This window comes from Dama dama, chromosome 15 (assembly GCF_033118175.1).
Source record: "Dama dama isolate Ldn47 chromosome 15, ASM3311817v1, whole genome shotgun sequence".
Taxonomy (NCBI): Eukaryota; Metazoa; Chordata; class Mammalia; order Artiodactyla; family Cervidae; genus Dama; species Dama dama.
The window spans coordinates 11,396,177-11,540,355 of NC_083695.1; the positions used below are offsets into that span (position 1 = coordinate 11,396,177).

Below are 144,179 nucleotides of genomic sequence, written 5' to 3' on the forward strand. Positions count from 1 at the left end.
CACACTGCCGGCCATTCGCAGAACAAAGGGACCGAGCAAGTCCAGAGAAGAGCTCGCAGGCTGCAGACCGGCCCAGCCCCGCCAGAGGCAGGAGGCGGTGGGGAGGGGAAAGGGGCAGGCTCGGCCCCAGGACCGCATCCCCTACCGCACTGCAAACAGGCCTCCAGTTTCTAATCAAAGACCTCCTGAGATTCTGGATGGTCGACATCCGCGGGGAGGGTCGCAGCGAGACACAGGGCGCAGGCACCCGACCGGCGCGGGCGGGGACTGGGGCTGGGGACGCGGAGGGCAGAAGGCGCGCGCACCCGACTGGCGCCAGCGGAAACTGAGACTGGGTCCGCGGAAGGGAGTGGGCGCGCCACACCTGGGGAGAGGGCGCCCACCGAGGCCCTGGCTGCCTGGACCGCTCTGACGGGGAAGGCACAGAGAGCAGGCGCAGCTTTTCGTTCCGCGCTTTTGTGGAACACCCGAGGGCTGGAACCGCGCGCAGCGCGGGGCGCGCTCCATATAGAACAGCCGGGAGCCTGAGCAGCGCAGACGGAGAGAGCAGCGTCAGCCCCTCCCCGCAGCGCCGGCCCGTCCCCGCGGCGCAAGCCCGTCACCACAGCGACAACCCCTCCCCACAGAGCGACGGAACTAGCTATTGAATAAGAGTCAGAGCGACGGAACTAGCTATTGAATAAGAGTCCACCTCCGCCCGCCTGTGTCAGGGCGGAAATGAGGCTCTGAAGAGACTGGCAAACAGAAGCCAAATAAACAAAGGGAACCGCTTCAGAAGGGACCAGTGCAACAGATCAAAATCCCTGTAGACAACACCGACTACACCAGAAGTGACCTGTAGATGTCGAGAAGTGTAAGCTGCAACGAGGAGCTATCTGAAACTGAGCCGAACCCACACTGACTGCAACAGCTCCAGAGAAATTCTTAGATATATTTTTACCTTTTTTTTTTGAAGTAAGAAAAAATTTTTTTTTCTTTTTTATTTTTTCTCTTTTATTTTCTTTTAAAATTCCCTATTACTCCCCCATTACTCCTTAACTTTCATTTTCATAGATTTTTATGATTTTTTTAACTAGGAAAAATATTTTTTTCTTTTTATTTTTTCTTCTTTTTTTTTTCATTTCTTTTCCTTTTTCTCTTCTACTTTCTATTTTTCTTTTTCTCTTATTTCCTTTTAAAGTCCTCTATTACTCCTCTACGACTCCTTAATTTTCATTTTCATTACACTGTAACCTTACAAAAAAAAAAAAAGAAGCACTATTTTTAAACCGAACTTCATAAATATTTCTAAAATTTTTTTGTCTGTTTTGCTTTGTGTTTTTAATATAGTATTTTTAAGAGTCTAACCTCTACTCTAGATTTTTAATCTTTGTTTCTCAGTATATGATATAAATTGTGGACATTTAAGAATCCAATATTCAGTTCCCATTTCTATTCAGGAGTGTGTTGATTATTCTCTCCCAATCTTGACTCTCTGTTTTCTACCTCAGAACACCTCTATTTCCTCCTTTCCCCTTCTCTTCCCAATCCAATTCTGTGACTCTCTGTGGGTGTCTGGGCTACGGAGAACACTCTGGGAACAGACAACTGCGTAGATCTGTCTCTCTCCTCTTGAGTCCCCCTTTTTCTCCTCCTGCTCATCTCTATCTCCCTCCTCCCTCTCCTCTTCTTCATGTAACTCTGTGAACCTCTCTGGGTGTCCCTAACGGGGGAGAATCTTTTCACCATTAACCTAGAAGTTTTATTGTCAGTGCTGTGTAGTTGGAGAAGTCTTGAGACTACTGGAAGAATAAAACTGAAATCCAGAGGCAGGAGACTTAAGCCCAAAACCTGAGAACACCAGAAAACTCCTGACTATATGGAACATTAAGTAATAAGAGACTGTCCAAAAGCCTCCATACCTACACTGAAACCAACCACCACCCAAGAGCCAATAAGTTTTAGAGCAACACATACCATGCAAATTCTCCAGCAACACAGGAACATAGCCCTGAACGTCAACATACAGGCTGCCCAAGGTCACACCTAACAGATAGACCCATCTCAAAACTCATTACTGGGCACTCCATTGCACTCCAGAGAGAAGAAATCAAGTTCCACGCACCAGAACACCGACACAAGCTTCCCTAACCAGGAAACCTTGACAAGCCAATCGTCCATCCCCACCCACTGGGTAAAACCTCCACAATAAAAAGGAACCACAGACCTCCAGAATACAGAAAGCCCACTCCAGACACAGCAATCTAAACAAGATGAAAAGGCAGAGAAATACCCAACAGGTAAAGGAACATGAAAAATGCCCACCAAGTCAAACAAAAGAGGAGGAGATAGGGAATCTACCTGAAAAAGAATTTAGAATAATGATAATAAAAATGATCCAAAATCTTGAAAACAAAATGGAGTTACAGATAAATAGCCTGGAAACAAAGATTGAAAAGATGCAAGAAATGTTTAATAAAGACCTAGAAGAAATAAAAAAGAGTCAATTAAAAATGAATAATGCAATAAATGAGATCAAAAACACTCTGGAGGGAACCAAGAGTAGAATAACGGAGACAGAAGAAAGGATAAGTGAGGTAGAAGATAAAATGGTGGAAATAAATGAAGCAGAGAGGAAAAAAGAAAAAAGGATCAAAAGAAATGAGGACAACCTCAGGGACCTCTGGGACAATGTGAAACACCCCAACATTCGAATCATAGGAGTCCCAGAAGAAGAAGACAAAAAGAAAGGCCATGAGAAAATACTCAAGGAGATAATAGCTGAAAACGTCCCTAAAATGGGGAAGCAAATAGCCACCCAAGTCCAAGAAACCCAGAGAGTCCCAAACAGGATAAACCCAAGGCGAAACACCCCAAGACACATATTAATCAAATTAACAAACATCAAACACAAAGAACAAATATTAAAAGCAGCAAGGGAGAAACAACAAACAACACACAAAGGGATTCCCATAAGGATAACAGCTGATCTATCAATAGAAACCCTCCAGGCCAGAAGGGAATGGCAGGACATACTTAAAGTAATGAAAGAGAATAACCTACAACCTAGATTACTGTACCCAGCAAGGATCTCATTCAGATATGAAGGAGAATTCAAAAGCTTTACAGACAAGCAAAAGCTGAGAGAATTCAGCACCACCAAACCAGCTCTTCAACATATGCTAAAGGATCTTCTCTAGGCAGGAAATGCAGAAAGGTTGTATAAACGCGAAGCCAAAACAACAAAGTAAATGGCAACGGGACCACACCTATCAATAATTACCTTAAATGTAAATGGGTTGAATGCCCCAACCAAAAGACAAAGATTGGCTGAATGGATACCAAAACAAGACCCCTATATATGCTGTCTACAAGAGACCCACCTCAAAACAAGAGGCACATACAGACTAAAAGTGAAGGGCTGGAAAAAAATATTTCATGCAAACGGAGACCAAAAGAAAGCAGGAGTCGCAATACTCATATCAGATAAAATAGACTTTCAAATAAAGGATGTGAAAAGAGACAAAGAAGGACACTACATAATGATCAAAGGATCAATCCAAGAAGAAGATATAACAATTATAAATATATATGCACCCAACATAGGAGCACCGCAATATGTATGGCAAATGCTAATGAGTATGAAAGAGGAAATTAATAGTAACACAATAATAGTGGGAGACTTTAATACCCCACTCACAACTATGGATAGATCAACTAAACAGAAAATTAACAAGGAAACACAAACCTTAAATGACACAATGGACCAGCTAGACCTAATTGATATCTATAGGACATTTCACCCCAAAACTATTAACTTCACCTTTTTCTCAAGTGCACACGGAACCTTCTCCAGAATAGGTCACATCCTGGGCCATAAATCTGGTCATGGAAAATTAAAAAAAATTGAAATCTTTCCAGTCATCTTTTCTGACCACAGTGCAGTAAGATTAGATCTCAATTACAGGAAAAAAATTATTAAAAATCCAAACATATGGAGGCTAAATAACACGCTTCTGAATAACCAACAAATTAGGAGAAATCAAAAAAGAAATCAAAATATGCATAGAAATGAATGACAATGAAAACACAACAACTCAAAACCTATGGGACACTGTAAAAGCAGTGCTAAGGGGAAGGTTCATAGCATTACAGGCTTACATCAAGAAACAAGAAAAAAGCCAAATAAATAACCTAACTCTACACCTAAAGCAATTAGAGAAGGAAGAAATGAAGAACCCCAGGGTTAGCAGAAGGAAAGAAATCTTAAAAATTAGGGCAGAAATAAATGCAAAAGAAATGAAAGAGACCATAGCAAAAATCAACAAAGCTAAAAGCTGGTTTTTTGAAAAAATAAACAAAATTGACAAACCATTAGCAAGACTCATTAAGAAACAAAGAGAGAAGAACCAAATTAACAAAATTAGAAATGAAAATGGAGAGATCACAACAGACAACACTGAAATACAAAGGGTCATAAGAGACTACTACCAGCAGCTCTATGCCAATAAAATGGACAACTTGGATGAAATGGACAAATTCTTAGAAAAGTATAACTTTCCAAAACTGAACCAGGAAGAAATAGAAGATCTTAACAGACCCATCACAAGCAAGGAAATCGAGACTGTAATCAGAAATCTTCCAGCAAACAAAAGCCCAGGACCAGATGGCTTCACAGCTGAATTCTACCAAAAATTCAGAGAAGAGCTAACACCTATCTTACTCAAACTCTTCCAGAAAATTGCAGAAGAAGGTAAACTTCCAAACACCTTCTATGAGGCCACCATCACCCTAATTCCAAAACCAGACAAAGATGCCACAAAAAAAGAAAACTACAGGCCAATATCACTGATGAACATAGATGCAAAAATCCTTAACAAAATTCTAGCAAACAGAATCCAACAACATATTAAAAATTCATACACCATGACCAAGTGAGCTTTATCCCAGGAATGCAAGGATTCTTTAATATCCACAAATCAATCAATGTAATACACCACATTAACAAATTGAAAGATAGAAACCATATGATTATCTCAATAGATGCAGAGAAAGCCTTTGACAAAATTCAACACTCATTTATGATTAAAACTCTCCAAAAAGCAGGAATAGAAGGAACATACCTCAACATAATAAAAGCTATATATGACAAACCCACAGCAAGCATCACCCTCAATGGTGAAAAATTGAAGGCATTTCCCCTGAAATCAGGAACAAGACAAGGGTGCCCACTCTCACCACTACTATTCAACATAGTGTTGGAAGTTCTGGCCACAGCAATCAGAGCAGAAAAAGAAGTAAAAGGAATCCAGATAGGAAAAGAAGAAGTGAAACTCTCACTGTTTGCAGATGACATGATCCTCTACATAGAAAACCCTAAAGACTCTACCAGAAAATTACTAGAGCTAATCAATGAATATAGTAAAGTTGCAGGATATAAAATTAACACACAGAAATCCCTTGCATTCCTATACACTAACAATGAGAAAACAGAAAGAGAAATTAAGGATACAATACCATTCACCATTGCAACAAAAAGAATAAAATACTTAGGAGTATATCTACCTAAAGAAACAAAAGACCTATACATAGAAAACTATAAAACACTGATGAAAGAAATCAAAGAGGACACAAACAGATGGAGAAACATACCGTGTTCATGGATTGGAAAAATCAATATTGTCAAAATGGCTATTCTACCCAAAGCAATCTATAGATTCAATGCAATCCTTATCAAGCTACCAATTGTATTTTTCACAGAACTAGAACAAATAATTTCACAATTTGTATGGAAATACAAAAAACCTCGAATAGCCCAAGTAATCTTGAGAAAGAAGAATGGAACTGGAGGAATCAACCTGCCTGACTTCAGGCTCTACTACAAAGCCACAGTCATCAAGACAGTATGGTACTGGCACAAAGACAGAAATATAGATCAATGGAACAGAATAGAAAGCCCAGAGATAAATCCATGAACTTATGGACACCTTATCTTCGACAAAGGAGGCAAGGATATACAATGGAAAAAAGACAACCTCTTTAACAAGTGGTGCTGGGAAAACTGGTCAACCATTTGTAAAAGCATGAAACTAGAACACTTTCTAACACCATACACAAAAATAAACTCAAAATGGATTAAAGATCTAAATGTAAGACCAGAAACTATAAAACTCCTAGAGGAGAACATAGGCAAAACACTCTCCGACATGAATCACAGCAGGATCCTATATGACCCACCTCCCAGAATATTGGAAATAAAAGCAAAAATAAACAAATGGGACCTAATGAAACTTAAAAGCTTTTGCACAACAAAGGAAACTATAAGTAAGGTGAAAAGACAGCCCTCAGATTGGGAGAAAATAATAGCAAATGAAGCAACAGACAAAGGATTAATCTCAAAAATATACAAGCAACTCCTGCAGCTCAATTCCAGAAAAATAAATGACCCAATCAAAAAATGGGCCAAAGAACTAAACAGACATTTCTCCAAAGAAGACATACAGATGGCTAACAAACACATGAAAAGATGCTCAACATCACTCATTATCAGAAAAATGCAAATCAAAACCACAATGAGGTACCATTACACGCCAGTCAGGATGGCTGCTATCCAAAAGTCTACAAGCAATAAATGCTGGAGAGGGTGTGGAGAAAAGGAAACCTTCTTACACTGTTGGTGGGAATGCAAGCTAGTACAGCCACTATGGAAAACAGTGTGGAGATTTCTTAAAAAACTGGAAATAGAACTGCCATATGACCCAGCAATCCCACTCCTGGGCATACACACTGAGGAAACCAGATCTGAAAGAGACACGTGCACCCCAGTGTTCATCGCAGCACTGTTTATAACAGCCAGGACGTGGAAGCAACCTAGATGGCCATCTGCAGATGAATGGATAAGGAAGCTGTGGTACATATACACCATGGAATATTACTCAGCCATTAAAAAGAATTCATTTGAATCAGTTCTAATGAGATGGATGAAACTGGAGCCCATTATACAGAGTGAAGTAAGCCAGAAAGATAAAGAACATTACAGCATACTAACACATATATATAGAATTTAGAAAGATGGTAACGATAACCCTATATGCAAGACAGAAAAAGAAACACAGAAGTACAGAACAGACTTTTGAACTCTGTGGGAGAAGGTGAGGGTGGGATGTTTTGAAAGAACAGCATGTATATTATCTATAGTGAAACAGATCACCAGCCCAGGTGGGATGCATGAGACAAGTGCTCGGGCCTGGTGCACTGGGAAGACCCAGAGGAATTGGGTGGAGAGGGAGGTGGGAGGGGGGATCGGGATGGGGAATACATGTAACTCCATGGCTGATTCATGTCAATGTATGACAAAACCCACTGAAATGTTGTGAAGTAATTAGCCTCCAACTAATAAAAAAAAATAAATTAAAAAAAAAAAACAAACCAGAGCCATTACTTTGCTGACAAAGGTCCATCTAGTCAAAGCTATGGTTTTTCCAATAGTCATATATGGATGTGAGAGTTGGATCATAAAGAAAGCTGAGCGCTGAATAACTGATATTTTTGAACTGTGGTGTTGGAGAAGACGCTTGAGAGTCCCTTGGACTGCAACAAGATCAAACCAGTCAATCCTAAAGGAAATCAGTCCTGAATATTCATTGGAAGGACTGATGCTGAAGTTGAAGCTCCAATATTTGACCACTTGATGTGAAGAGCCAACTCATCAGAAAAGACCATGATCCTGAGAAAAACTGACGGCAGGAAGAGATCAACCCAACTCAATGGGCATGAGTTTGGGTAAACTCCGGGAGCTGGTGGTGAACAGGGAGGCCTGGCGGGCTGTGGTTCATGGGTTTGCAAAGAGTTGGACACGACTGAGTGACTGAACTGAACTGATGTCACCATGAAGGGATTAAGTGCTTTTCTAGATCTGAGGAGATGCAAAGATTGGGATCATGAAATTAGAGAAGGAGACAACAGAGGATGAGATGGCTGGATGGCATCACTGACTGGATGGACATGAGTTTGAGCAAGCTCTGGGTGTTGGTGATGGACAGGGAATCCTGACGTGCTGCAGTCCATGGGGTTGCAAAGAATGGGACACTAGTGAGCAACTGAACAGCAACAAATCTACCTTGGCACTGCATTGTTACTTTTTACATAAAAGATACCTGATAAACCAATAACTTCCCACCTGAATGCTGTGCTTTTTTAAATTGAAGTATAGTTGATTTACAATGGTATGTTAATTTCTGCTGTATAGCAAAACGATTATGTCATATATATATATATGTGACACACACACACATATATATTCCTTTCCATATGGTATATTATGGGGTGCTGAATATATGTCCCTGTGCTGCCCAGTAGGACCTTTTTGTTTATATATTTTATGTAGTACATATAATATAGTATAGTATGTATAAGATATAGTACACACTATTAAATCTCACTACTCTAGCAAATTCATAATTTATCCTTCCTCCTCCACCTCTACCCCTGAATTATTTCTGAGTAAGCATACAGAATCTGACAGGAGTTGCTTTGAGTTCATCTCTGCCACTTAGTAGCTATGTGACTTCAGACAGGTTATTCTATTATTCTGATAATTGAAATTTTTTTAAACCTAAAACTTGATGTAGAGTTGGTGTGGAAAAGCTTGCAAAGTAACTAGAAAAAAATGCCAAGCACACAGTAGGTGCTCAATAATTGTTAGTGTCCTCACCTAATATTTACTTTATGAGACAGGCATGAATCACTTACCACAGATGAGAACAAAGACTCAGACAATCAAAGAACACTCTCAATGCCATTTTGGGCTTGGCACCTGGCTTATGGGGCTGCTGAGAGGATAAGATGAGATAATGCATGTAATTTTCTAAATGGGACCTGGTGCAGAGTAAGTATCCTCTTAAAGAAAGCTCTCTGAGGGGCAAGTATTGGTATTTTTGTCTTCTGTTCATTGATATGCCCCAAATGCCTAGACTTGTGCCTGCTGCATTGTAAGAACTCACGACATAATGTGTTGTAAAATAAATGTTAGTTCCCTAACCTCATTTCCACGTTTTCACTCACTATAAACAAAACATTAAGAAGTTTCTGGGAGTTCCCTGGTGTTCCAGTGGTTAAGAATCCACCTTCCAATGAGAGGACATGTGTTTGATCCCTGATCTGGGACAATCCCGTGGAGCAACTAAGCCTGTGAACCACAATTTCTGAGCCCATGTGCTGCAACACTGAAGCCTGCATGCCTAGAGCCTGCGATCCACAACAGCAACGAGAAGTGTGTGCACCACAACTACAGCGTGGCCCCCTCTCACTGAAACTAGAGAAAGCCCATGTGCGGCCACAAAGACTCAGCCAATCAATAAATAAAGTAAAAAGAAGTTTCTACTCCCCACATAACTCACGTGTCTTGGGCATATATTCAGCTCACTTCTGCCAGACACTAGAAATAAGGCAGGATTAGCCATGGCTCCTGTTCAGTGGCCTGACATAATCACTTAATAGCAAAATATAAAAATTCATCTGGGAAAAAAAGGAAGACAGAGTGTGAGATGTTGCCAAGCCATGGAGGGGAAGAAGATAAGAGAGAAGGTTGCGATGGAAGAACGTGACTCATGGGAGCAGTTTTGAAACAACAACAGAAGAGTCTAGAAATGAATGCCATATTGGTACATAGCAGGTGGTGGGGCAGAAAAAAGGAGGAAGGAAGGGAAAATTAGAAACAGCAGGGACAGAGTTATGACTGGCACCAGCACAAACACTGGGGTGAAGGCTGGCACTTTAGCAGAATGAGGCTATTAGAACAGCAGCTGACTGCAGTCAGGACAAATGGGCACTGAGCTGGTGCCTACAATGTCAGTAAATAAAACAGGAAACAAGTAGAACTTGAAGTGGCAGGAAAAGTAAAGTTAGAGAGGTGAACGTGAAGCCTAAGAGCCATTCATTCATACAGGTGCGTATTTAATAATAATATGGCGGCATGTCCTGCAGGGGATCTGGAGCTTTATTGATAAGATGTAGAGTTGAGGACTTCCCTTGTGGTCTAGTGGTTAAAAGTCCACCTGCCAATGCATGGGTTTGATTCCTGGTTCAAGAAGATTCCACATGCCTCAGAGCAACTAAGCCCACCAGGCCTAACTATTGAGCCAGAGCTCTAGATCCTGGGAGTTGCACCTACTGAAGCCCCAGTGCCCTAGAGCCGGCACTCCGCAACAAGAGAAGCCCATGCACAGCAACAAAGGCCCAGCGCAGCCAAAATGAATAAATAAAATAATTTTTTAAAAAGATAGAGTTGAAGGGTTTACATGGCAAGTTCTTTCTCTCTCAACAGCAGGCGTATACTTCCCCTAAATATCTAAAAGAAGTAAACAAGAGAAGAAATGACAGTTTTGAAGGGGATGTCAAATACTAAGTTGTTTCTATAGGAACAGCAGGACCCCCTAATAGGATGTCTTTGTATCCATAACAGGACTCCCTAGGGGCAGATCCGTTGTGCGGGATGAATCACAAACTGTGTCAGAGCTTCAAAGAATGGGAGGAAGGAGGAGGTCTACAGTGCATAATCAATGAGAACATGCCACCTGCTAGAGAATTGGATTGCTAAGCCTCAACTTTGGAAAAAAGGAAATAAGACATTAGAAAAAGCATTGCTGTCAGAAGGTGAGACTTGCCTTCCATAAGAACCAGTCTGTTAAGTTTTTATATCTTTATTTATGTATCGGAACAGGAGACACAAGGTCTCTGGGTCACAGGACAGATTGTTGCCCACAGAGGACCATAGCAGGACCAGCTTCCCATGATGCACCTGCACATGCAGGATTGAACCCCAGGAGAGGAACCCCTAAACTATGAAACTCAGAGCATCATTGTGGTGGCGTGGTGGCTGGTGCATCCATCCTTCTTTTTTTTCTCTGGGCAAGGTAAGTGAAGGTAAGAAAGTTGGGAAAGGAGGAAGAGCGGAAACGGCTAGAAAAGTCTTTGCTTTGCATTGCAAACAAATACTCTCTGGGGAGAGGAGATTCCCCCAGCTTTTTTCCCCCACCTTTTTGAATGTAAGCACATGTCTCCAGGGGGCTTCGCTGGTGGCTCAGACAGTAGGGTCTGCCTGCAATGCAGGAGATGCAGGTTCCATCCCTGGGCCAAGAAGATATCTTGGAGAAGGGAATAGCTATGCATTCCAGGGCTTTCCTGGTGGCATAGACGGTAAAGATTCTACCTGTAATGCAGAAGACCTGGGTTCCATCCTTGGGTCGGGAAGATCCCCTAGAGAAGGAAATGGCAACCCACTCTAGTATTCTTGCCTAGAGAAGTCCATGGACAGAGGAGCACGGTGGGCTGCAATCTATGGCATCACAAAGAGTCTGACATAGCTGAGTGACAAACACTTTCACTTTTCAAATGTCTCCAGATGATATAAGACTTTAAATTCCTCCCCCTTGTAGCATCTCTGGACTCAACCATCTTGCTTCACAGCCCAGTCTTGTGATTTGTGGGTCCAGTCCCTTCCTAAGGCTCTACCCACAGATACTTTGATGGAGAGGACTTCAATGAAGGGTTCAGCTCTTTGTTTGGCTTTCCTGGTAGCTCAGCTGGTAAAGAATCCACCTGCAGTGCAGGAGAAACCTAGTTCGATTCCTGGGTTGGAAAGTTCCCCTACAGTAAGGGATAGGCTCCTCACTCCAGTATTCTTGGGCCTCCCTGGTACCTGAGACGGTAGAAAATCTGCCTGCCGTGTGGGAGTCCTGGGCTTGATCCCTGAGTTGGGAAAATTCCCTGGAGGAGGGCATGGCAACCCACTTCAGTACTCAGGACAGGATGACTAAGCACAGAGCGATACGTCAGCTCTCAGTTTCTGCCGTTCAGTCATCATGACCCAGCTTGCCAGTAGGTTTTTCTCAGAAGGCTCATACTGTGTACAAACCTGAAAACGTCCATGGAGTGGACTTCCCGACACTGAAGAACTGATGTGTCTTAAGTCTGCCGAACCTGTGTGTGGTGGGGTGAGTGGGCAGAAGTGGAGGCTCACTTCTGTTTGGTGAGCCATCCGTAGTCCCTGCTTGGCCTTTTCTGACAATACCTGAGTGAGGGCATGGGGTGCCTTGTTACAGCCTGGCGGGGTAAAAGTTTAGGCTTCCCAGTCTGTCTTTGCTGGCATGTGTGGCATGGAAGAGGTGGGACCACACTTTATATTGTTGTTTTTTTCTCCTATGGTATTTGGTTGGTGTGAGTTCCATAGCTGGCTCCACTTCTCAGGGTCTTCTTGTGTTTATTTTATACATTATGTGCAGCGTTGAATTAATGGGAGGAGTAGGGAAAAGTACCTCTATTTCATTTTCCTGGACACAGAATTCTTATTTTGACTTGCCAAGACACTAGATTGTTTTAAATTTTATTAAATTATTATTAAAGTAAATTTTATTAAAGTATAGTTGATTTACAGTATTGCATTAATTTCTGATGACAAGCAAAGTGATTCACTTATACACATACATTCTTTTTCATATTCTTTTCTGTTGTGGAACTGAGCATAGCTTCCTCTGTTATACAATGGGATATTGTTCTTTATCCGTCCCATGTATCGTAGTTTGCATCTGCTGATCCCAAACTCCCAATCCTTCCCTCCCCTACCCCTCCTACTCCTTGGCAACCGCAAGTCTGTTCTCTGTGTCTATGAGTCTGTTTCTGTTTAATAGATAAGCTCATTTGTGTCATATTTTAGATTCCATATGTAAGTGATATTATGTAGTATTTGTCTTTCTCTGTCTGGTATATTTCACTTAATATGATAATCTCAAGGTCCACCCATGTTTCGGCACATGGCATTATTTCATTAGTTTTTATAACTAAGTAATATTCTACTGTATATATGTACCATGCCTTCTTCATCCATTCATCTACTGATGGACATTTAGGTGGTTTCCATACCTTCGTTGTTGTAAATAGTGCTGCTATAAACATAGAGGTACATATATCTTTTCAAATTCTAGCTTTGTCTGGAGCTATGAAGAGGCTCAGTTCAGTTCAGTCCTGTCACTCAGTCCTGCCTGACTCTTTGCAAACCCATGGACTGCAGCACGCCAGGATTCCCTGTCCATCACCAACTTGCAGAGCTTGCTCAAACTCATGTCCATCAAGTCAATGATGCAATCCAACCATCTCATCCGCTGTCATCCCCTTCTCCTCCTGCCCTCAATCTTTCCCAGCATCACGGTCTTTTCCAATGAGTCAACTCTTCACATCAGGTGGCCAAAGTATTGGAGTTTCAGCATCAGTATCAGTCCTTCCAACAAACACCCAGGACTGATCTCCTTTAGGGTGGACTGGTTGGCTCTCCTTGCAGTCCAAGGGACTCTCAAGAGTCTTCTCCAACACTACAGTTCAAAAGCATCAATTCTTCGGCCCTCAGTTTTCTTTGTGGTCCAACTCTCGCATCCATATGTGACCACTAGAAAAACCATAGCCTTGACTAGACGGACTTTGTCGGCAAAGTAATATCTCTGCTTTTTAATGTGCTAAGTTGGTCATGCCTTTTCTTCCCAGGAGCAAGCATCTTTTAATTTCATGGCTGCAGTCACCATCTGCAGTAATTTTGATTTTAGAGCCCAAGAAAGTAAAGTCTCTCACTGATTCCATTGTTTCTGCATCTATTTGCCAAGAAATGATGGGACCGGATGCCATGATCAGTTTTTTGAATGCTGAGTTTTAAGCCAGCTTTTTCACTCTCCTCTTTCACTTTCATCAGGAGGCGCTTTAGTTCCTCTTCACTTTCTGCCATAAGGGTCGTGTCATCTGCATATCTGAGGTTATTGATATTTCTCCTGGTAATCTTGATTCCAGCCTGTGCTTCATCCAGCCCAGCATTTCCCATGATGTACTCTGTGCATAAGTTAAATAAGCAGGGTGACAATACACAGCCTTGACGTACTCCTTTTCTGATTTGGAACCAGTCCATTGTTCCATGTCTGGTTCTGACTGTTGCTTCTTGAGCTGCATACAGATTTCTCAGGAGGCAGGTAAGGTGGTCTGGTATTGCCATCTCTTGAAGAATTTTCCACAGTTTGTTGTGATCCACACAGTCAAAGGCTTTGGCTTAGTCAATAAAGCAGAAGTAGATGTTATTCTGAAACTCTCTTGCTTTTTCGATGATCCAGTGGATGTTGGTAATTTGATCTCTGGTTCCTCTGCCTTTTCTAAATCCAGCTTGAACATCTGGAAGTTCACGGTTCACATACTGCTGAAGCCTGGCTTGGAGAATTTTGAGCATTACTTTGTTAGCATGTGCTGCTGCTGCTGCTAAGTTGCTTCAGTCGTGTCTGACTCTGTGCAACCCCATAGACGGCAGCCCACCAGGCTCCTCTGTCCCTGGAATTCTCCAGGCAAGAACACTGGAGTGGGTTGCCATTTCCTTCTCCAATGCATGAAAGTTAAAGTGAAGTCGCTCAGTCATGTCCGACTCTTAGCAACCCCATGGACTGCAGCCTACCGGACTCCTCCATCCATGGGATTTTCCAGGCAAGAGTACTTGAGTGGGGTGCCATTGCCTTCTCCAGCTAGCATGTTAGACGAGTACAATTGTGTGGTAGTTTGAACATTCTTTGGCATTGCTTTTCTTTGGGACTGGAATGAAAACTGACCTTTTCCGGTCCTGTGGCCACTGCTGAGTTTTCTAAATTTGCTGGCATATTGAGTGCAACACTTTAATGGCATCATCTTTCAGGATTTGAAATAGCTCAACTGGAATTCCATCACCTCCACTAGCTTTGTTCATAGTGATGCTTCCTAAAGCCCGCTTAACTTCGAATTCAAGGATGTCTAGCTCTAGGTGAGTGATCACACCATCGTGATTATCTGGGTCATGAAGATCTTCTTTGTATAGTTCTTCTGTGTATTCTTGTCAGTCTTCTTAATATCTTCTTCTTCTGTTAGGTCCATGCTATTTCTGTCCTTTATTGTGCCCATCTTTGCATGAAATGTTTCCTTGGTATCTCTGATTTTCTTAAAGAGATCTCTAGTCTTTCCCATTCTGTTGTTTTCCTCTATTTCTTTGCATTGATCACTGAGGAAAGCTTTCTTATCTCTCCTTGCTATTCTTTAGAACTCTGCATTCCAATGGGTATATCTTTCCTTTTCTCCTTTGCCTTTACCTTCTTTTCTTTTTCCAGCTATTTGTAAGGCCCCCTCAGACAACCATTTTGCCTTTTTGCATTTCTTTGTCTTGAGGATGGTTTTGATCACCACCTCCTGTATTCCTGTACGATGTCACAAACCTCTGTCCATAGTCCTTCAGGCACTCTGTCTATCAGATCGAATCCCTTGAATCTATTTGTGACTTCCACATATAATTACAAGGGATTTGATTTAGGTCATACATGAATGGTCTAGTGGTTTTCCCTACTTTCTTCAATTTAAGTCTGAATTTTGCAGTAATGAATTCATGATCTGAGCCACAGTCAGCTCCCAGTCTTATTTTTGCTGACTGTATAGAGCTTCTCCATCTTTGGCTCCAAAGAATATAATCAATCTGATTTTGGTATTGACCATCTGGTGATGTCCATGTGTAGAGTCTTCTCCTATGTTGTTGGAAGAGGGTGTTTGCTGTGACCAGTGCGTTCTCTTGGCAAAACTCTGTTAGCCTTTGACCTGCTTTGTTTTGTACTCCAAGGCCAAACTTGCCTGCTACTCCAGGTATTCTTGACTTCCTACTATTGAATTCCTGTCCCCTATTATGAATAAGACATCTTTTTTGGTGTTAGTTTTAGAAGGACTTGTATGTCATCATAGGACCATTCAACTTCAGCTTCTTTGGCATTAGTGGTTGGCGTATAAACTTGGATTATTACTCTGATATTGAATGGTTTGTCTTGGAAACGAACAGAGATTATTCTGTCACTTTTGAGATTGCACCCAAATACTGCATTTTGGACTCTTTTGTTGACTATGATGGCTACTCCATTTCTTCTAAGGGACTCTTGCCCACAGTAGTAGATATAATGGTTATCTGAATTAAATTCACCCATTGCAGTCCATTTTAGTTCATTGGTTCCTAAAATGTCAATGTTCACTCTTGCCATCTCCTGTTTTACCACTTCCAATTTACCTTGATTCATGGACCTAACACTTCAGTTTCCTAGTAGATGGTTTAGTTCAGTTCAGTTCAGTTCAGTCACTCAGTCGTGTCTGACTTTTTGCGATCCCATGAATCACAGCACACCAGGCCTCCCTGTCCATCACCAACTCCCGGAGTTTACTCAAACTCATGCCCATTGAGTCGGTGATGCCATGCAGCCATCTCATCCTCTGTTGTCCCTTTCTCCTCCTGCCCCCAATCCCTCCCAGCATCAGGGTCTTTTCCAATGAGTCAGCTCTTTGCATGAGGTGGCCAAAGTATTGGAGTTTCAGCTTCAGCCTCAGTCCTTCCAATGAACACTCAGGACTTATCTCCTTCAGGATGGACTGGTTGGATCTCCTTGCAGTCCAAGGGATTCTCAAGAGTCTTCTCCAACACCACAGTTCAAAAGCATCAATTCTTCGGCACTCAGCTTTCTTCACAGTCCAACTCTCACATCCATACATGACCATTGGAAAAACCATAGCCTTAACTAGATGGACCTTTGTTGGCAAAGTAATATCTCTGCTTTTTAATATGCTATCTAGGTGGGTCATAACTTTCCTTCCAAGGAGTAAGTGTCTTTTAGTTAGACAGCCTAAAATCGAGGAAAGAAAGTCATATCAAAGGTTTTGAGGATCCAAGCTGCTAAACAGATTTCATCCATGTTTAAGAAATTGAGCTCATGATTAATGCTCTATTTAATCAGAAGCCAGCACAGGACAGGACTTGAACCATGTGAGCCATCATAGCAAAGCGCTCAAACTGCCTTTAGTGTCTCCCCTACCTTTAACCTTTCAACTTACTTATGTCTATGGCACAAACAGTCTTTTTCTGCACATTTTTCCTAAAAGGGCTCTTTTTTTTGAGTGTGTGCATTCTCAGTCATGTCTGACTCTTTGCAACCCTATGGAGTGTAGCCCACCAGGCTACTCTGTCCATGGAATTTTCTAGCCAAGAATATTGGAGTGGGTTGCCATCCTACTCCAGAGTATCTTCCTGACCCAGGAATCGAAACCATGTCTCTTGTATCTCCTGCATTGGCAGGTGGATTCTTTACCACTGTGCCACCTGGGAAGCCCTATGGCCTCTCTGGGTTTTAATAATTCTAATAAGCTCTTCCCCCACTTTAAGCCCTTTGGCTTGAGTCAGGAGCAGTTAAGGGAAGGTGGTCTGACAGCCCTGTCTGCATCTCTGAACTGTACAGAGAGTCTGCAGTGATCAGACAGTGTTTGGAGTCCCCTCTATTGGCCAATAAAGTAGGATCACAACACCCAGGTCCCCAGGTTTCCAGGAGCACGAGGAGCGGAGGTTACAAACTGATTGCATCAAACACCCTTTGGCAGATGCCCCAGCCATTCCAAGTTCTTGTTCTAGAGAGGAAATGATGTGGTTTTGGGAGCGGACAGATAGGAATCTAAGCCTTACTTTCTACTACACCTGGAGTTCTTTTTTGAAATATAAGACAGCGACAATAAATTTTCCTTGAATGCCTTATGGAATAGTGTCTCGCCATTCTGGGGAGGGAAGCAGAGCATGGTGGCGGTGAGGGGTAGGGGCTGGGTACAGCACTCTCATAGACGCTCTGTGGGTGGGAAGCAATCTTAACTCTGTTTATTATAGCCACTCATTTTTGACCTAATAATATATTTTGACCTTCTTGTTACACCAAAAAAAAAAAAAAGCTTGAGTTTTTTGCTTTTCCCAAAGGAAGGCTTAGATTAAAATAGGCTAATATACCTACTGTAAGGATAGCCGATGATATTTTGTTTATTTTCTTCTGGAAAGAATTTTACTGTAAGGAGAGGAATGAATGGTACAGAGGTGAGAGAGCTGCTTGGAAAAATTGAATAATGTCTCACTTGGAGAAAAAAAAAGGTTACAGTTTTTTTTCATTCAATTTCCAGGAGGTAATTGAGCTGGAAGATCTAAGAAGTTCACTTTCTACTTCTTCAGCTTTGAGAGCGCCACTTCATAGCAAAACAGGTGGAAAGAGCTCTTAGGCAAAATGCTGCTTCTTCTAAACCACCAGCCCAAGCCAAGGCCACACATATTCTATCTCTACTGATTACATTATCTTGAGGGTTTTTTTTTTTCTTTTTTTGAGAGGGACAGGGGACATCTTTACCTATACAGTTAAGGACACTGACATCTCATGGAGATATTGTGGGCATTAATTATAATACAAGGTATGTGAAGTGCTCACTCAGACAAGATTCTAATTTCAATTGTGATTTGGGCAACAAACACACAGTTCTTCACTTACTATGTTTTTCATCAGCTGAGGGCAAATCAGGTTCCATAGGGAGGGAGATCTTGATGTCAATCAGAAAACTTGGCTCTCTTTGCTGATGTCATTAATTGTACTTACACCACACATTTCTTTGCTTTTTTGCTTTTGTTTCTGCTTCCTAAATTATAATTATTTTATACCTAAAAATCAAATATTTATGAATTGTTTCAAGATCTCGTGGTAGTGCCTGGAAAAGAACTATTTTTAAAAAAATGTAGTATCAGAATGAGGACAATTCAATTCTGACTGTGCCCAGAAAACAAACAAAACCTCACTTTTTAAAAACCCTATCCTTCCTTTCTTCCTGTGGCTGCACCTTCCTGACACCTATGTGTCCCAACCAGACATACTTCCCTTACTTTATGAAAGCTAAGGTCTTTCCAGACCCAGAAGGGTAAATGTTCCTAGCTCTTTCCCTTCACAAAGAGAAAGTCAAATCCACTCATCTCTATGAAAACTACTCAGTTATTTTCTTTTTCTCATTTATTTTTATTAGTTGGAGGCTAATTACTTCACGACATTGCAGTGGGTTTTGTCATACATTGACATGAATCAGCCATGGAGTTACATGTATTCCCCATCCGGATCCCACCTCCCTCACTACTCAGTTTTATTACAGACTTAAACTGTGTTGACTAAAGAAAAACACCCAAGCTGAAAATTGCAGGTTCTGTTATATTTGGGGACCTCACTGAGGACTATAGCCTGGAGTCAGTCTCTTAGATTGCTCTGAGGAACCAGCAAAAACTACATACGCAAAGAGAGACGAGAGGAGTCAGGATACATAGTTTTTACTGAAAACTAGCAAACAAGCATGAAGTCAAACACCAAAAGATCACTGCTTATACACATGGCTGATCCACTTTGCCATACGGGAGAAACTAACACAGCACCGTAAAGCGACTCTGTGCTTGCAGTGGCTCAGTATTCTCCAATAAAAACTAATTTAAAAAGATTACTGTTAGTCTCAAAAGACAGACATCTCAAGGTGATGATTTTAGTACTTCTCTATGTATGAGGATATGTAAGCCTGGGCTCATTGAAATTATCCCTTTGATTTTTTAAAACTTTCACTTTATATTGGAATGTATCAAGAGTTGATTTACAATGTTGCGTTAGTTTCAGGTGTATAGCAAAGTGATTCAGTTATACATACACACCTGTCTATTCTTTTCCTATTCAGGTTGTTACAGAACTTTGAGCAGAGTTCCCTGTGATATTGTTGGTTTTAAATATTTTAATTATATTTTAAATATAATGGTGTGGCATCTCAACTATCTAGGGCCAGTATCCTGTTTCTCTATATCCTGAATCCCCTCAGGGCCCACCGTTGGGGATGGCTGCAGTGGCTGATGGCTTGATGGAGGGCAACATTTGTTATTTACTGGAATGGCAGCAACATTTTTTCTTCAGTCATGCCTCTCTTTTCACTTAATTCCTACACCTTTCCGGCAGGGCTTTTTGCTTTCCTGGAGAAGCGACCTTAGTGTGTTTTTGGAAACTGACTGTTTGAGGAACATCCCCAGTAACTGAGCCTGCAGAGGGGATGGATCTGAGGTGGTGGCTCTCACACTGCTAGTTTCAGGCTGAAAGTGATTTAACAGACTTCAATCTGCTCTGCATATCTTCAGCTCCCATTAACTCCTGGGGATGTACACTTGGGCTGGACATGCCTGAGCACTGTCCTGGCGAGGAAGACCGTTTGAGAACCTCTGAGCTGGGAGGCAGCCGGGAAACCGCCCAAGGCCAGAGTGAACTTGGCAGTGACCCAGTGTGGGATGTCAGAGGGCAGGCAGCCCCTCACCAGGGGGTGTGTCTTCTCGCTGGGAGAGTGAGCCCTGTCTGGCTCAGCGTGCCTTTGTGTCCCAGCAGTTGTTGGTACAGAGTTCACAAAGGGAAATGAGAGGAACACATGATGCTGTATTATGTATGTAAGTCGCCCAGTCATGTCTGACTCTTTGCCCCCGCCCCCCCCCCCCCCCCCCCGCCCACCAAGCACTATAGCCCACCAGGCTCCTCGGTCCATGGGATTCTGCAGGCAAGAACACTGGAGTGGGTTGCCATGCCCTTCCTCCAGGGGATCTTCCCAACCCAGGGTTCGAACCCAGATATGTAATTTACTTACAGAAGATGTTAGCAGTGATCTCATCTTCACATGTCAATGACAGCGAAGCTATGCATTTGTTACCACGCTGACTTTCATATTTCATGTTGGATCCTTAGTCTAAGTGAATTTCCTAGATAGTGGAAATAATCACTTGAAAAACAGCCACTTAAAGACTCATTCTAATCATTTTGTATGGGAATACATTTTCCTTTATCTCCTTAAACAGAGCATATTAAACAGTTAACATTGTTATGAGAATTGCGTGATTGAAATAACATCAATAAAAAATGTACCATCCCGGGAGCTGTTTGCCTCAGCCTGTGAAGGCTGTAGAAGGCAGGCCTTTTCTTCTTAATCCAGGTCTGTCCCTGGTGTCAAGCTCCCAGCAGCCTGCTCTCTTTGGTTCTCTTACCAGCAATTAACATGAGGTTCTCAGCTGGAGCGGTAATGCACTCAGAACCACAAACCACACACAAGTGGCAAGCAGACTTTTATTAATACAACTTGCTATGAACAGCAGAGACACTGTCGAATTCCTGGAACGTCTGACCATTTTTCCTCCTAAGTGGCCCTCCTAAGAGCTGTTGTTGTTCACTCAGTCATGTCCGTCTCTTTGTGACCCCATGGACTGTGCCCGCCAGCCTCCTCTGTCCATGGGATTTCCCAGGCCAGAATCCTGGCGTGGCAGCCATTCCCTTCTCCAGGGGATTTTCTCAGACCAAGTCGAACGTGAGTCTCCTACAGTGGTAGGCAGATTTTTTACCACTGAGCCACCAGGAAGTAAATGCTTCTTCCCAGTGGAGCGCAGAGGAGGCCACAGACCAAGGATGCTTTGACAGGACCAGAGAAACTGCTAATTTAAGGCTGCCCAAGTGATTACATGGTCATTATTGCCAACTTGCATCTTGAGAGTTTTAATTTTTTTTTTGTAGTGAACCAGCAAAAATTATAACATGGAAAGTATGCTAACACAAAATCTGTGAACTATCGGGAAGCAAGATGCTCCTTTATTTTCAGTGGGTTGGGAAAACAGTGAAGTAATTTTATCAGCTCTGTGTGTAAAGTAAGTATACACTTGGAGGGAAGCGAAGAGGGAACTTAGTAAGTGTACTTGACTGCCAGGCTGGGAAAATACTTAAAATCATTTTTGCTTCTGGGTTCATTATTGCATTTTAGAAAGCTGAGGTTGCCTGACAGTACATATTAGAGTTGGAATACATCTGACAGTACAAGTGAGATACTGGAATACAGTCTTTTGCAAGCAATCTCATGTTTCACCTCACAGAGAAACCTTGGATGTACCAAATATTCATAAATAAAATTCTTGGAAAATAATACATCACTTAGAGGGAAAACTTTAAATGTATTAAAGAGACAGGTCTGTAATCTTACTGGGCACAGTTGAATAAAGTAAATGGTGACTATTTCACTATTACACCACGGTGTATTATTTCAATTTCAGCTTCCTAAGGAAGAGTTGTTTTTAAATCTGCTTGACTGTACACCCCCCAAAGATTGCCTTCCTGAATTGAGGATATCAGAACATCACAGCTCTCCTCAGCATGGACGATTTAGCAGCAAATCATCAAGTGGATGTAGCATGCCGCACAAGTGGGAAAGTCTCCTCACTTCAGGGTAAGAGATCACCCTCCAATGCACACTTGTGCCAATTTAAAATGAATTCTTACTTGGAGCCAATAATAGCTGCTTTTAGTAAGAAACCAGTGTGCTATTGATAGTTTTAAAGGGTTAAAAATGTTTTGCATGGACTGTTTCAGTTACCATTTCTTGACCAGATTTGTAAATATCTCCTCATTCATTTCCCAAAAGGCACATAAGGCTGGTCTGTAGGAAGTGTGAGCATGACTGACTGTTTTCCAGGCATTTGCAAGCATTTTTTTCCCCTGAAGCCACTCATCAATGCAGTTATCTGGGCCAAACTTTAACTGTCCCATGGGTTTCTTTTTAAGATTCTTTTGGAGACTCTAATGCCTTGGTCTATATGAGTGCAAAGTTGCTTCAGTTGTGTCTGATTTCTCACGACCCTGTGAACTGTAGTCCACCAGGCTCCTCTGCCCATGGATTCTCCAGACAAGAATACTGGAGTGGGTTGCCATTCCCTTCTCCAGGAGATCTTCCCGACCCAGGGATGGAAGCCAAGTCTCCTGTGTTCCCTGCGTTGCAAGCAGATTCTTCACAGCTGAGCCACAGGAGCAGCTTTGGTCTCTAGTCCCTTTGATTTCTGGGCAGCCGTTTTTCTGAGACACAGTTCTCTCCTCATGTTCAGTGTATCTGCTGCTCCAAAATCAACATACCTACTGGACACATGTGACTTTAAATTCACACACAACGGACAATGATTTCTGCCACATCTCTATCCTCAGGGTGTTCTGTGGGATTCTTAAGAACTCGTCTCAGATACTGCCCAGGACTTCAATCCTTCAGTTTATACTCTGTTCATGCTTCTTTTCTTTTTTCAGAATCCACCTTCTTTGACCTTCAACTTCACAGTCGCTCATCTCCAACCAGAAGGTTCCAATGACAGTTCTGATGGAGCCTCTCTGCCCAGCCTCCCACTTCCTCACCCCACGCCCAGGGGATCCTGCTTCTGTTCTCCAGGACACAGCTTTCCCCTCCCTCAGAACCCCAGTGTATCACCTGCCCCCCAGTCAGTGACAGAAAGAAAGTCTAGGGAATACACTTCTCCTTACACTTCATATCTGACCGGGAGGCAAAACCTGCTCCAATTTTTAAAACTTATGCTTCACATTAAAAACAACAAAAACAGGAAACTTCACTGGTGGTCCAGGGGTTAAGAATCCACCCTGCAAGGCAGGGACGTGGGTTCAATCCCTAGTTAGGCAACTAAGATCCCCAGGCAAGGAAGCAACTGAGGCCATGCACCACGATTCCTGGGCCCATGAGCTGCAGCTAGAGTCTGTGCGCTGCAAGTAAGATCCCACGTGATGCGGCCAAGATCCCATGTGCTGCAACTAGGACGTGACACAGCCAAACACATAAATAAACATGCCTGTTAGTCACTCAGTCATGTTCGACTCTGCGACCCAACGAACTGTAGACTGCTGGGCTCCTCTGTCCGTGGAATTCTCCACGGAATACTGGAGTGCATTGCCCTCCCGTTCTCTAGGGATCTTCCTGACCCAGGGATCGAACCCAGGTCTCCTGCATTGTAGGCAGATTCTTTACCATCTGAGCCACCAGGGAAACAAACACATACTAAAAAACAAAAACAATGTGAAGGTATTAAGGTCTAGTAAATATATTCTCTGCAGATTCACAGAAGCTTTGAAAGTGAAGTATTACATTCGACTGCTTATTAATGACACCCTGACTCAGAATTTTCCCTTTAGGCTCTTCCCTGTTTTTTGTATTTTGCACTCCCCTCTCAGATTAGAGTCAAGCAGTGGTGGGTGGCCCATTAGTTTCCTGCTTGGACTAAAATGTAATGGCATTCCGTGGGTATAATCTACCTTTTTTCCAACTTATATTCTTTAGCATCTTTGCATGGTACCAAGCATTCTGATCCCATGTACTTCTCAAATCCAGGCCTGCCCATGAAGCATGTATCCTCCAAGGAGTCTCTAGTTCCTCCCTTTACCAATTACCCATCCAGTGTGAGCAGTCTCCCACCGTGGAGACAGCCAGCCAGGAACACAGGCAGAAATATGCTAACAGGGCACAGTCCAGGTCAGAGTGACAGGAGGACGTTTTGAATTAAACACTAGAGAGGACCCACTGAGGACAGCTCCCCATCACAGGAGCTGGGGTCCTGGGCACTACAGAGGGGATGTCCTTCCTTCTTGGGGTTTTGTTGCTCTCAGATGGGATTTTACAATATAACGAAGGCCCTTGCTCTAAGTCAGGGGCTACAACGTTTGATGGCTAATAGCAGACAGCAGGACAGGGCTGGTACCTATGTGCCCAGGGCACACACAGCGGAGGCAGCAGAGAGGTTGTCAAGGTAGCGCCAAGGCAAGGATGCTCTGCTCAGCTGCTCACCAGCAGGATGCTGACTTTTCCCAACACTTCAGGTACCACCTCCTGGGCGGCTCCGACGAGAAAGGGGACTTGGTTAGCGGGTCACTGAGCATTCATTATCACACAAGGCCTAATTCTCTCTCCTAAAATTCCTAGCAGGGTCTTCCCTAGTGGTTCAGTGGTTAAGACACCACGCTTTCACTGCAGAGGGCATGAGTTCCATCCCAGGTCAGGAAACTAAGATGCCTGCATGCCTCAGCCAACAGATGAGGAAAAAAAAATCCTAACAGCGTCCTGCATTTGGATTGCGTACAGCATTTGAATGCTGCCTTTATGGTTTCTACAAAGGAGTGCATACATGTTATCTATGTAGACATTATCTATACATTATACATATGCATACATATGTATCTATGTGATACATACTATCTATGTGCATACATATTATCAATCTTTTCTTGATATATTAAAGTGTAAGATTGGAACCAGCTACAATTTTTACTTATTTCAGCTTATAAACTAAAAAAACCTCGCAGACTAATTTGACAGAAGCTGTTCATTTGGGGCTTCTGCATTTGGGCCCTGTGCTTTAGTATTAGTTGAATGCAAATCATCATGTACTTTCAAAATAAAGTATCCAAACTTCCCCCCCACCCCATTTTTTTTTTTTTTAACAAAATCATACACTTCATTACTTGTTTACCTCCAGGGAAATGCTTACAAACACCACAGACATTTGACATCACTCTATTCCAAGTGAGCAGAAATATTTATTGTAACAGAATACTAAAGTAATTCACGCATAAGTGTGTTATTCCATTTATTTTATTGCAGCAACTTCTGATTCTTCAGTATAAAGAGAAATCAAAAGGGAAGATCTCTACAATCTTGTGTTAAGAAGTATACCAGGAACTGGTGACCTAAACCATATGTACAGAATATAAACATATTTATATTTGTATGTACAGTTAATGGTTATCTAGTCATTATAAATAGTAGGTTTAACTTAAGAGTCTACAAAAATAATGATTTTCGGATGGGTACATGCAAACCAGTACACATAAACTTATCTATAAAACACATGTCTATGCCTTTTTTTTTGCTTTAAATATAAATGTCACTATTTAACTATCAGCTAAACGATTTAAATGCAAATCCCAAAGTTCCCAATGAAAAGTATAAAATCTGTTTCTATCCACAATGGCACCCTGCTTCAAGTATTCTCCTCCTGTTAGTAAAGTTGGGATAATTTTGTCACATATGAATTACAGGTACAGATGTCATTTTCTCATAGTTTAGACAGTCTTCTGGAATAAAAGCTTCTTTTGTTCCAGTTTACAAAAAGTACTGCTTTTACATCCTCATCGAAATGAACAAGCGAAGCTCCCTCCCACCGGCCTGAGCCTGCGCCCTGGCACGGTCCAGCAAAGCCCTAGTCTAGTGGTCTGCAGCGCCATCGGCCAAGGCGGGTGACTGGGGGGACACAAAGGGCTCGTTCTGCTTCTGGTCCTCCTTCACCCCCGCCGCCTGGTCCGTGATGGAGGAGAAGGACAGCTGGTCGTGTTCTATGATGTGCACTTGATCCTCTTCCTTGTCCTTCTTCACGTAGAACATTTTTCTGAACTTCTTCAGTTCGTGGAGCTCACAGAAGGTTTCCAGAACCACCAACATGGCGATAAGACCAAGGAGCAGGTAACCTGTGTGAGGGAAAGGACAGCGACTCAGTGGGATCCCGTCACGACACAACCTTTCTGCTGATGATCAAACCCATTGCCTCCTCTGATTTCTGGGCATGTTTTGAATTCCATGGCTCAAAAAGGGATGATCCAGAGGAAAATGAAGAGGGACTTAACCTTCTAGACCTAAAGAGACATATCTCCAAAGAAGACATACAGGCACATGAAAAGGTGTGTCACACTGCTGATTATTAGAGAAATGCAAATTTAAACTACGGTGAGGTACCACCTCACACCAGTCAGAATCACCATCATTAAAACGTTTACAGGTAACAAATGCTAGAGAGCGTGAGGGGAAAAGGCAACCCTCCTACATTGTTTGAAAGAATGTAAATTGGTACAGCTGGAAAACAGTTCCTCAAATAACTGAAAACAGAGCTCCCATATAACCCTGCAATCCCACTCTTGGGCTTCTATCTAGAGAAAACTATAATTTGAAAAGTAGTATGCACTCCAGTGTTCACAGTAGCACTGTTCACAATAGCCAAGACATGGAGACAACCTAAACGGTCATTAGCAGATGAATGGATAAAGATGTGGCACATACGTACAAAGGGATACCACTCAGCTATTAAAAAGAATGAGACTGTCATTTGTGGCAACACAGATGGACCTAGAGATTATCACACAAACTACAGTAAATCAGAACAAGAAAGACAAATACCACATGTCACTTATACATGGAATCTAAAATAGGACACACATGAATTTATCTATAAAACAAACAGACCCACAGAGAGAACAGACATCTTGCCAAGGGGGAGGGGCTGGGGGAGGGATGGACTGGGAGTTTGGGATCAGCAGATGCAGACTAGTATATACAAGGTATACACACCAAGATGGACAAACAACACGGTCCTATCGTACAGCACAGGGAGCTATATTCAAGATCCTGGATAAACCACAATGGAAATGAATGTGTGTGTGTGTGCATACACACGTCTCTGCAACCTCCATGGACTGCAGCCTACCAGGAGCCTCATTCCATGGAAGTTCTCCAGGAAAGAGTACTGGAGTGGGTTGCCATTTCCTTCTCCAGGGGATCTTCCCGACCCAGGGATCAAAGCCAGGTCTCGCACACTGCAGGCAGACGCTTTACTGTCTGAGCCACCAGGGAAGCCCGACAGCACAGGGAACTATATTCAATATCCTGTGATAAACCACAATAGAAATGAAGGTGTGTGTGTGTGTACACACGTATATATATGTAGGTGGCTCTAGTGGTAAAGAACCCACCTGCCAATGCAGGAGACATAAGTTCAATCCCTGGGGGAGGGAAAGGCAACCCACTCCAGTATTCTTGCCTGGGAAATCCCATGCACAGAGGAGTCTAGCGGGCTACAATCGATAGGGTCACAAAGAATCTGACACGACTGAAGTGACTTAGCACACACATACATGCATGCACGTATGTAAAAGATCACTTTGCTGTGGTTTTTTTTAGGCTTTCTACATAGGGGATGTACTGGGTGGAGCAAATAAATGTTCCAAAGCTATGTTAGTTTGTGGATAGGCTAGAATTCCACAGCTTTTGTCTGAAATCCCATGGATATTTTTGTCAGCACTGAAGAGTTTGACTAAATAATGAATAAAGGAAAAGGAGATTTGCGAATTAGTTCAGCTAACAATGTCATTGCTATTTCTAAAATATGCTATATTATTATTAAAGCCTAAGAAAACTGTCACTTTGCATCCATAAATGACTTCCTTGTTCCTATTTTGCTACCAATTCTGGCTTCCCTAGTTCATTTATTTTCTGAAAATCTTCCTTAAACATTTCACCACTGGGACATGAAACTGGGACTTCTGTTACCCTTAGAGTTTTCATTTTTACTTTTTTGTTCCTTTCTCTGATGGATTTTTTTTCCTGAAAACTGATTTTAAATATGTTGGAACCAACTTAAAATTACTGTTTTCCCAGACTTCCCTGGTGGTCCAGTGGTTAAGAATCCGCCTTCCAATGCAGATGGACCTAACCTGGGTCTAGAGATACAGAGACCCTTTCACTCTGATAATGCCTCTTCTATAGAATGATGAGTCTGCAGGGCCAGTGGGGCTTGCCCTCTGGGAACCCATGCCAACCCCCACCCCAGATTATGTTCCATGTATTCAAAACTTGGAAGTTCTCTGCCCAATGTCCCCACCCCATAGAGGTGATGGTACCTGCAAGGGTCTCTATCCTGGGTCCACCGTCCCGAAAGGCATTGCATCACTGGTGTGCACACCTACATGCACCCAGGCCCAGGGGCAAGTCTTTGTAAGAGGATGTTGATGGAACATGACTGTAATACCGAGACAATGTGTCCACACACCCATGTAAGGACCTTGTAGGGCAGAATGGAACAAAAGGTGGGAAGACAAAGGTGCAGGGTGGGGCCAGTTTTTCCTGCCCATCATCCTCTAGCCCAGGACACTGAGCATCCTCGGGACCCGCCTGGTCTTCAGATCACTGTGAAGGTATATGTGGTGACGCAGAATGAGAAAATGTGTTTTAGGTAAGTCTGCTGTGCTGTACGTGCATGCTCAGTCATGTCTGACTCTTTGTGACCCCATGGACTGCAGTCCACTAGGCTCCTCTGTCCATGGAAATCTCCAGGTAAAAATACTGGACTGGGTTGCCATTCACTTTTCCAGGGGATCTTCTCGACCCAGGAATCAAACCCAGGTCTCATGCACTACAGGCAGACTGTTTATCATCTGAGCCATCAAGAAAGCCTCAAGTCATAAAAAAAACTAAATTCAAATAAGGAGGTAACATTTTACTCTAATGCAAGACAAGAAAGACTTGCATTAGGTAGTTCTGATGACACCGTAAACTCGTAATGCCATTTGGAAAGCACCAGGTCAGCACGATCCGTGAGTCATCAAAGGGCATGTTCACTTTGGGTCAGCCAGTCCACTTCTTGGAAAGATAATAAAGTAGGAAAACATGTTAAACACACAAAAGGATTTACTGCAGTATAACTTATAATGCCTCCTAATATTGAGATTGGCATTTTGACAATAGAAGTAGGACTAGATGATAGTATGCACGTGTGCATGCTAAGTTGCTTCAGTTGTATCCGACTGTGTGTGACCCCACGGACTGCAGCCTGCCAGGGTCCTCTGTCCATGGAATTCTCCAGGCAGAATACTGGACTGATGCCCTCCTCTAGGGTATCTTCCTGACCCAGGGATCGAATCCACGTCTCTAACATTTCCTACACTGGCAGGCAGATTCTTTACCACTAGCACCACCTAGGAAGCCCTAGATGATGGTATAGTCACCTGGTAAAATAATATGTGGATATTAAAGATAAATATGGTAACTAGAGGAAATTCGAAATCACCCTGGCAACCATTCAGTAAATGTTTGTTGAACTTGCATGGTAGCCAGGCGCTGTTGAAAGCACTGGGCACTTGAGTGAAGGCTGTGTCCTGGGTAAGCACGGTTTAACGGAAATGCTAAAAATGCACGTAGTTCAACTACACATTTTGTTGTCATTAAGACCACAGGACCAGGCCAGGACAGAACATCTGACTGCCTGAGTATGTACTCTGATTTCCTAGAAGACATGGCATGAGCTGAGTCTTGAAAAATACTTAGGAAGACAGAAATGGAAACTGTATGTACAGTATGATGCAATTTTATGCATTGTGAAAAGACAGGAAAGGGACACACAAAAATAAATATTTTCCTATGAATGGATTTCTAAGTTTTCCGTGGTATTATATTGAATTTTAAAAAACTGCTTAAAAGTTTTATGTCACTGGACATCTGAATTTTAATGCCTATTTTCCATGTATAAAATTCTTTTTTTTTTTTTTCATTTTCACCAAGAACTTCATTGAACAGTGTATTCACTGTTTTGTTCCTACACATATAAAAATTCTGAAAGCAGCAAATGTATTCTAACTTCAAAAAAAAACCAGATGGACAAATGAGCTAAGCAACTGCTTTACGATTTTCCTGGTTAATGAAAAAATGTGATGGATTGTTGACAGGCTATCTTAGCTCCGGTGTCCTTGAGCTTAAAATATTTAATAAAAGTAGAGCAACTTTGTCAAAATTTTAAAAGTTCAGTAGCAACTTATTCTGTGTGGTGCATTCTTATCTGTGTGCTTAGGTGCGGTCCTATACTGTCATTTAAAATGACTATTACATTACTAGTAAACTGATCAGTACTTTTCTGTGCCTGGGAAAAATAACTTTCAATAATAACAAGACTTTTTCATACAGAATTTTGAAGGGAATCATGATGAAATGAAAGTTATGGGAAGGTGGCAAAATGGAAAATTCATCCATGGAAAGCAGTCAGGGCTCTGACGAGTGACTCTCATTGAGTGGGCGAGGCGGAGCGTGGAACCACAGAGCCTTGGGACAGAGTCTGTGAACTCTGATACTCACACGTGATCCCGATCTTGTAGAGCTCTCTGAATTTTTGATTGTAGCCCTCCCCGGGAACATAATCTCCGAGGCCAATGGTGCTCAGGGAGATGAAACAAAAGTAAAAGGATTCCAGGAAGTTCCAGTCATGCTCCAGGACAGAGAACACCGCGGCCGGGATGAAGAAGAAGCAGGACACAGTGACCACACCGAGGAGGACCGCGTGGACGATGGCCACAGCCTGCTTGGAGAAGCCCCAGCGGACGTGGAAGTAGAGGACTGGCCTGCGGGTGACGTGGATGGTGACACGCTGGACCACTGCTGTCAGGAACAGGAGGGTGAAAGGTATGCCGATGACCGAGTAGATGATGCAGAAGGCCTTGCCCCCATCGGACAGGGGCACGGTGTGGCCGTAACCTGCAAGAAGAGGTAGAAAACACCTTCGTAAATAACACACCTGGGACTTCTCTGGCAGTCCAGTGGTTAAGACATCAAGCTTCCACTGCAGGGGGCAAGGGTTCGATCCCTGGTTGGGGAACTAAGACCTCTCATGCTCCATGGCATGGCCAAAAACAGAAAAACAAAACAAAACGCAAGCCGGCTGTTCACTCCTCTGCCCCTCACACCCAAGAGAAAAGCCAGGTAAAATTCAGATTGGTGCTTCAAAGGCTCTGTCCTGTTGGGACTTCCCTGGTAGTCCGGGGGTAAAGAATGCACGTTCCAATGCAGGGGACCAATCCCTGGATCACTAACTTAAGGTCCCACACACCACAACTAGAGAAGTCTGTGTATGCAATGAACATCCAGCATAGCTGAAAACAACAGGCAAGCATAAAGGTTCTATCCTGTCACTGCAGTACAATTCAACAAGGGGCACCACACAGTTGATCTGGATCAAATCTTCCCAGCTCCTCCTGACGCATCAAGCCTTGTTTTGAGTTCACTGCCAGACTGAAGTAGAAGCTCTGTGTGTGAAGGAGCTAACTCCCCACTGTCTTAGGCCATCAGGGAAAATTCATTACAGGGGTACCTGCTTTGCCAGGAGGATGTTCCCCTCCCCAGCCTGCTCCCCTCCCACTCCGCCAGCCCCACCCCCCACCCCAGAAGCCTCATTAGGATCCAAAGCCAGTACACGCTTGCTTCCAAAACAGCAGGCAGAGGAGGGGACAGTGGGAAGACAGGGGAGACTCAGTGAGAATGTAGACATGGAAAAAGACAAAGACAGGACTTCCCTGCTGGTCCAGTGGTTAAGAATGCACCTGCCAATGCAGAGGACACAACTTTGATCCCTGGTCAAAGATGCCATATGCCGTGGAACAGCTAAACCTGTGGGCCACAACTACTGAGCCCATGCTCTAGAGCCCAAGAGCCCAACTCCTGAGCCCCGTGCTGCAAGCACTACAGGCTACGCACCCTATGGCCCGTGCTCACAGCGAGAGAGGGCACCACAATGGGAAGCCCTGTGCTGCAACAAGAGGGTAGCCCCACTCACTGGGGCTAGGGAAAGCCCGTGTGCAACAAGACCCAGCACAGCCATAAAGAAACAAACAGTACTTTTAAAAAAGAAAGAGGAAGAGGAAGATAAGTGAACATCAACGGATGCTGTGTCACAGGGCTGAGCACTTCTTCCCTAATATTTTGCTCAATTATCTGGTTAAATGGCACATTTAGAAACTGTACTATGTCTCCCCCTTGTCATTTCCGTAGGTTCCAAGATGCCAAAGATGCCCCCAAAACCCACAAATTAGGGCCAGTGGTCACAACATATGTCTCTTTTCTTTTCTTTCTTTCTTTTTTATTTATTTATTTATTTATTTTTTCAGTGGGTTTTATCATACATTGACATGAATCAGCAATAGATTTACATGCATTCCCCATCCCGATCCCCCCTCCCACCTCCCTCTCCACCCGATTCCTCTGGGTCTTCCCAGTGCACCAGGCCTGAGCACTTGTCTCATGCATCCCACCTGGGCTGGTGACCTGTTTCACCATAGATAATATACATGCTGTTCTTTCGCAACATCCCACCCTCACCTTCTCCCAGAGTTCAAAAGTCTGTTCTGTACTTCTGTGTCTCTTTTTCTGTTTTGCATAAAGGGTTGTCGTTACCATCTTTCTAAATTCCATATATATGTGTTAGTATGCTGTAATGTTCTTTATCTTTCTGGCTTACTTCACTCTGTATAATGTAGAACACTTTCTAACACCATACACAAAAATAAACTCAAAATGGATTAAAGATCTAAATGTAAGACCAGAAACTATAAAACTCCTAGAGGAGAACATAGGTAAAACACTCTCCGACATAAACCACAGCAAGATCCTCTATGACCCACCTCCCAGAATATTGGAAATAAAAGCAAAAATAAACAAATGGGACCTAATGAAACTTAAAAGCTTTTGCACAACAAAGGAAACTATAAGTAAGGTGAAAAGACAGCCCTCAGACTGGGAGAAAATAATAGCAAATGAAGAAACAGACAAAGGATTAATCTCAAAAATATACAAGCAACTCTTGAAACTCAATTCCAGAAAAATAAATGACCCAATCAAAAAATGGGCCAAAGAACTAAACAGACATTTCTCCAAAGAAGACATACAGATGGCTAACAAACACATGAAAAGATGCTCAACATCACTCATTATCAGAGAAATGCAAATCAAAACCACAATGAGGTACCATTACACGCCAGTCAGGATGGCTGCTATCCAAAAGTCTACAAGCAATAAATGCTGGAGAGGGTGTGGAGAAAAGGGAACCCTCTTACACTGTTGGTGGGAATGCAAACTAGTACAGCCGCTATGGAGAACAGTGTGGAGATTTCTTATTTTCTACTAGAACTGAGTCATTCCCAAATCAAGCCAGTCCAGAGACGCGTCATCTGATAAATGCTAGCAAGAGAGAAGCCAGTGAACTGTTTTTAAAATCTCACAAGCCCTTCATCCTGAAAGGACTAACATGTCTGAACAAGTCAGTTCATGAAAGGACAACTAAATGCATTTTCTTTTTTGTGAAATCGGCTTCTGGGAAAACAAAACAAAACAAAACCTCACTCATGGGGTTATAAGTGAAAAGTGGTTTTCAAATCTGATTTCTAAAATATGTCCCGCTTAGAAAGAACTCAGAAAAACCTTCAGCTTCAGACCTCCTGGTTGTCTGCTTTCTACCAATTTCCAGGTGAGGCCCTGGTCTACGTGGCCTCTAAGAGATTGCTCTGGTTATTCCCATGCACAACCTCAGCACAATAGTCAGGGTGGTTAATTCCAGAAGGTTATGGATGAATAGGGAGTCTGAGGAATCTACTGAAATTATATCATATATAATTTGCTTGTATCCACCTCAGATATGCAGATGATACCACCCTTATGGCAGAAAGCGAAGAGGAATTAAACAGTCTCTTGAAGAGAGTGAAAGAAAGAGTGAAAAAGCTGGCTTAAAACTCAACATTCAAAAAACTACGATCATGGAATCCAGTCCCATCACTTCACAGCAAATAGATGGGGAAACAGTGGAAACAGTGACAGACTTTATTTTCTTGGGCTCCAAAATAACTGCAGATGGTGACTGCAGCCATGACATTAAAAGATGCTTGCTCCTTGCAAGAAAAGCTATGACAAACTTAGACAGCATTTTAAAAAGCAAAAACATTACTTTGCTGACAAAGGTCTGTATAGTCAAAACTATGGTTTTTCCAGTAGTCATGTATGGATGTGAGAGTTGGACCATAAAGAGCTGAATGCTGAAGAATTGATGCTTTGGAACTGTGGTGTTGGAGAAGACTCTTCAAAGTCCCTTGGACTGCAAGGAGATCCAACCAGTCCATCCTAAAGGAACTCAATCCTGAATATGCATTGGAAGGACTGATGATGAAGCTGCAGCTCCAATACTTTGGTCACCTGATGCAAAGAACTGATTCATTGGAAAAGACTCTGATGCTGGGAAAGATTGAAGGTAGGAGAAGGGGACAACAGAGGAGGAGATGGTTAGACGGCATCACCAACTTGATGGATATGAGTTTGAGCAAGCTCTGGGAGTTGGTGATGGACAAGGAAGCCTAGTGTGCTTCAGTCCCTGGGATCGCAGAGTCAGACATGACTGAGTAACTGAACTGAACATCTCCACACATGTGCATTTTTCTGTAAAGAGATGCCCAAGTTCAGGCGCTCAGAAGGATTGAGAACCTCTGCATTAGTTCCTGAATCCATCTGGTCCTCGAACACGCAGCTGCTCCTGGAATGCTTCAGTTGATTCTAGGCACGGTTAAAGAGGGAGATGAGACAGTAAGGGTTTCCAGAGAGTAGTACGGAGGATGGAGAAAGCTTGCTGAATAATATTCATACAAAAGAAAGAAGCATGAGAAATGTGAAAGCTTTACTTTTGAGGAAAAAAGTGAGACAGAGGAATTAAGAGTTTGTGAGTAAAGCAGTTCACATCACAGAAGATTGGGGCCGATTACAGCCAGGCCAGGTGTTAATGAGGAAAGTTATTTTAATGGTCAGAGATCTGGAAACAGAATATGATAATGAAATTGTGGTTAACATAACAAAGGCAACTGGACAGTGATTCACAAATTTGGTAGTGAATCTCTGACTAAAAGTACCAGGAGACAACAGGAATCAAGTACAGACTGTGAAGGATGGATTACTTTGGTAGGATTTTTGCAGAGAAAACATAAGATTGGCTAAATCTGTTAGACTAGCAAAAAGTCTTGAAGCCCGTGATTTTATTACGGTTTGGTAGCATTGCTATGAATTATCTTCACCAAAAGTGTAACATTCCCATATCACAGAGCCCACCTCTTCTGTATATCATTTGTTTCAATAAACTACATGATTTCAGTAATAGTAGGGGAAAAAAAAAATTTCCAGCTTTAAAATACTTTAGGCTATCATTTTTGTTCCTAAATGACAACAGAATTAGAATCTTATTTATCAGAATCTTACTAAATTTACTAAAATGTCATCTCCAAGCAATTGAGATCATCATTCCAAGACTTTAGGATGGCACTCTTTGGTAATGCCTTTTCTTGGTCAGTAGTATCCCACTAAGAGATTAAAAATCACCGAAGTGTAGATGCTTCTTGAAAGCCAGTTTCTCCTTCTGTTTGCACAAATAATTTTTGTTGGGACCTCCCTGGTGGTCCAGTAGCTAAGACTCCACACTTGAGAGTGTGGACGACCCGGGTTCAATCCCTGGTCAGGGAACCAGATCCCACATGCCCCAACTAAAGATCCCTCATGCTGCAACTAAGACCCAGCATGTCCCAATGAATAAATATTTTAAAATAAATAATATATAAATAATTTCTGTTAATGTACAGTACAATGTAAAATTTACATCTCATCTGCAGTCTCTACACTTCAACGCTCTACTTAGCACAAAAATTTTTTTGCGATAGACCGTTGAATGTACCAGATGGAAAACTTCAGTCCCAGTGAATTGTAATGAAGTGGTGAATAATTTACTCAAGTTAGGTCAGTTGACTCCCCAGATAAATCATAAAGCAATGCTCATATTTTAAAATCTTGGAACCATATTAAATTTTTTTACAAATTAGGAAGTAATTAGCAAAATGTCAATACCTTACATATTTGGTTTTCCTTAAATTTTTCATAAATTTTGGGGCCCAAAAGATTGAGCATGGCTAAGTCTACTTAAAAAAGAACTTAAAAAACAGGGTCACCTCTATATGGGAAAAGAATCTAAAACAGAGTGGATATATGTATATGCATAATTGATTCACTTTGCTATATAGCAGAAACTAACATAGTACAATAAATCAACTATACTCCAATAAATTTTTTTTAAATTAAAAAAAAATACAGGGTTCTCGGATGAAATTCCAATGTCTGGGTTTCCTATTATGATTCTATACCTGTAGGGGAGGGTAGGAGGTAGGGGGTCAAATTGATGACAGTTTCCCAAGTGACAGTTTCCCAGATTGTCTGTCACTTAATTAAATTAATTAATTGATTTTTATTTATTTATTTTAATTGGAGGCAAATTACTTTACAATATTATGGTGGTTTTTGCCAGGCATTGACATGAATCAGCCATGGGTGTACATGTGTCCCCATCCTGATCCCCCCTCCCAGCTCCCTCCCCATCCCATCCCTCAGGGTCATCCCAGTGCACCAGCCCCGAGCACTTGTCTCATGCATTGAACTTGGACTGCCGATCTGTTTCACATATGATAATACACATGTTTCAATGCTATTCTCTCAAATCATGCCACCCTCGCCTTCTCCCACAGAGTCTAAAAGTCTGTTCTTTACATCTGTGTCTCTTTTGCTATCTCCCATATAGGGTCATCATTACCATCTTTCTAAACTCCATATATATGCGTTAATATACTGTATTGTGTTTTTCTTTCTGACTTACTTCACTCTGTATAATAGGCTCCAGTTTCATCCACCTCATTAGAACTAATTCAAATGTATTCTTTTTAATGGCTGAGTAATATTCCATGGTGTATATGTACCACAGCTTCCTTATCCATTCGTCTGCTGATGGGCATCTAGGTTGCTTCCATGCCCTGGCTATTATAAACAGTGCTGCGATGAACATTGGGGTACACGTGTCTTTCAATTCTGGTTTCCTTGGTGTGTATGCCCAGCAGTGGAATTGCTGGGTCATATGGCAGTTCTATTTCCAGTTTTTTAAGGAATCTCCACACTGTTCTCCATAGTGGCTGTACTAGTTTGCATTCCCACCAACAGTGTAAGAGGGTTCCCTTTTCTCCACACCCTCTCCAGCATTTATTGTTTGTAGACTTTTTGATAGCAGCATTCTTACCGGCGTGAGATGGTACCTCATTGTGGTTTTGATTTGCATTTTTCTGATAATGAGTGATGTTGAGCATCTTTTCATGTATTTGTTAATCATCTGTATGTGTTCTTTGGAGACATGTCTGTTTAGTTCTTTGGCCCATTTTTTTATTGGGTTGCTTATTTTTCTGGAATTGAGCTGCAGGAGTTGCTTGTATATTTTTGAGATTAATTCTTTTGTCAGTTGCTTCATTTGCTATTATTTTCTCCCATTCTGAAGGCTGTCTTTTCACCTTGCTTATAGTTTCCTTCATTGTGCAAAAGTTTTTAGGTTTAATTAGGTCCCATTTGTTTATTTTTGCATTTATTTCCATTACTCTGGGAGGTAGGTCATAGAGGATCCTGCTATGATTTACATCAGAGAGTGTTTTGCCTATGTTTTCCTCTAGGAGTTTTATAGTTTCTGGTCTTATGTTAGATCTTTAATTCATTTTGAGTTTATTTTTGTTTACGGTATTAGAAAGTATTCTAGTTTCATTCTTTTACAAGTGGTTGACCAGTTTTCCCAGCACCACTTGTTAAAGAGATTTTCTTTTCTCCACTGTATATTCTTGCCTCCTTTGTCAAAGATAAGGTGTCCATAGGTGTGTGGATTTATCTCTGGGCTTTCTATTGGCTTCTGTCACTTTAACTAGAATAGCCCTTACAGGAGGCTAGCTAACATGCCATCTGGGGCCCCACGGTGCTGGAGAGAGGGCCTTCTGGTCGTTTCAGTATTTACATCCTCCTGAATCAGGGCCCTCTGTGGGCTCCTATTCTGTTCACTAGAGCAAGTCACAGATGTGCAATTTCTTCACGTGTATCTGATGCTTTTGAGAGAAGTGATGCTTACCATTACCCTGCCCATATAAAAAATAGTCTTAGGACTTTCCTCTGGATCCAGTAGTTAGGACTCCAAGTTCTCACTGCCCAGGGCCAGGGTTCAACTCCCACAAGCCATGTGGCATGACCAAAACAAAAAATACTGTCATTTAGTCACATTATTTACTATAATATGATACAACATATTCATTTCCCACTAAGTTAGCCTGACAAAATGCTTTAAAAAAAATAAAACTACACAAGAAGAATCTCCACCTCTGAAGTCAACCCCAGCAGAGAGGCTGAAATAGGTCTCAATGTTTCCTAAAAAGACTTTCATTTGCAGTCCTGGACGTCAGCTTATTCACATCTCTTTCCCACTAGACTGTGAGCTGCCTGAGCTCACTGTGTTTTTTCCTAGTGATTCTGTGGGCCTGAACATGAGATGAGACTCTAGAAGGAGGGGGACAGACAAAGGACTGTGTGACCCACACACAAAGATGGCAGGGGAGCGTAGAGCCAGGGGTGACTCTAGAGTCAAGAGGCAGGTCAGCACATAAACCGTCAAGGCCTGGAGAATATAAGTACAAGCCACATGAGCCCCAGATTCTTGAATTCAACTTAGAAGCCACATGGGTGAACCATTATGATAAATGGTCATCAATGAAGAATAGGACATGAAAACATGAAATCATAATAAACAAGTGGTGACCTTGGAAAGTACTGTTTTTGTGGCACTAATTATCAGTGATACAAACACAGAATAAGGTCCAATAGAACTCCTATATTCCTGCTTAATTGCTAAAACTTTTTTTTTTTTTTCTTCCTGGCCTGTGGGATCTTAGTTCCCCAACCAGGATCAGACCCACATCCACTGTATCAGAGGGTGGATTCTTAACCCCTGGACCGCCAGTTAGTCCCTTAACTGTTAGATGTGGGTAACTCCATCCGGCATTCTTTCTGCAAATAAACACACAGTGGCAGAGGCACTGGTCAAATGAGACAGGCTGTCCACTGGCTTAGAGGATTAGTTCAGTTCCTAAGAGGTTAGTATAGATGTCAGCCAAACATTTCAATCAAAATTGTACAATGTAAAAAGTACACTGGGAAACTTTAAAGAATACCAATGAAGCCAAGGTCTTTTCAACCACCCACTGTCTCTTCAGCTCTAGGTCTCCAGAGGATTATTCTTATGAGTTTGTAGCCAACAGTTTCTGAAATTTTTCTAAGCATTTAGCTTCATAGACATAGACTTCCAGGAAACCAGTCTGAGCTGGTTTCTGTCCTAAACAGTATATTGCATGTATGGTTGTTCTGTTGTCTTCTTTCTAATGACTCTGCTTCAACAAGCAGTTTTTCCACTGTTTACTACCCGCTTATTGACCATTTGTTCTGAACTGTCCAATCAAAAATGTTCAATTTTCCAATTTAAATTTTTTATTGAGCCACCTGGCCAATTTAGGGATTCCTATTATGAATGCTTTCTTTTCTAAGCATTAACAACTTTCAGTCAATCCTAAAGGAAATCAACTCTGAACATTCACTGGAAGGACTGATGCTTGAAGCTTGTACTTTGGCCACCTGATGTGAGGAGCTGACTCATTGGAAAAGTCCCTGATGCTGGGAAAAATTGAGGGTAGGAGGAGAAAGGGGTGACAAAGGATGAGATGGTTGGATGGCATCACCAATTCAATGGACATGAGTTTGAGCAAACTCTGGGAGATAGTGAAGGACAGGGAAGCCTGGTGTGCTGCAGTCCATGAGGTTGCAAAGAGTTGGACACAAATGAGACAAACTAACACAAAAACACAGTAAATCAACTACGTGTTGATGAAACTTTAAAACATATAAAAAGTAAAAGCATGTGCTTATTCATTTTACCCTTACACTAGTAATATGAATTCTATCTAAGTGATCCCAACTGTTTCTTTTCCCTCATACTGCTTATTTTAATTTTTAAATTTCTTGAATGGTCTTTTTAGCTCTAAAGTTCATATTACAATGATCTTTTCCATTTCCCCTTTTTTGTATTTTCAGATTTGTTCCTCAATCTATTTTTAAGACACAGATCCTTGTAATGTCTTCTGCCACATGCCTCTGCACATCCTCACCAGCCAAGATCACCTTAGGAAGCCCTGCTTCATGAAAATGAATTTTGCAGAGGAATAAATATGCTGCAGACACTTTTGCAAACTGTTCCTCCTCCTTTCCACTATGCTCGATGAGTTGGTGGATACCTGGCTGTAGCCTAGCTTCTGCTCCACCTGGTGCTCAGCTTGAGCCTTACTTGGTCAAGATGCTAGCAGGTCTGCATGCACTGGTCAGCCATCATTCAGGAAACTTGAGGAAGATGCTAAATACATGCTATAGTAGTGCTGCCCAGGAAACAGTGGTCAAGAGCAATTTTTTTCGCTAACCATCATAGTTCTACCTGTTTCCTGTGAAAAAGAATCAGGTCATGATCTCTCTATACCTTTCCTAACACCAGCTTGCTCAAGTGGCCATCCACTGAACACTGTCATTTCATACCCTTGTTAGGTTGCCAGAGGCAGAAGAAGGTGGCACATGGCCCATTATCCGATATGAGATCACCACCAGACTAGTCTGGGTTTTTAGTACAGCTTTCCCAGAATTCCAAGCAGCCCCCTGTACTGTGGGTTCTGATTGGAGGGAGCAGAGAAGGCAGGGGGAGCAGGCTCAGGACTGGCTAGTTAACATACTTTCAGGGGCTCAGCTGTCCGGCGTCCAGCTCTTATGCAATCCCCTGGCACCAGGGCAGAGGGACAGGGTCCCAGGGCAACAGCCTGATAAAGCAGGTGTTGGAGTGTGGGCTCTGGATTGGCTGGTCGGAATCTGAAAGTACCCTGGCAGGTGGGCCTTCTACCACCCAGGAATTGGCTAAGCCTGAGAGGGACAGTTTCTGCAGGGTCAGCAAGGCCCCAAGATAGCAGAGCAGCACAATCAAAGGACACTTTTACAGAAGGAGAGCAAAACCAGAGCTTTGCTCTAGGAAAGCATGCCCATCGGGCTGACTTACAAGCAGTACTAAGTTTGAGTTTATTTTAGCAACCAACCCTGGAAGAATCTAGCACAGGAGACACAGGAATGAGGAGATGAGCTTGGGAATCTGGAGAAAGAGTCAAGAATACAAGACAGTTACAGAATCTTTAAAATACCCTCATTTTTGTTTCTTGTTAACGCTCATCTCCCCTGCAGTCCTGGGAAGAGAGTTCCAAAGAGGAAATGAATGCAAAGCATTTGGGACGTTCTGACCCAGGCATTTGCTTTACAAGCATCATCTTTCACCTTTATATCAGATCTTTGAGATAAGCACGTAAGTTTCTATTTTACCTAGGGCTTCCAGGGTGGCTCAGATGGTATAGAATCTGCCTGCAATGCAGGAGACCCAGGTCAGGAAGATCCCTCGGTCAGGAAGATCTCCTGGAGAATTCCATGGACAGAGGGGCCTAGAGGGTTATAGTCCATGGGGTCCCAAAGAGTCAGATATGACTGAGTGACTAACACTTTTTTAATAGAAAAAGAGACTCTGAGATTAAATTATTTACCAAAGTCCTAACAGCAAGTGCAAAAGGGAGGCAGGATTTGAATTATGTGTTTACTAATCTTCATTTATTTCAATGATTCACTTATTTATTTTTGGCTGCACTGCGTCTTTGTTGCTGCATGAGGGCCTTCTCTAGTTGCGGCAAGCAGGGGCTCCACTCTAGCTGTGTGCTCAGGCTTCTCATTGTGGAGGCTTCTTTTTTGAGGCACACCGGCTCTGGGGGGCTGGGTTTCAGTAGCTGCGGCACATGAGCTTAGTTGCCCCTTGGCGTGTGGAATCTTCCTACGCCAGGGAATGAACGTGTGTCCCCTGAGTGGAAGGTGGAGTCTTAGCCACTAGACCACAAGGGAAGTCCCTAGTTAGTCTTTTTTATTGCCATTAGTTTCCTCTCTTGCTCATTTTGACCATGTCTTAGAAATTTGTGACAATGAGATAATAAGATGAAGAAAAACCAAAGAAAGCATCAGAACAACAGTCTAGTTCTTCCAAAAGTTCCAATATTTTAAAGGAGGGTTTCTGATCTATTCACCAAAGCATTGATTTTTCCACCTGCCCCTTCCTTCAAGTGTGCCTTTGGGTTTGACATAATTATCCTGCGGCCATCACTTCCCTGAGGTTTAAAATTCTTAGACTATAAAGGCTTCCCAGTCATGCACCTTTAGAACAGGGTTTGAAAATCTGTGCTGTAGGCATTTCCCCCGGGCATGGATGCTGTGCAGACATCCACATTTCAATTTCTTTTCCCCTGGAAACAGTGGGTACCTTGCCCTGTGGAAGGCAGGCTCAAAAGGTAATGGAAAAAGTGCTGGATGACAAGGAGAGAACACACCATTTACCTGGCTCTGAATTTCCAACCCCTAGCCCTGCAGGTAATTAGCACTGTCTTACCTGATCCCAAGCTTAACTCCAGACTGGCTCAGACAGTAAAGAATATGCCTGCAATCGGGAGACCTGGGTTTGATGCCTGGGTCGGGAAGATCCCCTGGAGAAGGAAACGGTTACCTACTCCAGTATTCTTGCCTTGAGAATTCCATGGACAGAGGAGCCTGGCAGGCCCCAGTCTATGGGATTGAGTCACTTTCACTTTGACTCCAGACTACCAGTGGTTCTAAGCTGTTGTATGGTGTAAAGGCGTGGGAGCTGTGGGCACCAGTTGGGCTAAACCACTCCGCCCTTTGAAAAAAAGTGTGAAAGTGTTCATCGCTAAGTCATGTCCAATTGCTTGTGACCCCATGGACTGTAGCTCACTAGACTCCTCTGTCCATGGAATTCTCCAGGCAAGAATACTGGAGTGGGTAACCATTCTCTTCTTCAGGGATCCCCAGGGATCAAACCAGGGTCTCCTGCATTGCAGGCAGATTCTTTATCATCTGAGCCACCACTGAAGAACTAAAAAGTGTCAGTCACTCAGTTGTATCTGACTAAGTAGTGATGTCCTAAGGTTTCCTGGAAGGAAAACACAGGTGTCCACTTCCCCTTAATAGGGAAATCTCTGTACCTTTTAAAGGCAGAGGTTCCTGGAACAAACTTAGTTTTCTCTCCCATCAGCCTTTAAAGACTTAGAGGCTCTTGCACATTGAGAACACAGTGGGGAAGGTGCAAACAGAAATGTCCTTTACAGTATCACACATGTAAACTAAAGGCCGTGGTTTTTCCAGTGGTCATGTATGGATGTGAGAGTTGGATCATAAAAAAAGCTGAGCGCCAAAGAATTGATGCTTTGGAACTGTGGTGTTGGTGAAGACTCTTGAAAGTCCCTTGGACAGCAAGGAGATCAAACCAGTCAATCCTAAAGGAAATCAGTCCTGAATATTCATTGGAAGGACTGATGCTGAAACTTAAACTCCAATACTTTGACCACCTGATGCAAAGAACTGACTCACTGGAAAAGACCCTGATGCTGGGAAAGATTGAAGGCAGGAGGAGAAGGGGATGACAGAATGAGATGGTTGGATGGCATGATGGACTCAATGGACAGGAGTTGGAGTAAACTCCAGGAGTTGGTAATGGTCAGGGAAGTCTGGTGTGCTGCAGTCCATGCAGTCGCAGAGAGTCGGACTTGACTGAGAGACTGAACGGAACTGAAACTAAAGGCGGGGCTTAGAGGAATGGGCCAAGGAATATGATGTCCTAAAGTCGAATCCTGGCTTTACTTTAAAAAAAAAAAAAAGAATATTGGAGTTTCTTATTAATTTTATTTGTACCAATGTTTTGCACCTTATGCAGAATCCAATCATAAAAGAAACTGGACAAACACACCATTTAATAGTTGGACTTCCCAGGTGGCTCAGATCACAAAGAATCCACACACAATGCAGGAGATACAGGTTAATCCCTGGGTCAGGAAGATCCCCTGGAGAAGGAAATGGCAACCCACTTCAGTATTCTTGCCTGGGGAAATCCTGTGGACAGAGGAGCCTGGCAGGCTAGTCCACAGGGTCGCAAGGAGTCAAACGTGTCATATTTGAGCCGGGTAAATTATATTATTTTAATATAGTTAAATTTCCTGAGACTTTCTTTGAGTCACAATAAAAATATCTTTTTTACACTGTGAAATTCTTGCTGGCTTTGCTTCTTAATAGTTGTGTGGCCCTGCAAAACTGTACGCCTTCATTTCCTCATTTGTCAAATATGAATAAGACTTCCTACCTCCAGGAGGTGTTGTGAGGGTTACTTCAAAGCACAGTTGCCAGTATTTAAGAAGCAGAGAGAGTAAACTCTCCTATGAATGTTGAAGGAATTAGCTGAATTCTCTTATCAATGTGTACACTCTCCCAGACTGGCCACCAGGCATCCTAGTTAGAAGATGTGTATTCTCTCTTCTGTCTTCAGCACACATTTTAATTTTCCCTCTGTCCTTCAAGAAATCTTCCACACTGGTGGTTAAAGCAGTTCCAGGTAACAACCAAAGACCTAACGAGAGCACTCAGGGAACAAACTGATACACAGGAACTTTGTGGCCTCTCTGTAGTTGGGGAGAACACTGATTACCCCAACACCAACAGAAAAATCCAAAGGGCCCCTCTCAATTTCTCGCTCCCTTCATTGTTAAGAGACCCAATAAGGTGGCCATTCACCACAGTCGCATTCTTATGGGTAGATCCTATCGGATTTCCATGATTAAAATTACGTGATTCACAACAGCCAGGCCATGGAAGCAACCTAAATGTCTATCAGCAGAGGGATGGATAAAGAGGGATGGTACATATACATAATGGAATCCTACTCAGCCATTAAAAGGAATGCAATTGGGTCATTTGTAGAGTCGTGGGTGGACCTGGAAACTGTCCTACAGAGTAAAGTAAGTCAGAAAAGCAGATATCGTGTATTAATGTATATGTATGGAATCTAGAAAACAGTATTGTTGCTTAGTCACCAAGTCGTGTCCAACTCTTTTGCAACCCCATGGACTATAGCCCACCAGGCTCCTCTGTCCATGGAATTTTCCAGGCAAGAATACTGAAGTGGATTGCCATTTCCTTCTCCAGGGGATCTTCCTGACCCACTTCTCCAGCATTATGGGCAGATTCTTTACCGTCTGAACCACCAGGGAAACCCAAAATATGGTATAGATGATCTTATTTGCAAAGCAAAAATACAGACACAGACATAGAAGACAAACATATGGATACTAAGGGAGAAAGAGGGGGGTGCGATGAATTGGGAAATTGGGATTGATATATATACACACACACACTAAAGATACCACATATAAAACAGGTCACTAATGAGAACCTACTGTATAGCATGATGAACTCTCACCTCTCTGTAGTGACCTAAACGGGAAGGAAATCCAAAGAAGAGGGGATGTGTGTACAGCTGATTCATTTTGCTGTACAGTAGAACCTAACGCAACAGTGTAAAGCATCTAATATATCCCAATAAAAATTAATTTAAAAAAAGGTTGGTGAGAACTGTGGGTCCCATAAAATTTCTCTACTGGGTGGTATATTATAATGAAAAGAGGCGCAAAATAGTCACACAACCTGTTACAAGCTTAGGGAAGTTTAAGTTCTCTTTCCTGCAGGTACTGCAACAAGCAGTAAGATTGAAAGGTTGCATGGAGGTAGATGCCACACTCTTTAGAAGCCAGATATCAACCACCTTCTGTTCCAATCAGGTGGACAGAATCCTCAGGATCCCTTGTGAAGTGGCAGAGCATTGAACAGGGCAGAATCCTTGAGCTAGAATGCCTTAGTGAAGGATATCCATTTGCTAGATTCACAAAGATGTTTATACCTCTTCATGCAAGAGCAGAAAAATATCTCGTCAAGCTTCATAACTAGAATGAAAAGCCACCTATTTTATCCCTGAAAATGCATCTAGTCTCCCTTATGCTGATTCATGGACTGTAGTCTGGTAGCTCTTGCTGCTACCTCTTCAGGAGAATGAATTCCAAGCTAGGGTCTTTCAAATGCTAACTTCCCCTGGAGTTGCTTGTTCAGTTGCTAAGTGGTGTCTGACTCTGTGACCCCATGGACTGAAGCATGACAGTTTCCTCTGTCCTTTACTATCTCCTAGAGTCTCCCCAAATTTATTCATGTCCATTGAGTTGGTGATGCCATCCAACCACCTCATCCTCTGATGTCCCCTTCTCCTTCAATCTTTCCCAGCATCATGGTCTTTTCCAATGAGTCAGCTCTTAGCATCAGGTGGCCAAAATACTGGCGCTTCAGCTTCAAAATCAGTCCTTCCAGTGAATACTCAGGGTTGATTTTCTCCAGGATAGACTGATTTGATCTCCTTGCAGTCCAAGAGACTCTTCAGGAGTCTTCTCCAACACCACAATTCGAAAGCATCAATTCTTTGGTGCTCAGCCAAAGAATTCTTTATGGTCTGACTCAAATCTGCACATGACTACTGGAAAAACCATCGTTTTGACTACATGGACCTTTGTCGGCAAAGTGATGTCTTCACTTTTTAATATGCTGTCTAGGTTTGTCAAAGTTTTCTTTCATCCCTAATCAGGGAACTTTATATGGTAACTCCCTGCCATTTGACTACAGATTAATTTATAGGAACACTACCACGCCATGATGTGGGAATACAAAACACCTATTTACTCCTCTTAGGGTCTGACAACATGACTGACTTTTCCTTCTAGGAAATCTCGCTTCTCTCAGCTCTGCGTCAAGGCCCAGTGGGTGTGGGATATGCTTCAGGAACTCTTCCACAGGGCGAAGCTCATCTTGCTGCTTTGGTTGCAGAATAAAGCCACGTGTGATCGCTAAGAACAGGTGCCTCGGTTACTGGAAGCCATAGAGATTGGAGCCACATCACCACAGCATTGCTTGGCCAAACTTTACTAACACAATATGCCTGGGAAAACTCAAAAGCAGGCGAAGGAGGCATGTGGGATGGAGGAGACAAGAATGGGAAGAGTCAGTGTGCTGACAGCTGGCTTGTGGGCACATGGAGGATGTATTATGCAACTCTAATTCCGTCAATAGTTGAAAATAACCTGGAACGACACACATAAAAGTTAGGGCTTTGACGTGTGGGTGTGAGAACTATTTTCCAGCTACACAACATCAAGAAGGACATTCTAGATCTTTCTTTACTCCTTGAAATCCTGCTTTGGTGCAGGGCAGTGCAGGAAGTTAGTACATGAACCAGAAGATCAATTATGACACCAAGGTGTGGCACTCACAAACATTAAGATACAGTCAAATGTAATTTTTCAACTGTTAACAGATCTGTAACAATTTCTTGGGCTTCCCAGGTGGCACAGTGGTAAAGAATCTGCCTGCAATGCAGGAGATGAAGGTTTGATCACCGGGTCGGGAAGGTCCCCTGGAGAAGGAAATGGCAACCCAGTCTTCTTTCCCGGAGAATCCCATAGACAAAGGAACCTGGTGGGTTACACTCCATAGCTTTGCAAAGAGACGCTACTCAGCAACTAAACAACAATTCCTTAATATCCTTAATAGCCTCAGATAAAGGGGTTAACACCTCCAATATTTCTTTGAGAGCACAGAATCCCAGGCTGTAGGCAACTCAAATGTGCAGGGGCTGAAAGGATGAGGAGGAGGGTTCAATTCTAGGGCTTCCCTAGGTGAGCTTCCAGGGGTCCATGTACATCCGCTGTCTGCTCCTGGATGTAGGGACACAGTTCTCAGGTCCATCTGCCAGGTGGGGGTGGGGGTGGCTCACAGCCCAGGGAGCACCTCCTGGTCCTGCCAACCTGTCACTAATAAGCAGTGTTCCGGAAAATGCTATTTCCTTGAGGCTGGAGGAAGCGCAATCCACTCCAACACACACGCTGGGCCTGACTTCATCATCCTGTGAGACTACCAGGGTGCGGGGAGGAGGCAGAACAGATTCTTGGGGTGCTGAGTGCCAGAAGGAAACAAGAGGAGTTGAAGCCGGAAACCAAAGGCATGGCAGTCCTCCCAACTCAGCATCACGGGGAATGGGACCCCTGAGGGCAGAGCAGGGGAGAGGAGGGGTGAGGGCATGGGGAGTGGGGGGCATATGAAGGGTCAACCTCTCCCACCACCACAGCGGCTTGGAGGCCCTCCCCCCAGGGAACCCTCAGGTGTGTACCTGCCTGTCTTTGGGGCAGCTGTGATGGCCTTTAAGGTGATTTTAGCTCTAAGTTTCAACTAATGTTTGCTGAGCTCCGACTGTGTTCCAGGCAGTGAGGTTTGACAATTCCATTTACATTCAGGTATGCATTCATTCAGCTCGAACCATCTCACTCAAAAGAAATCACTCAAAGCTCACCAATCCCCCAGCCCCAAAAGAGGCTCCCTCTGTAGCTCAGGCAGGTGGAAAAGAAAAAGATATAAATAAATGGAAACAGATGACATAACCATTTATAAAGACGGCATCTTCATAAGGGGATTCAGGTACCACATTCCCAAAGATGAAATATTTGGCTCAACAGACTCACTTTGAATAGAATTTTCTAGCTCACAGATAATATGCTGGGTTTTAGGAGGGGAAAGCAGAAGGAACAAGCCTATCAGAGGCTCCCTCACTCCCTCCAGGTTTAGTGGGAAGATCTATGGGCCCAATCTAAGATCTCCTGGGACTTCCCTGGTGGTCCAGTGGCTAAGACTCCACACTCCCAATGCAGGGGGCCTGGGTTCAATCCCTGGTCAGGAAACTAGATCTCACATGCTGCAACTGAGGCCCAGTGCAGCCAAATAAACATTAAAGCAAACAAAGATACAAAAAAATGCACTTCTTTCCACTGGTTCAATATGTTGTTCAGTTGCCAAGTCATATCTGACTCTTCGTGATGTCACGGACTGTAGCACTCCAGGCCTCCCTGTCTCTCATCATCTCCTGGAGTCTGCACAAGTTCATGTCCATTGAATCGGTGATACCATCCAACAACCTCATCCTCTGTCAGCCTCTTCTCCTTCTGTCTTCAATCTGTCCCAGCATCATGGTCTTTTCCAATGAGTTAGCTCTTCACTTCAGGGAACCAAAGTATTGGAACTTCAGCGTCAACATCAGTCCTTCCAATGAACACCCAGGACTGATCTCCTTTAGGATGGACTGGTTGGATCTCCTTGCAGTCCAAGGGACTCTCAAGTCTTCTCCAGCACCACAGCATCAATTCTTTCTAGTAGTCATGTATGGATGTGAGATTTGGACCATAAAGAAGGCAGAGTGCCAAAGAATTGATACTTTTGAAGTGTGGTTCAACATGAGCTCCATCCAAACCATTGTGTTCAAATGAGTCTGTCTCCTTTAGGTCGCCAGTGGCTTTCATTTTGTGAAAATCCCCAAGTAGCTTCATTCTCATGTTTCTCAACCTCTAACTGCCATTGGATCAAGCTGACAGCCCCTTCCCGCACCCCTCGACTAACCCCTCTTGAAACAGTCTTCCCTTGGCTTCTCCCTTCCATTCAGTGTCTCCCAGCTCACAGACCCTCCTCAGGGTCCTTCTCCGGTCCTTCTCTGTGGTGAACCTGCCTGACTTGAGACCTCCAGGACTTACCCTCAATTATACTCACTACCAACCCCAAACTATGGCCACCCAAGAGCCATAAGCCAAGTCTCCTTATGACCCATCAGCAGCATCTCATCTTTGAGGCAGTTCTGTCTTGGATGAGCTCATCCAGACACAAGGCTATAAGTTCCATCTTTATACCTATGGCTCTTCGACCTAGCTGCATATTAGCCTCACCTGGGGAACTCTTATATACCTTAGAGACTTCATTTCAATTGGTCTCAGATGGAGTGCAGATGCTGGTATATGTTTTTTACTATTGTAATGATTCCCAAGTTTACTTGTCCTCCCCTCTATTGTGGCCACTTTCCAGGTGGTGCTAGTGGTAAAGAACCCATCTGCTAATGCAGGAGACATAAGAGACACGGGTTCAAGCCCTGGGTTGGGAAGATCCCTGGAGGAGGGCATGGCAACCCACTCCAGTTATTCTTGCTTGGAGAATCCCTATGGACAGAGAAGCCTTGCAGGCTACAGTCCATGGGGTTGCAAAGAGTCAGACACAACTGAAGCGACTTAGCCCATCTATTCTGAGCTTTTAAATTCATGCCTAACATCCTATTTGAAGTCCCATCTTTAGAGATGTGACACAGGTATCTCAATATATCCAAAACGATGTCTCCATTATGTCATACTCAGAACCATCTCTGCCCCCACCATCACCTCTCACTCTGAAACACTCAGCCCAGATTGGCCCCTCCCCTAGTCTGCATGCATGCCAAGTTTCTCTAGTTGTGTCCAACTCTTTGTGACCCTGTGAACTGTAGCCCGCCAGGCTCCTCTGTCCATGGGATTGGATTCTCCAGGGAAGAATACTGGAGTGGGCTGCCATGTCCCCTCCAGGGGCTCTTCCCAGCCCAGGGACCAAACCTGTGTCTCTTACATCTCTTGCATTTGCAGGTGGGTTCTTTACCACTAGCGCCACCTGGGAGGCCCTCCCCTAGTCTAGCCTTCCTTGTTTCAGGTAACAGTACTGACATCTGGTTCTTCAGGCCAAACACCATGGAGGTCTTTTTAAAAACTTCTTTTTTTCTGTGTTCCCAACCTCTAATCTATCAGCAAATCTGATTGGTTCTACTTCCAAAACAGGTTCTACATCAGAGTACTCTCATCAGCCTCCCTGCTGCTGATCCACGCCAGTGGTTGTTCTCCTGGCGCCCTTTACCCACCTCCCACTCCTCCCCACACTTCCACTCCTCCAGCCCCTGATGTATGCCAAGGCTGTGAGACACTTGTGTTACTTTCCCATAGCTGCCTTCACAAGTTCCCACCAACGTGGTGGCTTAAAACAGCAGAAAAGTATTTTTTTAAGAGTTCTGGGAGCCAGGAGTCTGAAACCAAGATGCTGCCAGGGTGGTACAGCCTCCAAAGGCTCCAGGGAAGGCTCCCTCTTGCTCTCCCAGATTCTGGTGGCTCTGGGCCTCCAGGAAGGTAGCCTCCCGGAGGTTTATGGCCTCATCGCTCCAATGTCTGCCGACAGCTCCATCGGGCCTTCCCTTGGCATCATCTCCTCATCCTCTCTTCTATCGCATTATCAGGACACCTGTCATGGCAGTTAGGGCGCATCCAGGTGATCTCACCGTGAGATGTGTAACTCAGTGACATCTGCAAGGACTCTTCCCAAATAAGGTGACACGATCCAGGCTTTTGACATAGACTTGGGGACCACCATCCATCCCACTTCAGGACTATAAGGCTGTCTTTTTTAAAGTATTGATTATGTATTTGGCTGTGCTGGGTCTTAGTTGTGGCACACAGGACCTTTTTGTTTCTACACGTGCAATCTAGTTCCCTGACCAGGGCCCAAACCTGGGCTCCCTGCATTGGGAGGGCAGTGCCTTGGCCACTGGACCACGAGGGAAGTCCCAAGGTCATCTTTCTATAATGAAAATCAAATCCATTTTCCTCAGATTAAAATCCTCCAGCGACTTTTCAGGGCAAATATTGGAAATATAGCACAATCTTAAATTCACAGCCATGATATATAGGGCTGCATGGGCTTCCCTGGTGGTTCAGATGGTAGAGTCCACCTGCAGTGCAGGAGACCTGGGTTAGATCTTTCGGTTGTGAAGATCCCCTGGAGAAAGAAATGGCAACCCATCCCAGTATTCTTGCCTGGAGAATTTCATGGACAGAGGAGCCTGGCTCGCTATATAGTCCATGGGGTCGCAAAGAGACATGACTGAGCGGCTAACACTTTCACTTTCCTAGGACTGTAAGGGATGTGAACCCCATCCAAGTACTTCCCTGATCAAACTTCCTACTATACCTCCCTAATATACCACCCTCTAGACACACCGGCCTTTGTTTCCTCTTCAAAAAGTCCAAGGTCTATCACAGGAGCGGCTCCTTTTCTTCACTCAGGTCTCAGACCAATACCACTGCCTCAAGAAAGGGCTCCAGGGCACCCTCTCTAACATGGTCCCATCACCTCTCATCGCTCTGACGCCACTATCCCATCTCAGTTTCCTGTCGCACCAAATATCACCTTACTTAATTACATACTAAGATGTCTCACAGACGGTTTCAAGCCTAATGTGCCTAGAAGAGCCACTTGATCAGTAGGGAGCACTGAATAACTGTTTGTGGACTATTTGTAGGGGTTCAGAGGGTATCTGTTTAAAAAGCACCATGAATGCCCCTGAGATGGGCAGCAGTTATATTGTCAAGACATGTGAACTGCAAAAGCTCCTTTGGGATTGGGACAGCACATACGATTCTGTTGTCTTATTCTTTCCCTCAGCAGTCTAAACAGTCTACACTGAGAGTGGCCAGGGAGAGCAGGGGAACTCAGATGATGTGAGCTATGTGTGTGTGTTAGTTGCTCAGCTGTGTCCAACTCTTTGTGACCCATGGACTGTAGCCTACCAGGCTCCTCTGTCCATGGAATTCTCCAGGCAAGAATACTGGAGTGGGTTGACATTGAGCTGTGATGTGTATGAATTCGACCACATCACATCATGCAATGGGGAAGGGGGGTGGGGGAGTCATGAGAGTTCCTGCCAAGCTGGTTCAAGACCCCATGAGCAGCCTGAACCCAGCTATGAAGCCCAGGTCTCCATGCCTCCTCCTCTGTAAAGGAGGAATTCTGGAAACAAGGAATGACAGGTATCACGGCCTGAGTACTCAATAAGCAAAGAGAAGCACAGCTAGGGCAGAGGTGCAGTGCTTAAAGGGAACCCACTCTGGGAAAAGTGTTTACTAACAGGAGTTCATCAGAAAACCTTATACTCTAGAATGCAATGTCAAACTACGAACTCAGGTTGACATGAATTCCGTCAACGTACAAGTCTTGATGAAGGTGAAAGAGGAGAGTGAAAAAACTGGCTTAAAACTCAACATGCAAAAACTGAAGATCACGGCATACAGTCCCATCACGTCATGGCAAATAAATGGGGAAACAATGGAAACAGTGACAGACTTTATTTTCTTGGGCTCCAAAATCACTGCAGATGGTGACTGCAGTCATGAAATTAAAAGACACTTACTCCTTGGAAGAAAAGCTATGAGCAACCTAGACAGCATGTTAAAAAGCAGAGACGTTACTTTGCCAACAAAGGTCCATCTAGTCAAAGCTATGCTGTTTCCAGTGGTCATGTATGGATAACAGAGTTGGACCATAAAGAACGCTGAGCACCGAAGAATTGATGCTTTTTTTTTTGCTTGTTTCTTTTGAATTGATGGGCTTTTGAACTGTGGTGCTGGAGAAGACTCTTGAGAGCCCCTTGGACTGCAAAGAGATCAAACCAGTCAATCCTAAAGGAAATCAATTTTGAATATTCATTGGAAGGACTGATGACGAAACTGAAGCTCCAATACTTTGGCCACCTGATGGGAAGATCCGACTCATTAAAAAAAACCCTGATGCTGGGAAAGACTGAAGGCAGGAGGAGAAGCGGATGACAGAGGACAAGATGGTTGGATGGCATCACCAACTGGATGGACGTGAGTTTGAGCAAGCCCCGGGAGATGGTGAAGGACAGGGAAGCCTAGTGTGCTGCAGTCCCTGGAATCGCAGAGTCGGACACTACTGAACAACTGAACAACAAGAATGATGAGGTAAAGTGAGTGCAGCACCCTGTCACCCTGGACTCCAACAAGATATTTTATTTCAACGGGTACCTACTCCCCACTCACCCATCCCCCACAAAGTCCCTCATTTCTATCCCACCCCAACATATCCCCCATCAAACCCAGTCCCCGGTTCCCAACCACCCAGGGGCGAATAGGTTGGGACTACCTCTGACCCAGCAAATGTACGAATGAACCAGAAAGCTCACCCCTCAAACCAGCTTGGGGATGGCTCCACTGTCTACCCACCAGCTGCCTGAGAATAATCCCCCAACTCATGGCCTCCCACCTCCATGCAGGGGGCCCCCAGAGCCGCTGGCTTTGGGAGAACTGCCCGGCTCCTTGCTTTCTCTGGCATCATTAGGTTGAGGATTTGTCAGCCCTGCTCTGTGCCCAGAGCCCTCAGCGGCTCTCCTCCCTCTGCCACCCCTCCTGCTGCCATTTCTCACTGCAAAAGGTGACGGCTCAGGCCCTAGGGTGAACGCTTGGGGCCCATCAGTCCAGCCTCACTGCCTGCTCAGAGCTGATCAAAGAGAACCTGGAGATGCTCCCAGAACGTCTCCTGCCCTTCATGCTTGCCCGATTTCACACGGCTGCTCCCTTTTGTCTTTCTGAACTGTCCCCATACGCCTTGTCTCTGCTATGTGCCCGTAGCATTGCTGTGACAACCCCCAAGGCACACAGCCCCTTCCCCCACGACCATCCCTACCAGAGGCTGGCAGAGGCACCCAGTTCTTGTCCTCATCACCCTGCAAGCCAGGAGTGACCTCACAGCATAGTTCTGGATAATCAGATCTACATGGAAATGTGCTGGAGGGAAGCTGGTCTGGGTGACCTTTGTTCCTGCTTTATCACCAATATCGGGTAGCCATCCTGTGATGCTGAGGGCCTGGCCCGAGGTTGATGGGAGACAGGCAGGAAGGATCTGCCATGCTGAAGAGCTTAGATCAGTGCCAGCTAGACCAACTGCTCACCGCCAGATGCTAGGAGAAAAATCACCCCCACAACACATCAATTGAAGCCACTATAAATTGGGATTTTTATTTACTGCAGCTGAAAGCAATCTTAATTGATAGTCACGTGTATTATAATAATCAGTCTACATGTTTCTCTAAGATATGTTTGATTTCTTCTAATTCTGAAATCCTAGCACAGGGCCTTACATAAGGCACGCTAATGAAGGCTTTAAAACCCCAGAGGCGTTGCTTATGGGGAAAGCAGTTAGAAGAGGCTGTTCCAGGCAGACACAAGACAGAACTGACACTTATTCTCAACATTTTCCCAGAAAATCACCTCTTTCAGGGCAATTTACAAGAGTACTTTCAGAGATTAAAAATACATATGCAGAGAACAGACTTGTGGTTGCCAAAAGGGAGGAGGGAAGTAGGGAAGTAGGGGAGGGATGAATTGGACTTCTAGGGTGAGCAGATGCAAACAATTACATATAAGATGGATAAGCAACCAGGTCCTACTATACAGCATAGGTTATACTCAATATCCTGTGATAAAGCATAATGGAAAAGAATAAGAATGTATAACTGGATCACTTTGCTGTGACGGAAATTAACACAACATTGTAAATCAATTATACTTCAATAAAATAAAATTTAAAAATATGTATGTAAACTATTACCAAATTTCCATCATAGGGATATTAGTTCACTGGATAAGAAAACAACTTTTGGAGCCAATTCATTGGCTCATTAATTCTAATTAATGACTTCCAAGTCTGTTTTGTCTTTCCATGGAGAAGAAATAAGAACTAGAATGGGTCTGCTAGGTCAGAAGCCAAGCTGGACTTCCACACAGTTCCTGAGAGTTCAGCACTGAGAATTCCAACTGCTCCTTTATTCGTCACCTTTATCTGCTCACCTACAATAAATCAGGCTCAGAGTTCAGCCCACACTGACAACAATACTGCACAACGGCTAGTTCTTATAACTGTTTCCTCACCTTTTCAAAACTTCATGGTGCAAAAAAAGTTCTACGTTATCAGAGGAGCATATTTCCAATGTTACCAAAACCTCTTCCAACCAGTATCATATGGTTTTCTCTCCCTATTGCTTTCCACACACCCGGGAGACCTGTTTTTCTGTTTGGACAAGAAAATTCTTATCTTAGATCTCTCTTTGGAAAGAGAGCTTTACAGTCCCTTTTGCAAATGCTCCTTGGAAAAAATGAGACTAGCAAAAAAACAGCAGGACTCATCACCTACTCCTCCCCAGCCAGAGCTCAATTTCTAATCAGTTTATTTCCCATTCACCCCAAAACCCCAGGTCAGCAGCTTCAGAGGGCAAGAATGAGGCAGAGGGAGAGTGGCACAGAGGATCTGGTCAGGGGAGTGCGACCAAGAGGAAGGAACCAGCATTCAGTATTTCAGGAAGGAGTTTTCAGGATAAAAGTGAGGTGTACTAAAACTAAACCCAAACCACGACCTAGCGAACATGAACAAACAGACGGGCTGGGACCTGGGATGCTTTGCTGCAGTGATTGCATCTGGACAGATGTCTCCTGGGCTCCTGAGAAGAAGAATACAAAAAAACTATAAGTGAATAAAAATAGCTGTCTGCACTGGCAAATTAGGGACAACAAGATACAAAAAGACCAAAAACCCAACTGCCACTTCTGAGAAGCCAGGAGCAAAAGCAGGGGGCTGGGAGTAAAAGCAGGGTATCTCTCACGCCCCCTGCACACACCACCACCTAAGGGTGGGCAAACAACCTAAGTCACCCCTGGACCCCTGGACTCTCCTGGACACCCCTACCCTCACCCCTCCTCACGAGGAAAGAACATGTTTCTTCTCACTCCCCCCAACCACCGGCTTCAGCAGGGGCCACAATAAAGCCTTGCCTGAAGTTGACTGGTCTCTGATCAATTTCTACTGATTGAGGAGGCCAAGACCCCTGGTCAGAAACAAAACCACAATGCCAAGTTCATGAGTTGACTGCCTCTGTTCTTTTAAACACTGGACAGTCTAAAACGCACTGATTCTCCCCCTAGATATTATCGGGAAAAGGATCAAGTATTCAACACAAACACACAGGGAATGTTTATAATCTGTCAGATTCTCTTACTTTAAATATTCTTGGCAGATCAATGAGAAGGCAATTTGGTGTTAACATACAAGGTTATCTTATGGGAGAGAGCGATTCAACCAAGCAACATAAAGGTGGAGAATCAACCTTTCTCATTAATGGCTCAAAAAACCAGGAGCTGTGCTTTTGGTTGTGATGTTCTCTCTGTAGGACACACCTATTATACACCAAACACGGAGATGCAGCCGGCTGTTCAGAGACACGGGACCGACTCTGTGCTCCTCTTGTCTTAGGAAAGATATGGTTACCGAAACAAAAGAGAGCATTTAAAACAAAAAACGATTATTAGGGGAAAAGTGAGTGGTTAAAAATGCTCTATGTAAGGAAAAAAGAGGAAGGCATGTGAAGCCAATGACACGCTCAGTTGTTCAGTTGTGTCCAACTCTGCAACCCAATGGACTGCAGCCCAGCAGGCTGCTCTGTCCATGGGATTCTCCAGGCAAGAATACTGGAGGGGGTTGCCATTTCCTCCTCCTGAGGATCTTCCCGACCCAGGAATCGAACCCTCAACTCCCACGTCTCATGCACTGGCATGCGGATTCTTTACCACTGTGCCACCTGGGAAACTCGATTTAGGGTCATATGGCTGAAAAGCTCAAATCCTATATATTTACCTCTTCTTTTGGTGCCTCAGGATTGAAGCCCAATCCCAGAGTCAACGGTCTTGAGTGATTATATACCTGGGTGAAAAATATAAAGACTCTGGAAGACTTTGGTCAGAGGAAACTAATCATCACTGGGTTTCTATTTTATTTTCCCAAAAAGCGACTGGCATCATTTGTTTTATGGACAATCACCCTGAGGCAGCAGGAAAATGTATCTTCCGTTTCTGTGGACACACACGCTACTGCACAGAGCCAGATGTAGGAAGGACAAGCTGCTTGATAGAATCACATGAATTCTTCCCTTTCTAAAAATATTAGCTTCTGGCATAAAACACTTTCCTGAGTGTGGTTCAACTTAGTCATGGAGCCCACGGAGCAGAGCTGGGATATTCATCACATCCTACTTCCCACCAGCTGGGTCCCCACAGCCCGCAGCTTCGTAGTAGGACGGCTCAGCCAGAGACAGCACAGAGAGCCTCGGGGAGAGGAGGCTGGGAGGCCGGTGGGGGGTGGAGGCTGGCGGTCTCTGCGGAATCTGTCACCACTTCACAGCGCTGCGCAGCGGAGCTCCTTCTGCAGTGCTTCTGTCCATCTGTCTTAGGAAACATTCCCACTTCCACTAAGCCATCATTTCCTCAACAGATTTCTTTTTTGGAAACACCGTTAAATAAAACACAAAGAGAGAAAAGAGTCACTTTGTTTTCCTAACCCACGTCTTTGTATGACCCCATTAAAGAGAAGCAGAGAGCCTCCTGTTTAGGGTGGGCACATTGATTGTAGTCTGCGGGAAAGTAAAGGGATGTCGGGTCTCCCCACTTTTAAGTGCCTCAAATCTGACACTAACTTGGCTTTGTTTTACTATTTAAGACTGTAAGAATGAAAATCCAAATCAGGGTTTTATTAATTTAAAAAATCAATGCCCTCTGTAGATAAACAAAACTAGGATAAGAAATCCATCATGGGGTGAGGGTCCTATTTCTACCTGGTGGGGAGGGAAGGGATAACTCTTTATGTTTTTCCACAGCCCAGAACATTCCCTCAAACATTTAATTTCTGTAATCTGAATTGTAATAGGGAAGAACAAATCTGACTCCACTTGGACCTGGTTTTTTTTACTTTCACCTCTGTCTTCTATTGCTTTTGCTACAAGTTAAAGAATGTTGTCTCATACCCTGAAATATACAGGACAGTCCAAGGCTCTGACCCTTAAAGGCTAATACTTTCCCATTCCTACAGAGATAAAAAGTTGCAGAACAGAGAATAATACTTGCCTTGTTGGAGGTTTACAGGAACATCACGACTGGACCTATGTGGATAGCCGCAAGAACAAAGGATTCCCACACTAAGAAGTTTGCACCAACCAGTCACCTCTCCCCCTGAAGCCTGAATTCTAACTTGGTCAACACGGTTCTTCAAGATACTGGTCCACCATCTTCTCAGTCTGCTGGCTTTCTGAATAAAGTCAATGTTCCTTGTCCCAACAACTTCTCTCTCAATTTAATGCCCTGTCGTGTGGTGAGTAGTATGAGCTTTGAGTTGGTTAACAGCATGATAAATAATAATTATAAAATATAACAGTATTCAAACTGTATCTTCCTCTCCCCAGGTAGCCACTGAGAATCTCTGCTCTTAGAGTCCTTAAATGTTGTTTCTAATCAGTCCAATAAATAGAACATTTAAAATGCAAAATTAATTTCTTGCTCCTCAAATGACTGCACTGAATTTATCTATATGTGTATTTATTTATTTTTACTTTTGGCTCACTGGGTCTTCTTTGCTGCGTGTGGACCTTTTCTAGTTGTGGTTATTGGAGGCTATTCTCCAGTTGCAGTGCACAGGCTTCTCATTGCGGCGGCTTCTCTTCTTGCAGAGCACCGGCCCGAGGGCTCATGGGCTTCAGTAGTTATGGCTGGTGGGCTGTACATGCGGGCTCTGCAGTTGTGGCGCATGGCCTTGGTTGGCCCAGAGCATGTGGGATCTTCCTGAAGCAGGGATTGAACCCATGTCCTCTGCACTGGCAGGAGAAGTCTTAACCACTGGACCACCAGGGAAGTCCTGAATTGATTTATTTTTAATCCAGATTTTCCCAAAGCAATATTACATTTTAACTATTCTTAACTAACTAATAAAGCAGAATTCCTACTGTGCAGGTTTTGTAAAGGTGAAATCTCATCACTGGTCAGACCTGGGAAATATACCACAGTCAGAGAGGTCCCACTGCAAGCTTGGTAATTCTGCGCTTATGAAAATATAAACAAACACTGCCAAATGGATATTTTAATTTTAATGACCCGAGGGGGCTAGCTTGGTGAAAACTGAGAGATGGGCGGAAACACTGGTTAAGTATGTCAATGAGTTTTTAAGTTCTTCAGTTTCAAATTCTCCTCACATTTTCATCCCACTGAGCAAACATAAGCCAACAGAAAAGACTTCCCACAAAAACCCAGAAGCACATTTCCCCACCTGGAAAATGACTGCTAGTTTTTCTGTTTTTGAGGCTAGTTTTCCACCCAGGTGGAAAGATTGATGCTTTTGAAGAATTGATGCTTTTGAACTGTGGTGTTGGAGAAGACTCTCGAGAGTCCCTTGGACTGCAAGGAGATCCGACCAGTCCATCCTAAAGGAGATCAGTCCTGGGTGTTCATTGGAAGGATTGATGCTGAAGCTGAAACTCCAATACTTTGGCAAAGTATACTGATGCAAAGAGCTGACTCACTGGAAAAGACCCTGATGCCGGGAGGGATTGGGGGCAGGAGGAGAAAGGGATGACAGAGGATGAGATGGCTGGATGGCATCACTAACTTGATGGACATGAGTTTGAGTAAACTCCAGGAGTTGGTGATGGACAGGGAGGCCTGGCGTGCTGCGATTCATGGGGTCGCAAAGAGTCGGACACAACTGAGCGACTGAACTGAACTGAACTTCCACCCAGGTAGGAGGTCCCAGCCCCATGCACCTACCAATACCCACCGCAGCAGGTCTACCTTCTTTCCACAAACATTGCTACTCTCTCATCTAAAGAAGCAGGTAACCGTTCTGATCCTCCACTTCCGTGCCAGCTACTGCTCAGTTTCCTGCTCCTCTCTGTAGCAAAACTATAAACCGTTATTCACCGCCTACCTCCAATTCCTATCCTCTCTCTCTTTAATAGACTTTACGTTTTAGAGCAGGACCATTCAAGGCAAATTTGAGCAGAAGGGACATAGAGTCCCCACAGATGCCCTGAATCCACACAGCTCTCCGTGATCAGCACCCCTTATCAGAGCGCTTTATTTATCACAACTGATGGACCTACACTGACAAATCATTGCGACCAGACGTCCAGAGTTTACCTTGGGGTTCACTCTTGGTGTTGTGCATTCTATGGGTTTGACAAATGCACAATGACATGTATCCATCATTACAGTACCATACAGAATAGCTGCTCCTTGCCCTAAAAATCCTGTGTTTCACCTATTCACCTCTTTCCCATCCCCTGGACACTACTTTTTGCTGTCTCTATAATTTTGTCTTTTCCAGAATGTCCTATACATAATGTATAGGACGTACATTATGAATCATACAATATGTAGCCTTCTCAGATTGGCGTCTTTCACTCAGCAATATGTAGTTAAGGCTCCTCTATGTCTCTCCATGCCTCGATAGCTCATTTCTTTTCAGTACTGAACAATGTTCCATTGTCTGGAGGCTCCATGATTTATCCATTCACCCACTGAAGGACACGCTCTCATTTTCTTTCCAATCTTACTCAGGTTGGGCTCCACCGACTCACTGACCTTGCTATTGCTAAATCCAACATCCAGTCTCAGCCTTCACCTCCTTGCAACAACTCCATCACTCATTACTTGACCTCCAGGCCACGGCAATCACCTGGCTTTCCTATGACCTCACTGACCACCTCTGAGTCTTCATTCAATTCCTCCTCTTTCTGACCTCTAATGTGGAACAGCCCACACTCATACGTCCAGCCACCTACTTGGTATCTCCACTTGGCCATTACACAGGCATCCAAATGTAACACTTCCATAGCTGAGCTCCATCTTGCTTCTACATGGGTTTACCCCCTCTGTCGGTGGCAGCTGCAACTCCACTTCCCTGTAGTCAGGCCAAAAGCCCCACAGTCATGCTCATCTCTTCTTGTTTCCTTTCACATGCATCCAATCTAATAGCAGATCTTACATATATCTCTATCATTAAAGGATGTCCAGATTGGACCAAGTCTCACCATTTGCCACTCTACTACTATGGTCCAAGTCACCAAAACCTTCCTGATGATCACAGTAATGGTCCACCAACCGGACTCCCTGCTCTGTCCAGCCTCAAACACTCTGTTCTTCAAACAGCCGTACAGTGACCCTGGGAAAGAGTCACATGGTGTTTTTTCCTGCTTCCAGTCCTCCAGCAGTGCTTTGCCTCATTCTCTCACAATAAAACCCAAGCCTTTATTGTGGCCCATATGATCCTACCTGATATGACTCCCATATCTCTCCAATTTCATCTGCTACTACACCCTATTTTAACTTAGCTCCAGCCAGACCAGACTCCTAGTTCCATGATAGGCTCAGTCCAAACTCAGGGCATTTGCATGTGCTGTCCCGGCTGTCTGGAACAGTCTTTCCTCTAGTATCCATTTGGCTGGCGTAGTCACCAACTTCAGGTCTTTATTCAAAAGTGGCCTATTCAGAGGAGCCTCAGCAAGGCACTGTATACAAAATAATGCTGGGAATTCTCTCGTGGTCCAATAGCTAAGACTCCATGTTCCCAATGTAGGGGGCCTGAGTTCAATCCCTGGTTAAGGAACCAGATCCTGCATGCTGCAACTAAGACCCGGTGCAGCCACAATAAATACATTAAATGAATATTTAAAAAATAAAATATCAATCTTCTCCTCAATGAAGACCTTGTATCATCCTTCTCTGCTCTACTTTATTTTTCCTTCTCACTTATTTTATGTAAAATATCTTATAATTTTGTAAGTCACTTATATTAATTATTATCATTCGTCCTTTCTAGACTGTATACCCTACAGTAGGAATTTCAGTCTACGTTGTTCCCTGATGTTCCCTCAGGACCTAAAAATGTTCCTGAGACATGGCAGGTATCCAAAAGGTATTTCGTTCAATATGAATGCATAAATGAGTGAATGAAATAATACTTCACTTGGCAGAAGCAAATTTATAGCTTAATCTTTAACAAAAAACCAAGGTACTGGTTTTGTTGGCTCATTAGGTACATTATTAACCAGATCATATGTGACGTTTCAAAATGTCAAGTAAAAAATACATAGCTGTGATGCTCTACTGGCTTAAACTTTCCATTTTTATTCAACCACTCAAAAATATGAAAAGCAACAAAATGTGATGGTCCTGGAGACAGACTCTGGGTTCCCTTTGGGCAAGGACGGTATTTACTCTGTTTCTCCCCCATATTTCAAGCCTAGCAGAGGCTCACAGCAGGAACTCAAAAAGTATCTATGGCCTGAATGAACACTAAATAAGGTTTTTATTTTACAATACAGTGTCATTATTTATTGAGCTATGTCAGGGTGAATACAACCTCAGGGGTACTCTCACCCCAGTAGGTATATATGTAAACCATTTTATATGGAAAAGGTGATTATTTTTCCATTCACAAATTGATAATTGCTATTAACAGATATTACAGTGGTCCCCGAAAAAGAATAAAACATGGGTGTTTACCTACTTCAGCTGTTCTGAGAATTCCATTTTTTTTTTAAACAGACTTTTTTAAGAACAGTTTTTGATTCACAGCAAAAATTGAGCATTAGGTACAAAGATTCTGACATACCTCCTGCCCTGACACATGCACAGCCTCCCCAAGCACCAACATCCCTCACAGAAAATCACCACCCAGGGTCCATGGGTTACATTAGGGTTCACTCTTGGCGCTGTACATTCTACAGTTTGGGCATGCGTCCATCATTAGAGGGTCATACAGAGTAGTTTAATTGTCCTAAAATTCCTCTGTGCTTTGCTGCATTCACCCCTCCCCATGCCAAAAGACAATTCCATTTTAAAGACTTGGCCTAAACAATGGATAGGTTGGATTGGAGAACCATTTCCATTTAAACACTCCTCCCTTGGCGTTAGAACAAAGGGTAGAAGCCTTAAGTACTAATAAGGGTTACGAAACATCAATTTAACTTTGGAAAGAAACAATTCTTTCTTTCTATCAATATTTAAAGTGTCCCATCTGGACAAAGTGACCACTTCACACTCAGATGATCAAGAGATGGTCTGGATTTTCTTTCAGCTTTGCATTGATTTCAAAGTGAAAGTGTGAAAGTGAAAGTCTCTCAGTCGTGTCCAACTCTTTGTGACCCCATGGACTATACATACAGTCCATGGACTTCTCCAGGCCAGAATACTGGAGTGGGTAGCCTTTCCCTTCTCCAGGGGATCTTCCCAACCCAGGCATCAAACCCAGGTCTCATGAATTACAGACGAATTCTTTATCAGCTGAGCCACCAGGGAAGCCCAATAATACTGGAATGGGTAGCCTATCCCTTCTTCAGAAGATTTTCCCAACCCAGGAATCAAACCAGGATCTCCTGCATTGCAGGCGGATTCTTTACCAGCTGAGCCACCAGGGAAGCCTGTGATTCGAAGGGAGGGTAAACATGGGATCTTTAGCAGAAGTTCCCAAAGAAGAACTGGAGGAACTTGAAGTCACTATACGCAAGGTACTGCGTGGCCATGAGACCTGCTTCTGGACACTCAGGCGCTCACACCTCACTCTCTCAAAGAGCTCCCAGGACTGTCTGGGCACTGGGGTTTGAGTCCCATACTCCATTCCCAACTGCTTCCAGTTAAACAGGATATTTACATTCACATCTTTAAGTCTACAGGACCCAGGCTTAAGAAGGCAACACAGAACAGTTCTAAAAACGGCAAAACGATATACAAATTGCAAAGGAAAAATGTAAATATCCTTATTGAGTGTTTGTGTTTTTTGCTGTCTCCAGATTTGATTCATTGTCACTGCTGAACACTGGTCTTTACAATTCCTTGTACCAGCAAACACTCAGTAAATGAATGAATAAATGGAACTATTGTTTTGCTGTGTACTGGACTATTCTAAAACTCTCCCTTCTGGGTACAAAAAGCTAAAATGGTTCTCCCTTCGCACCTACCATTAATGAGGCTGGGTGTTTTCTTTATAAATCGTGTGCATCTGGTATCATCTCATTTCAAATTGTCTTTCCCACCCTCAAACAAAAACAAACAAAAAATGTATGCCCCAAAAAACAAAACACAGAATTTTAGATACTGGAAACTACTAAAATGTGTCTCCTTCTCAGACTGTCCCTAAATACTAAGTAAATTTAATATTTTCCAGGGTATTATTCAAGATTTTAGACAAACTGGCAGCACACTTTTGTTCTTCTATAGAGAAGAATCAAATGGGCATCCAAATTGTCTTATAAAATTGGCAGCTTAAGGAAAGCAGTAAATATTCTTAGAGTCAAGAATATTTCTGAATTCCTCAGAAAACCAAACAGTAGGTTTAATGAGCCATCAGCATTTCCCAAGTACATTATGTTAATCTGGCTTTTTAAAATGTGCTGGCCTACATGACAACGCCCTGGGGAAGAGCCCTAAAATACACGCTCTAAATGGAGTTTTCCTCTTAAATGTTAGCTTTCATTACAGTACTTTCACTGTTTCATACTTGACAGAGGATGCAAACGACAAGCCCCTCTATTACAGCGCAGATTTCTAAACAGTCACAAAATGAACCTGAATTGCTTACAATCTTCTCTCTACCTCCCACCCCCCAACCCCCCACTCCCATTTCTCAAGGATCCCACAGCTATTTTCATACAATTCACTCACTGGCAAGGAATAGAGTTTCCACTGAAATGACACATGGAATCAAACCAAACTTAGCAAGAGCTAACTCTGTAAAGGCCAAGAAGGAAGCTCTGACACTGGACCCTGGAAAGATAGGTTTCAAAATATCTCTAAGAAGAGACAGTATGGTCTCCCAGCTCTTATCTTCAAAGGCAAAGACTGTTATAAGAGATGAGAAGCTTCCAAAAGCAAAGTTTTAAGAGCTGAACTGCAAAGGAACTTGATGTGGAAGAAAACCTGGAGGACAGAGAGAACAGCTGGAAGGCAGGTCAGGACGCTGAAACAGTGAGTTGCTTCTGGGAAAAGGTACAAAACCAGGATAATCAGGAAAAGGGACCAAGACCACCAAGCCGAACAGCAGAAGGACCCAATTAAGTGCAAGACAAGCCACATTCTGTGTATGGCCTGCAGAATGTGGTCCACAAGCAGGAGTAGTTACCGGGACCACCAAACCAGATCCACTGGTGAAGTCCAAGCAGCAAACAGAGGACAAATCATTGCCAGGAGAGCCCATAGCAATGTCCCCAGTGGACCTCAGCAGGGACTGCAGGCAGTTAAAAAACAAAAACAAAAAAAGATGAGCGCCAGTACTGTCGGATTATGAAAAAAATGAACCCTTGAGGCTTCTCGTCCATGAACGGACCTTCTCATCCTACCTGGTCAATAGTACTAATAAAATATTCTCCTGATATCATCAGATGATTGGGTTGTGTGCAAGGCAAAACTCATTAGCTTCAAGTTAGAGTTGGTATTTTTAGGGAAAAAAAGTAGGAAACAGGTCAAGTATGTCCAAGTAAAAGTGAATTCATGCAGAAAATATTATGAGAGGAATCATTAACTTTGGCAGGAGGCCTGAGGGGAACAAGAAGAACCTTGCCTGAACTAAGGAAACACATATTAACTGTTTCAAGTCTGTCAGCAAAATGTCTGGTTCCTACTTAGTCCACAAAGCTATACTGTCCTCCTCCAACGAGCACCGCAGCACACACGCAGACCCAAGATTCGAGGGTCCTGGCATCTTGGGCAGACACTGGTCTGTGGGACTGGAAGCCAGAGTCGGCTTCAGGTGCAGAGCCAAGCTGAGCTACAATCCCTCTCCAGGTTCCAGGACAGGGCTCTGCCTGAATCTGAGGGGATCATTAAACCAGAAGACAGTCTCAGTCACTGAAGCTTCTGGAAGACACACTCTCACTACCTCTGCATTGAAGGGGAAACGCAGATTACCTGCTAGGGAAAAGGCTGAACCTATCAGCCTTTTATGAAACCTGTATAGTCCAAGCCATGGTTTTTCCAGTAGCCATGTATGGATGTAAGAGTTGGACCATAAAGAAGGCTGCATGCCAAAGAAGTGATGCTTTCAAACTGTGGTGCTGGAAAAGACTCAAGAGTCCCTTGGACTATAGGGAGATCAAACCAGTCAACCCTAAAAGAAATCAACCCTGAATATTCACTGGAAGAACTGATGCTAAAGTTGAAAGTCCAACACTTTGGCCACTTGATGAAAAGAGTCAACTCTTTGGAAAAGACCTTGATGCTGGGAAAGTTTGAGGGCAGGAGAAGGGGGTGGCAGAGGATGAGGTGGTTGGATGGTATCACCAACTCAATGGACATGAATTTGAACAAACTCCAGGAAACACTGGAGGATGGGGAGCCTGGTGTGCTGCAGTCCATGGGGTTGCAGAGTTGGACACAACTTAGCAACTGAACAACATTAGCCTTTGATGAGACCACACACAGGAATGAGCAGGCCGTGTGAGAAGGGTGAGGATGCTTCTATAGGAACACATTGCTAGATCCCAGTCCAGACTCATTGCACAGGTGAGAGGGAAAGACAGGAGGCTGGAAACACTCAAAAACAAAGGAATCGTCTCACTGGGTTCCTGAATGCATTCACCTTCTAAAACATGCCAAGTGGGTAGATGAAGATGGGTGGCTTTATTACACTTTTCCGTAAAAGAGAAAGTAGCTTTGAAAACCATCGTGTGTACAAGCAAGGAGGAATTCAATTACATTCACGCTGAGTTAACACATTGCATACCCTCTCTAAGGTATCAGGGCACAAGCTAGAGTTAATATTTTCTGCTTTTGAGCTGATAACTTGTGGGTTTAAAAGCCTATGCATTAAGAAGAAACATAATGAGGTGGGGCTAATTAAACTTCATGTCTTCCAGCAATGATTCTTCTTTTCCCCTACAGCTAAACAGACATCAGCTACCCAATGAGCAGCACATTCTCATGGGCATACATTCTGACGTGATATCCAACTGGTGACAAAGGGAAGGAAACACTGATAATCAGTAACCACTGTGTCTTTTAGAATTTTGAATTCTCAACACTGGTATAAATAAAACAGACTGCAGATGGTGCAAAATTCTCCGGGCCAGAGGTAACACTTTTTCCCCCCTATTCTAGAAAGCATATTAGAATGGAGGTAAGGGTGACATTATTGTAAGAATAATATTTAACCTATGCTAATTTAGTCTCCTGGAAATGAGCAAGCCCCGCCTCTTACCTGCTGCACGAGAGCTCTGGACTTCTATTTATCTTTGTGTTTGTGCTTTGGCCACGCTGCATGGCATGTGGGATCTTAGTTCCTCAACCAGGGATCCAACCCGAACCCTCTGTGTTGGCAGCATGGAGCCGTAACCACTGGACCACCAGGGAAGTCCCAGGAGAGCTCTGTATTGACTTTCTACTGGGCTCTTACTGCCCTGAGAACACATCTGACAAAGGAGAGCTGGCGGCAGGGGTGGGGAGGTGCAACTGAAGTGGTGTCTAACCCTGAAATGCACTAGGGTGGATCCTCAGGGGTTAAATGGCAGATTCTTTTTTTAAGATTAATTTTTATTGGAGTACAGTTGATTTACAATGTTGTATTAGCTTCTTCTGTATGGCAAAGTGAACTGGTTATATATATACATATATCCTCTCTTTTTTAGATTCTTTTCCCATATAGGTCGTTACAGAGTACTGAGTAGAATTCCCTGTGCTATACAGTAGGTCCTTGCTGTTTATCTATTTTATATATAGTAGCATGCATATGTTAATCCCAGATTCTCAGTTTATCCTCCCCCGCTCCATCCCTTTCCCCCTTAGTAACAATAACTTTGTCTTGGCAGATTTTTAAGAGAATAAAAAAATGTGGTAAACTGTGCTTTACTTTTTTAACATTTCCATGTATGGGAATCTCTCTCAGACTCACCTAGGAACTGTGGAAATATCTTGGCTACGAGAACAACTGTGAGTTCAACATGGAACTCATTTCTTGAGTTCACAGCTTTCCAATAAGGCAGCAGTAAGGAAAACTAGACATGGCAAATGTGATCATGTGTGTGGTTTAAAAAAAAAAAATTTATGTATATATATATATACACACACACACACACACATATATCTCACATCTGATGAGGAAGAAAACTGAGTAAGATCATGAATTTAAAGTCATATTCTAAGGGGTGATTTGCCTCCAAGCATTTATGAGCGGACTTCCATGGTGGTCCAGGGGTTAAGAATTCACCTGCCAATGCAGGGGACGTCAGTTCGATCCGTGGTCCAGGAAGATACCATATGCCTGCAACTCTCCATACTCTGGTGGTTCTTTGGACACTTCTTTCTCTGCTTCATTGCAACCTATCTGTGTCTGAATGTCTGCAGAAGCCTCAGAGCCACGGTCCCCACATCTAGCTTCCCCCATTGTAGGCCAGTCTGCAGATCAGGCTGTTCATCATAGCACAGGCTCAGGAACCTGCAGTGGCTCCCGATTAACCGCCAGAGTCCAGAGCAAAGTCGGCCTCTCACATGTGAGGCTCTGGCCTCCACCTGCAGTCCTCAGCGCCTCGCCCACAGATGGCTCTGGACTGGGAGAGACTGGCCACCACACTCTCTTGAAGGCCAGGCTCAGTGCCCCACTGGACCTGCACTCAGCACACACGCCTTTCCTTCTGAGTCCCCTTTCCTCTGCCACACAACATGCTTGTTCATCTCGGTCACCTGCATGAGGCTCCTCTGAACACCTGAGCCCATCCTGTTCTCTGCAGAATCTTGCAGTTGCCCCCAGTGTGCATGCATGCTAAGTTGCTCAGTCGTCTCCGACTCTTTCTGACCCTATGGACTGTAGCCCACCAGGCCCCTCTGTCCATGGAATTCTCCAGGCCAGCATTCTGGAGTAGGTTGCCATGCCGTCTTCCAGGGGATCTTCCCAACCTAGGGATCAAACCGGCATCTCCTGTGGCTCCTGCATTGCAGGGCGATTCTCTACAGCTGAGCCACTGGGGAAGCCCAGATGCCCCCAGGGGCCCACCCAGTTCAGTACTTAGGTGTCTACACCAGAATGGCTCTCTGAGGGTTTCATGTTTGAGTTTTGCCTCTGTAGCTGGGCTGCAGGCTTTGTGAAATCAGTGGTTATCCCTTTTAAGTCTTTTTTCTTTCCTAAGATTTTTGTGTGTGTGTGATGTGGATCATTTAAGATCTTTTTAAAGTCTTTACTGAATTTCTTACAATATTACTTCTATTGTTTATGTTCTGGATTAAGATTTTTTTGTGTGTGTGTGATGTGGACCATTTAAGATCTTTTTTAAGTCTTTACTGAATTTCTTACAATGTTACTTCTATTGTTTATGTTCTGGATTTTTGGCCCTAAGGCATGTGGGATCTCAGCTGCCCAACCAGGGACTGAGCCTGCACCCTATGCACTGGAAGGCAAAGTCTTAACCACTGGACCACCAGAGAGGTCCTGACTTTTAGGATTTGTATGTGGCTCCACATGTGGGACGTGGTATATAAGCATTCAGTAGACACTCCCAAGACCTAGGACCATACAGGACTTCAGAGCTGGAGGAGAAGCTTAGTCCCTTCACTGCACAGAGAAACAACTGACCTCTGGAGAAATCATCAATGGATTCCTGCTAACGATGACTCCTTCTGTTCTCCTGATCAAGGTTTTTACACCACCCAACCCATCACCTTTTACTCAAGCCCCTGGGCTCACTTTAAAAAGTTCTTCAAAGAACACTTTAAGTAACATTGACTGAAGTCTACATTGAGTCACTCAGTACATCTGAAAAATCCTAAAAATATTAAATAATTCGTGATTCTCACTTTTTCACTCATCACTCTACACTCTGTCATATTAATTCAGTCTGGTACCACTGAGGACAATCCTATTCCACAGCTCCACTCCCCGGGCTAGTGAGGGAAAGCCAGCCCTGCTCACAACTACGAGGAACACTGCCCTTGGCTGGCCATGTGGACACTGCAGAGGGCCACACCGGGTCAGCAAGAGAAACTCCTGGACACATACTCCCCCCACCAGCCCTAGGTGGCATGAAAATAGCCCTGAGAGGGCAGGGGATGGCCAGCAACAATCAACACACCAAACTCAGTTGTGACTGAAGTAAGAGAGGAAATTCAGGTGGCAAATGTGTCTTTTTAGCCTCTTTCAGATGATTTTTTCGAGTCACAGGTGTTCAGCCAGAGCCGCGAGAACAAATGCAGATTTAGATCGTGTTCCATAAACTACTAATAGGAGTTTGCATTTTTGTTGCTGCTGTTGTTAATTTCAGTTTCATCCTTGCTCTCCATCTTTAAACACAAGATGCATCACGGCGATGGGGCACAGGAGTGGCAGGCTGCCAGTCCCCCTAGTGGGGGCGAGGGCGGGCTCTGCACACCCCGCCGGGCGCTGCATCTGATCACCGGCCGGGGGCTGTCTTGCTGCCTGGCTCATGTCACAGCACTGGGGGCAGGTAGGTCGTGACGTGGGGGCTTCAGAACTTTTCAGTGGGGCGTCTGACACCCAGGCAGCCGTGGAACAGCCTCTCCTGCTGCTTTAATTAACGGAATCCACCTAACCAGTCTTTAAATAATTGAATGCCTTGGCAACTGGTATTCAAATATTTGAAGAATTGAAGTTACAAGACTGCTTTAACCTTTCAATTCTAGTTTCAAACTTTCCACTTTCCTTCCTGCTATGTACAAGTGAAGGAGACATAAAAAAAAAATTTTTTTTTTTTTTTTTTTGAGAAAAAGAAAAGGATACTTAGACAAGGATCAGCCATGAGCACGGAGCTATGTTATACAAATGGGATCATTTCGAGTGGTAATTCAGTAAACATAAAAAACAAAATACTCTGAAGAAGTGAAAATTACTTAAGTGGTTTTCAGAGTCACATGATAATTTTCCCATCTGTTAAAAACTGTAAATGTGTTTATTTGAAGCTGATAGACTTCTAAAATGTCTAGATCCCTGGGTGGGGGGCGGGAAATCATGTTTTTCTTATTTACTTCCTAAAAACAGAAACGACCTAGTAACTTTGATAGAACAGTAACTTTGATGTTCAGTTCAGTTCAGTTGCTCAGTCATGTCCAATTCTTTGCGACCCCATGGACTGCAGCATGCCAGGCCTCCCCTCCCATCACCAACTCCCGGAGTTTACTCAAACTCATGTCCATTGAGTTGGTGATGCCATCCAACCGTATCATGCTCTGTCATCCCCTTCTCCTCCCGCCTTCAATCTTTCCCAGCATCAGGGTCTTTTCAAATGAGTCAGCTCTTCACATCAGGTGGCCAAAGTATTGGAGTTTCAGCTTCAACATCAGTCCTTCCAATGAATATTCAGGACTGATTTCCTTCAGGATGGACTGAGTGGGTCTCCTTGCAGTCCAAGGGACTCTCAAGAGTCTTCTCCAACACCACAGTTCAAAAGCATCAATTCTTCAGCACTCAGCTTTCCTTATAGTCCAACTCTCACATCCATACATGACTACTGGGAAAACCACAGCCTTGACTAGCAAAAACAAGACTGGGAGCTGACTGTCAGTTAACATAATCTAACTGATGTTAGCTGCTCCTAAAAAAAAAAAAAAATGTACTGAAGATTGTACATTGTATGTGTTGTTTCTTTGAAAATATGTAACGCAAATTTTACATTGAACTATTATCAAGTACTAAATATACTATCATTAAACTTAAGAAAATATGAAGCAAATCCTTCTGCCTCCCCCCCCCCACTGTTTTCCACATGCACATGCAATACTAAAATAGAAAACAAATAAATTTTAAAAAAAAGAAAACATTATAATAATTTAGATGCTCTTTCCTAGCCTGGAAGTTGAAGTACAGAGTTTAAACTAAGGTTAAATGCAATCATCAAAGGGCAACTCAGCCCAAAGAATTCACATTTTCTTTTTTTTTTTCCCATTTATTTTTGTTATTTGGAGGCTAATTATTTTACAATATTGTAGTGGTTTTTGTCATACATTGACATGAATCAGCCATGGATTTACATGTATTCCCCATCCCGATCCCCCCTCCCACCTCCCTCTCCACCCAATTCCTCTGGGTCTTCCCAGTGCACCAGGCCTGAGCACTTGTCTCATGCATCCAGCCTGGGCTGGTGATCTGTTTCACAAGAATTCACATTTTCAATCTGAGTTCTTTTTCCTCTTTTCTATTTAAGGATACTCTCTCTCCTTCAAGGACAAGCTCAGATATCACCCCTTGCAAGTCCTCAACCTCTTGCCATCAGATAAAGGACGTGTGTGGAAATCTCGGCCCACTGAGCAAACACAGTTACAGTCTCCCCAGGACCACCATGCTGGGGTGAGAGCATGCTTCCTGGAGACCCCTGGACACCCAGGAGGGATTTCAAGTTCAGCAGGCCAACACCTGATCCTTCCCCGGCTTTCCTTCCATCTCCATATGGTCAGGGGCTCAGATCGAAAACCCTGGGGTCCCTCTTGACCACTCTGTCTCACAAATCGTCCAATCCATCAGCAAACCCTCCTGGTTCTATTATCGATAGGTGCACGAACGCCAACCACTCTCACCACTGACGTCCGCCGCCCTTTGCTCAAAATCTCCCAGGGCTTTCGACCTCGCTGAGAGAACAGCCCGAGGCTTGGCAGTGGCCTGTGACATCCTCCAGGGCTTCTGTGGTGGCCCAGTGGTCAAGAATCCATCTGCCAGTGCAGAAGACATGGGTCTGATCCCTGGGTCGGGAAGATTCCCTGGAGAAGGAAATGGCAACTCACTCCAGTACTCTTGCCTGGGAAAGAAACCCCACGGACAGAGAAGGCTGGCGGACGACAGTCTCTGGGGATACAACAGCTGGACACGACTTGGCGATTAAACAGTAACATGACATCCTTCATCATGTGCCCCATCACTCCCCGTGCACTGGGCTCCGGTCACAGTGGCTTCTAGCCCCTCCAACATGGGGACCTTGTCCTGGAACACAGCTCGCCAAATAGCTACACAATGCCCTCCCACCTCCTTCGGCTCTTTACTCAAAGGCCATCTCCTCGGTAAGGCTTTTTTTGGCTTCCTCATCAAAGACCACCTTTCCTAGACCCCACTCCACCTGGAGCGCACACTAACCCACGCTCCCTTGCACCCTGGTTTCCTCTGCTGCAGAATGTCTCTCCTTAGATTTTCCCCACAGTAAGTGGTATGTATTTTAGTTATCTTGTTTCCTGCATTTCTCCCCCTGCTAGACAGACACATCTAGGAAGGCAAGATCCCCAATGCAGGAGATGTGGGTTTGATCCCTGGTTGGGGAATTAAGATCCCACACGCAGCGGGGCAACTAAGCCCGTGTTCCAACTAGAGAAAGCTTGAGAGCTGCAACAAAGACGTAGGACAGCCAAAAAACCGCCAAGAAACAAAAAACTCTGGGTGAAGAAGCCTCTTGTCTTTCCTATAGATAACCTAAGGCCCCTCACAGGGCACTGAGTAGACATAAGATACAATATTATAATAGGTACAATATTATAATACAACTGATTCTGTATTGTGGGCAAAAAATGTTGCCTGCTATATATCAGTAAACAAAGGTTGCTGCAGCCATCAAGCCATCAGTTACAGCCGCCCAACCATGCGCCCTGGAGGTGATTCAGGGTTAGAAAGAAGCACGCCCCAGAGAACTGAGATCGGAATCAAAGGAACAGTTTCAATAAGCCCAGACTTGTGCATCTTCCCATACACAGAAAAGCACTAAATTCCTTAACCTGAGATGTCTGCTTTTCCTTAATTAATGGTAACTTTGTGATGTTCTGACCACCTGGCCTTTGTTGCAAAAACTCCCTTATATCCTGGTTCCTCCTTCAGAACAGTCTCTCAGTTATCTGAGATACTGTGCCCCAGGCTTTAAGTCCTCAATATGACCACAGAATAAAACACAATTCTCAACTTTTAGATGTTGCAAAACTTTTCAGTCAACAATATGAATAACTTCAAAAGTTATTAAAGCACTTTAGGACTCAGTTTCCCCATTAAGGCAACAAGATTATATCTAAGGTCTCTTGAAACATCTTTAGAACCTTCCTCATTTTCCAGAAGAGGAAACAGGCTCTGATGCGTGAAGAAATGTGCCTTAAATTGCATATGCTGCTGCTAAGTCACTGTAGCCCACCAGGCTCCTCTGCCCCTGGGAGTCTCCAGGCAAGAATACCAGAGTGGACTGCTATTTCCTGAGGACCTACTGAGGCTGGGGATGCAAAGCAGACTGAGAATGTGCTTATCCTCAAGACAGCTCTTGGGGGAGGTCAGATAGGAAAACAAATGTCAGTACCAGGTGGTAAGTGCTGTAACAGACGAATGGAAGATTCAGATAGACGTGGTACACATATACACATGTACGCACATGTACACACACACACTGAGAGCCAAGAAGCAGAAGGCTCACCAGTCAGGTATGTTTGGCTTTAGAAGATCCAAATAAACCAGGGGCTGTGAGGCACTGACCTGATTAAACAGCTTAACTTGGTTCATGGAGGCACCACAGCATCAAGGGCCAGACATTATCATCAGAGACTCCAACTCTTATTCTCATGTGTAATCTATGGACGACACTCAAGAGAAATGAAAACTAGCACTTTCTAAAATTCTGTGTGATTTTGTTGTCTCTGCTCTGCACCCACCCACCAGTCAGGGTTATACTGACACTGTGTGAATTGGGTCTCTGAGTCCCCTAGAAGCTTTCTGCTTAAATCTCATCACCGGGTACCAATCCACCCAGACTTCAGAGGGCAGGCTTTGGTTTCACAGAATAAGTCAACATATGAGCCCAAGTAGTTAAGGTGAACAGTGGGACTCTGATCTGGGATTCAGCATATGGAAGCCAATTAAAAAACACTACCCATGTCTAACAGAACTCAATTAATCTCTTTAATATAAGAACTGATTCTGTTTTATAAGATCTAGAAGGGAAACATGAGCACAGCTATTAAAAAAAAAAAAAAAAAAAACAGACAAGCCCTGCTGGTCTGATTTGTGCTCAAGCAGAAAAATCATACAATCCTTTCAGATGCAACCCCTCTAAACCTCCAACCCCTGCTGCACTTTTTTTGGCATACCATATAATTTCATCTATATGACATTCTAGAAAAGATAAAGCAAAGTAGTTGCCAGTTTCTGACTTTGGGTAGAAGAAAGTAACTACAAAAGGGCATAAAGAAATTGTAGGATGATGGATGTATTCTGTATCTTGATTATGTTGGTAGGAAAACGATCATCACAAACACACACGCGCACACACACACACGGGCATAACAAAGGCGTGTGTGCATGCTAAGCTGCTTCAGCGGTGTCCAGCACTTTGCGGCTCCATGGACTACAGCCCCGCCAGGCTCCTCTGTCAATGGGGATTCTCCAGGCAAGAATACTGAAATGCGTTGCCATTTCTTTCTCCAGGGGATCTTCCCAACCCAAGGATGGAACCTGTGTCTCTTACGTCTCCTGCAATGGCAGGCGGGTTCTTTACTATTGGCGCCACCTGGGACGGCCCTGGTGAGAAAATCCTAAACTTCCAGCTCTTCCCATCCTCCCTTTCCCCCATGTCACATGTCCGTACAAATGGGAAAAGATATCCTTTTAAAGTACACAGCTGTCTGCATTTTCCCACCATATAGCTATATACTTAAAAGTGGAAGTGAAAGTCGCTCAGTCATGTCTGACTCTTTGTGACCCCATGGACTACACAGTTCATGGAATTCTCCAGGCCAGAATACTGGAGTGGGTAGCCTTTCCCTTCTCCGGGAGATTTTCCCAACACAGGGATCTAACTCAGGTCTCCCAAATTGCAGGTGGATTCTTCACCAGCTGAGCCACCAGGGAAGCCCAAGAATACTGGAGTGGGTAGTCTATCCCTTCTCCAGGGGATCTTCCCGACCCAGGAATCGAACTGGTGTCTCCTGCATTGCAGGGGGATCTTTACCAACTGAGCTATGAGGGAAGCCCTATATATATACTTAAAAAATATATTTTCTCATATGGACAGACATATTGTCACAGTGGGGAGAGGGAGGGTGGGACAAACTGGGAGACTGGGAATGACAAATAAATGCTACCATGTGTAAAATAGCTAGCTAGCAGGAAGCTGCTATATAGCACAGGAAGCTCAGCTGGGTGCTCTGTGATGACCTAAAGGGATGGGATGGAGGCTGGGATGGGAGGGAGGTCCAAGAGGGAGCAGATATATGTAAACATATAGTTGATTCACTTTGTGGTACAGCAGAAATTAACACAACATTGTAAAGCAATTATACTCCAGTTTTTAAAAAAGGATATACTTTCTCATATATAAATTATTCTTCCATTATCCTGGCTTAAATGATCAAACAAAGAAATATACCAGAAAAGAGCAAGGAGAAACCTAGGAGAGTCAAGCAAAAATGTGGTATCTTTTTTGAAAACTATAATTTTTATATATGTTGAAAATGTGAAACAGGAAATCTGACAACCTCCCCCCCTTCTCCATTTTAGCCTCAGGTTAGGAGCATGGCCCTGCCCTGACACAGAGTGGCCACCAACTCTAAGGACAAGGAATCCATCCTGAAGAAACAAAGAAAGTCAGAGCACCAGCTGAGTCCCAGAGAGAAAAAGAAACATCATGGGGTGAAGAAGACACCTTCAAAGTTGCCTGCTTTTCAGAAGAGAGAGAGCCTTTGTCTCCCGCCAGTAACAGGCAGTGTGATGACACAACAGTCGACGGAGAAGCAAAGCATCTCAGTATTTCATGGATTTGGCCACAGCTAGGATCAGGTGACGGAGAAGGCAATGGCAGCCCACTCCAGTACTCTTGCCTAGAAAATCTCATGGATGGAGGAGCCTGGTGGGCTGCAGTCCGTGGGGTCACTAAGAGTTGGACACAACTGAGCGACTTCACTTTCACTTCTCACTTTCATGCATTGGAGAAGGAAATGGCAACCCACTCCAGTGTTCTTGCCTGGAGAATCCCAGGGACGGGGGAGCCTGGTGGGCTGCCGTCTATGGGGTCGCACAGAGTTGGACAAGACTGAAGTGACTTAGCAGCGGCAGCAGCAGCAGCAGGATAAGATGACGTCTCTTGAGGACAAAATCTAGCCCGGGACACTCAGGGGAGAGACACTCAGCCAAGGAGAGAGTACAGTGTGGATGATTCATCTCTATGCTTGAAACCACATTGCAGGGAGTCAACCTATGTGAAGTGGACGTTGTTATGGGCCCAAACAGTTGAGCATCAGCAATTCAACTTGCTCCAACCTTGCAGCACACTCCTCCTCCACACACAACAGGTGCATCGCCCCAACTGTCATCTGACAAGCGGCGCCATAAAACCATGTGCCCGCATCAGACTTCCGCGAGGCGACCGGGAAAACTGAAGATTGTATTCTTCACAAGACGTGCAGTTAGGTCATAAAAGCAACACATCATTTCTTTAAAGATACTGTCATTTATGACCATAACAGTATGTCCCAGGTGTCATAAAATAGGTACCGATAATAGCAGATTTATAGTCTTGAAAAAAATACTAAAGGACTGATATTCTATAGACAGGCCTGGGTTTACACATTAAAAACTAGTATCTACTCTTTGATCATCACTGGGTGGAAATATTTCTAAAATTTATCACATGCCTCTCTGCTTTCTTAAGCATGTTGTAGTATTGTTCTTGAGATTTCAATAATCAATTCAATATATTTCAATTCTATCAATGACTAGACTGTGTTCTATAATAAAACAAGGATGTCCAAACCAAGCATATGAAAATGTTGGCCACAATACTAAGGACATTAAAAGTTATTTCTGAGGGAGAACACGATGGCGGAGGAGGAGGTGGACGTGCAGCACATCTCTCACGGATACATCAGGAAGACACCTTCAGACACAGAAGTGCACGCAGAACACCAGCTGAGAGCGGACAGGTGTACCTGAGCAGTGGAAAAGAGTATACAGAACCATGCAAAACTCGGCAGGAGGAAGGAACTGGGGGGAAAAACAGAAGTGTTAGTAGGACTGGACCTGCCCTCAGCAGGTGGGGGAACGGAAGCAGGGGTCTGACCCCCACATCGGGGCAACTGTCCGAGTCAGAAGAGAAACACTTAAGGCTGAGATGAAACAGCTGATCTGTGCCAGCGTAAATGGAATGAGAATCAGACAGTCCGCGCGGCAGCCATGCATATCCCAGACAGGGACGCAGATCCCCTGGAAGGCACAAGGGCTGGGAGCTGGAGTTTAGGGATTGTGGAGCAATCCCAGGGCCAGGGCTGCTGTTGACTGTGGAGAGACGGATCGAGGGATGTGAGCGAGGAGACTGTGGTGGGAAATGCCGGTGGAGGAAAGTGGGGCAGCCACTGAAGCAAGGCAATACTGCTGAGTCACGCGTAGGGGATGGAGCCACCACCATAGCCTCTCTCCCCACAGGCCAGCACTGAACTGCAGGGTAGGACCCCACCCAGGGTGCCTCTTTAAGTGCCTGGTGCACTGAACTACAGAGTAGGACCCCAGCCGGGGGGCCCCCTCTATGGGCCTGATGTGGAACAACAGAGAAGGACCCCAGGCAAGGGAGCCCTCTAAGTGCCTGAACGGGGCGGGAGCTGCAGAGAAAGACTGGCCAAAGAGGCCTTCTGATCGCCAGCTACAAGAGGCACGAAAAAGGGCCATAACTCCCGCAGCAGAGGCAGTCTGTGTCCCTGCACACTTTGCACCACCAGGGTCCCCGAAAGACAGGCAGCTGCACCACCTTCATGCAGAGCTGCCACAGGCAACAAAAAAACACCTTGCGTCTATGCTCACAGGGTCACTTAGGTAGTGTCCAACTCTTTGCAGCCCTGTAGACTGTGGCCTGCCAGGCTTCTCTGTCAGGGGGTTCTCCAGGCAAGAATACTGGAGCGCATTGGCCAACACTGGCTGCCATACCCTTCTAGAGCACTATATTTCCTGCTGCCCTAGCTGCCAACCCCCCTGAGTACCTGGTGCTGCCAGAACCTCTGTGACCCAAGCAGCTGCACCACCTCCACACCTGGCCAAACCAACGTCTTCCAGGGCAGCCTCAGGAGCTAAACCCCAGTGGACAATCCACATGCAGAGGCGGAAATAGAACCACAGTTGAAACCCAGGGGCAGTGTGGCTGAGGAAGAAGACCCCAAACCTTCCCAGCAGCTGTACAAGCGGCCGATTAAATCCACACAATCAACTAAACAACTAAACATTTATATGTGGAATAGATAAAAGGACATTGAGAGCTCCTACAAAAGAAAACACACTAGCTCTGATAATTGTGGGCATTGGAGGCAAGAACACACAGGAGCAGGACCAGGTTAGAATCTGAGCTGCCCCCAGAGCAGGTCCAGAGACCAGCAGTGCTGGAGGGCATCCTGGGAGGCGAGGTGGACGGTGACTCCCAGCGAGGGAAAGGACTCTTGACAACAGTGACTCAAGAGAAACATTTATTATTCTTATGTTTGTACTTGTTCTGTAGATTCTCCTGGGTTGTGTTTTTTTTTCCTTTTTCTTTCTCCCTCTGTTGTAGTTGTCGATTTTCTTGGCACTATGAAATCTAATTAAGCTTTTGAGCTTTTTTTCCCCCCGCAGTCACAGTTTTTATTGTAGTTATAAACCTCTGCCTCTGTGTTGGGCTTTTGCAGCTCTGTGGAATTTTCCTTTTTTCTTTCTCTTTTTTTCAGTTTTAAACCTCTTATTTTTTTCTATATTTATTCCTTTGTTTGCTTTTCCTACTATTCTTTTCCGCTTGCAGTTAACCTTTAGAGTATATAAATCTTCTTTATCTACCTCTGTTTAACTTTGCACATCTCTTCTTTCTTTCCTTTCCTCTTAATATATTTGTTAGTTTTATTTTCATCATTTTATTCCCCACTTGGCACCGTGCTTTAGTTTCATTTTCCACTTTGTGCTTTAGTTAGTTTTGTTCTTAACTGGTAGATATAATTTTTGGTTTCCTTTGTTTGCCGGGTCAGTCTATTGTACTTTATTTTTGTTGGACGGTTTTGATTTTGCTTATGGGTGTACATGTATATGTGTATATTCAGACACAATTTTTACTGTTGTTATAAACATGTGCCTCTATGTTGGGCTTTTGCAGTTCTGTGGAGTTTTCCATTTTTTTCTTTTCTCTTTTTTATCATTTTAATTTTTTAAACCTATTATATTTTTTCTACATCTACTTCTTTATTTACCTTTCCCACTGTACTTTTCCCCTTGCAGTTAATCTTTGATGTATATAAATCTTCTTCATCTACCTCTATTTAACTTTGCATATTTATTCTTTCTCTCTTTTCTTTCTTTCCTTTCCTCTCAACATATTTGTTAGTTTTGTTTTCATTGCTTTATTCCTCACTTGGCACTTTGCTTTATTTTTGTTTTTGGATTTGTGCTTTAGTTAGTTTTGTTCTTAACTGGTGGATATAATTTTTGATTTCTCTGTTTGATGCATCAATCTACTGCACTTTATTTTTGTTGGACTGTTTTGACTTGGCTTATGGGTGTATATGTATATGCATATATTCCATTATTTTAATTACTATTTGCCTGATTTTGTAACTGCCATTTGTTTGGGTTTCTTTAGTTTCTCATTTGGGAGTATTTGTTTTAATCTCACTTAATGCCATAACAAACCACTTGTGGAATCTTCGATCCTGACCACATATCAAGCCCTGAGCCTTTGGAGTGGAAGCACTGACTCCAAGACCCTAGACTAACTAACCCTAGGGACTATCAAATAGTGAGAACTCACACAAAGGAAACCACTTGAATACAAGACCCTGCATCACCCAACCACCAGTAGCACCCTGTGCAGGATGCCTCGTCTAAACAACAAACAAAACAAAAATACAAACCCAATCATCAGCAGACAGGGATTATCCCCTCACTCAGCCTTGCCCATCAGAGGAAAAACAAACAAACAAAAACTCAGCATAAATCTCACCCTATACAAAGCTTACACAAACCACTGGACCAACCTTAGGAGGGCAGAAACCAAAACAAAGTAAGAATTCAACCTAGAAGCCTGGGAAAAGGAGACCTCAAACAAAATAACTTAAAAAAACAACAACACACACACACACACACATATATATATATATATAATGAAAAGGCAGAGAAATATTACACAAATGAAGAAACAAACTAGAAACACAGAAGTCCAAATAAACGAAGAGGAAATAGGCAAACTACCTGAAAAATAATTCAGAATCATGGTAGTAAAGATGATCAAAAATGTTGAAAACAAAATGGAGAAAATACAAGAATCAATTAACAAAATCTAGAAAAAGTAAAGAATAAACATACAGAGACAAAAAACACAGTTACTGAAATTAAAAATACTCTGGAAGGAATCAATAGCAGAGTATCTGAAGCAGAAAAACGAATCAGTGAGCTGGAAGATAAAATGGTGGAAATAACTTCTGAAGACCATAATAAAGTAAAAAGAATGAAAAGAATGAGGATAGTCACAGAGACCTCTGGGACAATATCAAACGCACCAACATTCAAATTACAGGGGTCCCAGAAGAAGAGGAAAAAAGAGTATGAGAAAATTTTTAAGAGATTATAGTTGAAAATTTCCCCAACATGGAAAAAAATAGTCAATCAAGTCCAAGAGGCGAAAGGGTCCCATAAAGGATAAATCCAAGGAGAAACACACCAAGGCACATACTAATCAAACTAACAAAGACTAAACACAAAGAAACAACACTAAAAGCAGAAGGGAAAAGCATCAAGTAACATATAAGGGAGACTCCATACACATAACAGTTGATCTTTTAGCAGAAACTCTGCAGGCCAGAAGGGAATGGCAGGATATATTTAAAGTACTGAAGGGGAATAATCTACAACTAAGATTACCATACCCATCAAGGATCTCATTCAAAATTGATGGAGAAATCAAAAACTTGCCAGACAAACAAACATTAAGAGAATTCAGACCACCAAACCAGCTTTACAACAAATGTTAAAGGGACTTATATAGTCAAGAATTACAAGAGAAGGAAAAAGATCTACAAAATCAACCCCAAACAATTAAGAAAATGGCAACAGGAACATATATATCAATAATTACTTTAAATGTAAATGGATTAAATGCTCCAACCAAAAGATACAGACTGGTTGAATGGATACCAAAAAAAAAGGACCCATATATATGCTGTCTACAAGAAATCCACCTCAGACCTAAAGACACATATAGACTGAAAGTGAGAGGATGGAAAAATATATTCCATGCAAATGGGAAGCAAAAGAAAGCTGGAGTAGCAATCCTCATATCAGACAAAATAGACCTTAAAATAAAGAAGATTACAAGAGATAAGAAAGGACACTACATAATGATCAAGGGATCAATCCAAGAGGAAGACCTGAGAATTGTAAATATCTATGCATCCAACATAGGAGCGCCTCAATACATAAGGCAAACACTAACAGACATAAAAGGAGAAATTGACAGTACCACAAAAATAGTAGTGACATTAACACCCCACTCACACTAACGGACAGATCATCAAAACAGAAAATGAATAAGGAAACTCAAGTCTTAAAAGATACATTAGATGAGATGGATCTCATTGATATCTTTAGGACATTCCATCCAAATGCAGAAGATGACACCTTCTTCTCAAGTACACATGGAACATTCTCAAAGACCACATCCTAGGTCACAAATTAAACCTCAGTAAATTTAAGAAAGTTGAAATCATATCAAGCATCTTCTCCGACCACAACGCTTTGAGACTAGATACCAATTACAAGAAAAATCTGTAAGAAACACAAACACATGGAGATTAAACAACATGTTTCTAAATAACCAACAGGTTACTGAAGAAATCAAAAGGGAAATAAAAAAATTTCTAGAAACAAATGACAAAGAAAACATGATAACTCAAAACCTATGGGATGCAGCAAAAGCAGTTCTAAGAGGGAAGTTTATAGCAATACAATCCTACCTCAAGAAACAAGACAAACATCAAATAGACAACCTAACTGTACACCTAAAACAACTGGAAAAAGAAGAACAATAAAACTCCAAAATTAGTAGAAGGAAAGAAATCACAAAGATCTGAGCAGAAAGAAATGAAAAAGAAATGAAATAAACAACAGTAAAGATTAATAAAACTAAAAGCTGGTTCTTTGAGAAGATAAACAAAATTGACAAGCTTTTAGCCAGACTCATCAAGAACAAAAGAGAGAAGAACTAAATCAACAAAATTAGAAATGAAAAAGGAGAGGCTACAACAGACAATGCAGAAATACAAAGGATTATAAGAGACTATTATGAACAACTATATGGCAATAAAATGGATAACCTGGAAGAAATGGACAGATTCTTAGAAAAGTTCAATCTTCCAAGACTGAACCAGGAAAAAATAGAAATTATGAACAACCAAATTACAAGCACTGAAATTGAAGCTGTGATTAAAAAAAAAAAAAAATCTCCCAAAAAACAAAAGCCCAGGATCAGATGGCTTCCCAGGAGAATTCTATCAAACACTCAGAAAAGAATTAATGCCAGCCTTCTAAAACTCTTTCAAAAAATTACAGAGGAAGGAGCACTTCCAAACTCATTCTATGAGGCCACCATCACCCTGATACCAAAACCAGACAAAAACAACACAAGCAAACAAAACTACAGGCCAATATCACTGTTGAACATAGATGTAAATATCCTCAACAAAATTTTAGCAAACAGAATTCAGCAACACATCAAAAAGCTCATACACCATGATCAAGTTGGGTTTATTCCAGGGATGCAAGGATTCTTCAATATATGCAAATCAATCAATGTGATACACCATATTAACAAATTGGAAGATAAAAACCATATGATCATCCCAATAGAAGCAGAAAAAGCCTTTGACAAAATTCAGCACCCATTTATGATTAAAACTCTTCAAAAAATGGGCATAGAAGGAACCTACCTCAACATAGTAAAGCCCATAGATGATAAGTCTACAGCAAACATTATTCTCAATGGTGAAAAACTGAAAGCATTCCCCTTAAGATCAGGAACAAGACAAGGGTGTCCACTTTCACCACTATTATTCAACATAGTTCTGGAAGCCCTAACTACAGCAATCAGAGAAGAAAAAGAAATTAAAGGAATCCAGATTGGAAAAAAAGTAAAGCTCTCACCATTTGCAGATGACAAGATACTGTACATAGAAAACCCTAAAGATAGTATCAGAAAATTACTAGAGCTAATCAGTGAATTTTAAAAAGTTGCAGGATGCAAAATCAATACACAGAAATCACTTGCATTTCTATATACTAACAATGAAATATCAGAAATATTTTAAGAAAATTAAGGAATCAACCCCATTCACCATTGCAACAAAAAGAATTAAATATCTAGGAATAAACTTACCTAAGGAGACAAAAGAACTGTACACAGAAAATTATAAGACATTAATGAAAGAAATCAAAGATGACATAAACAGATGGAGACATAGTCCATGTTCCTGGGTAGGAAGAATCAATACTGTGAAAATGACTACACTACCAAACACGATCTACAGATTCAGTGTGATCCCTATCAAATTACCAATGACATTTTTCACAGAACTAGAACAAAAAATTTCACAATTCATATGGAAACACAGAAGACCCTGAATAGCCAAAGCAGTCTTGAGAAAGAATGGAGCTGGAGGAATCAACCTTCCTGACTTCAGATTATACTACAAAGCTACAGGCATCAAGACAGTATGGTCCTGGCACAAAAATAGAAACATAGACCAATGGAACAAGATAGAAAGCCCATAAATAAACCCATGTACCTATGGGTACCTTATATTTGACAAAGGAGGCAAAGGTAGCCTCTTGGGCAAAGACAGCCTCTTCAATAAATGGTGCTGGAAAAACTGAACAGTTACATGTAAAAGAATGAAACTAGAACACTTTCTAATACCATACGCAAAGATAAACTCAAAGTGGATTAAAGACCTAAATGTAAGACCAGAAACTATAAAACTCTTGGAGGGACACACAGGCAGAAACACTTGCTGACACAAATCAAAGAAAGATCCTCTATGATCCACCTCCTCAGTTCAGTTCAGTCGCTCAGTCATGTCCGACTCTTTGCGACCCCATGAATCGCAGCACGCCAGACCTCCCTGTCCATCACCAACTCCCGGAGTTTACTCAAACTCATGTCCATTGAGTCAGTGATGCCATCCAGCCGTCTCATCCTCATTGTCCCCTTCTCCTCCTGACCCCAATCCCTCCCAGCATCAGGGTCCTTTCCAATGAGTCAATTCTTCACATGAGGTAGCCAAAGTATTGGAGTTTCAGCTTCAGCATCAGTCCTGCCAATGAACACCCAGGACTGATCTCCTTTAGGATGGACTGGTTGGATCTCCTTGCAGTCCCAGGGACTCTCAAGAGTCTTCTCCAACACCACAGTTCAAAAGCATCAATTTTTCAGTGCTCAGCTTTCTTCAGAGTCCAACTCTCACATCCATACATGACCACTGGAAAAACCACAGCCTTGACTAGATGGACCTTTGCTGACAAAGTAATGTCTCTGCTTTTTAATAGGCTATCTAGGTTGGTCATAACTTTCCTTCCAAGGAGTAAGCGTCTTTTAATTTCATGGCTGCAATCACCATCTGCAGTGATTTTGGGGCCCAAAAAAATAAAGTCTGACACTGTTTCCACTGTTTCCCCATCTATTTGCCATGAAGTGATGGGACCCAATGCCATGATCTTAGTTTTCTGAATGTTGAGCTTTAAGCCAACTTTTTCACTCTCCTCTTTCACTTTCATCAAAAGGCTTTTTAGTTCCTCTTCACTTTCTGCCATAAGGGTGGTATCATCTGAATATCTGAGGTTATTGATATTTCTCCCGCCAATCTTGATTCCAACCTGTGAGTCTTCCAGCCCAGTGTTTCTCATAGAGTAATGTAAATAAGAACAGAAGTAAACAAGTGGGACCTGATTAAACTTAAAAGCTTTTGCACAACAAAGGAAACTCTAAGCAAGGTGAAAAGACAGCCCTTAGAATGGGAGAGAATAATAGCAAATAAAACAACTGACAAAGGATTAATTTCCAAAATATACAAGCAGCTCATACAACTCAATGCTAGAAAAACAAACAACCCAATCACAAAGTGGGAAAAAGACCTACACAGACATTTCTCCAAAAAGACATACAGATGGCTGACAAACACATGAAAAGATGCTCAACACTGCTCATTATTAGAGAAATGCAAATCAAAACTACAACGAGATATCACCTCACACCAGTCAAATGGCCATTATCAAAAAGTCTACAAATGATAAATGCTGGAGAGAGTGTGGAGAAAAGGGAACACTCTTACCCTGTTGGAGGGAATGTAAATTGATATAGCCACTATGGAAGATGGTATGGAGATTCCTTACAAAACTAGGAATAAAACCACCATATGACCCAGCAATCCCACTCCTAGGCCTATACCCTGAGGAAACCAAAATTGAAAAAGACACATGTATCCCATTGTTCATTGCAGCTCTACTTCCAACAGCTAGAACATGGAAGCAACCTAGATGTCCATCAACATATGAATGGGTAAAGAAGTTGTGGTACATATAAGAAATGCATTTGAGTCAGTTCTAGTGAGATGGATGAACATAAAACCTATTATACAGAGTGAAGTGAGTCAGAAAGAGAAAGATAAATATCATATTATAACGCATATATACAGAATCTAGAAAAATGGTACTGAAGAATTTACTCACCGGGCAGCAATGGAGAATCAGAGATAGAGAATATACTTATGGACATGGGGAGAGGAGAGGAGGGGGTGAGATGTATGGAAAGAGGAACATGGAAACTTACATTACCATATGTAAAATAGATAGCCAATGGGAATTTGTTGTATGGCTAAGAAACTCAAATAGGGGCTCTGTATCAACATAGAGGAGTAGGATTGGGAGGGAAGTTCAAAAGGGAGTGGGTATATGTATACCCATGGCTGATTCATGTTGAGGTTTGACAGAAAACAACAAAGTTCTGTAGAGCAATTATCCTTCAATAAAAAAATAAGTTAAAAAATTATTTATCTTTGTACTCGTATATTTGTATTGTTCAGTTGCTAAGTCATGTCCAACACATTGCAATCCCATAGACTGTAGCACTTCAGGCTTCCCTGTCCTTCACTATCTCCCAGAGTTTGCTCAAACTCATGTTCATTGAGTTGGTGATGCAATCCAACCATCTCATCTTCTGTCATCCCCTTCTTCTCCTGCCCTTGACCTTTCCCAGCATCACGGTCTTTTCCAGTGAGTCAGCTCTTCACAACAGGTAGCCAAAGTATTGGAGTTTCAGCTTTAGTCCTCCCAGTGAATATTCAAGGTTGATTTCCTTATGGGAGGGGTGTTTTTATGTTTATGCAACTAAAAAATAATTACCTGAGTAATTCTATATTAGTTTGCTGGGGCCACCACAACAAAGTACCATAGACTGGGTGATTTAAACCAAGAAATGTATCTGCTCCCAGTTCTGGGGGCTGGAAGTCTAAGATCAAAGGGTCTACAAAGTTGGTTACTTCTGAGGCCTCTTCCCTCAGCTTATAGACAGCCATCTTCTCACTGGCTCCTCATTTTAACTTCACTACCTCTTTAAAGGCCCTACCTCTAAACATACATGTTGAAGTATGGGGGTGATGACTTCGACTTCCAAATCTGGGGAAACCGGATTCATCTGCAAACAACCTCCTATGCCCAGATACTAGGTACAACTCAAGTTCTTAATTTAGACACATCTGGATTCAACGGGCTTCCCTGGTGGCTCAGATGATAAAGAATCTGCCTGCAATGTGAGAGTATTCCTTGCCTAGAGAATTCCATGGACAGAGGAGCTTGGTGAGCTACAGTCCATGGGGTCCAAAGAGTCAGACATGACTGAGTGACTAACTGGATTCAAATCAAGGCCAATCACTTCTAGCTCTGTGACCTAGTTAGAGAAGTCACTCAAGCAAAACTTCTGCCTCAGCCTCTGTAAAGTGAGGATAATGACATCTACACCTCATCACTTCCTGGCAATAGGCAGAAGGTAATATGCCAGGCAGTGGAAACACTGCCTGGCATACAGGATCCTTTTATTTCCCTGGTTTATAAGGTATATGCCTTTTCATGACCTTTCACTTAGGTTTGCCTAGAGCTGTGCCCTTCCTGTCTTTAGCTGTTACAGGCTTGAAAACCAGATCACTGAATTTGTTAGAATTAGTATAAAGGCTCAGAATCAAGGCCAAAGCCTTTCCTGTGAAGAAAGAGTGGAAACTTCTGCATGTGGGATGTCAGATCTCTCTTCTGACTGATAAGTTTACTTGCTTGTTTCTGGTGGAATTCCCTTCCTTATTGTCATTTCTTCTCTAGACATAATATATGGATTCACCACACATTTTAAATAAGGTAATCTCAACGTGAAGTGTAACTTTGTCACCATTAAAAAAAAAAAAAGTGTCACAAATTTGACCAAAACTAGTGACAACCTATAATAAACAATCATTTGTTCTAGAAACGGTGGTGGGTGGCAGTACATAATTTAAATGTTGCAAACCACTTAAAAAACCACAAAGAAACCTGAAGAGCTAAACTGTCTTCTAGAAAGTTTTCTAAAAAGAAGTCAGGCACTTAGAACTCCTCTGACTGAACCGTTTCTTCCAAGCATTATTTTAATCAGGCGTTAGCAAACTTTCTAGAAAAGGTCGGACAGTAAAATATTTCAGGTCCTGCGGCCTTCGGGTTTCTGTCACAACTACTCAACTCTGCCACTGTAGGTGGAAAACGACCGTAATACAGAAGAAAACGGGTGTGTGGCTGGGCATCATAAAATTTGTTTATGGACGCTTAGATGTGGTTTTCATAGAACTTTAACAGATCAGGAAGTACTTTTTTCCTTTTGACTTTTTAGAAAGCTATTTGAAAATGTAAAAACCATTCTTAGCTCAGGAGACACAAAAGCAGGTGGTGAGTCAGACTTGGCCCAGAAGTCACAGTTTACCCATCCCTATTCTATTCTAAAAGCTCAATTAAGTATTTGCTGTTAGTGATAACACATTTCTCCTTCTGAAAATAATTTGAAAACTAAGGATCTGTCAGGTATCTCCTATTACCTTTTCCCTCTTTCTCTTTTTGAAAACTACCAATGCTACCAACCTGGCTAAAACAAAGGCCACTGTAAACCAAGGTAAATTAAGTTCCTTTTTCTGAGTTCTTGAAACACAAGTTTCAAAACATCTCTTCATAAACACTGATAAGGCAGCATGCTACCAATGGCAGAAAGGGGGACTCAGCAATCGTGTGACCCCCCATGCTCACAAAGCAGCAAAGGTCATGATAGCTCTAGTTAAGTACGTAAAAAACTGCATTTCCATCATCCAGCATCATGATAGACCCGTTTAGGGGAATGAATAAAGAAACAAATGTGGGACTTCCCTAGTGGTCCAGTGGGTAAGAAGCTGCCTTGCAATGCAGGGGACTAGGGTTCCATCTTTGGTCAAAGAACCACAATTCCACATAAGGAACAACTAAACCTGAATACTGCACTACTGAGCCCACGCGCCACAACTAGAGTCCATGGGTAGCAGGAAAAGATCGCACATGATGAAAAGAAGACCCCACGTGCTGCTAAGACCTGATACACCCAAATAAACAGATAAACAAAATTTTTATTAAAAAAAGCAAATCACAGTAAACTGACATGACAAACTCTTCTTAAGAATGAATGAGATCAATCATCATTTTATCTGGCTACTAAAGACAACTTTAATAAAAGTGACTTCTCACTCTCCAAGCATCACCTCAAGGTGCGTGCACCTCGACATGTGCATGCACACACTCAGTCGTGTTCAACTCTTTGTGACCCCATGGACTGTAGCCCGCCAGGCTCCTCTGTCCATGGAATTTCCCAGGCAAGAATACTGGAGTGGGTTGCCATTTCCTATTCCTGGGGATCTTCCTGACCCAAGGATGGAATCTCTGTCTGTTGCATCTCCTGCACTGGCAGGCAGATTCTTTAACACTGTACCACCTGGGAAGTTCTAAGTGGGAAATATCGGAATCTAAAATAACCTGTGAGAAATGGAATTTTTCCTGCCATAACAGTAAACAAGGACATCATCAGCCACTGCAGCCACCATGGATCGTGAGATGGTGAGGAAATATCTATCTCCTCTCAGGATAGGAGAACAGGATACTGGCCCAAGATAGATGAGGTACATATCAAAGTAATGATTTCCATGAGCCCAGACTCTTGGATCTTCCCATACCTAGAAAAGCACTAAATTCTTTAACCTGAGATATCTGGTTTTCCTTTAATTCCTTTAATTTCCTTTAATTCACAGCATTAATCTTTTGATGTTCAAGGCTACCTGACCTTGGTTGCAAAACTTCTACATAACCCGGCTCCCCCTCTTGCCTCCTCAGAGCAGCTCTCTCACCGTCACTTGAGATGTTGTCTCCTGGGGTTGAAGCCCTAAAAATTCCCACCAAGTAAAACATAACTCTCAACTTTTAGACTGTAAATATTTAAGTCCACATCTCCTTCCCTTTGAAAAAGTGAAACTGTACTTTCTTCCATCCTCATGATTTCTATGTGGACGTTGCTATATCTTTTTTTTTTTTTTTTAATCAAGAAGTAAAGAGATGTTAAATGAATTTCTGGAAATTATTCAGAGTCTTTGGCAAAGGAGAGAATGAAAAGAACATGACTGAATTATCAACTCAAGGCTTCTTCCAAACAGACCATGAAGACTTTACCCACTTATTTCCAGAAATGGAAGCTTGTGCTTTCTGGGATGACAAGGTTCTGCCATAAAATGTTCATGTTCGGTATGATGATGATGACTACCAAGAACCACATTTTTGTAACAGGAATTGTTATCGTTCTGGTCAGGCCAAGAGCTGACCACACTGACTGACTGGTAATGATAATCTCTGTGAGTTGCCATCCACTATGGTGGAAGAGTTAAAAAAAAAAAAATTACAGCATGTCTAGGGGATGGACAAGTTGTCAAGAATCTGCCTTCCAATGCAGGGGATGCGGGTTCAATCCCTGATTAGGGAACTAAGATCCCACATGGCATGAGGCAACTAAACTAAGCCCAAGAGACTTAAAAAAGACCTAGCACAGCAAAAATAAAAAATAAATTTTAAAAATTAAAATTAAAAAAAAAATCTACCTGAAGAAAAGCATAAACCACAATTACAATTGATTTGAGTTGCCTGGTACTTTTCTGGAAAACACTTTGCTGGTAAGGAAGTATAATGTATTGACTCTAAAAATCACCTGATCCTCTGCTACAAAACCAGTAAACACGTGGAACATCAAACATTGCAGAGGACGAGTCAAAACAAAACCAAGAGAGGAGTATCTTTGATTCAGAATACAATTCTACATTTTAATAGAATTCTATTTGAATCAATAAATTCTATTTTATCAATGACAAGAATTCATTGCTTTGCTAATTTTACAAACCAAGAGGCAATCCTTTTTCATCTTGTCTATCCTTAAGTGCTCCTTGCACTGATTTCCTAAATGAACTCTTGTTTTGCCTGAACACACACTTTCTTAGGAACTACAATGCAATCTGAATACCAATAATAAGACATCTTTCCTCATCTTTTTTTTTTTTTTTAAACAAGAACTGTGGGTTTTTGTAATTGCAAAAAGGGACAGAAGGGAATCTGGGGAATAATAGTCTGTTCAAGATGTAAACTAATATTTTTGACATTTAACTACGTGCCCTTGATGTTGAGATGTACATGGGCTGTGTCAGTGATGGACGTGTGCTGCCTAGGAACAGCAAACCTGTCCCTTTCCTCATAACACTGTCCTTACTCTGTTACTTAGAAAGGACTAAAAGTTATCACCATTCTCCATAGTATTTACCCAACACTGTGACCCAGTTGTAGATCTTCTGCAGCTCCGTGAAACCACTTGCTTTTGCAGAGAAAAAAACGATTCCCAATTTAGCACATATTCCAAGGAAAGGCACCCTGAGTTCTGGGGAACAGAGCCAGGAAAGACAAAGAAAGCAGAACTGGTCGAGGAGGGCGGGTGGGAGAAAAAAAACTAAAGAAGAGTGTTGGAAAAGTTAAAAAGTAAAATAACAGGTCTGCCTTAACGACTACTTTTAAAAAGTGTCACAACACAAACTAGAATTCTACTTCTGTTTATTGCAGGGCAAATTCAAGTCAGTTTAGTAATTCACCCCACACTTTTGAATCACTGTTTTCACTATTTTACAGGATACCTGGATGGCTTACCATTACTCATTACCAAATAATCACCAGAACAATCAACTGGGTTTAGCCCAAGGGGATTATACAGAAATAAACCGCGAGAGGCCCAGAGGGGGTGAGGAGAAGGAAGAGTCCGAGAAACACAAAGTACTTTCACCTGTAAAGGTGGGGGTGGGGTACCACACGTCTCTGGCAGGGAAATCACAAGGATTAGGTTCCAGGACGTCGCTGGCAACTAGGAAGCCGGTGACCTTGTGGAAGCCAAGACGGATTGCTCAAAGAATTGATCTCATGTTGAAAGAGACGGGACTGCGCTGGATGCTCGAGACCACCTTTCGGGGTCCAAATTCCAATGGATAACAAATCCTCTTAGGTGTCTGTGCCCCACTGAGCCGTGGCTGGGACAACTCAGCCTTCTCCACCCAACCTGGCACAGTCACGACGCCCTGAGGCGTAGGGACGGCCTTCTCCCGCCCCCAGGACACCCCCCATTCGAGAATGTGCTGCCAGATGAGCCACGCGAGCCAAGTGGTGCTTGGAAGTTGAAGGGGACACGAAAAGTTGGGGGGAAAAAAAAAACCAAAAACTGCTGAATCAGGGTGCCCCCATTTTGCCTGCTCACGGGCTATCGGATGCTCCTTTCCCTCACCCCTCCTCCCGCTCCGAAAAGAAATCGGATCCGCCTTTGCGCTCAGAGGTCACCAGCGAAGAGCTGAATGATGTCACTCGGCTTACCCTGAAAGGGCCCCCGCGTAGAAAAGAGCCGAAACACCACCGTATCATGAAAAGACAGGTCGCCTCCGGAGAGTGACCCTTCAGCGCGCTAAAGGTTCGGCAGCCTCCCCCCGCAGATGCGGGCGGGAGGAAGGTGAGCGCCCTCGGAGCACCCGAGTTTCCATCAGCCCCGGCCTCACCGCGCGGCCGCCAGGGCGGCACGACTCCAAGAGGGCAGTTCGAGGTAGAGTGTCGAGAACCAAAGAAAGCAGCCCAGGGAGGGGGGACCCCTGCTGCCGCCCAGGCCGAAGGTCTAGGGACCACGATCCAAGAGCTCCGGGAGGCCACCTCGCCGGCTTCCGGCGCCGCGGAGCCGGTCCCCCGCGAGCAGCGCCGGAGGGGCACAGCGGCAGAGGGCGGAAGGGGGCGGGCGGATCGGAGGGCCGGTCCGGGGTCGGGGGCGCGGGCCTCCTACCTGTGGTGGAGAGCACGGTGCTGGCGAAGAAGAGCGCGGAGGTGAAGTCCCAGTTCCAGTTCCCGGAGGCGTTGCTGAGCACCGACACGCCGTAGTTGCTGGCCTCCAGCACCCGGCCCAGGAACTGCTCGAGCTGCGGCTCCGACAGGCAGTCGTGCTCCTCCAGGAAGCGCCGCTTCAGCTTGCGCAGGTCCTGGCGCAGCAGGTCCTCGTAGGGCAGCTCTACCGACGAGAAGACCACGGCGCCGAAGACCAAGTAGAGCAGGTAGCCGAGCACCAGGAAGCCGAAGCACCAGGCCGAGCGGTGCCGCTCCACCAGGCGCACGCACGAGCTGCCGGCCAGGGACTGCAGCATCTTCCCCGCCGCCCGGCCGCCAGGCCCGCGCCGCACACCGGCCCGCCGCTCGCCGGATGCCCGCCGCCCGCTCCGGCCCGCCCCGCCGCCCGCGCGCGCGCTCCGCCCGCAGCGCCTGCTGCCCGCGATTGGCTCGCCGCTCCGGAGAGCTTTTTGCTCCCTTCTTTTCCTGTTTCCTTGCAAATAGAAAGGGCCCAGATGATGTGGCGCTGACGTGGTGACCGGCTCAGGTAACCTGAGAGTCGCCCTGAAGCGCCGGGCAAACTTGGAGGCTGGGCTGGGGGCTGCGCGCGCTGCCTGGCAGCGCCCGCCCTGGGCTCCGCCCCCCGGGCTCTTGGAGCCCCGCCCTTTCTCGCCCGGTCCCGGGGCTCCTGCAGCTACCCGCCGGGCATCACCCACCCGGCCACCAGAGCGGACCGCGGGCGGCCTGGGAGGAACGAAGGGAGGGAGTGTGCGTGCTGTACATTTATAGGCTATGCGCTGAAGGTCAGTGCGTGCGTGTGTGTGTGTGTGTGTATGGGTGTCGGTGCGTGTACACCTCTGGGCTGTGCGCTGCGCACCCAAGCCCCTGGCCCCCAGCTACACAGTTTCCCACCTATTTCTTCTTCATCAAAGCCACAGTTAAAACAAAGCAAGTGCTGGGATACTTTCCATCTTCTTTTATTGGCCTAAGGATTGAGCAATCTGATGATGGTGAAAATCCCGAAATCCCGGAATCTCGAGGTTGGCAGGCACCTTGAACCTGAAGAGTAAGGCAGAGTTTTGGACGTCACACTTCTGAATCCTAATTCTTTAAAACATGAAGAGTGAAGAAAGGGCCCAATGTGCCAACTACCAGAAGCAACTGAGCTTTCCCAAGTGACATTTCTTTTCAAGGGAACGCCCTTACTGTGGGTTAGAGTCAAAGTCCGTGTACCGTTTTTACAAAGGCCCTTTGAGGATAGGTTTCAAGAGTTTTGAAAGAGTTTATGTGCTCTGACTCTATGATGTGTCCTAAGAAAAAATAACCTGGGAGGCAAAGATTTATAGACAAGGCTATATATAGATATATAAACAATGTATATCTATATTATATATGAAATAATGAAGAGTCAGGAACAGTTGAACTGCTCCAAAATAGAGGAATGGTTAAATACATTATGGTGTCTCTAAAAAAGAATGAAGCAATGCTATTTGCAGCAACATGAATGCAACTAGAATTTATCATACTAAATGACATGTCAGAGAAAGAGGAATACTATGTGATATCACTTACATGTGGAATCTAAAATTTGACACAAATGAATTTATCTAGAAATAGAAACAGACTCACAGCCAGAGGAGACTTGTGGTTGCCAAGGAGGAGAGGGTGTGAGGGAGGGTAGATTCTGAGTGTGGGATTAGCAGATGCAAACTATTATATATGGGATGGATAAATAAGGTCCTACTGTATGGCACAGGGAACTACATTCAATATCCTGTGATTAAACCATAGTGGAAAAGAATATGAAAAAGAGTATATATACGTATAACTGAATCACTTTACTGTATACCAGGAACTAACACAACATTGTAAGTCAGCTATACTTCAATAAAATAAAGTAAATAAATTATGGTATCTCTACAGCAGGGGTACCTTACTAAAGACGTGTTTGAAGATTATTGAAACTTAAGCAATCTCATATATAGAGTATATACAGTCTTATGTATAGAATGTCAAACATGTATAACAGTTATATTTTATATTATAAAACAGAACTATCTGTATAAGAAGTAAATCAAACCATCCCCTAATAGTTGTCCTTGTATGACAGTGAAGTATATAGGTGACATTTATTTCTTTGACATTTTTTTATTTTTCACATTTTCTAGAATGGACCTCTTTTTTTTTTTTTTTTTTAGCAGTGCTATGTGACTTTCGGGATCTTAGTTCCTTGACCAGGGATTGAACTTGCACCCTCAGCAATGAAAGCACAGAGTCCTAACCACTGGACCACCAAGGAATTCCTGACAGTGGACTTATTTTTATAATTCAAAGAAACATTAAAAATAAACAAAATTATTTAGTAGAATTCCTATCTGCCTACTTTAAGAAATTAAAAAAAATAACAAAATGAAAAACATTTTGTGTTCACTTACTTAGAAATTTTCATGGAAATCTTTAACATCCTCATCAGTTTTTTTTTTTAATTGTTATTATTGTTGTTTTTTTACTTTCAATAAATGAACTTTACCTCCTACTTTACTCAGAGGATTGAAACAATCTCTCCCCTTTACTTCTTTGCACTTCAAAATGTCTTAATCAGTAATCCGCTTCTTTTCTTTCCTCTTGTTGTTGTTTAAAAACTAAGTCATGTCTGACTCTTTGTGGCCCCATGGACTGTAGCCCTCCAGGCTCCTCTGTCCTCTTACCCCTGAGGAAAGCAGCTCCTGCTTATTTTCAAGGTGAAGTCTTTAACCCACCACTCTGAGTTCCTCAGTCTCCAGGAGCCATGACCTCCCCAGTCAGTCCCCTGCTCTTTTAGAACCTGATTCCCTCCTGGCCTGCTAGCTCCTTTCTCTGAAAATATCACAAGTCTACACCATCTTGTAACATGCTCTCCAACCTGCTTTGTAATGCTTGCTCTTCCTACCCCATTCTTCTCCATCACTGCCTGTGTGACAAGTCAGGGGACCTCCTTGCTCCTGAGGTCACCTTCTCCTGCAGCACACTCGCTGTCCTTCTGCATATCGTGATGGCTTTTCTCCCAGTGTCATTATTTTCTTGGTTTTTGTTTCTTTGTCTTGTTTGGCCTCAATGTCTCTGCTCATGTATTTCAGACAGTCCCTGCCCCAATCTCCATCTGTAACGTACTGCATGTACCTGTCCTTCAGTGCCCAGCTTAAATGCCATATCTCATCCACAACACTGCCAATGCCCTGAGGGGATGTGATTTCTTCCTCCTCATAAAGAAGACTGAGTGCCAGAGAATTGATGCTTTTGAATTGTGGTGTTGGCGAAGACTTTTGAGAGTCCCTTGGACTGCAAGGAAATCAAACCAATCAATCCTAAAGGAAATCAATTCTGAATGTTCATTGGAAGGCCTGATGCTAAAGCTGAAGCTCCCATACTTTGGCCACCTTATGTGAAGAGATGACTCATTAGAAAAGCCCCTGATGCTGGGAAAGACTGAAGGCAGTTGGAGAAGGGGACGACAGAGGATGAGATGGTTGGATGGCATCACCGACTCAGTGGATGTAAGTTTGAGTAAGTTCCGGGAGATGGTGATGGACAGGGAAGCCTGGTGTACTGCAATCCATGGGGTCACAAAGAGTTGGACACAACTGAGTGAACAGCAGCCCAATCCACAGAATCCTTTTTTGTTGTTGTTAAATATTTTTTTGGCCACACCAGGTCTTAGTTGCGGTGCATGGGATCTTCAACCCTACTTTCAACATGTGGGATCTTTAATTGCAGCATGCAAACTCTTAGTTGTGGCATGTGGGATCTAGTTCCCTGACCAAGGATCAGACCCAGGACCCCTGCATTGGGAGCTTCTGAGCAGTTGGACCACCAGGGAAGTCCCCAGGACCCTTCAAACACCACATTTTGTGGCATACATAGGGTTAACAATTGCATAACACAATGTGGTTTGATCATCACACACTCAAATATACATACACATGCATGCCAGCTTTGACACATGGTTGCAAAGTCTTGGACCCTTTTCTCATCAAAGGGTAGGGTTTTGTGTTTCCTACTCTTGAACTTGCATGGGCTTGTGACTCAATCAACAAAGATGATGCTCGGTGATTTCAAGGTTGGAACATAAAAGGCCCCAGCTTCGGACATCATTCACTGAAATATCACTCTCCCAGAGCCTGAAGCCACCACTTAAGGTCTCTTGTTACACCTTGAGGTTAGTCAAGGTAAACTACCAAGCTGGAGAAGCCACGTGGAGGTGTTCCAGGTTGACAGTGCGAGTTAAACCAGCTTTCCACCATCCTCACTGAGGTGTGGGACATGAGTGCGGCCAGGCTCAGCCCTCCAGGTCTGGTCGTCCGCCTGCCGAACACCCCCCAGGGAGTCAGTGTCCCCGCAACAGAAAAATCCCCCAGCTGAACTTGGTTTCGGTCATGAGCTGTAATAACGTGGGTGTTGTTTTCAGCCATGAAGTTATGGGGGAGCTTTTCAGGTAATGAGAGAAAACCCTGGACAGCATGCATCTGGACTATTACCGAACTTTAAAACTTGTCATTAGATGTTTTCTTCCAGTGTGTTGGCTCTTCTTTTCCCATATTTCACTAATCTGGCTGAGACTCTTGCCCAGTTTCATATAACAACCAGACCAGGGATACCAAATATTAATACTTTAAACTCATCTCTTTGGGGACTTCCCTGGTGGTCCAGTGGTGGGGACTTCTCCTTCCAGTACATGGGGTGTGGGTTCAATTCCTGGTCCAGGAGCTAAGATCTGACATCCCTTGTGCCAAAAAACAAAAGCATAAAACAGAAGCAGTGTAACAAATTCAATAAAGACTTTAAAAATGATCCATATCAAAAAGAAATCTTCAACAACAAAAAATTTTTAAGCTACCTGTTTTATGATTAATATTCCATTGTATATATGTACCACATCTTCTTTATCCATTTCTCTGTCAATGGACATTTAGATTGCTTCCATGTCTTCACTGCAGTGAACATTGGGGTGCATGTATCTTTTCAAATTATGTTTCTTTCTGGAGTTTAGGGGTTAACAGATACACACTATTACATATATAAAATAGATTAACCGCTAGGACTTACTGCACAGAGAACTCTACTTAACATTATATAATAACATATGTGGGAAAAGAATCTGAAAAAGAATTATTTAACTGCTAAGTCATGTCAGACTCTTTGCAGCCTCATGGACTGCAGCACACTAGGCTTCCCTGTCCTTCACTATCTCCTGAAGTTTGCTCAAATTCATGTTCATTAAATCAGTGATGTTACCCAACCATCTCATTCTCTGTTGCCCCCTTCTCCTCTTACCCTCAGTCTTTCCCAGTATCAAGGTCTTTTCCAATGAGCTGGTTCTTTGCATCAGGTGGCCAAAGTACTGGAGCTTCAGTTTCAGCATCAGTCCTTCCAATGAACATTCAGGGTTGATTTCCTTTAGGATTGACTGGTTTGATCTCCTTGCAGCCCAAGAGACTCTCAAGAGTCTTCTCCAGCATCACAATTCAAAAGCATCAATTCTTCAACTCTCAGCCTTCTTTATAGTCCAGCTCTTACACCCATACATGACTATTGAAAAAAACCATAGCTTTGACCACACAGACCTTTGTCAGCAAAGTAATGTCTCTGCTTTTCAATATACTGTCTAGATTTGTCATAGCTTTTCTTCCAAGGAGCAAGTGTCTTTTAATTTTGTGGCTGCAGTCACTGTCTGTAGTGATTTTGGAGCCCCCCAAAATAAAATCTGTCTGTTTCCACTTTTCCCCTTGTATTTGCCAGGAAGTGATAGGGCCGGATGCTATGATCTTCGTTTTTTGAATGTTGAGTTTTAAGCCAGCTAGTCTGAATCACTTTACTGGACACCTGAAATTAACACCACATTGTAAATCCACTATATTCTAAAATAAAATAAATATTAAATTAAAAAAAACAAAACAAACAAAAATTACCTGTTGCCTTCAGACTATAGATAGAAATGAAATTACCATACATGTGGTCTGACACCTTCCCTGAAGGGTGAGATCTGTTGGGTGGAGCCTGGAGCTGGGGGTGGGCGAGAGGATGCACAGGCTCCTATAGTTCTGGCTCTTGGAGTTGATGAGATAGTTAATGATCTTAGTGATGTTAGGATTTTTTCTTCTGTTAAACACTCTACTCCACATGATTTCTAAGTACCACACTGCTGAGAAGCCTTTTCCCTTCTGACCTCCTCCTGGGACCATACAAGCTGGAGCTACCCCTCCCCAGCCTGCCAGAGGCCCTCCCAAGTATTTCACAGGAAAAAAGAGGGAGGTGGGGGGAATGTGGAAGAAACATCAGAGAAGAGTGCAGATTCCCAAGAAGGAAGCAAAGGTAGGAAGGGAAGTGGGCAGGGGGGCAGGGTGAAGCTTTCTACCTCAGTATTCTTGTTAATTGACATGATTTGGAAATAGGTGACCAAGCTTTGTGAGAGACAAACTTGACTTGGCACTTGGCACAGAACTTGCAAGTCAAGGAGCTAATGATGCAAAAGATCATTGTACTGTATGATAATTAGGTATAAATGGCAAACAGTTCATGTAAATGGATTTAATTATCTCAGCAGGTTGAGATGATGTGAACCATTTGTAGAGAGAGGAGTTCTATGGGAAAGTCTTTCACCCGGGGATCAAAAAGTGAAATTCATAAACATAGGGTTGGGAAAACCCAATCAATCAGCAGCAAAAAACGAAAATGCTAATATTTGCAATTCCACCTTTGGGTTTATACTCAAAAGAGTTAAAAGTGGGAACTCAAAGAGTTACACCTGTGTTCCTAGCATTATCGACAATAGCCAAGGGATGAAAGCAACCCCAGCATTCATCAATGAATGAACAGATAAGCAAAATGTAGTGTGTACAGGCAACGGAATATTTTTCAGCCTTAAAAAGGGATGAAATTCTGACACACAGTACAATACGAAAGAACTTTGAAGTTCTTTCACTTCAGTGAAAGTGAATAACTTTCACTTATTAAGTGAAATAAATCAATCACACAAGGGCAAATAACATATGATCCCACTTACATGAGGTACCTAGGCTAGTTAAATTCATAGAGACAGAAAGTAGAATGAATCTCATAGTTGTCAGGGCCTGGAGGAAGGTGGAAGGGAGGGAAATGGCGAGTGATTGTTTGATGGGCTCAGAGTTTCAGTTTTGCAAGATGAAAAAATTCTGGAGACGGCTGGTGGTGATGGTTGCACAACAATATGAAGGTATTTAGTGCTACTGAACTCTGCACTCAAAATGGCTAAGATGGGGACTATCCTGGCAGTCCAGTGGTTAAGACTCTGCACTTCCAAATGCAGGAGGTGCAGGTGTGATCCCTGATGGGGGAACTAGGATCCTGCATGCCTTGTGGTGCAGCCAAAAAAAAAAAAAAAATTGGCTAAGATGGTCAATTTTGTGTTATGTGTATTTTATCACAATTTTTAAAAAAAATTCCCCATTTGAGTTGACAGCAGGGTACAGGCCTTAAGAATGGGTTGAAGCTTCCCCATCCTCCAACCAGCTCCAGGATGTATTCCTGATGTGGGCCCTTGAAGAGGTAGCCATCCTTCACTTCTGGAGGTTGTTGGACAGTCCAGGGGGCACACAGCACCAGGGCCTCGGTGACCCGGCACATACCCAGGTGAGATTGCCTGGCTAGTGATGGCTCTGGAAACTCAGCTTGGAGAAATGGCAGGAATATTCCAGACATTTGCCCAGAGGAAAGACATTTTAGGATGATCTGATAGCTGCGTGCAGAGAAAAAACAGTATGTGAATTTATTCCGTACGTCTTCACAGGGCAGAGCTAGGACTAACAGGTGGAAGATTTAGGGCATAAGATTTAAAAATCATTGCATGAGAGAACATTCTAATCATATGACAAGAATATCAATGGGATGAGCCGCTTCTAGAAACATCCCTGCCATGACTGTTGAAGCAGAAAGCAAACAATCACAGATTCGAAAGGAAAAAATGGGGAGCCTTGGTCATTTAAGGCGCTTTCCGACTTTGAGATTTGATGGTCGCAGCATTTACAAGGTCAAGGGCATGGGGAGAAAGCGGCGAAGCAAATGAAGCACACAGATGCCCTGAGGTGCAGCTTGAAATCTGCTGGGTTCCTAACCAGGGATGCCCACAGTGCTCCAGCCCTGGAGCACCTAACTCCAGGTGGGGCCATGCCCAGGTGCCAGGGAGCTTCTCTGTCATCTTTGGCACAGGGCGTTGCCTTTCCCTGCACGCTCCCCCATTGTGGTGGGAGACGTCCATCCTGAGAAGAGAGCAGATCGGGCTCAGCCTCTAGACAGGCTCAGCGTCTGCTGGGAGGGTAGCAAGTGACAGATGACTCCCGTTAGGGTCCTTCTGGCCACACAAGCCTGTGAGGGTCTGTCCACCCTTGGTGCGGGGGATGCTCCTAATTTTCCTGCCCTCCCTCAGTCTTATAACAGTGCCTCCAAATCTCTGCTCACCTCTTATTCCACATGCCCTCCGGGAGTCCAGGGCTTTCCTGGTGGCTTAGACAGTAAAGAACCCGCCTGCAATGCAGGAGACCCAGTTTCAATCCCTGGGTCTGGATGATCCCCTGGAGAAGGGAATGGCAACCCACTCTGGTATACTTGCCTAGAGAATTCCGTGGACGTAGGAGCTTGACAGGCTGCAGTCCATGGGGTTACCAAAGGTCAGTTGCAACTAACACTTTCACACCAAAACTAACACTTTTCCCTACAAAAGATAAGTAGGGAAAAGACCCGAAGAAAGAACTTTCTTAAAAGTAAGAAAGTGAAACAAGATGAAGGTGAAGTTTAAAAAAATCTCAAATATGAGCAGAGCAATGCAAAAATTCTAATGACGTCCAAGAATCTGGCTGCCCAATGCGGTTGGAAGCGGGTCCCATCCGCATGGAAGGCAGTGCCGCCCCTTACTTTCCGCCCAGGGTCCCAGAGTGCACACATGCGGGTGAGCTGGAAACAGCCCGCACCCACCTCCTCACTCCTTACAAAATCAGGTCGCTGGTCTCAGCAACTTGAGACCCTAGGCTTAGTTAGTCCATGATTTCAGACCTTTACACCATGTGGGGGTTATGGCCCTTGTGTTAGAAAGAGAGAGAAAAAAGAGCAGGACAATAACTTTTTTGCCTCCTGGAGTGTCCAGCCCAGGTTGCTGGCCATCACTGGGGCTTCTGTGTCCCATTTCTACGAAGGTGATACACTCGGGCTGCAAGCTCCTTGATAGCACAGGACAATACCCTCATAAACTATTGTGTTTGCAGGTGACACAAGTCAGCAGCAGAGACACAGATGCCAACTGGCATCCAGGAAGCTTTCCACACAAAGTGGCTTCACGCTGAATGTTCATGTTTTACCTTTTCAAGAACCCATCTACTCAGAAAAATTTCAGGTCTGGGCTCACTGAGATTCCCTGCCTACTCCCACTGAATGCTGGGGCTAGGACTCCAGGTGACGTCTACAAATGTTCACCTGGTACACTGCTGAGTTTGCTGCGTCAGGACCTCCCCTAGATCTTAGAATCTTTAGTTTCCTCCATATCACAGGCCGCTTCCTCATAAACTTTTCTATATTTCAACACCTCATGCAAATCCTCCTTTCAGGTCTCTTTCCTTAGTAAAACACACAAAAGCCCATTTCTTCCTCTGTCTCTGAATTCATGCTACAGACATTAGCTGCATGAGTCACTGGGTTCCTGACATTTTCTTCCTGGTGTCATTCATTTTATGAGCACACTCTGTCTCCCAGCAGGACTCTACCTTCTTAGGCGGGATCCCTGTGTCTCTAGTTCTTTGTACCCTCACTAGCACTCAGGAGAATTCTTTCACATGATATATGTACAGTAAACATCTTTGATTGTTTGATTAATGAATAAATGCAGTGATTACACTTTCCCAAGGTGGCAGCATATTATTTAGAGGGAAACATTTTTAGAATGATGGTCAACCACCCTTTGTTTATACAATAAATATCTGTTATTGCTTTCAATGTGAGGAAACTGGTTCTCAGCACAAGGACCTGCCCAAGGGGCCCTAGACAGTGATTTATTTGAGAGTAAATTTGTTCTATTGGATTCTAGGATTTTTCTTTATATAAAGAAGACTTCTCAGGTGATATTTTACCATAGAAGGCAAAGATCCTCTATTAGACTTTTAATTTTGAATATCTGCCTTGCCCATCAAGTTAATCATTTTTTTAAGCTTAAGTTTTTAATTTTATATTGGGGCATACTTGATTTGCAAATCAACAATGCAATATTGTGTTAGTTTCAGGCGTACAGCAAAGTGATTCAGTTATATGTATACATATCCCCATTCTTTTTCAGATTCTTTTTCTATATAGATTATTACAGATTACTAAGTAAAGTTCCCTGCTCCCGTAACCTTGAAAAAAAGCAAAATACCCTCTTACATATTCTAGAAAAAGCAAGACTGTGCTAAAGGAAAAGAATCTGAAAAAGTATACATAGATATATACGTATGTGTATATATACACATACACATATGTGTATATATACATATAAAACAATCACTTTATTGTATACCTGAAGCATTATAATCAACTATACTTCAGTAAAATTTAAAAAGTTTTAACCAATAAGCTGCTGAGAACCTTACTTAGCACAGTTTTAACGGGTACAAGAGTTAGTGCAGTCAAGGAGAGAGAGACAGAGAAGTGAAATCCGTAAGCCCAGAGCATTAGTCCATAGAAGGAAAGGAAACTCACTGATGGGCATGTAGGGTAGAAGGGGTGTGTGTGGGTGTGTGGTTATGGGTGTGGACCTGTGTGCTTGAGACTTGAACGTGATTGCTTATCGCAGGGAAGGAGCTGGTGGAGAAGCTGGATTAGAAATGAGGGAAGAGGGGAGACAGCTGATAAAGAATGGTTCCAGAGGAAAGAAGCATGCATGACTATGATCAATAGCATAGAAGCTGGACACAGGAAAAGAGAAAAGTGGGTGTCAGACTGTTCACGTATTGATGTATCGCTTTATTTAACAAATACACAGACTCCTCTGGTGGTCCGGTTGTTTACAATCTGCCCGTCAATGCAGGGAAGGTTGGTTTGATCCCTGGTCGGGGAACTGAGATCCCTTATGTATGTGTGCATGCTCTGCCAGGCTCCTCTGTCCATGGGATTCTCCAGGCAGGAATACTGGCGTGGGTTGCCATTTCCTACTCCAGGGCATCTTCCCCACCCCTGTGTTTCTTGCGTCTCCTCCCCTAGCCGGGGGATTATTTACCATGGCACCACCTGGCAAGCCCGAAGATCCCACATGCATTGCAGAAATTAGAGAACCCCCGTGCCCCAATGAAGACCCAGCACAGCCAAAGAACAAACAAACAAGCAAATCCCACACATCTATGTGTAGCCAGACACACACATTTTTTCCCCTTAATGCCTCTTTCTTTCACATTTTCTATTTAATTCTTCTTCAACCTATTTTTTCCTTTCCTCTTTCCTCTCTGATCTTTCTCTTTGCAGGCTATATATAAAGCTAAGGTATATTTGTATTGATTGTGTTCATCTAAAGAATTTTTTGCTTTCTGTTCTTAATTTTGTATTGGTTTTTAAATGACAGTTGATTACATTACTTTGACATTTTGTGGTTTTGTAGGCTTCAGTCTGGTTTTATGATTTGTCTTCTTTTTAATTGTCAAGTCTCTGGTGGGCAGAGTAGGTAACTTTCCAATCTTTGTATCTTTCACAAGACCTAACTCAGAGCTTCTAACAAAATACAATATTAAGAAACTCTTCAACTTCCTGATAGAATATATTCCTGTTCTATATATTATATTCAATGCACAGCTACCAAGTGCATTGAATCAGCTAGATGACTGGATATCTCAGTTTGGCTGAGACAGTTCCAGTTTGGAACATCTAGGCAGGAAGAAGAGACAGCCCAGGAGATGTTCTGAACAGCTCACAGTGAGCGGGCGTTGAGGGTGCTTGTGTCACTGAGAGCTATAAAATCTTTTTAGTCGTATAGTTACTGGTAATAGTCCAGAACTTCAAACCAGTGGGCTAAGACTGAAATAAAAGTGATTCCCAGTGTTCCAGAAAGTCCCACCTGTTAAAGGACTCATTCACAGTTGAGTACAGCTTAGTACAGAAATAGAGCTAGTCTAAAACGCCATCATCCTAGGTGTCGGTCCTAACTCTGCCTAATTGGACCTAATTGACTCAGGTCACTGAATACCTGAAAAAAATCACTCAACTTCTGGGTCTTGATTTTTCTCACATATAAAATGAAGAAATTAAAGTTTTGTTAATTATATGCTCAGAATATCTATAGCCTTCCTCCAAAACTCAACACTCACCTTACTTGTGTGTCTATATGGTAACTTGTAAAAAAGAGACTTATCTTTTATTAGATCCTCCTTTTCTTTTACTTACTCATTAATTTATTCACAAAGATGTAGTAAATCTATTCTACTTCCAGCCCTGATGTCATAACTACCAGACTAGCCTTTCTAACATAAACAACTTTATAGCTGGACAAAAGTATGGTATTTTCTCATTAAGTTGATCATGTAAATTATCATGTGACCTAGCAATTCATTTTCTAAGTATATCTAAGAGAGATGAAAATGGTCATCAGCTATAGTTGATAACACTGTACTGTATTGTTGAAATTTTCTAAGACACCAGAACTTAAATGTTTTCACCCAAAAAAGGGTAAATATATGATATGATTGATGAATGTGTTAATTAACTGGATGGGGGAAGCCACAATATATTTGTTTATCAAATCATATATTATACACTTTAAATCTTATAATTTGTATGTTGATTATAGCTTAATAAAGCTGAAGAAACAAGAAAGAGCTTCAAAAAGAAGAAAAAGAAAACAGTTACCAAAATGTTCGTTTTCAAATATTTATTGTAGCTTTATCCATTATTCAACTTGTTTAAATTGTATAAATTCATACAATGTACGTATACAAGTAATGAAAATAAATCAATTCCTGATACACACAATAGGGATGAATCTAAAAACAATGTGTTCTGTGAAGAAGTCAGACACAAAATAACGTGTACCATATGATTTCATAAATATGAAATTCTAGCAGACAAAAATAATCTAAAGTAGTCATCAGCTTGGTAGTGGCCTGTGATGAGACAGATTGACTGCAAAGTGTCAAGAGAAATTTTCTGGGGAAATATTTGACGTCCTGATTGGATTGGTGGTCACACAGGTGTGTAATCTGCAAAAGTTATAATCTGTTCACTTAAAAAATATGAATGGTGAGGTTACATTTTGGATCCTTGCAGAGTACTCAGTCTGGTGGCCCTCCGGCACCATGAGGAGCTTCAAAGGAGTCAACTTTGGGACCCTGCTAAGCAGTCCAAAGGAGACTGAAGAGCTGCTGCCTGACTTGAAGGAGTTCCTGTATATTTAAAATAAATAAATTAATTAAAAAAAAATATGAATGGTGAAATGTAAATTATACCACAGTAATAATTTTCAAAATTGACAGAAAAAGCTGTGTTAAATATCTATCCTGTTCCAGATAGAAGGCAATATTCTGGGTATTCAGAAATGAGTAAGAGGGAATTCCCTGGGGATCCAGTTGTTAGAACTCTGCACTTTCGTTGCTGAAGGCCTGAAAATCATACCTTATGTGGTGCCTGTCAGGGAGTAGGTGTGAAAGAAACATCTGCGGGATGAATCAGTGGAGGTTCCAGGAGGAGGCCATGGGTAGGGAAGGCAGAGCTGGGGCAGGGGTGGGGGCTGCTCAGCGGGAGTGCTGACTTTGCTTTGTCTTCCCCTCTGGCTTTGGCACCTTTCTTCCCCTGGCCAAGTACTTCCTATCTATGGTCTCACTACCTTCAGGAGCATCACGTACATTTCCACTCTTCGTCTTTTTGCTCAGATCCATCCCTCTACCTGAAATGACTGTCCTTCCCATCTCTCATCTGCCATCTAAGGACAAGCTCCTGCAGGAGGGCTTCTCTAGGTGTCTAGAGTTTCTGCCCTGAGCTCCTATAATGCTCTGGGCAGTCATTCATTCAGCACTGTGACTCTCACCTTGTATAGAACCTTTTGTCTCTTGGTCCCGTCCCCCTGGCTGAGGATCTCTGGCAAGATATTCTCATGAAAAGAATCAAAAAGAATATTAGGCAGCAAAGATAAGTGATGTCCACTGTAAAGAGCTAGTGGAAGTGGAAGGAGACTTCTATTTTATCTGCCGTGTAGAAGGTGAGATAGTTTGTGACGTGTGATTTGGAAGATGATGAGCAGTGAGTTTTGGGAAAGATACACAGGAAGGAAAACTGACTAAAGAAGGCAAGGAGGAAAGAATTAGAAAAAGAATAGATAAATGTGTATGTATAACTGAATCATTTTGCCGTACAGCAGAACTAACACAACGTTGCTAACCAACTATACCCCAGTACAAAATGAATATGAAAAAAAGACACTCAAATCAATTATAGAAGCCCCTCAAAATAATAATTAAACAAGTCTCAAACCCAAAAAAGGAGAAAAAAGAAAAAGCTAAGGAGACTATTGAGACCTTTTCTGAATACCATTGAGATTAGAGATTTTACATTAGTAATGGCAGTAATCAATTCAGTTTTGCCATTTTCTACAGCAGTCTTTTTCTACAGTCAATTTCCTGAGTGATGTGGAAGCAGGATTTTGCCAGTTGCAGGGAAGGGTAAAGAAACAAGAGGATCATAAGTAGAATCATAAGTAGATCAGTTTAAAAGATGAACCATGATATGTAGGCTGCCAAGGGAAGGAAATGGGCTTCCCTTGTGGCTCAGCTGGTAAAGAATCCACCTGCAATGTGGGAGACCTGGGTTCGATCCCTGGGTTGGAAAGATCCCCTGGAGAAGAGAAAGTCTACCCACTCTAATATTCTGGCCTGGAGACTTCCATGGACTGTATAGTCCACGGGGTTGCAAAGAGTCGGACATGAGTGAGCAACTTTCACTTTCACAGGGAAGGAAATGAAGGTATTAAAGTGCTAAAAATCTGATGTAAATGGAAGAATTGAGCAACTAGTGGTCTCCATAAGATAAAAGGCTCAAAATAGTTGAAACATGGCGTGAGGAATGAAAGGAGGGGGACATTGTAATTACAGAGAAGTTTATTTATTTCAGAAGGGTGCAGGAAGCTCTGGGTGATGACAATTTGTAGAACTTGTTTTTTTAGTTGCTAAGTCGTGTCCAACTCTTTGTGACCCCATGGACTGCAGCACACCAGGCCTCCCTGTCCATCACTATCTCCTGGAGTTTGCTCAAACTCATTCCCATTGAAACAATGATGCCACCAATCGCCTCATTCCCTATCACCCCTTTCTTCTCTTGCCCTCAATCTTTCCCGGCATCAGGGTATTTTCCAATGAGTGGGCTCTTGGCATCAGGTAGCCAAAGTATTGGAGCTTCAGCATCAGTCCTTTCAATGAATATACAGGGTTGATTTCCTTTAGGGATTATTGGTTTGATCTCCTTGCTGTCCAAGGGCCATTGATAAAGTGGAAGGAAGAAAGTCACTGGAGAAGGGACTTCCCTGGTGGTCCAAAGGTTAAGACTCCATGCTTCCAATACAGGGGGCAAAAGTTCAATCTCTAGTCAGGAATCTAAGATCTTATATGCCATTCAGTGTGACCAAATTTTTTTTTTAAGTCACTGATGAGCCTTGAGTCTAGGATTGTGTATGCTGACATTGAAGACAAACAAGACAATGCCAGGATGGGGGTCAAGAAAGAGAGTATGTGCCAGTAGCAGAAATCTTCAGTTTCAGGAGTGAGTGGGAGGTTAGTAGATAGCAGAGATGACGATTAAAGGAAGAAGCACTACCATAAAGACTGACTCCCCAACTGCCATTCCTCTTTCTAAAGAAAGAAATTGATTGGAAATTGATTGAGGAACTTAAGAATGACACTGATCGCTTCTCCAGCCCTGAGATGTAGTAGAATGTGCAGCATCTGCCAAGGACTGTCAAGAATATGCCAGGAGGTCTGGGCTTCAGGAAGGGAAGAAGGCAGAAGGTGTTCTCTGATTGGAATAAGGAAGTAGGGGAAGTGGCTTTGGTGAAAATCCCAAAAGATAGGTGGGGAACTTTGCACCGGAGAGTAGCAGTGAGGACTGCAGTTATAGGAGGAAGCCCAGACTTACTACAGCAAGAAGCCCTTACTACAGGTAAGAGCGGGGGAGAGGAAGCATATACAGAAGAGCCTGCATTTGGCAAGGTGTCAAAGAAGATAGAGAACTGCATCTGATAGAACTAGTTAGAGGATTCTATCTATTCTAACTGACAGAGTCAGTTAGAGGAGAACTAACTGATCTCAAGATTTCCAATCAAACTAGTACAAAGAAGCTTGGGTGAAGGCGCAGCTGAATCTCAAAGGTTGGCTGGTTCTGCTTATGGTCAACTTGGCCACCAGGCAATACTTTCTGCTTCTGCTCACCTTCCCATTACCCTCTACCCCTCCCCCACTGCTCGCCGATGCAAGAACACAGTCACTTTCTTTTATTATTATTAATATTAAAAAATTTTTTTTGGCTGTGCTGAGGGGCATGTGGGATCTTAGTTCCCTGACCAGGAATCAAACTCATGTCCCCTTGGAGTGGAAGCATGGAGTCTTAACCACTGGACCACCAGGGAAGTCTCAAACAGTCACTGTCAAAGCAGCACCAGCCTTGCCCCATCTTTGTTACTTCTCTCTGAATATAGAGTACATGTTTTCATTCTCACTTGGCCATTAACTTAATTTCAGAGCACTTTTTCTTTTAAACGCCTTTCACTTTGACTTTTCCTTTTCCCTAAATAACTTCACTTTTATTTCCTGCTTTAAAGTTTGTAGATAGAGGCTTCCCTGGCAGCCCAGTGATTGACTCCACACTTCCAATGCAAAGGGCATGGGTTTGATCCCTGGTCAGGGAAGATCCCACATATGTCATGGTATGGCCAAAAAGCAAATAAATAAATGAAGTTTGCAGATCATTTCCATATGGATCATTCATCAGATACATTCATTACAGGAATTTCATTACAATATCTATAGAGGTACATAAGGCATTATTATCCAATTTTTACAGATGAGTAAATAAAGAATAAGGGAAAATGCTTTTTCAAGAGCATCTTAGGTCAATGCTCTTTCAGTGTCCTAGAGGCACCCAGTCTTTTCAATTGCAATGTCATAAGCATGGTTTATAAGGTTTCTCCGAAGCATGCCTATAAAATGATGGTCATGTGCTTTGTGATGTATTTAAGAATGAAACCCAAGGACTTGGTAATAATAGTTTCCATCACTATACTTTGTCATCTTTCAAGGACTTTTTAAATCGCTGAGAAATATATTTATTCTTTACTGAAAACACATAAATGCAGATGAAAGTGACGGATAGTCAATAATGAGAATGATTAATGGTGGTGGCTGCATTGGAAACAATGAGCATGTTTCGGTGTCTCGTTAGGACAAAATAGTTGCTGGAAAAAAAATAAGCGTTGATAGACCTCAGTGCTTCTAAGATTTTTATCATTCTGACAGACTGCCTTTCAATTCAGATTTCAGAATGGCAAAACCTTCCTGAATGAGCAACTCTTAGAATGCATGCTGCGCTTAAGTGTGTGGAGATCAGGGAAGGAGAGATTTTTGAACTGATTTTCAGTCTTACGCAAATAAACTTGGCCAGAATGATAAGAAGTAAAAATGCCCCAAATGTCCATGCCTTCAAGCAAAACAGGTTAAGATGAAGGATTTGGTATATAAATCGCTATAAACATGTAATGACCCCAAATCTTTACTTGGGTTTTCTAGTAAGCGTTTTACACTTTAAGATATTCAGTTGAATCATATGAAACTGCAGTTTTTATGCATAAGATGATGGTCAAATATAAGCAATTTTATATTGTTCAAAGTAACATTTATCTAAAATATCAGATGGTTAGAACCTACATTGTGATTCACAGTCTCCTATGGAAACCTTAAAAAAATAAAAGCTTCAGTTTTTCTCCTTGGTCAGTCTCTTCTTTCTTTGAAGCAGGTAACCGCTAAAACCCAAGAGCTTTCTCTGCACTTCAGCTCTTGATTTTTCAGGCTGATACTCATCCCCACCCAGCTCATGCTGTTAGTTGTTTCCAAGAGGAAAGAGACTGCGACAGACTGAAAAGATGACCTAAAACCCCGAAGTCCCTCCCTGAAGCAATTCTTGACCCAACTATGATTAACTTATACCTTATTGTTCTCTATCAACTAATCACCCATAGTGACTTAAGTGGTAAATAAACATGAAAAACTTTGTCTTCTCCATAGAGAACAGACTAGTGGTTGCCAGGGGGCAGGTGGGTAGGGTAGAGATGGAGCAGGAGTTTGAGGTTAGCAGATGTAAGCTTTTATATATAGTGTGGATAAACAACAAGGTCCTGCTGTGTAGCATAAAGTACATTCAATATCTTATAAGAAACCATGGAAAAGAATATATATTTTAAAAAAGTAGCAAAAATTAACAACATTGTAAATCTACTATACTTCAATTAAAAAATTAAGTCCCTTCCTTTCTTTGCTTTTCTAGAGTTAAAGGAGAACAAAAAGATAGTACTCCCCCCACCCTTTCTTTATATTATATCCAGTTTGGGAATTCCTTTTACACAATTTGAAATGCTATGAATATACCCTGTGGTCAGCTAGGCCATGTAATGAAGAATGATTATACTAGTGATTATACAAGGAAATATTGCCATGGAAACTTGATGTTGAGTTTATAAGGGGAAATTTGTCACTTGTGAAATTATAGTTGCAAAACATTTTGTATGTGAAGTTAGACACTTTCATCAAAAGCAAGGAATTATCTTCCCATTTTAGGAATCAACTGTGTTGAGCATCAGTCTCAACCATCAGTGAGTCTTCTTTTTTTTTTTTCATGCCAGTGTAACAAAACTAGGCATATTCCAACAAGGCATCATTGAAAATACTCAAAATTCACATTGCTGCATGCATTGGCTTCACTTACAAGAGATTTTCTCAGGGAAAAAGTAGTGAACCCTGGAAAGCTTTTTGCATTAAATCAATATAATAAGTTAGAGCTGACATACTACTTTTAATTGCCCATAAAGAGACAATAGCAATCATTCCAATGTGTATATTTCCCTATAGAGTTAACAGAGAGAATTTATATAGAAACATGAACATTTGGCCAATCACCGTGACTTCAGTGTGTGTCTATAACGCTTTCAGCAGTTGTATTTAGCCATCCTCTTTCATCTTGGAAAAATGCATGCTCAAGATTTCTATCAGGTTTTGGCATTCAGCTTTTAGTAAAGGACTAGGGGTTTTCTCTAAAAGAAGTTAACTGGAGATGTGAAGAAATGAGGAGAAGAGATCTGAAGCAGAAATCTTACCGCCCTGTGTTCTGATCAGCACAGCTGACTGTTACAGACACTCACATGGGCCAGGCTTTCAAACCAACCTACTGACAGAGACTTCACTTCTGTCATAAGAAGCTTAAATAGGATGCATCATTAGAATATTTTCCCCACATGTTTTAGCATTATTAACAATGAACAGAAATACTATTAACAGAATTTATAGTTTTTTGCATAAGCTAATTTTATATCTACAGACTATATATATAACAAATAAATTTAAAATATATGTGTATAAAGGGATAAGTCCCTTTACATTACATTGACAAAACACAGATATATATATATTTCTTTTTTTTTTAATTTGGCTACACCAGGTCTCAGTTGCAGTATACGGGACCTTTACTTGTGGCATGCAAACTCTTAGTTGCGGCATGCGGGATCTAGTTCTGTGACCAGAGACTGAACCCAGACCTCCTGCACGGGCAGCTCAGAGCCTTAGCCACTGGACCACCAAGGAAGTGCCCGAGATTACTTTTTCTGAATGTTGTATTCCACCCAACCACAACCTATCACATTAAAGTGCATGCAGCCTGACTATGATTTTAATTCATTCTGTAATAATGGTGCTTTTGCATTGGTTTTGAGGTTGGGTGAGCCTGTGCATGGACCTTTTATCAGTGGGCTTTCCATTCCCTTTCTTTCTGGAGATTTTCAGGTCATATTCCTCACTAGTTTTCAGAGTTAGGTGTTTGGGGATTTGTTTCTCCTGTATAGGTCTAGGGGCTGAGGTACCTAATGTAGAATTGCAATACCCCATTTCTCAGGGAAAAGATCCATACCTTTGTAACCCCTCTCAGTCTTGGGTCACGAGGGCTGGGGTGGGTTTTCCTTGGTGAGACTATATCTCTGCCTCTCCTGCCATATCAGTTCTGTCCTATTACCCCTAGTCGTAGAGGCTCTATTCATCTGGTTTTCAGGTTCCTTTCCAAGAGAATTATTCCATATGTAGCTGTAGATTTGTTGTGTTTGTGGTAGAAGATGTGTCCTACATTGGCTCTTGAAACCCTCCCTCCTTATTCTATTTTAGACACAGAAGAACAGTCCTGATCACCCACCTTAAAAACTAAGACATTCACAATAGCACTGATTCCTCTGGCAAGGTACCCCGTTAGCTATATTCCCTTCTTTGCCCTCCCTCAGAATTGACCACTCTTCTGAAATTAGTGTTTATCATTCCCTGCATTTCATTTGTAATTTTGCTATCTTTCAATTTCAAACAGCAACCCTAAAGTTAATCTTTCTATTCAAACCATCCTTCTACTGAGGACTATTTAAGTTGCGTTCACTTGAGTCGTGGCTGTCAATGCAGCAGTGATATTTATAAGTGATATCTTTATACTATTTATTCTTCTCATTTGGAAACATGAAATACATTCCCATTTATTTGGCTATTTAAAAAAATATTCTTCTCTAAAACTTGATAATTTTCTTCATATGGATATTCCTTTCATCTTTAGGTATGTAACACTTTTTATTGATAAAAAGAATTGAAGCTTGTTTCAATGATATTTTCAGTTAGGTTTTTGTTGACACATAGTGAGGCTGAAAACTCAGCCTCTTGCACCTGCCAAATCGAATCTTGGAGACAGGTTGTTAGATGAAGTGGAAAAGAACCGCTTTATTGCTTTGCCAGGCAAAGGGGAGCACAGCAAGCTCATTCCTCTCAAAACCTGTGTTCCCAATCTGGAGGGATTTGGTGAGAAGTTTTATAGCAAGGTTCAAGGTTTAGGGTGAGTGCAGTGTCTGTGCTCCTTTAATCTGGCCTCAGGTGATCTAATGAAGTTCTGTGGTTTCTTTAATTTGGCACCATGTGGTCTCCTAATGAGCTTCTCCAGGTACTCTAAACTAGAATGAAGAATGCTAACATTTTCCATTTTGGGGGGATTTTAGTTCTGCAGAAGAGCTCAGAGATATTGTTATGCACATTGAGGCAGAACCAGGACCCTGCCCCAAGGCTGCACTATGGTTTCTTGGCTGCTTCTCACTTGTCACTGCATCCCTTCCTTTCCCTGATTAACAACTGTCCCCATCTGCCTTCAGGAAGGTCATAGAGGCAGAAGTCTGTTCCCTACAAACAAGAAATGGGAGACATGGAAAGGCTCCCTTGCCCAGGAACCCCACAGGGTCCTGCTATGTTCTAAAATTTTGTGTATTGATCGTGTATCCAGTCTATGTACTATTCTTTAGTTCTCACATTTTCTCATTTTTGGTTCTTGTGCATTTTATTTTCAGTTCAGTTCAGTTGCTCAGTCGTCTCTGACTCTTTGTGACCCCATGAACTGCAGCACGCCAGGCCTCCTTGTCAATCACCAACTCCCAGAGTCCACCCAAACCCATGTCCATCAAGTCAGTGATACCATCCAACATCTCATCCTGTCGTCCCCTTCTCCTCCTGCCTTTAATTTTTGCCAGCATCAGGGTCTTTTCAAATGAGTCAGCTCTTCACATCGGGTGGCCAAAGTATTGAAGTTTCAGCTTCAGCATCAGTCCTTCCAATGAACACCCAGGACTGATCTCCTTTAGGATGGACTGGTTGGATCTCCTTGCAGTCCAAGGGACTCTCAAGAGTCTTCTCCAACACCACAGTTCAAAAGCATCAATTCTTCGGTGCTCAGCTTTCTTTATAGTCCAACTCTCACATCCATACATGACTACTGGAAAAACCATAGCCTTGACTAGACAGACGTTTGTTAGCAAAATGTCTCTGCTTTTTAATGTGCTGTCTAGGTTGATCATAACCTTCCTTCCAAGGAGTAAGCGTCTTTTCATTTCATGGCTGCAGTCACCATCTGCAGTGATTTTGGAGCCCAGAAAAATAAAGTCTGACACTGCTTCCACTGTTTCCCCATCTATTTCCCATGAAGTGATGGGACCAGATGCCATAATCTTAGTTTTCTGAATGCTGATCTTTAAGCCAACTTTTTCACTCTCCTCTCTCACTTTCTTCAAGAGGCTCTTTAGTTCTTCACTTTCTGCCATAAGGGTGGTGTCATCTGCATATCTGAGGTTATTGATATTTCTCCTGGCAATCTTGATTCCAGCTTGTGCTTCCTCCAGCCCAGCATTTCTCATGATGTACTTTGCATAGAAGTTAAATAAGCAGGGTGACAATATACAGCCTTGACATACTCCTTTTCCTATTTGGGACCAGTCTGTTGTTCCATGTCCAGTTCTAACTGTTGCTTCCTGACCTGTATATAAGTTTCTCAAGAGGCAAGTCAGGTGGTCTGGTATGCCCATCTCTTTCAGAATTTCCCACAGTTTGTGGCGATCCACACAGTCAAAGGCTTTGGCATAGTCAATAAAGCAGAAATAGATGTTTTTCTGAAACTCTCTTGCTTTTTCAATGATCCAGTGAATGTTGACAATTTGATCTCTTGTTCCTCTGCCTTTTCTAAAACCAGCTTGAACATCTGGAAGTTCACAGTTCACGTGTTGCTGAAGCCTCGCTTGGAGAATTTTGAGCATGACTTTACTAGCGTGTGAGATGAGTACAATTGTGCGGTAGTCTGAGCATTCTTTGGGATTGCCTTTCTTAGGGATTGAAATGAAAACGGACCTTTTCCAGTCCTGTGACCACTGCTGAGTTTTCCAAATTTGCTGGTGTATGAGTGAGTGCAGCACTTTCATAGCAGCATCTTTTAGGATTTGAAATAGCTCAGCTGGAATTCCATCACCGCCACTAGCTTTGTTCATAGTGATGCTTCCTAAGGCCCACTTGACTTTGCATTCCAGGATGTCTGGCTCTAGGTGAGTGATCACACCATAGTGATTATCTGGGTCATGAAGATCTTTATTTTAGGTGATAATTATTCCATCTATAAATAGCAATTGTCAATTCTTTTTTCACCAGAATCCTTCTTATTTCTTATACTTTTGTGGTTGCAGTTGTTAACTTTTAATACAGTGGTGCAGAGCAGGAAAACCTTCACTTGCTCTAGCATAAATGAGAGTATTTTTCTCATGCGTCAAGTATGACTTTTTAATTTTGCTAGATAGTGTTTATCAAGTTAGAATGTCATCTTTTCTTCCTAACTTTAAGATGAAAGCTAGAGTTTTAACCTGTTAAAAGTGTGAGTTACATTAATAAATTTTCTAATGCTGAAACGTCTTTGTCTTCATCGGGAAAGATATTTGTTGATGATATCAGATTTAATTTATTCATATTTTATAGAAGATTTTTTTTACAGGATCAGTCTGTACAATTGGCCCCTGAACAATATGAGGGTTAAGGATGTCAGCCCTTACAGTGGGTTTTCTTCTCTTATGCTCCATCGACTGCTTAAAATCATGCCACACATTAGTTGGCTTTCTGTATTGACCAAGATTTTTTTTTTCTCCTATGGTTATGGTTTATCTCGTAGCTTTAAATTGCTCTTGTCTCTTGCATCAGATTATTTTTTTTATAAGAGTTTCCTCATTCTTTAAATTATATGTTGTTTTGGTGATACCGTATTTCTTGAGCTCTGGTTCTCTTACTCCATACTGGGCTGGTTAATCTTTAGCTCTGCAGCATAGCATTCACTCTGAGATTTCACTGCTCTCCTGGGCAGAAACCACTGCTTTTGGTTCTCCACATCTTCTACTTTTGGGGTTTATTTCCCTGGGCTCTGGAATAGACCTTCAAGTAGCTTGCAGAGAAAAGGGTGGGAGGTAAACTCATCTGAGTAAAAAGATCCTTAGTTTAGCCTCATAGTTCATAGTTTGGCTAAAATATACACAACTGGATAAAACCATTTGCTTCCACAACTTGGAAGGCCTTCTTCCACTTCTCCAGTACTCAGTGAAATTGATCAGAAATGTGATGTTAGGGCTCATTCCTGGTCCTTCTGATTGACCGATTTTCCTTTTGGAGAAGTTTTAAGATTTTCTTCTTTATCCTCAGTATTTATACATTTAAAAAAAAATCCATCTTGTTAGGCACTTAATAGGATCTATTTGAAGTAGGTCTTTTCTCAGTTTTGATAGAAGTTCTTTGATTTCTATCATCATTTTCTTCTTCAGTCTCTAAATTCTCCCTGGAAATCCTAATAGTCAAATACAGGGTTTCCTGGACTGGTCATCTAAGCCTCTTTACTTTTTACTCAGTATTTTCCATTGCTTTCCTTCTGGCTCTCTTTTATTTATTTATTGTGTTGACTAAAAAAGATGTACAACTTGAGAGTTGTGAGTTAAGTTTTATTTGGGGGCAAAATGAGGACTGCAGCCTGGGAGGCAGCATCTCAGATAGCTCTGAGAGACTGCTCCAAAGAGGAAGTGGGGGAAAGTCAATATATAAGGTTTTGGTGAAGGGGGAGTCAATACCGTTAAGCACTCATTTTACAAAAGGGTTTTTGTTAGTCATGAGGATCTGATGTCACCACGAAGGGATTTAGGGCTTCTCTGGATATGAGGAGATACAAGGATTGAAATCATAAAATCTGTTCCTAAAAGCATCCAACTATTTAAAGACCTGACCCACCAGATTCCCTGGAGCACAGAGCACCTCACTCCACCCTGAACTCCCTCAGGGGTTGTTGAAGGTCTACAGCTATAGCAGCATGGAGTTCAATCTCCATGGCAGGTAGCAAATGCCTTTGATGTTCAGTTCATGATGCTCTTGATAAGTGCCAGTTTGTAGTTGACAATAGCTTGTTTTGTTTGTTTGTTTTGACCATGCCACACAGTATTCAAGATCTTATTCCCTGACCAGGGATTGAACTCACATCCCTTGCAGTGGAAGTGCAGAGTTCTAATTACTGGACTGCCAGAGAAGTCCCCTGGTTCTGTGTTTTAGAAGAATTCCTCCTCTTTATTTTCTATTCTACTAAATTTTTAATTTAAAAATCATAAGTTAATATCTAAAAACCTTTATATTCTCTGATCTAACTTGCTAATAGCTGAAATATCCTTTTGATTCTTGCTGAGTATCAGAACAAGAGCTTTTGTGTTCCCCTGTATTATCTGTTTTAATCCCTACTTGGTCTTTCTCTTTCATGCTGCGTTCTCTTCCTATATTTCTGATGTCCATTGGTTATCTACTTAAGAGAAAGGAAACAAACGGGAGAGCTAGTGTAAGCTGTGTAAGCAAGGTTCCCCAGTCTGTCTCTCCCTTGATGGAAAATATTGATTGGGAACTACACCTGGGTATAAAGAATGGCTGGCTTCCTCTGCAGGCAAGAAGACAGAGAATCAGCTATCCAGTTATAGTTCTTAAAAATTCCAAAAACCAGGAGAAAATTCACTTGGAGAACCAACATCATCCATCTACACTGGAAGGCTCAGCTTTCACTCCTTACTTTGTTCCATCTCTCCATAAGACTTGCTAATGGGGACAGCAGTTCAGGTAAACCACTTGTGCTCAGCCATTGCATTCATAAGAGTGAAAGTTAATCTGCTATGACAAGAATGCCTCTCTGGTTGCATATAGTGCAATTTACTTGGTGACTTAAGCATAAAAAATTGCATTTCTCTGTTATATGGTGGTTCAATTCTGCTTCCTGAGCTCATTCATGGACCTTTCCTCTTGTTTCCCCACTGTCCCCTAGAAAAATGTTTCTCCACCCACTGAGTCATCCTTCCTTATCCATGAAATGTGTTTACAGTTGAGTCATTTTATCATCCTGTTTCCTATCAGTCCAGTTTTAAAGGTTCTACACCCTTCTTTCATTTTATATTTTCTCTGCTCCTTTTTGTCCAGACTGGCAGTATTTCTGTTGAAATAATTTTCTTAAGAGTTTTGTGAGTCTTGTACTGATTTCATGGGAATTCATTCCACTCACACAAATGTTTCTGAGATGAGCCTTTTTCCATTTTTGGCTCCTACTTACTGGCTGAGGGGTGTCAACAAAAAGATGCACAATGTGAAAGTTGCGAGTTATGTCCTATTTGGGGTAAAATGAGAACTGCAGCTTGGGAGAAAGCAACTGCTCCAAAGAGGCAGTGGGGGAAGGTCAACATATATGAGATTTTGGTGAAGGGTGCGTTCAATGCAATCAATGAATGGAGCCAAAGCAAAAACAACATCCAGCTATGGATGTGACTGGTGATAGAAGCAAGGTCCGATGCTGTAAAAGGAATATTGCGTAGGAAACTAGAATGTTAGGTCCATGAATCAAGGCAAATTGGAACTGGTCAAACAGGAGATGGCAAGAGTGAATGTCAACATTTTAGGAATCAGCAAACTAAGATGGACTGGAATGGGTGAATTTAACTCAGATTACCATTATATCTACTACTATGGGAAGAAATCCCTTAGAAGAAATGGAGTAGCCCTCATGGTCAACAAAAGAGTCTGAAATGCAGTTCTTGGATGCAATCTCAAAAATGACAGAATGATCTCTGTTCGTTTCCAAGGCAAACTGTACAATATGACGGTAATCCAAGTCTATGCCCTGACCAGTAATGCTGAAGAAGCTGAAGTTGAACTGTTCTATGAAGACCTACAAGACCTTTTAGAAATAACACCCAAAAAAGATGTATTTTTCATTATAGGGGACTGGAATGCAAAAGTAGGAAGTCAAGAAACACCTGGAGTAACAGGCAAATTTGGCCTGGGAGTACAGAATGAAGCAGGGCAAAGACTAATAGAGTTTTGCCAAGAGAACGCACTGGTCATAGCAAACATCCTCTTCCAACAACACAAGAGAAGACTCTACACATAGACATCAGGTCAACACTGAAATCAGATTGATTATATTCTTTGTAACCAAAGATGGAGAAGCTCTATACAGTCAGCAAAAACAAGACCAGGAGCTGACTGTGGCTCATGTATTGAACTTCTTATTGCCAAATTCAGACTGAAATAGAAAAAAGTGGAGAAAACCACTAGACCATCCAGGTATGACCTAAATCAAATCCCTTATGATTATACAGTGGAAGTGAGAAATAGATTTTAGGGACTAGATCTGATAGACAGAATGCCTAGTGAACTATGGATGGAGGTTCATGACATTGTACAGGAGACAGGGATCAAGACCATCCCCAAGAAAAAGAAATTCAAAAAAGCAAAATGGCTGTCTGAGGACGCCTTACAAATAGCTGTGAAAAGAAGGGAAGTGAAAAGCAAAGGAGAAAAGGAAAGATATTTCCATTTGAATGCAGAGTTCCAAAGAATAGCGAGGAGAGATAAGAAAGCCTTCCTCAGTGATCAATGCAAAGAAATATAGGAAAACAATAGAATAGGAAGACTAGAGATCTCTTCAAGAAAATGAGAGATACCAAGGGAACATTTCATGCAATGATGGGCTCAATAAAGGACAGAAGTGGTAGGGATCTAACAGATGCAGAAGATATTAAGAAGAGGTGGCAAGAATACACAGAAGAACTATACAAAAAAGATCTTCATGACCCAGATAATCACAATGGTGTGATCACTCACCTAGAGTCAGACATCCTGGAATGCAAAGTCAAGAGGGCCATAGGAAGTATCACATGAACAAAGCTAGTGGATGTGATGGAATTCCAGTTGAGCTATTTCAAATCCTGAAAGATGATGCTATGAAAGTGCTGCACTCAATACGCCAGCAAATTTGGAAAACTCAGCAGTGGCCACAGGACTGGAAAAGGTCCGTTTTCATTCCAATCCCAAAGAAAGGCAATCCCAAAGAATGCTCAAACTACTGCACAATTGTACTCATCTCACACACTAGTAAAGTCATGCTCAAAATTCTCCAAGCGAGGCTTCAGCAACACGTGAACTGTGGACTTCCAGATATTCAAGCTGGTTTTAGAAAAGGCAGAGGAACCAGAGATCAAATTGCCAACACCCGCTCGATCATCAAAAAAGCAAGAGAGTTCCAGAAAAACATCTATTTCTGCTTATTGACTATGCCAAAGCCTTTGACTATGTGGATCACAATAAACTGTGGAAAATTCTGAAAGAGATGGGCATAGCAGACCACCTGACTTGCCTCTTGAGAAACCTGTATACACATCAGGAAGCAACAGTTAGAACTGGACATGGAACAACAGACTGGTTCCAAATAGGAAAAGGAGTATGTCAAGGCTGTATATTGTCACCCTGCTTATTTAACTTCTATGCAGAGTACATCATGAGAAATGCTGGGCTGAAAGAAGCACAAGCTGTAATCAAGATTGCTGGGAGAAATATCAATAACCTCAGATATGCAGATGACACCACCCTTATGGCAGAAAGTGAAGAAAAACTAAAGAGCCTCTTGAAGAAAGTGAGAGAAGAGAGTGAAAAAGTTGGCTTAAAGGTCAATATTCAGAAAATGAAGATCATGGCATCCAGTCCCATCATTTCATGGGAAATAGATGGGAAACAGTGGAAGCAGTGTCAGACTTTATTTTTCTGGGCTCCAAAATCACTGCAGATGGTGACTGCAGCCATGAAATGAAAAGACGCTTACTCCTTGGAAGGAAGGTTATGACCAACCTAGACAGCATATTTAAAAGCAGAGGTATTACTTTGCCAACAATGGTCCGTCTAGTCAAGGCTATGGTTTTTCCAGTGGTCATGTATGGATGTGAGAGTTAGACTATAAAGAAAGCTGAGCACCAAAGAATTGATGCTTTTGAACTGTGGTATTGGAGAAGACTCTTGAGAGTCCCTTGGACTGCAAGGAGATCCAACCAGTCCATCCTAAAGGAAATCAATCCTGGGTGTTCATGGGAAGGACTGATGTTGTAGCTGAAACTTCAATACTTTGGCCACCCGATGCGAAGAGCTGACTCATTTGAAAAGACCCTGATGTTGAGAAAGATTGAAGGCAGGAGGAAAAGGGGACGACAGAGGATGAGATGGTTGGATGGCATCACCGACTCAATGGACATGAGTTTGGGTAAACTCCGGGAGCTGGTGGTGGACAGGGAGGCCTGGCGGGCTGTGGTTCATGGGGTTGCAAAGAGTCGGACTCGACTGAGTGACTGAACTGAACTGAACTGATGTCACCATGAAGGGATTAAGTGCTTTTCTAGATATGAGGAGATGCAAAGATTGGGATCGTGAAATTAGTGCCTGAAAGCATCTATCTAAAGAGCTGTTCCCCCAGTTTCCCTGAGCACAGAGTGCCTCACTCTCCACCCTGAGCTGCTTTCAGGGCATGTTGAAGGTCAGCAGCGCCACCAGCACAGGACTCAGTCTCTGCAGAGGCAGATGGCAAATGCCCTGACAAGCTCCAATTTGTAATTGACAAGGGCAACCCTTGAAGCTTCGTAGAGGACCTTTATCTGTTTAAGAGGATCTGTGAGACACATCCTTGAATTCTTGAAAAGACTTTCAGCTTGATCTCTTGAACTTTCTTCAGTTTTTGCAAAAGTTGTCCCTTCCATCACACACTCAGCTTTTTCTCTATGTCACATTTTTTGAGTTTTGTTGTTGTTTTTTTTGTTGTTTTTTAAAATCAAAACATGGGACTTCTCTAGCGATTCAGTGGTTAAGACTCTGTGCTCCCACTGGAGTGGGCATGGGTTCAGTCCCTGGGTGGGGAACTAAGATCCCACATGCCATGTGACACCACCAAAAAAAAAAAAAAAAAAGGATTGGTTTTTAAAAAATTACTTTAAAATCAAGACAGTACTGGACCAATGATATGCTGTACTTTTGGCTGCCATCTCTGATGTGTGGCATCTATTGCCATCTGGAGAGGCTGAGAATTTTTTAAATTCTCCCATTCATTCTTGCTTCATTTTTGTTGAACTGTTCTTTCCTCAATTTATCTCTCTTCAGTTGCACTTCATTACAAGTGCCAAAAGGAAACCAGGCAGCACCTTTGTTGCCAATATCTTGGCTGTCTGTGCATCAGTGCCAAAAAGAAATGCAGAGACAGAATTATGGAAGAGGAGAGAGTAACTCTATTACTTTGCCAGACAAAGGGGGAACACAGTAGTGCTTGAGGTTAGTGCCTCAAGAACTGTGCCCGTTCCCTTCCTGGTGAGTTGCTGTTCCATCACTAAGTCATGTCTGACTCTTTGCAACCCCACAAACTGCAGCACTCCAGGCTTCCTTATTCTTCGCTCTCTCCCTGAGTTTGCTCAAACTCATGTCCATTGAGTCGGTGATGCCATCCAACCATCTCACCTTCTGTTGCCCCCTTCTCCTTCTGCCCTCAATCTTTCCAAGCATCAGGGTCTTTTCCAATGAGTTGGCTCTTCCTGGTGAGTAGGAAGAGATTATGTAGTCAGGCAGGTGTATTTGATAAGGATCAAGACAGTAAAAGTCTTCATTCCTTTTTCTGCAAAGTTTCAAAAGGGTGGGGTTGCTGACAAGATTAGAATGTGCAGAGGAACAAGAGATCAAATTGCTAACATTTGTTGGATCATAGAAAAAGCATGGTAATTCCAGAAAAATATCTACCTCTGTTTCATTGACTATCAATGAAACAAAAGCTAAAGCCTTTGATTGTGTGGATCGTAACAAATTGTGGAAAACTCTTAAAGAGATGGAAATACCAGACTATCTTACCTGTCTCCTGAGAAAACTGGATGTGGGTCAAGAAACAACAGTTAGAATCCTGCATGGAACAAGTGACTGGCTCAGGATTGAGAAAGGAGTATGATAAGGCTGCTTGTTGTCACCCTGTTTATTTAACTTATACACTGAGCACATCATGAAAAATGTCGGGCTGGATGAGTTACAGGCTGGAATCAAGATTGATGGGACAACCTCAGATATGTGGAAGATACCACTCTAATGGCAGAAAGTGAAGAGGAACTTAACCTCTTGATGAAGGTGAAGGAGGAGAGTGAAAAAGCTGACTTAAAACTAAATATTAAAAAAAACTAAGATCACGGCATCCAGCCCCATCACTTCATGGTAAATAGAAGGGGGAAAAATGGAAGCAGTGACAGGTTTCCTCTTCTTGGGCTCTAAGATCACTGCTGATGGTGACTGCAGCCATGAAATCAGAAGACGATTGCCTCTTGGCAGGAAAGGTATGACAGACCTAGACTGTTGAAAAGCAAAGATGTCGCTTTGCCAACAGGAGTCCATGTAGTCAAGGCTATGGTCTTTCCAGTGGTCACATACAATTGTGAGAGCTGAACTGTAAAGAATGCTGAGTGCTGAAGAATTGGTGCCTTTGAACTGTGGTGCTGGAGGAGACTCAAGAGTCCCTTGGACAGCAAGGAGATCAAACCAGTCCATCCTAAAGGAAATCAGACCTGAATATTCGTTGGAAGGACTGATGCTGAAGCTGAAGCTCCAATACTTTGGTCACCTGATGCGAAGAGCTGACTCGTTAGAAAAGCCCCTGATGCTGGGAAAGATTGAGGGCAAGAGGAGAAGAGGATATCAGAGAAGGAGATGGCTGAATAGTGTCACCAATGCAATGGACACAAACTTGAGCAAACTCTGGGAGGTGGTGGGGGACAGGGAGGCCTGGCGTGCTGCAGTGCATGGGGTCGCAGACAGTCGGACACGACTGGGGGACTGAACAGCAACAGCAGAATTTCAGGTGGTCCTCTCCTAACCCTGATAGGCCTCTCTGGTCCCTTTAATCTTGCCTCAGGTGGTTTTGTTGCTGTTTCTCTTTGGTTAGCAACTATGCTGCCCTTTGGAACTCAGAGAAGGTCATGGAGCCTAGAGTCTTGCCTAGGAATGGGAGACAAAAAGGCCTCTGTGCCCAGGACCCACACAAGGCCCTGCTCCGCATCGCCTTCAAAACCTCTCTGAAATTCCTCAGCCGTACATTTGAGTTCATCACTTAACATATTCTGCTTTCAGTCTAAATACAGAAACAATTCTGCTGAGAACCGCATTTTATTTTTAAATATTTTATTTTTATTTGGTTAATTTAATTATTTTATTTCAAATGAAATGCAGGTACAACTGAAATGCCTATTAACTGACGAATGAATGAACAGTGGTATAGCCATATAATGAAATATTATTGTCATAAGAAGGATGCTGCAACATAGGTCAACCTTGAAAACATGCTGAATGAAATAAGGCAGATGAAAAGGACTACATATTATATGATTTCATTTATATTGAAGGTCCAGAGCAGGCAAATCCGTGGAGACAGAAAGTAGGTTAGTGTTTACCGAGGACAGGGAATGGGGAATGACTGCTAATAGGTATGGCGTTTCTTTTTGGGGTGATAAAAATGTTTTAGAATTCAAAAGTTGTGATAATTATACAACTTTGTGAATGTGTTAAAAGCACTGAGTTGTACATTTTTTAAAAAGTGTAAATTTTATGATTTTTGAGTTTTGTCTCTGTGTGTTTCTTCATAACATCTGAACAACAGAAGTTAAAAAAAAAAAAAAAAAAGAAAAGACCCTGAAGCTAACAGTTTCTGTCTTTTCTAGATTTGATATTGTTTTTAAGGATTACAGTGAGAAAATATAATAACCACTTTGTAAAATGAGTTGTATGATAAAAGTATCAGTAGAAGTATAATTTTTAAGTTTCTAGCAGACACTAAGTTATTTTGAAGTAAAGTGTTCCTCTTGAAACATAAGAAAACTAACAAAAAAACCTCAAGGTATTTGAAAATCCAGTGGGGTCTCCCTGCGCAGGTTCGGACCCTGCTCGCGGCGGAAGCAGTTGTGGGGCTTCCCCAGCGGCTCCGTGGGTAAAGAATCTGCCTCCAATGCAAAAGACCCGAGAGACACAGTGGGCTCTATCGCTGGTTTGGGACCATCCCCCTGGAGGAGGAGATGGCAACCCACTCCAGTATTCTTGCCTGAAAAAGTCCATGGACAGAGGAGCCTGGTGGGCTACAGCCCATGAGGTCGCAAAGAGGCGGACAGGACTGAGTGACTGTGTTTTTGTTTTTGTTTTTTTATTGGTGTGTGGATTTGTGAATTTTAGCTGCTTCTGAGAGTGAAGCACAGGGGGTCATGGTTCTGCAAATGTTGCAGAAGTAAAAGAAGCCGTCTCTGCAATCAGGGCATTTATTCTGGGGGCACAGGAGTAGGCAATGTAATATGATATAGAAATGAGTGCTAAATTGTAGGATACAAACAAGAAATCTCTAGCACCTTAGTGGGGAAGCTCAAAGAGGGAAATCTGAATAAATTCAGCTAACTCCTTGCTACTGAAATGAATTTTGGCTTTTATTAGAATCTGAGGGACATGCAGAGATCACCAGTGTGTACACTGGGTTAGCCAAAAAGTTTGTTCCGGTCTTTCTGTAACATCTTAACTTTTTGGCCAACCCAATACATAATGGCTGTTCCACCAGCCCCCTCTAAACTCTAATTAAGTTGCCAAATATTAAAATATAACCAAAGTCTGGATTTAATTTTTTCAAAAAGTAATATGTATTTGCAAGGTATACAAAATTCTAGAAAATATATTATTTCTCTCAGGTACTTGGATATGATCTTGAATCCTCTGGTTTTTACGCCCCCCAATTATTTTTTTTAAATATTTTATCAGGGTATAGTTGGTTAACAATGCTGTGTTAGGTCCAGGTGTATAACTCAGTGATTCAGTTATACATATACAAGTACCTATTCTTTTTCAAATTTTTTTCTCATGTAGGTTATTACAGAATACTGAGCAGAGTTTCCTGTGCTATAGAGTAGGGCCTTGTTAGTTTTTTATTTTTATTTAAAAATGAAATGTATTTTATTTAAAATATTAAATATATTTTAAATATAGCAGTGTATACATGTCAACCCCAAATTCCCAATCTATTCCTCCCTCCCTTTTCTCCAAGGAGCCATAAATTCCTTATCTAAATCTGTGTTTATGTTTTATAAATAAATTCATTTATTTCATTATTTCTAAATTCCACATATAAGCGACATCATATGATATTTGTCTTTCTCTGTCTGACCTACATCACTTAAGTATGATAATCTCCAGTTGCTGCAAATGGCATGATTTTATTCTTTTTTATGGTTGAGTAATATTTCATAGATGGAGGAGCCTGGTCGGCTCTAGTTCATGGGGTCGCAAAGAGTAGGACACAGCTTAGTGACTAAAAACAACAAGAAATAATCCAATTCCACTCCTTACTAACTTCTTGACCTTTGTTTCTCTGTGTCTTGTTTGCTTTATCTGTAAAATGGGAACAAAAATGTAACGACCATTAGGATTGTTTGGGAGATTGTTGTGAGGATTCTTTTGACTATTAACTGACACAATATATGTACAGTACTTATGGAAGGACTTATATAAATATTAGCTATTATTATTACTATTTTGGAAACTGTAGCATCTTATGGAACAATTTGAAAATCTCTACTCCAAGGAACTGAAATATTTGTCAGGTAGCTCTATGTTCCTGGGCTAGAGAAGAGGGCTTGTAGGGAGTTTTGGCAGTGTGTTTATATCAAATACTTACTTTTGATTTCTGGTTGTGTTAAAGCCACAGAGCAACAAATATTAACTGAGGTCCACTATCAGTGCAAGTCATTAAGCTGAGTAAGTCTCCCTATAAATTCCTTCATTTCTCACTCTGTATTTCTTCTCCCCTCATCTCTGTGCCCCATTTATCTTCTCTTCCCTGTATCATCTCTTCTCTTGAATTTCCTTGATTATAATCTCTTAAATCTGTACTAAATTGTTTTCTATATTGGAGCTGGGAAATTAGGAAACTCTGCAAAGGTAATATTGAAAGCACACTTAGTTAGACTGGGGTTATAACCAGGAAATTAAACTTCGAAGTTATTATTCTGCCTTGATATTATTTTCCTTATTCTTAACTGTGGAAAAATGAGTGATCTACTTGAAACATGGCCACATTTGACTACAGAGGAAATTGCTTTTGTTTCTGAGGTTTGCAAATCTGGATGTATTTATATTTAGGCATGCCATTTCATCTTAGTTTCCTACTGGCTGCAAGTCAAAGAGAACACATACTGTATTTGCTCTCTTTTGTTAGAAAATCCTCCTCTTCACATACTATGATCCCAACGTGCATTTATTTTAGGGTTTTAATATCAGCATAATGATTGGAGATGTAATAGAAGAGTTTTTATTCTTATGTCAGTGGTATAAAGTATTACTTTCCGGATTTCAAATATTTTTCTACGTCCTTGAGATGATAGATGGGCACTAGCACTGGGGATGAAAGGGACAGTTTAAGATTCCGTGATCAGGACATGATGCCCCAAGTTAAAGTGTTATTCTTGGTTTTTAAATGACACTCGGATTTGAATGTTATTATTGTATTCTCAGTTCTTATTCTACATATGGAGCACAGAAGTAGTTATGTTGCAACTAGAAAAAAAATACCGGAAAGGCTGTGATATGTTATAATCACCATGGTAACCTAGCAGAGTGCATATGGGGAAAACGCAACATATAGCATGATCACAGTATCCTTTGTATATCAAGATAGGCTTTAGGGACCGAGCCAAATTCTAGGTAGAATACCAGAAAAACACAGGCTCATTCACTCACTACTTTAAAATTATTTATTTATTTATTTGGCTATGCAGGCATGTGTAATCTTAGCTCCCCGATCAGAAATCAAGCCTGTGTCCCCTGCCCTGGAAGTGCAGAATCTTTAACCACTGGGCCACCTCAGAAGTCCCACTCAGTACTTTTTTGAGAGCTCTTTGTGGCAAGGGCAAGCTTGCAGTGAGATGATAAATTAGAAAAAAATAAAAGAAAAAGAAAAAAACTCCTTGTCCTGAGGGACTTGCCCTGTAGTTCACTTAATGATGAATTCACTAATTTCTTTGCAGCTTTCATTTCAACTAATTAGCCCAACTATATTCTGTAAGCCCACAGCTGTGCCAGGAATCAAAAGAACGGAAGTAAGACTCAGTCTCTACCCATGAGAGAAAATGAAAGTACTGTTTGAGATATTATATCATTAAGTCCTAGAGGTTTTCTTTGTTCTTTCTATTCAATGTTCTCAAATCCATCCCATCTCAAGGGAAGGGATGGTATGTCTCATTCACTTTATTTTTCCCATACCTAGTCCTGCCTCTGATTCAGTAAGTGAAAAGTGTTAGTAACTCTGTTGTGTCCAACTCTTTGGGACCCCTGGACTGCAGCCTGCCAGGCTTCTCTATCTTTGGGATTCCCCAGGCAAGAACGTTAGACTGGGTTGCCATTCCCTTCTCCACCCAGGGATCGAACCCAGGTCTCCTGCATTGTAGGCAGACTCTTTACCATCTGAACCACCAGGGAAGGTTCAGTAAAGATATGTTGAAAGAATGAGCACATTTCTCCAAAGAGCCAAGGCTATGACTGGCAAACATCTCATTTCCCAGGCACTCTGCTTGTGCTATGCAGAATTAAGTGTTCTCTGGCTTTTGAAGTAGCTACTCTTAATAATATATTAGAATACCTATTACCAAACCAGTCAATCCTAAAGGAAATCAACCTTGAATATTCATTGGAAAGGCTGATGCTGAACCTCCAATACTCTGGCCACCTGATGCAAAGAGCTGACTCATTAATTAGAAAAGACCATGATGCTGGAAAAGATTGAGGACAGGAGGAGAAGGGGGCGACAGAGGATGAGATGGTTGGATGGATGTCATCAACTCAATGAACGTGAGTTTGAGCAAACTCTGGGAGATAGTGAAGCACAGGGGAGCCTGGTGTGCTGCAGTCCATGGGGTCACAAAGAGTCTGACGTGACTTAGTGACTGAACGAGGATTCTTTTTCACATTTTTTTCCGATATATCTCAATACATAACATTAAGTAGAGTTCTCCATGCAATAAGCCCTTTCTGCTTATTTATTTTATATGTAGTAGCGTGTTACTGTTAACCCCAAAACTGCAGAGAAAGCCATCACTTGAAGATACATGCACCCAATTTAGCCGACATAGCGACTGAACAACATCACCAAATGTTAGCAAATCTTGGATTGTGATCACCATTATTTATTTCTGGAAATGCCTTATTTTCTTAGGAACCATTTTTAAGTCTGGAAATTACAAAAACCAGAAGAAATATGACGACAGTTTTAATTTAACCTTCTAACTGGTCTCTGATGACTTAATAGTATGTCAATCCCTTTTGCTTTGGTCACATACTGCACAGTTCAGGAAAACATTTGCCAAGTTTCTGAATATGAGTAAATCTATAAAAAGATTTACTGCTTCCACAACCTCTATAGAACTCATATTGATTTTTAAAATGTAGAACTGCTACCTTAAATACGGTTACCATGTTATCCCCTCAATTTAATGGAGCACTGTTAATGAAGTCTGCACGATGAGCCACATGAATATGTAGAAAGGTGTGTAGTAGTTGTTGGTTTTCCTTTTTGCGAATGCGGGTCATGTCTCAGAAGACAAGAAAAGTTTTATGTGAGTTGCAAACCCCCATGTCGGCCTGCTGATGCCTGAGCGTCTTTTGCCAAAAGCAAGTAGGGTGTGGGGACTTGGAAAAGACAGAATGAGTTGGAGCTGACAGTTGACCCCCAGGGACCAAAACACTCAGGATCTCAGGGGGTAGGGTTCGCCTCTAAACATGTTGGCATTGCTCTGATTGGCAGAATCTGCTCTGAGGAAAAGAAAACAAGGAACATCCCAGGAGGTACATCCCAGGAACACTGACCGCAGATCGCACAGTCAAGAGTGGCTATGAGGGGACTTGCCTGGCGGTCCATTGGCTAAGAACCCATCTGCCAACTCAGGAAACATAACACGGGTTCGATCCCTGATCTAGGAACCAATATCCCTAAACTAAACCTGTGCACTGCACCTATTGAGCCTTTGAGCCCCAGAGCCTGTACTCTACAATAAGAGAAGCCACGACAAGGAGAAGCCCCCACTCTCTGCAACTAGAGAAAGCTCATGCAGCAATGAAGACCCAGTGCAGCCAAAGTAAATAAATTAAAAAAAAAAAAAGAATGGCTATGAATCCTCCTGTTATTTTCTTATTTTATACTCCCACTGGGCTTCTTTGAAAGGGGACCGTAATCTCTTCTGAAGGACAGACGTGAAATTTTGTTTTAACTTAATTAATTGTTGAGAAATGAAACAGTTCCACAGTCCCTTAGTTAAAGCCCTTGGGGCTACAATTCAGCCTGTCCTTCTATTGGATTTTATATTATATAACATTTTCAACAGGACCTGAGGCAGAGTCCAGAAATCAAACACATTAATACTTCTTCACTGAAATGCATGAACATTTGCACTAAGTGGGATAGAACTTACTAATAGCCTCACGTTATTTTAGCCAAGTCAATTGTGACCAACTTTGAGTTTTGAGCTAAATTTGGCTTTGGAGTTGCAAGTAAGGGATTGACAAGAACTCAGCCCCTCCCACCCCTACCTCTCACATCACACCAGCCCTCTGCTCCACCTCACCCCACCCCACCATTGTAGGGGTATACAGTCCAGAGTATTCTAGACTACGGGTCTTGCACCTGCTTTGCCAGGGAATTTACCAGAATGATGAAGGGGCCTCACATCTCATTACTCTTTACAGACACAAGAGACATGGGTTTGATCCCTGGGTCGGGAAGATTCCCTGGAGGAGGGCATGGTACTCACTCTAGTGTTCTTGCCTGGAGAATCCCATAGACAGAGCGCCTGGCAGGCTACAGTCCATGGGGTCATAGAGTCAGACATGACTGAAGTGACTTAACAGGCACATATCCAGGAAGTTCCCGTGACCCATGATTGTGATTCAGCTCTAATGGGTCAGTAATGTGAGGGGTGGTCCATTTCTCTCCCATACAAATCAGTTTTGTAGTCTCAAGCATTTGAGTATATATATATATTTTTAAAAAGCCCAAATGTCTACAATGAAGTGGTAGTTACTCATCTAAGGGACAGGAAAGGTACAGGGCAGAGGTGCCAGCATTTTCCAAGGCCCAGGGCTACAAACACAGGCTTATTTTGAGGGATATGTTAAATATAGTTAACACCATTTAATGCCTTTATCGAGCTTCCCAGGTGGCTCAGTGATAAAGAACTTGCCTGCCAATGCAGGAGACATAAGAGACATGGGTTTGATCCCTGGGTAGGGAAGATCCCCTGAAGAAGGAAATGGCTACCTACTTCAGTATTCTTGCCTGGGAAATCCCATGACAGAGAAACCTGGTGGGTTACAGTCCATGGGGTTGCAAAGAGTCAGACATGACTTAGAAACTAAACAACCACCACTATATATAAAATAGATATCCAACAAGCACCTACTGTAGAGCATAGGGAGCTATACTCAGTATTTTGTAATAATCTATAAGGGAAAAGAATCTGAAAAGGAATATGTGTATGTATATAATATATATTATATATATACATATACATGGAATATATATAACCTATATATAAACACATATATATAACCTATATATATTAACACATATATGACATATATATTATATATATACCATATATATGTATATATAACTGTGTGTGTGTTTTGTATATCTATATCTATATATATATAACTGAACAACTTTGCTACACACCTGAGACTAACAAAACATTGTAAATCAACTATACTTCAATAACACTTTAAAAAGAATTAGAAAAAAAGTTAATCTCATATAAAAAGTCCAGAATATTTGGGTACCTTGGACTAGCCAAGTTGACACAAAAAATTCACCACCACACCAGTAATGGTTGAATTGTCAGAGTTTGCAAGCATATTGCTTTTATCAGTAAAGAAGAAGGGCTGTCCATCCCTCTCAACTTTGCATTCCCAATACAATTGAACAGGACAACAGCTTGTCTGGAATACCCTTGCGTGTATGCTGGAAAAAGTTGGCTCTGGTGTTGGAGAAGTCAGACAAGGAATCTACAACTCGTATTGCCTTCTGGGGAGATCCCTTGTGAGCCTCAGCTCTTTTCTGAAGAATCCCTCATGCTTTTGTCAGCATTCTGTATAACAAATGCCCTGTGCATAGTCTCTCAGTTGTGTCTGACTCTGCGACCCCATGAAGCTTAGCCTGCCAGGCTCTGCTGTCCACGGGGATTCTCCAGGCAAGAATACTGGACTTGGTTGCCTTGTCCTCCTCCAGGAGATCTTCCCAACCCAGGGATCGAACCCAGGTCTCACACATTGTAGGCAGATTTTTTACCATCTGAATCACCAGGGAAGAGCACCAAATGCCCTACTACCCTGAAAAAGTGGACTTGCCTGGGCTGGCATCTTTGGATAGGCAAAGAAGGGTTAGTTGTATGTTGTGTTAACTTCCTGAACCACTCAGATCTTTGAAGGGTGGGTGAGGAGGAGGTTGAATGTGTTGTATAGAAAAAACATAACCATAATGCAGACAGATGCTATATGATATCTAGAAAGACAGTGGAAGGAAAAGAACAGTAGAAACTAGGATAAGTGGAAATCAGAAGGGAAGGAGAAGGATGGAAGGGAAAATAATTAGATACAGTAGAGTGGTTGTACTTCTCTGGTAGTCCGATGGTTAAGAATCCACCATCCAATGCAGGGGACACAGGTTTGATCCCTAGTCGGGGAAGATTCCACATGCCTTGGGACAGCTGAGAGCCCACGGGCCACAGCTACTGAAGCCCATACACCTAGAGCCTGTGTTCTGCAACAAGAGAAACGACCACAATGCGAAGCCCCTGCTTGCCACAACTAGAGAAAGTCTTCACACAGCAACGTAGACCCAACACAGCCAAAAATATATAAATACATAAACATTTTTTAATGAAAAAAAATTAGAGTGGCTGAGTCACTCTCACAATATTGTGAGTAGAGACCGTCTGTAGTTGAAGACACTTTAAGATAAGCTGCTCACCAGCTTGTCTCCTAAAAGACCTAATTACCCAGTGTCCACTATAATCTTGCTTCCCATACGTCCTTACCCTGAGGTGATCCATGGCTCTTACCCTGAAGTAACCTAAGTACCTCACCACCCACTCACATCCTAAAAGAAAAGTCAGATTCAGAAATACATGCTGACTTAGTCTCTAGGCACACTTACCCAGGTGCAACATTTGAGATCCTGCCAGATGATAGTCAAAAACCTCTTCAGCTCTAACCTTTATTTTGATACAAGATAGCACTGGGACAAAGTGGATGGTTGACACAGCAATGCCCTAAGAATATGAAAGAAGGAGAAGTCACTGGTCTGCAGTTGTCTTTTCTGGTTGTCCAGACCTCTACCTGATGCTACATTTGACCAAGGCTCAACTGGAGTGTACCAGGGGTATGAGCTAGTTCAATTCTTTTGTGCTACTGTCTCTGCATAAACAACTTTTCCTAAAAATGTGGGTGTTTTTCCATGATAAATACGTATTTATTGCAAGGAAACATAAGATGAGAAAAATAACATCATAGTCACTTCCACTATTTAGACATAAAATGATCTCTCTTCTTTATTTTCTGTTCATCATGAACATTTTAAATATATATATATATATATATATATATATATATATATATATATATATATATATATATATATTTTTGGCCAGGCTGGGTCTTTTGCAAGCATCTGCCAGCAGTGCACGGGGGTTTCTCTTGTTATAGCACAAGGGCCTCTCATTGTGGTTTGCAGGCTTCTCTAGTTCTGGAGCATGGATTCTAGAGTGTTCAGGCTTCTCTTATTGGAATGCGGGGGCTTAGTTTCTCTGTGGCATGTGGCATCTTAGTTCCTTGACCAGGGATCAAACCCTTGTCCCCTGCATTAGTAGGCAAATTCTTAAACACCAGACTACCAGGGAAGTCCTTACATGAACATTTTTGTCACAAAATGTTTTATGGAAATTAGATGTTCATAGACACATAGCATTATATCATGTGGCTATACCAAAATTATGGGCTTTCCAGGTGGCTCAAATAGGAAAAGGAGTACATCAAGGCTGTATATTGTCACCCTGCTTATTTAACTTATATGCAGAGTACATCATGAGAAATGCTGGGCTGGAAGAAGCACAAGCTGTAATCAAGATTGCCGGGAGAAATATCAATAACCTCAGATATGCAGATGACACCACCCTTATGGCAGAGAGTGAAAAAGAACTAAAAAGCCTCTTGATGAAAGTGAAAGAGGAGAGTGAAAAAGTTGGCTTAAAGCTCAACATTCAGAAAACTAAGATCATGGCATCCGGTCCCATCACTTCATGGAAAATAGATGGGAAACAGTGGAAACAGTGTCAGACTTTATTTTTCTGGGCTCCAGAATCACTGCAGATGGTGACTGCAGCCATGAAATTAAAAGACACTTACTCCTTGGAAGGAAAGTTATGACCAACCTAGACAGCATATTAAAAAGCAGAGACATTACTTTGTCAACAAAGGTCTGTCTAGTCAAGGCTGTGGTTTTTCCAGTGGTCATGTATGGATGTGAGAGTTGGACTATAAAGAAAGCTGAGCACTGAAGAATTGATGCTTTTGAACTGTGGTGTTGGAGAAGACTCTTGAGAGTCTCTTGGACTGCAAGGAGATCCAACCAGTCCATCCTAAAGGAGATCAGTCCTGGGTGTTCATTGGAAGGACTGATGCTGAAGCTGAAACCCCAATACTTAGGCCACCTCATGCAAAGAGCTGACTCATCTGAAAAGACCCTGATGCTGGGAAAGATTGAAGGCAGGAGGAGAAGGGGACAACAGAGGATGAGATGATTGGATGGCATCACTGACTTGATAAACATGGGTTTGGGTGGACTCTGGGAGTTGGTGATGGACAGGGAGGCCTGGCATGCTGTGATTCATGGGGTCTCAAAGAGTTGGATACAACTGAGCGACTGAACTGAGCTGAACATGTGTCTCAGTGGGTAAAGCATCTGCCTGCAATGCAGGAGACATAGGAGGCTCAGGTTTGATCTCCAGGTTGGGAAGATCCCCTGGGGAAGGGCATAACAATCCACTCCACTATTCTTGCCTAGAGAATCCCATGGACAGAGAACCTGACAGGCTATAGTCCATAGGGTCGCTAAGTGTTGGACATGGCTGAAACGACTGAGCATGCATGCACATACCAAATTGAACTAATTCTCTTATTGAAGTTTCCTCATTTCTCAATAATTTCAATAATGCAGCAAAGAATGTGTTTATACATAAATCTTTATGTACATCTTTGGGTTTTTTTTGGTATGAGCCAGTGAAAACAAAATTTTGAATATTTATGGATTTGACATCCACTGCTAAACTGCCACCCCCCCAAATTGTGCCAATTTATGGTCTTATCAGAAGAGACTTTAAAAACACCCCATTTCCTTACACTCAAGTCCACACTGAGTGTTATCTTTTTCTCTGTGCTTTTGTCAAATTGACATGTGAATGTGATATCTCACCTGGATTTGTGTTTCTTTGTGAAATGATCCTCTCTTCATATATTTAATGATCATTTAGAGTTCTCCTTTCACGAGTCATCTCTTCAAATCATTCACCTGTTTTTCTCTATTGGTGTGATTATCTTTTTTCTGATTGATTTTCAGAGCTGTTTATATATGAAAGATGTTATCAATGGTCTGTATAAAGTAAAAACAAACAAACAAACAAAACCCCTGAATTTTCCCTGTTGCTAAACATATAAATCCATGGCTGATTCATGTCAATGTATGGCAAAAACCACTACAATACTGTAAAATAATTAGACTCCAACTAATAAAAATAAACGAAAAAAAAAAAAAAAAGAAAGAAAAAATGTCCTCCCACTTCTTTGTAAAGAACATTTCCTTGGAAATAACTAATATTTTAAAAACCTTCCTCTATGAATTTGATATGTATGTAAATCTTTTTAGAGGCTAAAGAAGCCTCTTGCCAGCATTGCAATTCTGGAATGTTTCTCTTAAGAAACTGGGGCTCTCTTTTTGAAACATTAAGGAAGAGAGGGCCTCTGACACTTACTTAGGTGGGAGGTAGGAGGTGGGAGGTGGGAGGTTAACCTGAGCTCCTTGCTCTAAATCTGCTTGTCATAGAGACACAAGATGTTTTATTTTTCCTTCAAATACAGGCAGTTAACTAGCAGAGATGGCTGCCTCAGTTACCATGGAAACAGTTTTAAAATTAATTATTTTATTTATGTTTTTGCTTCACCGGTTCTTCATTGCTGCGTGTGGGCTCTCTCTGGTTGTGGTACGTGGGCTTCCCATAGGGAGGTTTCTCCTGGCGCAGGGCACAGGCTCTAGGGCATGTGGGTTTCAGTAGCTGTCGTGCACGGTCTTAGTTGCCCATGGCACGTGGAATCTTCCTGGACCAGGGATTGAACCCATGTCCCCTGCTTTGGCAGTCAGATTCTCAACCACTGGACCACCAGGGAAGTCCACCATGGGAATATTTAACAAATGGCCTTGTCAAGTCCACTTATAAGAAGGCAAGTTACTGTTACTCCTGAGAACTCGTATGCGATGGGTTGTATCTGCTAGGTCTAGTCAAGGCTATGGTTTTTCCAGTGGTCATGTATGGATATGAGAGTTGAACTGTGAAGAAAGCTGAGTGCCGAAAAATTGATGCTTTTGAACTGTGGTGTTGGAGAAGACTCTTGAGAATCCCTTGGATTGGGGTTTCTTTCTGTCTATGCAATCTCATTAGCATATTGTCTGTGATATGCGTGGTTGTCTGTTCTAATGTGAATTCAGTAGTGAAATGGTTTTCTTTATTTTGTACATTTGTGATTTCCCAGAATGGACTGGAGATTTTACTCAATTTTTTCCCAACAATTTATGTTCCAAATTGGTTGTGTACTTTGTTTATTTCTGTTTCTTATGTGTTAATTGATGATAAGATGTTTGATTTTTGCTTTTCCATCACTGTTTGAGTTGCCTTCCTCCCCTTTAAGGGCCTCCTAGTGGCTCAGCTGGTAAAGAATCCGCCTGCCCACACATGGGTTTGATCCCTGGGTTGGGAAGATCCCCTGGAGAAGGGAATGGAAACTTGCTCCAGTATTCTTGCCTGGAGAATCCCAAGGACAAAGGAGCCTGGTGGACTACAGTCCTTGAGGTTGCAAAGAGAGTCAGACACTACTGAATGACTAAGCATGCATGCACCTCCCCTTTAAAGTCCCAACCCTCTTTTGCCTTTAGCTGAAGATGATGTTTAAGATGAGGACTGGGGTCATTTTGGCAAGTTGACTCAGTTTTCCTGGGTCTCTCACATCTTCACATATTATTAATCTTTGTTTGATTTCCTCCTGTTAATCTATTTCATGTCAATTTAATTCTTAGACCAGTCAGAAGAACTTGGAATGGTAAGGAAAATTTTTCCTCTCTGACAACATCAAAGCACATGATGGATTAGTTTGCTAGGGCTGTCACAACAAAGTACCATAAAGTGGGTGGTTTAAACAACAGAAACTTGTTGCTTCACAGTTCTGGAGGTCAGAAGTACGAGACCAAGGTGCTGGCAGGTTTGATTTTCTTTGAGTGCTATGATGGAAGGGTCTGATCCAGAACCCTCTCCTTGGCATGCAGATCTTTTTGTTTTGTTAAATTTGTTTGGCTGTGTCGGGATCTTTGTTGAGTTATGTGGGCTCTCAGGTGCAGGGCGCAGACTCTCAGGTTGTGGTGGTGTGCAGGCTTAGTTGCTTGTGGCATGTGGGATCTTAGTTCCAATCTAGGGATCAAATCACATCCTCCTGCATTGCAAGCTGTATTCTTTACCCCTGGACCACCAGGGAAATCCCAGCATGTAGGTCTTCATGTTCACAAGGCATTCTTCTGTGTGGCTGTCTGTGTCCAAATTTCCCTCCGTTGTGTTGAATTAAGACACACTGTCTTTGTTGTTGTTGCTTAGTCGCTGAGTCATGTCCACCTCTTTGCGACCCCATGGACAATAGCCTGCCAGCCTCCTCTGTCCATGGGATTTCCCAGGCAAGAATACTGGAGTAGGTTGTCATTTCCTTCTCCAGGGGATCTTCCTAACCCAGGGATGGAACCCACGTCTCCTGCTTGGCAGGCAGATTCTTTACCATAGAGCTACCTGGGAAGCCCCAGGACCCACAATAATGACCTCACTTAAAGACCCTATCTCCAAATAATGTCGTATTCTGAGGTACTGGCAGTGAGGACTTCAACATATGGATTTGGAGGAAAACACAGTTCAACCTACACCACACAGTAAAGCCCTCTATCTTGTATGTCAATAGCTGGAGGTGACCTTTTCGAGCAGCACCAAGGTGGAGTCTCTCCACAGGTCATTTCTGCAGCAGACAGTCCTGATGGCCAAAGGAAACAGGTATTTGCAAGCAGAAGGCTCAGCATCGTTGTCCTGTTTCATTTTAAAAGAGGCTTTATTTTACTTACTTACAAAACTGAAAGAGACCCTCAGACTTAGAAAACGAACTTAGTTAGGGACTTTGGGAAGTTCTTCCCTTGTGGCTCAGCTGGTAAAGAATCTGCCTGCAATGCAGGAGACCTGGGTTCAATCCCTGGGTTGGGAAGATCCCCTGGAGAAGGGAACGGCTATCCACTCCAGTATTCTGGCCTGGAGAATTCCATGGACTACAGTTCATGGGGTTGCAAAGAGTTGGACATGACTGAGCAACTTTCACTTTGGGAGGGTCATATACACATTGCTTTATCTAAAATGGATAACCAACAAAGACCAATTGTATAGCACGTGGAACTCTGTTCAATATTATGCGCCAGCCTGGGTGGGTGGGGGTTTTGGGGCAGAATGGATACATGTATATGTATGACTAAGTCCCTTTGCTGCTCACCTGAAACTACCACAACATTGTCAATTGTCTGTACCCTAATACAAAATGTTTTTGGTGTAAAAAGAGGAAAAAAATTGATACCAAATTTTCCTGGTTTTAAAAAACAGAGATTATAGGAAAAATTATTCACTTTTCAGAAAAAATGAAAAATAAAAGAGGCTTCATTTTCACTTGAGGTATTGAATTACAAAATATTGACAACCTAAAAGTTGAGAGTTATATTTTATTTGGTGGGAATCTGGGGGACTTCAAACCAGGGAGGCAGCATCTCAAGTGACCCTGAGAGAATTGCTCTGAGGAGGTGAGGGGAGGAGCCAGGTTATATAGAAGTTTTGCAACAAAGGGCATATAGTCGGGAACATCAAAAGATTATTGTTAATTAAAGAAAACCAGACAACCCAAGTTAAGGAATTTAGTGCTTTTCTACGTATGGAAAGATGCCGGAGTCTGGGCTCACTGAAATCATTCCTTTGATGTGCACTTCAGCTGTCTGCAGTGTTCTGCATTTTCACATCCTGAGCTTCCTTTCTTCAGGGCTCACTGCTGGGAGTGGCTGCAGTCTGGTGGCTGCTGGATGGCAAGTATTCTCCTTCCCGAGTCCCCTCAGAGCTCACCAGCTCACGTTGGAGGGCTGCAATTGCTGATTACTGTGACATCTTTGCTTACTAATGTGACAGGAGTATTCTGTTTTTCCAGGGAATGGCCTTTACTACAGAGACAATCATAAATTGTTTTCTTCTTCACTTCATCTTTCTGTATCTGTTAATTAAGAATAAAATCTCACATATGTGGACACAACATAAATTTTAGAGGAAATTAGAAAACCTTTGTGATAAAACCCTTAGTAAACCTTATGTATCCAGAAAAACTGTCAAGTTCTAGCATAATTAATGTGTAACCTACATGTCTGGGTAGAATTTTCTTACTGCTAACAGCCTGTGCTTGAATTGATTTACCAGCATCAGATGGAGGATAAATAGGAGAACAATGCTATTGAGATTTTTTTCTTCTAAGGGCAGCTGTAAATCCTATTAAGTGCTTCCTAGTAATGACAGCTTATGCCAATCAGACTCAACAAAAATGTTATCAATTCTACAGTACTTTGGTGTCTGCTCCATGGCCTAACATGTGAATTATTAGAGAGCTTTTGAGGAGAATTAGTCATGAACATGAACCAAAAAAGAAAAAGCTGTAGGACGGTGAGCAATCTGAGGCATATTCTGTCTATTTGTAAGGAGGAGGGTGTTGGTGGAAATTCTCACAACCCTCCTTCTTATCCTACTCTTTCTCTTCCACCTGGCCATCCTCCCAGGGTTAATTTGGGACATCTACTTGAAACGTTGCAACTCAGATTGCAACCTGCAGTCTCTTTTTTCTGTTTCTGGCTGCTCTATGTCTTCATTGCTCGGGCTTAGTTTCCCCAAAGCATGTCAGATCTTAGTTCCCCAACCATGGAACAAACCCGTGTCCCCTGCATTGCAAGGCAGATTCTTAACCACTGGGTACACCAGGGCAGTCCCAAACCCATGGTCTTTTCATTGTGATCACACACCCAGTCTCAGGATTCAATGAAGCTCAGGCTCTTAATGTCTCGTCACAGAAGAAATTCAGTGAGCGACAAAGTGGTAACTAAGAAGTGAATTCATTTAGACAGAAACACACTCTACAGAGTATGGGCTACCTTAGAAGGTGAGAGGCCCTGAAATATGGCGTGGTTAATTTTAATGGGCTAGATAATTTCATAGGCTAATGAGTGGGAGGATTATTCCAAATATGTTGGGGAAGCAGTGGGGGTTCCCAGAAATTGGGCCACCACCAATTTTTGACATTTTATGTTTTACCTCAGGACTGTCGTGGCCTATGTGGATGTGTCATTGTCATTTGCTAATGTATTACAATGAATACATAATGAAGCTCAAGGTCAACTGGAAATCAAATCTGCCATCTTGGACCTTGTTGGTTCCAGTCAGTTTTTGTCAAGTACTATGGTTATGTCATTCTTTTAAAAGTTGTGCCCTGTCCCCTTCCCTCCTGTTTCATACTGAGAGCATGAAAAGAAGAAGAAAATGGAAGTTCTCAGGATGGGAGGTGGGCCAAAGGGGGAGGGAATGTAGCTAAGGAAAGAATAGGATGCAATTAAAGGACTGTGTGGCAGAGGGAATTATGGACTTATCTTTCTCCAGTGTAAAAGATCAGCACTCAAGATGGTATAACTATTTTATCTGAAGTCAGATCTGGATTGTGTTAGCTGAAAAAACAGGCACAACCTAAAAGCTGAGGGTTATGTTTTATCCAGCAGACTTGTTGAGGACTTCAGCCTGTGAAGCAACCTCTCAGCTCGGAGGACTGCTCTGAAGTTAAAGTTAAGGGAGGAGCCAGGGTATATAGGAGTTTTGCAACAAAGACCAGGTAGTTGGAACATCAGAAGATAAATATTAATGAAAGAAAACCAGGCATCTCAAGTTAAGGAATTTAGTGCTTTTCTATATATGGGAAGATGGAAGAGTCTGGGCTCACTGAAATCATTCCTTTCATATGCACCTTAGCACATCGAGGATCAGTATCTTAGTTTCTCCATTCTGAATACCCTCAGGGTGCACCTTGGTTGAGGGGTGGAGTGGAGTGCTGCAGTAGCTGATGGCCTGATGGCCACACCTTTCTTTGCTTACCGATCTGGCAGGCAACATTCTTTGTCCACACTTGAAATCCTAGTCTTTCTACTTATGGACCCTGAATAGCCATTCAGTTTCCCTGAACTTCGTGTGAATAGTGTCCACCCTGAAGAATTACTGTGATGACTCTCACGTCCCAACACATATGGAAGCAATCAACAGATGCCCAATCTGCATCTGTGGTTCATTTCCAGGAAAGTAAGGAAGTAAATGAAATGATTAAACAATTCTCTAAGCTGTGGCAAGACAAAGTGTTTCGTTTTCCTCAGGGGTGTTAAATGGGAGTGGATGTCATGGACCAGAGAAGAAACAGCAGAGGTAAAAAGTGATTCAGGGTCTTATAACTGCTATTTGCAAAAATATTTTTCCCTGTTTGTAATTTTCAAGAACTGGATTATTAGAAAAAGCCAAAAGTAATGGACCGACAGTGAATTAGCTATTTGATTGTAGTCAACGGAGGAAAAAGCTATTAATGTAATATGACTTAATCACCAACCGCAATGTGGCTTCTTTAAAGACGATCTTGTTTAGCTGGTTCCACAGTTGTCTGGAAGAGGATTGTGGGTGTAGGAGGGGACTGTTG

The 144,179-nt window shown here is 42.6% G+C and overlaps 1 protein-coding gene across 1 annotated transcript; it reads right to left on the minus strand.

The window, feature by feature from the left end:
• Window positions 1-25,286: 25,286 nt before the first annotated feature.
• Window positions 25,287-94,461, minus strand: KCNK1 (potassium two pore domain channel subfamily K member 1). Its single transcript, XM_061161467.1, has 3 exons — window positions 94,055-94,461; window positions 30,601-30,996; window positions 25,287-26,174 (listed from the first exon to the last, which is right to left on the minus strand). Exons 1-3 carry the CDS (start codon window positions 94,407-94,409, stop codon window positions 25,915-25,917), a joined length of 1,011 nt encoding a protein of 336 aa, XP_061017450.1. The 5' UTR covers window positions 94,410-94,461; the 3' UTR covers window positions 25,287-25,914.
• Between the last annotated feature and the right edge of the window lie 49,718 nt (window positions 94,462-144,179).

What these genes read in the sequence shown, in the direction of transcription:
- KCNK1 (XM_061161467.1), bottom strand. Translation starts at nt 94,409, where the DNA reads ATGCTGCAGTCCCTGGCCGGCAGCTCGTGCGTGCGCCTGGTGGAGCGG. An exon ending in CACCGTGCTCTCCACCACAG is followed by an intron (nt 30,997 to 94,054) that starts GTAGGAGGCCCG and finishes CTCTTCTTGCAG; the next exon opens with GTTACGGCCACACCGTGCCC. An exon ending in CTACAAGATCGGGATCACGT is followed by an intron (nt 26,175 to 30,600) that starts GTGAGTATCAGA and finishes TCCCTCACACAG; the next exon opens with GTTACCTGCTCCTTGGTCTT.